This window comes from Patella vulgata, chromosome 7 (genome assembly GCF_932274485.2).
Source record: "Patella vulgata chromosome 7, xgPatVulg1.2, whole genome shotgun sequence".
Lineage (NCBI taxonomy): Eukaryota > Metazoa > Mollusca > Gastropoda > Patellidae > Patella > Patella vulgata.
In genome coordinates, this window is record NC_065885.2 from 37,506,145 (window position 1) to 37,639,730 (window position 133,586).

At 35.6% G+C, this 133,586-nt stretch overlaps 2 protein-coding genes across 4 annotated transcripts; one reads left to right on the forward strand and one right to left on the reverse strand.

Annotated features, from left to right (window-relative positions):
- The first annotated feature begins 1,725 nt into the window (after positions 1–1,725).
- On the forward strand, positions 1,726–107,063 carry LOC126828727 (protein Wnt-5a). 3 transcript variants are annotated; one of them, XM_050558699.2, is made up of 5 exons: positions 1,726–1,918; positions 64,996–65,107; positions 75,487–75,743; positions 86,272–86,564; positions 103,822–107,063. In XM_050558699.2, exons 2-5 carry the CDS (start codon positions 65,025–65,027, stop codon positions 104,281–104,283), a joined length of 1,095 nt encoding a protein of 364 aa, XP_050414656.1. In that variant the 5' UTR covers positions 1,726–1,918; positions 64,996–65,024; the 3' UTR covers positions 104,284–107,063. The 3 variants fall into 3 exon arrangements, with proteins under 3 accessions (XP_050414656.1, XP_050414658.1, XP_050414657.1); XM_050558701.2 differs by lacking the exon at positions 1,726–1,918 and adding an exon at positions 45,725–45,875; XM_050558700.2 differs by lacking the exon at positions 1,726–1,918 and adding an exon at positions 64,708–64,902.
- LOC126828720 (F-box/LRR-repeat protein 14) lies at positions 26,028–30,198 on the reverse strand. Its single transcript, XM_050558686.2, has one exon. It carries the CDS (start codon positions 30,182–30,184, stop codon positions 28,958–28,960), a length of 1,227 nt encoding a protein of 408 aa, XP_050414643.1. The 5' UTR covers positions 30,185–30,198; the 3' UTR covers positions 26,028–28,957.
- Positions 107,064–133,586: the final 26,523 nt, after the last annotated feature.

A 133,586-nucleotide genomic window follows, 5' to 3' on the forward strand; every position in this document is an offset into this window, starting at 1 on the left:
TCATCAGATCTTTATGACCTAATGGGTAAGGACATTTGAAATAAATCCATCTATATAAGTAATCTTCAACCTAAATGACAAAAACACGTTTTAATTAACGAAATAAAAATATGAAGTTCCTAATAGGCTAGAAATAAGTATGGTAGTTTAAACACATTTAAATTATTAAGACTGAAATGAAATAAAATTGGGTTTTACGTCCCAGTTTTCTGCTCCATCCGGGCTAATAAAGATGGGCATTTAGTGTGCTATAAGGGCGGTTTTCGTTCCTTGACAGGTACTCCGTCCTGCACCTGTGACAAGGGGAAAAGGCGGGAAAAATCCCGAGGAGCTTTCTCAGCCGACACCGGGATCCAACCCGGGACTTTCAGAGTAGCTCATAAGCGCTTTACTCACCGAGCACCGCGGCTTCCACCCCGCGCACAACATTTTTTCTGATTGTTTTAATTGTTTTCCAATCTTTCTTCACGTCAGTGTTCAAACGATAAAATCACTTCCAAATGGTTTTAAAAATATCCAAAGCTTGAAAGTATTTTGTAATGTCAGATTCTAATACTATACGCCCTCTTAATATTTGTATTTGTTCGTGAGGAATCTGAACCCTATTCCAGCTATGTATAATCAAGATGAAATCTAGCTAGATCGCATATTTCATATATCCCAGGAGCTCCCGCGGGGAAAGGGAACAATGCTAACATATATTTCGGGTTACATTGTTGATATTTCTTGTGGGTTATATAGAGATATCTTTTACAACTATTGGAGACATAAGTCTACAGAAATATATTATTTGTATACCTATCTCCTGGGGATTGGGCTCAACTCTTCCATGGCGGTGGGCATAGTTGTGTTCTTGGAAAACGCAAGCACGAAATTGGCATGCGTTTCCTAAAGACATCGGCGATATGTTGCCCTTATTTGGTTTGAATTTAGAAGGAATGTATTCTCTTCTGTTAAAAAACGGATGTTTAATCCTAAATGACTGTTCAGTTCAAATGAAAACACAACGGAAAGGAAGGAATTCTTTGGCCACCTTAAAACTAACTCTTAATTTATGTTTTGGTTTTGGGAGAAAGGTTTTTACAGACAACGACCAATTCCTTCTGCCCTAGGTTCTTTTGCATGTATACCACCGCACTTGTCCTATTCGAATAATACTTTCGTTGTCAGTCACACAGCTTCTGAAAAAATCTCACGGTTCTTCTCCGCCCACACCGGTATTCGATTCCTATACATACTTGTCAAGAATCCAGTGTCTAACACGGTTTAATTAAAAGGGGTGCTCTTCAGAACATCAATTGTAAATGTTTCCATGTTGATCTACTAAGGAATTTTTTCTAGAATATTAATAATATAATGCATTACTTAAAGTAAATAAATTACTCAGCGTACATGAAAGCAATTGAAATGTATTGAGTACGTGTATCCATTGCATATATATGATAATACAAATTGAATGCTATCAGGTTTGGAATTAACTTTGAAGTTTGAAGCCAGAAACTTGTTTAACTCCAAAACAAATAGAACTAGAAACACTATATAAAACTACTTCTAAACGTGTTACGGAGTGATTTAAAGGTAATTTGTTGAAATAAATAAATCGTATTTTACTAGAGGCGGCAAACTGTTGACACGTGTGCACCAAACTCTACTTAAAACACGTTCCAGGATCACAATCACACAGCGCATGTATCTTGACCTGGGGGTCATTTGTCGACACCACAGCCCGTTGAAGGAATCGGGTTTACAAAGAAAGGAAGAAAATAAGGTATTGAAAGGTGATCTAAGCTATAATATCTCTCTAATACATCACACAAACCTCACACGGAGTTAATAACGGACTTTTATATATCTCGCACACTTCTTCTGGAATTGAAACACCTTTTACGTTTCACTGATGGTTTAAACAGTCAATAAGGTAAGACTCTTTTTTATTATTATTTTAATCTTTTAAATACGAAAAAAAAGTTCTGATATTTAAAGCTTACAAAAAATTAACTTCAGGATTTTATATCTATTGATAGATAGTATTTGAAACAATTGACGCGCAATATAAAACAGCAATTCAAGGTGAGAGACACCCCTATGATGACTCTTGTATGTCATCACAATACTATAATTAATGTGATAACATTTCGATACTTTTGGCCATAACAGTATGAACATGCAAGTTGCACTGAAATAACATACTACAACGTGTTTTTCACAAAGGAAACCAACCTTCCTCGGCCCAGTCTTTAAATAAAATGGCTTGTAGCATCATAGATGCATTTTATTTGCTGTCTATCGGTTAGCTGAAGGCGCATGTATTAAAGCAAGAATTACATTTTTATTAAATGAATAACTAGGGCACTTATGTCAATATTGAATTGACTTCGGGGTATTTAATATAATGATCATTCTTCTATCAGATACGTACCTTGTATTTTTTCTTGAAATCTAGTACTCCCTTTCCATGTAACATTTTCTTTAAAGAAAGACTCGTTTTATTTCTGTTAAAAAAAATATTTCTATTATGTCAATGTCTTCGCCAAGTGTAACATATTACTCCCCTCTTTTTTTATGTATGTAGATATGAACATTATAATCAAAATTAGATATTAAACATAAGAACATTATGTCCCTTATTAATCGCAGTCTTTGAGCAAATGCGTATCCACAATTTGTTTTCATTTATATGCTACAATTGAAAATCAAAAGTTAATCTGTTTTCAGCATATATCATTTTAAAATTGTTCTAATTCTGACGCACTGTCTTACTCTTAAGGTCAGCCATATCGTTGAGATATTAATGTACATGTTTATCTTATATATGGGTTTTTCTTACACCAAACTGGTATTAAGATAGTTTCAAATAGAGTTGAAAAATTGAGCATGTCAACAGATTATGCTATTTTATTTAAGCGTTTTTATATTTTTCGTTTCCATAAACATTACAGTTCTGTTTTGGTGTAGATATAAAAGGGTTACTCATGAAATGGAATGTCATCTTTACATCAAAAACTTTTTATACATAGACACATTTTTATATTCCATAGTCTTATAGATTATGCAAAACTAAAAAGGCACCATGCCCGATCATTGAGTCCAGTGGCGTGGTTTCGACCCCACCATTGTACATGAAAAAGAGTGGGATTGCCTGCCTAACCTCGTGGGTTTTCTCCGGGTCCTCCGGTTTCCTCTCACTGTTAAAGACCCCTACGCACAAGCGAATTATTGAAATAAAATTCTACCGTATGTTAATCCCGAAATGATCAGCTATACTTTGTCTTGAGTGGAGGATAAACCCCGTGTCTTTAATGTTAATTATGCCTCATCACATGCAGGCACGTGCTACTCGACTGATCTCCCGGATGAAATGAAATAGTGTTTAACGTCCTACTGCTCTGTTCCCACAGGGCTAACGAAGACGGGCATGCGCCATACAGTCTTCTATGAGGGAAATTTCGCCTGGACAGCGACGCTCCGGCCTACTCTTATATCGAATTTCAACTGCCAAGGGATCTTTTATGTGCACGCTAATGTGTACACTGGACCTCGGTTTTTCTTACCATCCGAACGACTAGAAAGCTGCCCTCGTCAAGCCCTCCGCCCTGCACCACTGACAAGGGAAAAACCACGCCGGAAAATCGCGATAAACTTTCTCGACCAACACCTTGAGCGAACCCGCTACCTCCAGACTAGCGAGTCGGTGTCTTGTCCACTTAGCCACCGTGGCTCCCGATTCAAATAATCTGGCAATTTACTGGTTTCGTTTTTTATCATTTCGATGGCCTACACTACATGAGGAATTGACCGGCTGTAGTGGAAGGTCGCGTCAGAGGTTATACGAGTGGCTTTTGACCCTATGACGTCAGACATTTGATTAACCAATCATCGTTGCTGTTTCTAGTGGGTTACCCACAGTTCCGTGCACCTCACGCCAAAATACTCGCCGTAACAGACTGTTTTATTGGCTAATCCCTCACACCATCCAGAACGCGGGTTTTATAACGACTGTTCTAGATCCTAGTGTAGCAAAGACAAGAAAAACGAAATATTGAACAATAAAAAACGAAACGAAATAGGATCTGTGTTTTAATCAGATTTGCCATGTTTATATGGCTGTTGTAATAATCTAATAATAATTTTGAAGTTCAATTTTTTTATAGATTCAGTTTTACTGGATATGCTCGATTATTTTTTACAAACAGTCATTTAAGTAAAACATTGCTAAAATATCAATGGAAGATCCCGTGGAGTCTTTTATTTGTTTTTGTGGTCAGTGAATATCAAACTTTTGGATAAAAATAAGTTGAGAGTTAGGACAGATAACCGCATTATGCTTGTGTGTAAATTTGATAGCAAAATGTCTCTCAAATTCCAGTTTCTGTCACATTAATGAAACATAAATTATATATATGATCACAAACAACAACGTTTAAAATAATATGTACTTTATTGCTACTACGCTATTCCTTTCGCTTTTCATTTTGACTCGTCTTTATTAACCGAGTCGGTGTTGAAAAATAGGAAGGACGTTAAACCCAGTTTCATTAAATTTCATTTTGGCAAGTCACAAAAAAAGGAATATATTTTGTTCAAATTGTAATTGTACAACATTTTACAATAACACACTACAGCTTATACTTTATTCGTTATTTAAACTATGGTGAAGGATAATTTAAAACAGCCCGTCAATGTGGAAGGTGTCTATATTTAATTATCTAATCTATTTATTTGTACAAAGATTAAAATTGTCGGCTATTTTTTCCTAGCTATGATGTGTGGTATTTGAAAAGAAAACATGTCAGCCATAGTCTCGATCTATGGGCATTAGAAAAGGAGATGCAAACACATGCAGAATTAAAAAAAAACTAATTAAAAGGATTCAGAGTTGAGATTGTGACGGAATTTTCCACAAAAAATGTAGGCCACTTCTTAATAGATCATGAGTTGTAAACAGAATCAACGTCTTCTACCTTATCTTATCATAAATATATTTAGTTATTCACTGAAACATTTTCATCGATTTATTCTTACCATATTTGCGTTTGTATTTTTTTTTCAAAAATTCATCCGAGTTTGTGCTTAGGTTTACTTATTCATATAAGTTTGAGTCGAAGTGGTTGTTGCTCTCAAAATAATTACAAAACAGATAAAGAAAAACTACATACACGTGACGTTTTACAAATCAGCATTTTACCAGCACGTGACATTGACCTAGAAATAACACGGAGAGGGTAGATTCTTCGTTTCTGTGTTTGCATTTCAAATTAAGTTTAATTACAGACCACTTTCTCTCGTTTCTTCTAAACAAATTTTCATCTAAAATGAAGATCGTAACACCACATGTAGTAACATCAGACGAATTGAAATCAGATACGAAAACATCCAAGAAGCTAAATTGTTTCGATATTTGAAGATAGGAATATTCACGGATGCACCAATATGTTCACTTCTTCTCAATTTCAAGAATCGACTTCACATTTGCAAGAGAAAGTCAAACCGACTATAATGACCGATTGACATTTCTGACTTTTGGAAAAGAGAGCCAGTAACCCTTCGTTTGGTTACTCTTAGCAAACAGTCGTAGGATTTTAACTGAAAATCCAACGAAAACCTGTTTTTTTTTTCACTAAATAACCTTATCGCGTTAGTACAAATTGAAGGAAAGAATTTTTTTGTAAAGGTCTTTTTTTTTCTCATTCATGAATTCGTGTTGGTGAGGGTGGGTCTCACGTCACTAAGGACGTCCTATTTTTAATCTTTACAAGTTGTGGCACGTAGCTTTTTTTTTATCTTTGTCGACAGTTTGTAGGTTTGAAGGCGATGGCGTATGACAAAGAGAGTAATAACTCAAGCTTAATTCTTAGCGTTAAAATTTATACTAAAGTTTAGGTATCTGAATAGTTAAAGCCTTCGAACACGTCTGTCATTGGTCCTTTTTTAACCAGGTAGGGACCCGCTCCCTGCTCTGTTTTATGTCCACAAGTTAAGTTCGATGTGGATCAATTAAATAGCTGTAAAGCTATCATGGGTTCGATACCGGGTTTGTATGAAACCAGGATTAGGATCGGCTGCCTAACCACGTGGGTTTTCCCCAGATGCCCGGTTTCCGCCCTCTTCTAAACCACTATATACCATATGATGGTCCCGAAGATTCCTGGAGAAAAGTATACCGAACCCCACTGTGTTTATTTCTAAGATCGTTAGCAAACGCCTGTCCATAAATATGAACATCGAGCGGCAACACGATTTACCCAAATACTACCCAATCGAGTCCAAGATAACATCTAACCTATATAATTTAAATGGAAAATGAAGTGAAGTAAAGTGATAATTGACCGCCTGCCGCATTGAGGGTTTATGGAAATATTTGTCTCATAATATCCGCGAAATAATTGTGGTTCCACAAACTGACCAGACGCTGATGTAATTCAACGATGCGCCATTGTCGAATGAACAAATGCGAAGTTTCACCTCGATGGTACTTAGTGTCGCCGGAAGAAGAAGAATTGCAACAAGATGAGTAGTGCTTTGGGCACAGTTCCTGATCCATAAATGTCATGTCATGGAATTTTAAAAAGTGAAACCATTGAAGCCAACGGAGAGAGAATAACCGGTCTTATTCCAGTAAAATAGTTGTGTAAGGTTTGTCAAGGGACGTGTGATTAAACCAAATAAGCTGCCCGTGTTGAATTATTTCACCCTTTTTTTATGAATCACAGTAACCTACGACTTTCACAGTAAAGAACCAATTACATAAATGTCACCTCCTGGCTCTACTTGAATTTGTTTGATGAATCAATATCATATTTATTAAACACAATCGTAGCAATGTTTTCTATGCTGTGAGATTTTTCTTTATTTAGACTTGTATTTCAACACCTATAAAAGGAGTGTTTATAAGTGTGATTCTACCTGTTTTTCGTGATAAAATGTGATTAAGTATTAATGTCAATATTGTAATAAAAGTCTGTCGGGTCAAATGTCAACTTTACATCTAGTTCTCCTATTGTAAGTTTAATCTTATTGTCGACAGTTAAAAAAATCACCAAGAGACTGTTACTTTTATCGGTAATATATTTGTAAATAGAAAATATACTGCAACACTTCTTTGTTTACATTCAGCCTTTATGGAGAAAAATATACATAAATATAGAATAATATAATGTATATGTTTTGGTTACATTACCTATACTGTGATGCTCTACAATAAGTTCAAAGGAAGAGTAGGGCTCCCAAATTTTTTTGCGCAGGATTTTCGTATAAATCTAAACTGATTTGTCATTAATCTTTGAGGCAGATTTCTTTTTTCGTCTATAAATTTGCACCGTTTGATCGATATAAAGTACAAAACTATCTGCTTGAGAAGTGGTATCAGATGTCCAAGAATGAATAAAAATATACTGCTTGTGCATGACACTGGTCGCTACGCACAGGATGTGAGAGAAAGGTAGATTAACGTCTACCTGAAACTATCGATGTCATTTCGGGACTAACATAAAATGGTATATGTTTATTTCAATAATTCGTTTGCGTGTGCGTAGATTTGTTTTAGTAGCGCTGGGGCGGGGTGTGGACCTTAAAAAACACGAGGATGAGCACGGTACTACTATTGGTCGCGTGTAAGTGTTTGGAGTCGAAACTACGTCACTTGATCCAGTGGCAGACCTTATGATCTAAAGCGCCCGCATTAGCCCATTTGACCACCCATTCGCTCACTACGTTTCGAAGTCGAAACTTCGCCTAGACGATAACCTGGCACCAACGAAGTTACCATCCCAGTGTTTTAAATACAAAAGTAACACAAATGTTTATTTGGCATTCGGTGTTCTAAATCAGGACCAAAGCTTTTGGGTATAGAAGATAATATCTGGACCAGAGATACTAGCTCATTAAATTTGTTTAAATACAATAGTATAACACATGCTTATGGGCTATTTTAACTCCCCAAATGAGAAGTGTTATAAGGTGTTTTATTATATCAGTAAAGCAAGTATTAACACGGGTCAAATATTTGTCAAATGTGTAATGGTAACCTTTCATTTCATGCTAACACGTTTAAATAGATCCATATAATCTTGTCGCACACATGCTGTTTAAAATAATATGAATGGCAATTGAGTCCACATTATTGTGTAGTTTTTCGAATTGATTTAGGCATCCCGATTTCTTGGTATATTGTATACGCCTATTACATAAACGATGCCTATAAGTGATCAAATACCCAAACCACATAAAAAAAACTCATTCATTTTCTTCTACCCAGGCATATAGACTAAACAATTCCCTCGTTCACTACATGTATGGGCAGGTTTCATATGCGAAAAGTGCTTTGATGTCCTAAATGATTCAATTAATATTCTTAAAATGTTGACTTAAAATTCGATGAAGATTTGCAGTGGGTGGCAGGTCTGGTAAATAGCAGTTTTGAAGGATGACATGTACCATACATTGTAGTCCAAATTTAACCCATGATTCTTGACTGTTTGACGCCTTGCCTAAAATGATACATACGTGTTATTTTTTCAAACCCCATCTGGGTGGCTTGCCAAACTCACTAGATGCATTTTCTATAGCCAGCTCTAACAGCTCTATCGTAAATTGTGTAAGAATTAATTAAGTAATATTCAATACATTTTAATAGGTGTTTAAATAAAAGGTACTTTCTAAGCTGTTCACTACGGATGTACTTTCGATTTTGTTCCGGATTTATTGTAGGAGGGTCGAGGTCGGATAGAATTGCACCAAAAACAAACAACAAATGCTACAAAATAGATATATTGTATGTCTTTTCAGCTACAAACAAATAAAAGGAGCTAAGTTGAAAAAATGTCTTTAGCCGAACAAGAGTCGTCACCTCACGTAGACACGGTCAGTTAGTATTTAGAAGGTACCTAACAATGGCTATAATGGGGTCGTAGTACACATTACACGGGATTGCCAAGTTTTTTTGACAGACGGTCAAAAGTGCTTAAACATTTTTAGAACAATAGAAGTATTTTACGTGGGCGTCCATCATCACCTCCCGCACGGATGTTAATAGTCCTTAAACTATGACCATGAATAATTTCTCGAATATTCTTCATAAACTTATGTTGGTCACCATGGCTGAGATCGAGGCATGGTCGCTAAGGGCTTGGTGGATAAAACAGATTAAGAAAGTGTCAACTCCGTCGTGGTACAAAAGTCAAAATATGAATCCTTCTCATCCTTCTCCGTTTTGAAATGAATTGGGGTTTAACGTCCTACTTTTCTGCTCCATCCGAGCTAATGATGTGCTATAGGGGGAGATGTTGTCCGGACAGTTATCGCGACTCCCTGTTAGATAAGGGCCACTAGGCTATAGGATACTCGCCCAACATGGTCTTTAATCCGTGGATATTCTAAAGAATATATACCTCTTCTGCTGTTGCATTAAATAAAAAATTGGACTTTCTGGTATGATATTCCGACAACGAATTATTTTAAACTGCTCAATAATGTTCACGAACTGCCAAATTGTGTAGCCAAATGGAATGGTTCTACTGCTATATGGCTGTCAAACTGTTTCATAGTGGTAATGCGAAAACCTTCGTACATCAGACGTATTGATACAAACTGGTCCTGGAAAATTTGGCGCCTTTCACATATTTTACGCTTCCGCGTGCTTTTTTATGTACCCATTTATACTAAATAAGAAATATTTTACATTCAGATATACTTATTCAAGCACCGTTGTTTTGTTGGGTTTTTTTACTTAATAATTTAAAAAATTGTTTTTTAATTTAATTTGCAGAAGAAAAAAGTTAATATTGAGGGCTAATTAAGTCGCCCCGATGTCATCCCTATCAGTGATATTGGCAACCAAGCGAAAATTTACTTCTGGCCAGTTTGTATGTTTGTATCTTTTTAAATAATTATGACTCTTGAACCTAAATGAACTAAGAAAATAGCAACAAAACCTATCAATATGTACATCCAATTGTAATTATGTTGGATAAATAAATAATCTTCGTAAAATTAAAGATTGATAAAAACTTTTCCTGTTTATAAAGATGTATATCTCAACAAACTACAGTGTTAATTGTTGTTTTTGTTGAAAAGGTAAACGAAATATAAACACAATATTTTCTTACAATCGAAGAATGTTTTTGGCAACAACCGTTCGTTAAAATTCAAACCAACTCCCCACGAAAGAAACGCACTACACGATAATTGGTTAAATTTAACTCTTTTGTTTTTGTTGCTATGAATAAATTTCACATGTTCTTGGTTCGTACTTTAAAAACACAAGATATTAAAGGTTGATTCAAGTTAAGGATTGCAGGAGGTAGATAAAAGGGAACGAAGAGATGAGTTAAGCCAGGCAGATGTGGGTGGTGAAAAGATTGGGAATGGAGATTATTCAGGATCTCATTTGCAGAGTTATCTCATTAAATTTACTTAAATGTAATCATAGACAGGTTATTTATTTCTTTTTCGTTACACAAAAAAAGTACACAATCTGTAAAGAATTTATAAAGTTCGCGAAGTATACAAACTCCACTCAAATGTTATTAAGTATCATTTTGGTTGTCATGGGTTCTTGGTGGTTAACCAGTGCGATATTTATTCAGAAATGCCTGGTGAAAGCAAATACTGTTCATTTGGATGGATTGGAACAACGAATCCGGGTACGACCTCGTCCCGAATAAATAAATCAGTAGCTAAATAAACATCTGAAAATATGAAGTTATATCAAGTGTTCTAGAAAAGGCATACGGCTCCCTATGCACAGATGTGTTTCAAATTGTCGATGACGATTTTAGTTTGGAGGACTAACGTTAGACTCAGCGTAGCTTTCTGATACATTTCATGAATGATATTTTAATAAATAAACGAACCTGTTTCTAATAAATATATAGGTGTCAAAACATGATGATTTCTTCACAAATGTGATAAATAAAGGTTTATAGCGACGCCGTCAACTTCCGTTGAAGACATATTCCTTTTATTCTAAGATAAAGACATTTTGTTCAGACGAATTCTTACCAAACCTATCCGCATTCCAGTCTGATCCGTATTATTATAAATATCGTTTATATGGAACTCATTTGGCTGCAATTATTGTCATTTCCGGTCCTCAAACTTTCCTCTTCCTAAAGGTCTTTTAGGGTCATCGTTTTATTGAAAAAACATGCTATCGTCTGAATGGCGGAGAAGGTCTTCTGGAATCAAACCAAATTCCACGCCTTGCAAAAACATTGAAGATTCCAAAAGTTTGTTATCGAGTATGGTATAATGTATCAATTTACGACAACTAGGCTACATATTGCATAACACTAGGCGTTATTTTCTGCATGATTCCATATAATTTTAACAAATTGAGAATAAAATCCAGCTATCAACCCTTGATAAATAGTTATGTAAAAGGGTGGAAGGACAGTCTCGATTTTGTTTTTCCGGGTTCGCGTCGAAAAGCCATGTTTATCCTTTTGGAACAATAACAGAGCGGTGGAATATTTGTTGTTGGTAATGCGTAGGCTATATTTTACTCAAAAACAAAAACTTGAATGACTCGGAAGTATAATGGCGAGTTTCACGTAAATTACAGGTACATATCCCAAATAAAAATGAAAATAATAGTCCCGGGTTACTAGACAGGAATGCTGATATTACGGGGAGGATAGACTAACGAGTTTAGGTTGTCCAGTCTAATAAGTCCTAAACCATGGAACAGAAGTATACAGAATTGTGCGGAAAATAATATACCAATCCTGTAAAATAATTTTCGCCTCCTACCCCAAGTCCCATAAAAAGGAAGAAAATAGAGTTGGCTGTCTGGTCTTACCAATCCTTGAGCTTTTACAAAGAATATGCGCGTGTTTAATAGCTGATTATGCTTGAAAAACCTACTAGAACTCGCGAGATCTAGTTAACCAATCAATCAATCAATATGTCGGCAAATATTTTTACGAGAAAAAATGTTTTATTAAAGTTGATGATGAGTGTGCGAATGCAATGAGGATGTTGCGCTTAATGCTATTTTGAAGGTGATAAATGGGTCGATTGCACTAAAGCACCTACGTAATGACGTTCAAGCTACGCGTGTCAATTTCCGGAAATGACGTACATGTACTAATCAGTGATCCTACAACAAATGCGAGAGACAGAAACTAGGTCATTTCAGGACTAATATTATTATATGGTTCAATTTATTTCAATAATTCGCTTGCGCGTAGGTGTCTTTAGTAAAAACCACGAGGTTGAACAAGCGACCCTACTCCTTGCCACGTACAACCGGAGAATCTAAATCACGCCAGCTGACTCAATGACAGACTTTATGATTCAACACGCACGCGCTAACCATTCGCACCCCCACCCACTTCCCTTTAACAAATAGGAATGCCAAGACTTGATCTGACTAGAAATTAACCACCAACGGAAACCGTATTAAATACATGATCATGGTCAACTGCAGAGAGGGAACTCAAAAGAACAAAGTTTTTGTTTTAGTTATCTGGTCGTGGGTCTTGCATGCGAACCAAACGTATCTTATATAAGGTTATTTCTACAGTATAATTTTTGACAGTGTATGTTGGTATGTGGTAGTTTATGTATGTATATACAATACGTATACTATAACTAAACATAGTCACAATATTAATCGTGTTTATCTACTATGTTATTATTAAATATGTGACATATTGTAATAACATGTGTCTAAACTAGTATCAAACTTACTGACAGAAGTGAGGGCAAAACTATAATGATTTTTCTTGTAAAAAGACACACCCAGATTCTTTATGCATTATAAAAATGTATGGTTACATCAATGATAAAAAATATATTTGTCGATTTAATATGATTTTGTGATCTGTTTTGTGGATAAGAGTCTGTCTTCGTGGAAAATGTTACATCCATCGGTATAGCCGGTGTTAAGATATAACTGATTTTGTGTTCCAATGTCTACACTACACAGCATGTCAAAAGTAAAACTGAAATTAATAAACCAGCCGAATCCCACTCGATCTTCAGATATTAACAATCAATCGTACAGAGCTCTTCCCGTCATTATATTCGAACTAATCAGATAAACCCAATTCAACACTTTAATTTTACCAAAATCAAAGAGGATTAGTGGCTTTAAGTGTCATGCTCTCCTACCACGATTCCAATGTGAGAATAACCTTCTGGTCACTGTTTGTATTATCTTGTGTTACCATAAATTTACATTATAAGCTGCAGATGATTGTATAGGGTGTGGTACGGAAGATGTATCAGGCGTTGAAATAGTTCTGATATTTCGGTCCAATACAGGCATTCTTTGAATGGTGATCAATTTAATATATCTTTTTCTCCATATTGCTTGGTCAAATCCCCTTTTCAATTTTCTGCAACCTTTTTATTAAAACAAACATACACATACATACATACCCCCAAAATGTTTCTAATGTTTTAGCATGATCCATTTATATGTATAGGGGGTACGCTTGTAAACCCAGCTGACTAAAGTTGTCTAGTTGAGACACTCACTCACTCAACACCGTAGTAAAACTTAGAATTTAGAATAACATTGTAACAAAGTAGACGGTGTATCGGGTTGTTAAATATTCCCAAGGGAGCATGCCCTGTCTGGAAAAAGCTATTGCCTTGTCCCTGGGGTGAGTCGAAGCTGGGTTACACCAATATAAGCATCGATATCATGTTCATCTTAATGATTTCCAGATCTAGTTTATTACCTGTTGATATTTGGTTGTTTATGGTACAGTACTAACATATATACCATTTTCATACAAAAAGTTCGTACTTATGCGGTAGTAACAATACAAATTTGGACTTGAAAGAGACTTTCTTACGTACAAACAACTATATATGAGAGTATTTATAGCATTTATTTTAAAGAAAAAAGACGGGTGTTTCGATACTGTATCGTGTCTTCTGTGCTTTTTTTCATTTCTGCTTCCTGACTGGTAAAAAGTTTCGCTCGAGAGGGAAATAAGTAATATTCTAATGCCTTTGATATTCTAATCAAATGAATAGAAGTGTTCTTGGTGTTATTATAAGCTTTACCATTCCCGAATATTCATTTAATTGTTTTATGTGTAGTTATGGTTACATTATTGTATTATGGAAAATGCTTCGGTGAATAATTGTGTTTTATATGTGTGTATGTATTCAAGCGAAGTAGCGCTACTTACATCATATATATATATATATATATATATAAAAAATGAGGATTTTCACTTTACTTTCAGCATGCGATATCTCGAAAACATAAAATTTAACAGGTTGTCATCCGGATCCATTGTCTTGATTTGATATTTATTGTTTATTGCTTGCATTGTCTGTGAAGTTTGTCTTGTTTTGGTTGCGTGTAGTGCGACGCTTTTGTACTAACTATAATACAGCAGATTCTATGACCTCTCGTACCCGTTTTAAACCAAATTTCTCTTTCCATAGCATTTACGATGTTTGGCGCAATTCATCCGAGATGATGTTGGCGTTGCAAGAACTCAATTTCATGCCATTTTTATTTTCTAACAACATCTGTAATCATAATTCATTAAAAAGAATCTAACCTGTTAGTTTTCCAACCTCACGAATTGGAAATAGTCAGCGGCCATCGTACAAACAAAACTTTAAATTCTTCGACACGAATCAGGGCTTTAATGAAATTTCAAACAAGGTTAGATTTGTATACCGAGTCGTCTTTTTGAAGGCTTGTTACCTGATCATTGTGTTGGTATTAAAAGCCCGGAAGCAAGTAAACCCACCAACAAAGGGCGATAATCAGCTGCAGTGCATGTGGCAGACGTAATAAGAGAACGTCATTATAAAACTCGGGTTCATGACCCTATGGTCGCTTTTCTTATTATCGTTTGTGCGGAAATATGATAGCTAATAAGAGTCTACGCGCAATGGATGTTCGAGTATCAAAGCGTTTTTTCAAAACAATCTTGCTTTGTGTCTGTTATGCATATCACATTAAACTGGGATAAATCGCATGAATTGTTGTCTTGCAACTTAATAATAGCAACTGATGGTTTCGAGAAATGAAATAGGGTTTAACGTCCTACTGTTCAGCTCCGACAGGGCTAATGAAGGCGGGCGGCGCTACGACCTATTCTTATATCGAATTCTAACTGCCAATGGGTCTTTTACGTGCACGTCAATACGTTGTCCATTGCCAGACCCTCTGTCCTGCATCACTGACAAGGCCGGAAAATCCCGATGAACTTTCCGGGCCAACACCGGGATCAAAATTGGTGGTCGTTCGGAAGGGACTTAAAGCTGATAAACTATGCCGTGCACGTAAAAAAACCCCATAGCAGTTTGGATTCGAAATATGAGTACGCCGTAGTCGGTAGGATATTAACCCTTGCATTTATTAGAATAAGGAATACTCATACTGTGATCCTAAATTAGATGCAAGCGTGTTTCCCTTTTTGTATGCTAAAACATCGCGTACTGTGTTACATTTCTGCAGAAAAACTGATGTTATGCAAGGGATTACAACAAAAAAATGTAAAGTCAAACATTTTTATTTTGTAGCAGCTTGGTTTAATATACCCAAATATTTACTATCTCTTATATATTCCATTTTCAAACACCAAAACCAAAGAATTCTCTTGGTGAATGTTTGTTGTTTTTGTTGTGCAAGTCCAACGCAATCGGTTTCAGGCCATGTAAACAATGGAATTAAGAATGGTGAAAATTAAAATACACGAAGGGAACATTTAAACTATTTTGTTGATTCTGCTATTCCACAACACATGCAATACTTCCACTGTATAACGACACATGGCTAACACCTGATTGACGGTTCCGAGGAGGTTGGTGAGTATCTGCTGTAGGCCTGTTATAAATTCTCCTGTTTGTTTAAATTAACATGGACATCAAAGAGATGGTAAAAAAGGAGAGGTGTGACAGGTTACGTAATCAAACCATGAGTGAATAAATCTTGTTGCTCATTCTGTTACAGGAATAAATCTGTACCCTAATAGCATTACCATATACACATTTGTAATAGTGAGGATGTTCACATTGATTGAAATAAAAATGCGTTGTTCAGATTGTCATTTGTGCAGCGGTTTTGTGATGCCCGGGACTCACTCGTTCATTGTATACCCCCTCCCCCCAAGACTGAAGTATAGGGCCTAAGTACTGAGAAAGGAATACGTGGAAATAATGTAAACTCTGATGAAAAAAACAACCTTTTATTCAAATTCAGTAAAACAGCTTATACACTAAAGTTACCTGCGATAATTTCAAATTAAAGTGGGTTTTTTTATTTTCACTCCTTGTTTGAATGTCCCCCTGAAATTGATGCCTCTTTCTCCCTAACAGCACACCAATGCAGATTATCGTGCAACAGTGTTTTAGGAAATATTCCAGAGAGTATACTAAACACACATATTTTAAAACTCACTGAGCCAGGCGGTTAAAAAGCAATTTCCTTGCTTATATTTAATAAACAAAATAATGACTGAAAAGAGTTTTTAAATTTTGATTTGGGCGATTTAAGGAATAAACTGAAGTTAAAAAATATCTTGGTCTCGGTGTTTATAGATACAAATGAATTGTCCTTCAGTCGTCAACTGGCCAGTATATAAAAGGAAAAAATGCCACGGAAATAGTATGGTCATTAGATAGTTATAACGAATCTTAGGGTTGGTAGATTTTACTAATATTTGGACCCAAATATTTTTCTTAAAAGTATCTGTGAGTGTTCTGATAATCTATATTTACCTTTCATTCTCCAATATTGTGTTTACATACACAATAGAAAAAAACAATAAAAATGGGTTAGCTTCGTGGACTCCTCAAAAGAGAAGTGGTGTAAAAGTCTTTAGGTGGTGCATTGGTGAATAAAATCATAGAATCAAATTTGCCATTTACCAATTTTATGTGCTATTATAGTAATGATAGGCAGAGTTTCTCATTTTCCGACGTGGTTTCCCCCTGTCAGTGGTGCAAGACGGAGGCCTGACAAAGGACAGCTGTCTAGTCGTTCGGATGGGACGAAAAACGGAGGTCCCGTGTACACGTTGGCGTGCACGTAAAAGATCCCCTGGCAGTAGCGCCGCTGTCCAGGCAAAATTTCGCTCATAGCACATTGTATGGTGTGTGTCCGTCTTCACTATCCCAGTTGGATCAGAACAGTAGGACGTTAAACCCCATTTCATTTTATTTTTGTCATGGTATTTGGTATGTTCCTATGCTAACGTTTCCAAGATATTAAACTTATTTGAATAACCTTCAGGACTGATTCGCTATATAATATTTATGCCAATTACATACTCAGAAAACCTCTTAGAGGTTTGGTAGTGATTTCAGAATTGATCCACCAGTTTTATAACATCTAACCAACCTGTCCGCTGTGGTACCAATAAAGGTATGTGTCATCGGTAGACATAATATTCTGGTCTGAAATCGCCTTTTTACAAAACTTTCGCACAAATGTAAACATTTAACAAAGACCTAGTTACGCCAGAAATACCCTTCATTTACTATTTTAGAATAAAATGGATTGTAAAATGATATAAATGTATTTAAACACGTGGTGTACCACATTTCCACAGTTTGTCACATGTTTCCAACATATTTCTTACATTTTTGGTATCTAATAACATTTCCGTACACAACGATTCCTGACAAGTAAAATTTGCACGCCACCTGATGGTCAAAAGAAACAAAGCATAAGAGACACCTGGCGGGACTTAACTAATTCAAGAGATTGCCACTTAACCGGAAGTGGCAAACTCTTTGTAAAATAAGATACAAATGGTAGCAAGGTGTGTTAAAGTGTGGTAAATTCTAGTTGTCTGGGATATAACCATTCCTAACATCTTGTTACACACCCACTTATATTATTATTTGAAAAAGACAAATAGTGGACAGTGATTGTTTCAGTTTAAAAGTAAAATGGTGCATGTAGTATTGATGAGTAGGTTGTATTTAACAACATCTAGTAAATTTCAACGTTTTTATGAAAAGATGCATTATTTTCGATGTATTGCTCAAATACTAGGAGTATTTTTGTGTCAGCTCTGCTGGCGCTTCACTTAACGGTGTGGGGAAACTCCACACCAGACATAAAAGTAAAGCAAAGCAAAACTCAAGTTTTGCCAGTTTTACTTGTTTCTAGCGCAGAAGGTAAATATGTATTTTTGGCGTACTAAGTCAGACTAGTCCAAATGATGTGTTGCATCTATTGTATTTAATACAAAGGATCAGTTTCAAATGTGAGTAATTCTTATGGCATCCCGCCCCAATGTCAGAATAAATAGAAAGTAGTAACTTTCTACAGACAACATACTTATTGCGAGGTCAACGATTAGCAGTATCACATCTCTAGTAAATAGTTAACATTAATACTAGTTTATTATTTTATTCGGTATTTTTTTTCTGTTGTTTTTTCATTAGATTCTACAATAATCATATACAAGTAGCTTTCTTCTCCATATTTGGGATGCCATTTGACTAATTTTGTACAAAAGTACAACAAAAATCGCTTAACTGTTTGAACATTCTCAATACATGTCATAAGAAGTGGTATCAGATGTCATAGGAAACGATTTTTGACATTCTTGACCCTTAAATATTGTTTGTCTACTTAGGTTGTAATGTCATTTAGGAAGTATATAAAAATACCCGTGTGTAGTTGCTTCACCTTGTGCCATGCCCTATTCTGTTGGTCAGTATTGTTGTCACAGCCGTTTGTAGACTTTCGAAATATGATATGGTCATATTTTAAATGTCGAGGACCTTAGAGTGTGTCATCTTCTGGACGTCTTTTATTGAATCTTGTTTTGTTTGTTAACAACCTCATGACCTATGTCCAGTAATTATATGATCCATTGTAGTATGCTTCAATAGCCAAGTCCTTTTTCTATTAGGTATTGTATACCCCAAGCCATTCTTTAAATATTTTAATATAATGTTTTATTTTAATTTCAATTTCAAATCAAATTATACAGTGACTGTGAAATATTATTTTGAATCAGAAAGTCATCAAAATCCATCTCGTAAAAAAACTGACTCAAAAATCCCAGTTCTTTCTTGAAATAAGAATGTAATAATAATACATTATCGTTATAATTTCTGCTTGAACTCTAGATTAGCTTCTAAGCGCAATTACATAAATAACACGTTGTTTTACTGCATTGCCATTATGCAACACTTGGCTTTTCCGGTATAGTTATCACCATGAGGTTAGGGGGTTATATTTGTTTGTATTTCACGAACTCTATTTTTCAGGGAGTTTAATGTGACAGATTAATCTATGTTACACGTCTTGATAGAAATCCTCCTTTAAAGGTCATTTATGCGATTATGTCGAGTGTTAGCTTTTTTCAATCTCATAAATTGCGCTGTTTTATTCTAGAACCTAACACATGTACATAAGACGTTAGATATATTCACCAATGCAATTATATAGGAAAAGAAACAGCTTTCAAACAAATATGAAGTCAATTGACTGTCCTTGTTGGGGTTGAGAGGAGGTGCATATTTTTTTAAAGACGGATATAAGAGTTATATTTTTTTTTTAATTTTTTAATAAACCCACTTATCCAAGCGTTGCTTGTGGGAGGCATTGACGATCGTGAGTTTTCAGTAACCATAAAAAATATTGTTAACAAGGAGTCATTTCTGGTAGCGTTAATAAAATTGTCAAATAATATTAATAATTAAGGACCAAATTGGTATCTATTGAAGGAAACTAATTAATGATTGTATAGGGCGCTTGGATTTGATATAATCATAAATGTGAGTGTGGCGATTTGATATGAAACGGATCTCGTAGTTTCTGGGAACCTCTTAAAGATAGAGCGGAATGTACGCCGAATATGATATGTCGTATAACTGACAAGTATCAAAGGCTACACGATTGGTTACGATTAGGTAAGATTCTGTGGATTGTTTTTGTTTGTGTTAAATAAGCAGTAAATGTTGGATATATGGTTCTTCCCTTTTGTTGTACTTCGTCTATGTGCAGCTCTATTCACAAACAATAATATGTTATTTCTCCTTTAATCCCCTTTGACATTAAATAATACAAATACTGTCGCCCAAGTAAAGAATTACCGATATATACAATGTGCTTTCCCAAAGGATTAGCAAATGCATGCAAATATGCATATGTTTTGCATATTCTAACATACCATGAAGCATGCTGAAACGTTTTGTAATATGTTTTCACTTTTTTAACCTGTAGCATTCAGTATTCCATCATACTGTTGGATATTTATTTCTTATATGGGTGATCTCTATCATCAAAATAAATATATACGTAATGGAATAAGTGTGTTGTCTAAATGTCGGTTTTACATGAAGATTTGAATACCTGGACTTAACGCTCGCCCTTCTTAAAGGGGTAGGGAGTGTATAATACACTCTAGTATTTCCTTTCTAGTAAATATACAACATATTGGTATTTTAACTGAAATAGGTATGCTTCTTTTCTGTTTTATAACCACCTCTTACACCATGTCGGGTCGCAAACTTCAAATGTGCTTCCCTACTTTCTTAAATACGAGATGTTTTCTTAGTAAGTCGGTTTCTTTGAGAAACGGAGATGAGTATTCACGATATGCTTTTTCCCAAAACAATCCCAGCATTCATTACATCGTAAACAGCTCGTTAGCACATGCGCAACACCTGACTATGTTGCTGCTCACCGCAGCATATCTTTTCTTCTGTTCTGAAGTTTGATTCACTTCCGGATAACTTAGGGTTGGAATCTGAGCAGTAAATACTGATGAAATTGGAAAACATGAAGACTCGGCAAGAATTTCACATCAATATAGTTCATCTTTCTTTAAACTTTTATAAACACATATTAGTGTTACCTATTCCTCTCAAAAGGACAAGATGAAAATAAACAAAATCATGACCCCGGTTAACGATGATATGGGAGACAACTTTTGTTTTAACTAAGCTATATGGAGACAGATCGCCGTTAATTTCCCCATTGACTTTAATTTTAATTCTGGCCTTTTTGCCCAACTCCATCTTATCCCCAAATTTTCGTTGGGCTGAATGCTTTTCACTATAGACAGAGAGGAACAAATGGTCATGTCTTTGCACTAAAATTTGTATGAGGTTGACCACCCAAATTTTGAAGAAGCATACTAAAAACATGTAATTATTTGTCGTACATATCACCGTAACCAACCTGGTAACTATGTTATCCTTACGCCTCAAAATCATGAATATTTACCAAAACCTGGTAGAAAATGTTAACTCAAACCCTCTTCGTCCATTCTAGACCAAAAAATCAACAAAAATGGGCATGCAAAGGGGGAGAAAAGAGACAGAGGGAGAATTGCTATAAATAGACGAACTACAATTTGTGGATATCGAGATGGTGAAATTTAATGGTGGTCTGACTCCTATATAGTTCTATTCTAGCTGATTTCGACTTCCTAAGAAAACATTTACATCCGCACTTCAGTGTGTAAAATCAAGTCGATTGAATCACACTCAACAATGTCGATTCGCCAACATATACTGGTTTCGGAGGGCTCGACTTTATGAGTACCTGGTCTTCAGAAGTCATTAAAGAGAACATCGCTAACGTTGCAATATACATTCCTGCTTTGATTGATATTGTACTTTTTAAAATGAAGAGAATGGAATATAACAAAGGGCAAAGAGGGCTGGCCGTTAAGTTTATTTTGCCAAATTTACAGACAAAATATTAACAAAAAGTGGGTCGGGCATGCACCAAAATAAATAGTTGCTGTCTTTGCGGTATAAGGAATAAATATGCAAAGTTCCAAGATGATCCATTCCAGAATTGCAGTCTGTAGACGATAAATACAAATATTGGGCGTGGCTCTGCCCCTGGGGGTGGGGGTGGATATGGAACAATATAAATAGTTAGCACCCAGTTATTGAAATGATTGATATGCTGAATTTGAACAAAATCTGTTAATTATTGCAACCTGTAGAGTATTTACAGATAAAACTAACAAAATAAATAGTTGCTATCCTTACAGTATAAGGAATAAATACGCCAAGTTCCAAGATGATCCATTTAGAATTCCAGCCTGTAGTCAAAAAACACAAAAATTGGGCGTGGCTCTACCCCTGGGGGTGGACATGGACCAATATATATAGGTACAACCCTAAGCTGGATCATTCCGAATATGCAACCTGTATATCATTTACAGAAAAAATATCAACAAAAAGTGGGTGTGGCACCGCCGAAAGGGCAGGGCATGCACCAACATCAATAAGTATACCAAGTTCCAAGATAATCCATTCAGAAGTGTGGCCTTCGGGCGCTAAAGGCAAAAACTGGGCGTGGCTCTGCTTCTGGGGTCGGGACATTCGCCAAAATCAATAGTTGACTCACTTAGGCTATAAGGAATACATATGCCAAGTACCAAGCTGATCCATTCAGAATTGCGGCCTGTAAACGATAAACACAATTGGGCGTGGCTCTACCTCTGAGGGTCGGGACATGCAGTTGTCGTCCTTAGGCTATAAGGAAGGCATATCCCAAGTTCAAAGACCATCCATTAAGAATTGTGGCCTGTAGGCAACACACAGAGACACAAGGTAAAAATGGGTGTGACTCTGTCCCTGGGGGTCGAGCAATCACCCAAAAAACAATAGGGCCCTTGGGATATAAGGAATAGGTATGCAAAGTTTCAAAAGGATCTGTTTAGAATTACGGCCTGTAGACGAAACACAAGACACACAAACATTGGGCGTGGCTCTGTCCCAGTGGGTCGAGCATGCACCAAAAATAATAGAGGTCAGTCTTAGAATAAGGAATACGCATAAAAAAGTTTTCAAGACGAGCGATTAAGAATTGCGGCCTGTAAGTGACACACAGACACACAAAAAGAAAATGGGAGTGGCTCTTGCCCGTGGGGTTTGGGTATTCACCACAAACAATAGAGATGTTCCTTAGGATAGAAGGAATAAGTATGCAAAGTTTCAAGGAGATACGTTAAGAAATGCGGTCTATAGATGACAAACAAACAAATACAAGAAATGGGCGTGGCTCATAGGGGTCATCCTTCGGGTATAAGGAATTCATATGAAATTTTTCAAGACGATCGATTAAGAATTGTGGCCTGTAGGCAACACACAGACACACAAGAAATGGGCGTGGCTCTGCCTCTGGGGGTCGGGCATGCATGCACCAAAAACAATAGGGATCATCCTTAGGGTATACGGAATAAGTATGTAAAGTTTCAAGATATTCACTTAAGAATTGTGGCCTGTAGGCGAAACACACAGACAGGGGCGACGGCAAAGTACACATAAAAATCAATTAAAATGAGTAAATAACCAAGAGAAACTAATTGTTACGATTGCGAATCTAGACCCCCACCCCCCCAAACACACCCACACAGACGCAGACTCACTGATATTATCTAATTATCTGAAACTATAAAATACCTATATTCTACAACAAAAGAGATGGCACAAAAGTTGAACAACTGTTACCTACAGTGTGGGAGGTCAAGATAACAGAGAAGTGATATCGAATGATCTAGATCGAATAGGATCGACGGTGATGGCTATGGAAGTTTCGTGGGAATTTCCAGAGTGGTTTACTCTTGTCAGTGGTGCAGGAAAGAGGGTCGGCAAATGAACATCGTCTAGTATTTCGAATGGGACGAAAGACAGATCCCGTTAAGGGTCGCCTGTCCAACCTCGTGGGTTTTCTCCGGGTCCTCCCACTGCTAAAGACCCCTACGTTAGTCCCGAAATGACCTAGTCTGTGTCAAAGTGGAGTTAAACCCCATCTCACTCTCTCACTCTCTCTCTCTCTCTCTCTCTCAGATCCCGTTTTCACGTTGCCGTAGCCGTATAAGAACTTATGAATTCGATGAAGAGTAGGTTGAAACGCTTATGGAAAGGGGAAAATTCCCCCACAGTAATCTGCATGGCGTATACTCGTCTTCGTTATCCCAGATGGCACAGAAAAGTCAAATGCTAAAATCTATTTCAATTGTTGCATTTCCCGAACCTTCGAATTGTTGTTTTCTTTTCTTTTTTTTTTTTTAATTTGATAGATGGGCCAGGCAAATCTCCTTATGCCCATCTATACTGTGGCAGATAACACTTAAAATGTGTAGAAGTGATAAGATAAGAAATGATATATAATGTTTATAAACGTCACTGGCACGAGATATTATAGTATGGAGTGTCCATCGGTCTGTCCCCATCACGTTTCATCATATATTAGTAGAGAGTAGATGTGTGTGTGTTAGTACAGAGTGGGATTATCCACGGAACATTATCACAGGGGGATACTGTATAACATGTAACCTCGAGCCAAATGGACAGTCTCCTCGTCTGTTAACTAATCTGAAAAATGATAGAAATAACATTACATACTCTTCAAAAAATGTAGAGGATATTCTGAAACAATACAAAACTGCGGAAATGCGCTGCTGTTTTTATTAGAGGTAACCAGAGTATGTTAATAACAGGCCAATTGGCTACACATGAACATAAACAGTTCATATGGGCGGCTTATCTGACGGCCCCATTTCACTCGCAAAGAGATACATGTACACTGTCAAAAGTGAAAATGGACGTTTTTGATTTTTGTCTTAATAATGAGTAATTGCTCCATCAATCCTCAGACATTCAGCAATTCGTCGTGGCATGCTCCTAATCAACCGTCCAATCACGATTTGGGGCAATCTGACCCACTCCTCTTGCAGTGTCACGGCCAATTCTTGCAGTGTTGTCGGTTGACGTTGACGTCGACGAACACGTCTCTCGATCATGTCCCAGACATCCTCTTTTGAGGAAAGGTCAGGACTCACGGCTGGCTAAGGCATATGGACAATATAGTGATGCTGGAGGTAGTCATTCACGACACGAGCGCGGTGGGAACGGGCATTATCATCTTGAAAGATGAAACGTCGACCTACACGTTGAGCAAAGGGCAAAACTATCGGTGCCAGGATGTGGTCACGGTAGAACACACTGGCAAATCCGTTCTGCCAGTCATGGTGATTCCTCCCCACACGGTAACAGACCCACGCCCGAATCTGTCATGCTGTCTGACGTTAACGTTAACATGACGCTCATTTACACGCCTCCAAACGCGAGCACGCCTATCGGTGAAATCCAGAGTAAATCTGGACTTATCTGAGACCATTACACGCGCCCATCGACGATTACTCCAATTTCTACGCTGCCTACACCATTTTCGCCTGTTTGCCATGTGCTGGCGAGTTAATGGAGGTACAACACGCGGTCGTCGCGCATGCATATAGGCTGCATATAGCCGATTTCTAATCGTTTGGGGTGTAACTCGAATTCCTGTAACTTGGTACAAGTTTACAGAAAGATGATTGGCCGTTTGTCCTCGATTTCGCAGGACCTGTGTACGAATGTATCGATCCTCGGCTTGTGTAGTGGCTCTAGGACGACCCGAACGAGGTCTATCATCAACATTGTGTGTTTGTTGGTACCGGTTCCACAGTCTGCTGAACCCATTCGAACCTTGCCAATAGCACGCAGACGTTCATCATGTTGAAGACGCCTCATTGCAAATTAAACGTAACACACTAAAGCAAAGATACCCTAAACAGTAAATCTTATGCAAGAACCTATAGGAAAGCAAACATGGATATGATAAACCAGCACGCGGCAGTTTTCATCAACCCTTGATTGAAGTGTCAAATTTGACAATGAACCCCTCCCACGTGTATGACGCTATTGCGTGTCACACATGCAACCGAGTGGTTCCGTTGCGGCGATAAGTTCTTCATCTGTGAACATATTCTCAAAGCATGTCAAGTGTCCATGACTATTTATCATATCACAACCTGCATAGGTATTTGCATTTCAATATCCCCTAGTTTTTTTTTGAAGAGTATATACCAGTTTCTGTGCCTATATTGTGAAAAGGCAGTTACGGACAAAAAGAGTCGCATTTACGTGTGTACGAATAAAAAACATTTGCTATCGGCGTCCAGAACGGGCGGTTAGATGGAATCGAAGTCGATAACGTACGTCATGAACGAATAATGTTGAGAAGAAAACATCTTTATGAAAGAAAATAAGACCATCTATATTTATAATATATTTATCTCTTTATTTCAAATATTGCCAGGCAAAGTTTAATATCTTGGATTTATTTATAATATATTTAATACTTTAATATTATGTTATTCTCTTGTCGTTTAACAAATGACAAATATCACCAGAGCATGAATAGTTTGACACAATGAGCAATATCAGTTTTTACATAATAAAGTGTATTTTATACCTTTACAATCTCTTATATATATAATATAATATACATGGAATAAATAGAATATCTTTTAGTCTCCAGTATTAAAAGGTCGGGAAAATTTTGTTTGGGGACCGTACATGTATATCGCTTTATCTCTGACTGACATCTTCATTCATAAAAGTCAAATTGAAACATAAAGTTTGTCTGTTCTGACTGTATCCTTAAATTTGGCTACTAAATATCTCTATAACCAATGACTGCACCTCATCTTTAGAAAGAGCACGGCATTAATACCAGAATATTGTCAATACTCAAATGGACATTTGGAATAGTTTAAATGTTAGATTGTTGTCTAAGACTCCAGATTTATCGTTAATTAAATGCATGTGTCTAGTGCCAGATGTAACAGTTATTTAATTACTGTTGTAATTTAAAACAGTATTGCTACATTACTTATATACATGTAGTACAATGCGTAAGCTTGTAAAATTTAGGGCTGAATTACAGAAATGAAATGGGGAAGACACGCGGTCGAAGTACAAATCAGAGAGGTGGAATGAAGTAGTCGGCTATTTCGTCCGTTTTGTCTCGAGGTGGTATTATTATAAATTTCTGTTTCATATTAATATTTTGCAAACTTATGTAGGTGTGTAGTAATGGTTTGAATGTAATTTAATGATAATTCTGTGGCTTCTAAAGGCAAATATAATATACAATGTGATCAGAGCCACCATCTTCCTTTATATTATCGGAGTTATTGAAAAGGGTACGACGTAAACATGTAGAATTATAGAGAGTTATATAGTCAGCGACAAAATGTTTTTAAGCCCCGAATGTAGGAATAAATGATAAATACAGAATTTAAAACCTTGCACATTCACATTAATTTTATTTAAAACATTTGGGTTCAAAATATATTGATAACGAATGAAGAGAAATTCAGTAGCCTAAGAAAATGTTTCATACAACTTCCCTTTTCGAGAAAAAGAAAACCAAATCTATAAATTATATATTTTGATTTGTTTTTGAAGGGTGATCTGTTATAAAAATATTAACTTGAAACTTATGATTATGAGTCATGGTTTTGATTTTGGTTGGCACCGTTAGCACTAATAGATGACCATTTTCCAATTGACACCCTGTGTACCGTACATGTATATTGGATAAATGTCAAAGATTTTACCCGCCCACCCTTTTGACACTTTGACAATGGTTCCTTAGTGGTAACGGAACACTATCTTGGTTACGTTTTCTGAGACGGCAGTCCGCCTTTCACAAAGTTTACATTTTAATTTAACCAACGTGTTTATTATTATATAAAAGTATGGGCCTACAACACACGAAATGTTAGCTACATGTATGTGCACGTCTGACATGAGAAGTGGAATCAGATGTTTTAGAAACAGTAACTGCATAACACGTCACTAATAGGATAGAACCTACAAATATATATTTTTTCTATGTAAATGCAATAGAAGATCACCATGTCTCCAGGGGCTTTTAATTAGAAATTTAATTAAGAATAAAATATTTTAATTAAATGCAAGACAGAAGATTATTTATGTTACTTAAAAAAATCAAGCCCTTGTCATTAGTTTTGAATGTACATTTTACATTGTTAATAAAATAATAACCTGATAACTGAACTGTTTTCTTGCGTAGGAGGAGGTTAGTAGCAAAGCCGTTTTTTTTCCTCAGTTTTTTTCTTAAGAAAACTACGGCTTGATCATATATAACCTCATAATTCAAAATAGCTTAATATATTATATTATAATGAAAAATGAGAATTTACTTGGGTCACGTTATTTGAATTTATCATACTACATGTATACTGTTTTTTAACATTGTTGCGTTATGCCTACTTCTATTTATGATATTTTATTATCCTTGCAACACGTAGGCGAATATAATTAAATGTAATCTTATAACATGATGAAATTTTATGTGCTAAATTTTTATCACACTATAAGATGCCTATTGCAGGTCTTTATTTTGGCTTTTAATGTTATATAAACTATTATTTAGATATGCATTCACGTGACAAGAGTCTATAATCAATTATCTAGATCATCGGATGTCCGAGATTTAAATGGATTGAAACACGATCGCCATTTAATAATTCAATTTAAAAATGGTGAATCTGGATTGAGTCTCCATTGTCAAGTATCATTACTACCATAATAGACAGTCTATACTACAGCTTGTCAGAACTTCAAGTACAGATAACTTCCCTCGGAATAAAGTAATTACCTTTTTTTGAAATTTTTTTAGCAAGAACGGCGAGCTATTATTTATCTGAATCTTAAATAATGCATCTTATTCTTAACGCAATTTTTCGTCATCCCCGGGCATGGCATATACTTTGAATATCACATTGGCATGGATTTTCGAAATTACATAAATGTACACTTATATATGTCGGCTTAAGGCATACATGATAACTCTAACAATGACCTTTGGATATGGTGTACATTTGATTTATATATATATATTATATTTACAGATGGACAAATTACTTACAAGTACATGTATATAGTTTAATCAAATGTGGCACTACTTATACTTATATATTTTGTACAGCTTTTAGTTAATTAATCGGATAAAAATATCTTAAACCATGTCATGATATGTTACATGTATTTACATCTTAATTAATACACGTTTTAATTATCCTGTTAGACAGTAATATTAAGACACTGAAAGTAAAGCATGTTCCAGCAGTTATCACTCAAGTCATTTGTACATAGTCTATTATTCATCCACTGAATAAAATTGTGACACTCTTCACCGTTTGTGCCATAATCCTAAATTTAAAGTCGTTAATCCTGGCAGTTTCATTATTTTCTCTAAACCAACTGTGGTTATTTGAGTACAGCCATATAGGTCAATAGATCTTAATTGTTTTAGTTTTTCACCAATTAAACTCAAACTCACGTCTGTAATTCGGCCACACTGACCTATATTAAGTGTTGTTAGTTCGTGTAAGCTGTTCACTAATCTCTGCACACCGTCGTCACTAATATTGCACGCACTCAAACTCAGGCTCCGTAAATTAAACATGCCTTGAGACAGAAACACTAAACCCTGATCCCCCACCTTGTCACAAAAACTCACATCCAGGGCCACAATCGTTGAGCCCCCTTCTGCCAAAAATCCTAACCCTGTGTCACTGATATTATCACAACTTCTTAAATTTAACTCCCGCAAGTTTGTCATTTTAGAGAGAAATTTAATACCACTATCAGTCACACTACCACAAAAACTTAAATTAATTGTTTTAAGATGACACAGTCCCAAACTGACATGTTTTAGTGCATGGTCCGTTAACTTTTGGCAGTCTTGTAAACCGAGATATTCGAGTCGCGCATTACCAGTCTTTTCTAAGTCTTCGCTGACCGATGAGGGTTGATTCAGCCCAGCTAAATGCCCTATGCCTTGATCTGAAACATGTCGACAGCTCCTTAAATTTAACTGTCTTAACTTTCTTAAACTGCAAGCAATTAAAGATAGACCGGTATTTGTAATGTGACAACACCCTCCCAATTCTAGCACCTCTAAGTTTTTCAAATACTGGGCTATTCTGACCAAACTGTTGTCAGTCACTTGTTTACACAAGCTTAGATTCAACACTGTCATTGAAGAAATATCCTGTGTGAAAGCGTATCCTAAACTAGCGTCAGTAACATTATAACATCCACTCAAATTTAAACTTTCTAAGTTAGGTATCCCGAAAACAACATCTCTCAAACTTCGTCTTAAACTTAGAATTTGAACTCGTTTTATCCCACGCCTACATAGACTGGGAAACAAAGAGGGGTTTGCTTTACGCAAATGAAGTTTAGCTTCCACGTTTCTCCACACCATACGATTATAAGAAGCGTCCTTCCAACAAACACAAACCTGGGCTACCCTTCCTTTATCCTTAATGTCCAAATATTGAAATATCATAGCCAGAATCTCGGGAAATAAGCTTGAAATGTGAGTCCCGGACTTCGTTTTCGTGTCCTCCATGTTTAGTCGAGCGCGAGCACATGTCACGTGACTCACGGCCACGGCGGGTTATTAACCTCTTCGTGATTGGTCGAGAGTATAACAGTTAAAGTTCCCGTTAGTATAGTCTTGATAAACTAGTCACAGGACATAGTTTACACGCGTGTTATAACTATAGGCTAGATTATCACATAGGAGAAATTTTATCGTTGACTGAACGACTGGTGTGTTTACATTGTTGTTCACATATGAAGAGTACAGAACTAAAAACACAACAACAGCACCGTGAGCTGTGTTATAATGCATGCATATTCAAAGAAAAGCATTTTCCTTCCAACGGAGGTTAATTTACTACTTAAGTTGCAAACCACATTTACACATAAATTTAAAACAATAAAAAAACAAACAGAGGGGTTATTACACAATTGTGATGTCAATGCAATAATGCGCCATTATTTATGTCAGTTTAAAAAATAAATAAATGATTAGATAACTTTAATTCACTTTTAGTTGGCTTACCTTTAAAGCGGGGGGGGGGGGGCAATGGCCGAATGGTTAGCGCGTGTGCGATGTACCATAAGGTCTGTCATTGAGTCGACTGACGTGGTTAATTCGTTCGATCCCCTGTGTAACCTCGTGGGTTTTATCCGGGTCCTCCGGTTTCCTCCCACTGCTAAAAACCCCTACGCGCAAGCGAATTATTAAAATAAAATTGAACCTTATGTTAGTCCCGAAATGACATAGTTTGTGTCGAGTGGACGTTTAACCCCATTTCTCTCTCTCGCCTTTAAAGCTTATAAATTACAAAAAGTTCAGAATACTGCTCTCCCTCTCTTTTTCTTCTCTCTCCCTCTGTCCCTTTCTCTTATTCAAACATGAAGGAGAGAATGTTACTTGGAGGGTTTTTTTTACGCTTTAGGTTGCGAATAATATTTACACGAAAACTAAATACAAAAATCATAACCCAACAGCGAGGTTATTGCATAATTGTGATAGGTCAACGAAATAACAACATATTCGATAACAAAATGTAAGCTTATACTTTATTTATGTTAATTTAACAAATGAATAAATGATTAATAAATGTTATTTCCCTAACCAAAATACTGACCAGCCATAGTAGAATAGATTTTACCTTCCTAATTGAAAACAAAGAGATTTTCTTTTTTAAATTGGGTAATACAAAATAATAAAGACTCGAGTTGGGCTTAAATTAAAGGACTCCGTTAATACTGAAAATATTAGCGTTTCCGAATCAATTCATACACTTAAATCGAACCAATGTATTTTCATGATTCCAGTTTAAAAGACAATTTTTGATGTAATATATATATACAAATATGTTGTGAATATAAAATGGAGTTTAATGTCTTACTGTTCTATACCAACCAATCCAATGACGGCGGGCATACGCCCACACTGATCAGCAGTGAATATTCGCGAGGCCTCTCTACAATCACTGATAAGGATAACATCGATGCGACATAATGAGCCACAAATATTAACTTTTTTCCTCCGACAAATTAAATTCTAAAACATTTTTTTTTATGTATTAGAAAAATAAATAAAGACGTTTGACGTATAGATAAACATTTGTGGGTATTAAAAATGAGTAAAAAAAACACCATTCTTCCCGAACCAGTAACGTCTTATGTAAACAATGCACGCGCCATTTAGCCAATGATTGACGCCGCGTGATGAGACGTCACGTATTGAAGGTAGTCATCATTTACAGAGATATTAGAAGACTTACGTAATCCTCTGTGAAACTGATTGGCATACGCTATGCAATGTGCTATGGTGAGGGGGTGGGGTTAAAGAGATAGACTGGAGGTCGGAGGCCCTTGAGCCTTTGGCCCACTCTAGGGGTGTTCGGAGGTGGGAGTGGGAGTCTCCCTCTGGCGCAGGTTTGTTGAAAGGCTGACTGTAAAGTGTGCTTTCTAGAGTATATCCTGAGTACCACACTTCCAGAGACAGCAAATCATTAAACAGATAATATCAAGAAATTGTCAAATTTGGATACTTTCTCCTTTACATTATTTTCTACAATTCAACAAATCCGACGTTAATTCAAGACTAAAAACAGACTCCAAACTACGCAACTGTAAATAAACTGGCTTCAACTAAAAATGGGTCGTCCTGAGCGCCTCTTCCGATCCAAAGTGACTATTCCAGCCAGTTGAAGCCAGTTGCCCATGTTTAATTTCCGCAACTCGTTTCAACCAGCGTCAACCAGTTGCTGTCAACATGAGCGATCTTACAACTGACTTCAACTCGTTTCCATGGAACCAATATCACGCGATAAGAGAAATATGTCATGCGACTGTGTAAATAGGCAAAACGGTAGCTAACGAAGGCATCAACTTTTAAAGTGTCGATGATATCCTTAAACTTATATTCACCTAACGTAAGATATTTACCTCAAATCGGTATTTAACTCTTAAAATGAAATGAAATGGGATTTAACTTCCTACCTTTCTGCACCGAATGAGCTAATGAAGACGGGCATACGGCAAACAGTGTGCTATGAGGGAAATTATACTCGGGCAGTAGCACTACAGTCTACTTTTATTTAGAATTCGAACTCTCACGGATTGTTTTACGCGTAGGCCAATGTGTACATGGTACGTTGGGTTTCTGTATCACCCGAACCACTAAACACCGGAAGCGAACGGCTAAAACCGATAGCGAGCACGAGACGCCCAGGCTAGGGAGCCAAATTCAGCGAATGTCTAACTCACTGACTCTCCTCAACTTTCAAAAGCTAACGAACCTTAACTGAAGTGTATATAATATATTCAAAGATAGCCTTAAACATATGGAATCTATACACAGACGTGTCCTGTTAAAGAATAATCCTATTAATCCTATAATTCACCATCGTCAGTTAAGAAATTGGCAAATATAGCATTTTCAAGCTGAAACTACAATGTGGAGGTTTTTAAAGTTTCTTTGGGGAAAAGAACCGGGCATCATTATACGTATCTGTTTATCCACAGACCTTGACAATCGTGACAACTCCCCACTTCCATTATGTAGACTTAGTTTTTCAGGACGGACGGCCTAACAAGGGACAATGTATAGTCGTTCGGATGGAACGGAAAACCGGGTTCCCATGTACACATTGGAGTGCACGTGAAAGAACTCATGATTTAAACAATATTTATTCAAATAAGATTGATATTTAAATATGCATACAATGTCAAAGGTAAGGATTCAAAAACATGCCAAAGGCTTATATCAATTAATGCGTCTCTTAAAAGAACCCTTGACATATAAGATAAGAGTAGACTGTAGCTTTGTTGTCCTGGCAAAATTTTTATATCATAGCACACTGCATGCCATTTGCCCGTTTTCATTATCCCATTTGAAACAGAAAATTAGGTCGTTAAACCTCTATTCAGTTCATTTCATTTCACTTTTGATTCCACTTTTTGTCTTCAATGAATAAACGGTTGTGTTTTTAAAAGTGGACTTTACATACACTGAAATAACTCCCCAACAGGGTATTTTGCGGGGCTATATCGATTACTTGCTCTTGGTTGGAAATTAGTTGGTAAACAATCCACTGACCATTCGCCAATAAAAGTTGTAAAGTACCCACAATAGCTATCTGTAAATTTGTGGTCTGCATATAAATAAATCTTAGGATTTTTCAAATTATCCACTGTTAACTTTCCTAACTTTAGTTTGTTACAGATGTAACAACTTAGAGAAACAAGCGGCTGAAATGCAAGATATGCCCACATATTGCAAAAGATGGACAGGGAACAAGCTAAAAAGCAATTTTTCGTACAATCAGGGTCCATAATCCAGGAAGTTACGTACCAACATGCGCCAATATCGAAAGGAACCGCGATCGTTGGATAATAAACACACATTTTAAGTTTCGTCAAAATGGGATAAAAATTGTGACCTCTAGAGAATCGACAAGCTAAAAAAAGATTTTCGTACAATCAGGGACCATAATCCATGACGTTATGGTCCGATACATATCAATGTCGAAAGGAACCGAGATCTTTGGACCTGTATTTCAAGTTTTATAAAAAAAAAAACGGATAAAAATCGTAACCTGTAGAGGGTCCACAAACAAAATGTGAACGGAAACAGTGACGGACGGGCAGCGGGAACGACATATTATGTCCACGTGAAAATGTGGGCGTATAAAAACAAACAAAAACTTTCAACTTAATTAACATTTGCCATCTTAATGACGAGGGACGATTTGTAAAGAGCAATATATTTTGGGGATTAACTGTTTGGATTAACACATTAAGTAAATATTGAACAGGTAATCGAGAGGGTCAAGAACTGGGCTTTCGAATAGAATATCCTAGGTTCGAATCCCAACGTGGGCCGAGAAAGCCTGTTATTGACCCCGGTTCAAAGGATAGTGTTCAGTTTTGGTGATGCAAACGCAAGCTTCACTTGTGTACAAACAAAAGAAGAATAGCCTAGACAAGTAAGTGGGCGGAAGCGCCCTAATTCTGACAAAATTCTCCCCGTTTCATTGCAAACAGAAGAGAAGGAGAAGATATAAACGTAAATTGCTCTGAAAATGAGCGTTGACTAGACGCTCAACTCCTTTGCTGTATATTTGTGTATATAATGAATGTAATGTTTGTTTACAAATCACCAGTGATCAATGAGTAGCTAGTTACCTCCCTTTAATCAATAGCAAGATCATTGATCGATACAAACTCACTTTTACTCGCTCTTGTTTGTTAATAGCAGTGAATCATACACCAATAACATTCATGATCTATTCGCAAAATGAAACAATTTAATGGCAAAAGAGAATAATTCTAATTATATAAGCTGAACAGTGGTATTAACTAAGTAGTTTTGGTTTGTTGGTATTTTCAGTCTTGTACCAATTTGATGAACTCTTGTCAGTAAGTAGAACGTTGGCTCGCTAACCCGGGGGTCCCGTGTTCGATCCCTGCATTGGCCGAAAAAAGTTCATCGGTTCCTGTGGTCGTATATTGTCTTCGCCCGCGTCCGTCCGTCGGTCCGGCGTCCACAATATCTTGTGGACGCTCTAGAGGCTAAAGTTAATAACCGATTGACTTTAAATTTATACACAGTGTTTAAGGTTGTGAGACAAAGAAGCCTATTGATTTTCAGCGAATTCCGATAATTACTGCCAGAGTTATGGCCCTTGATCAATCTTGTGGACGCTTTAGTGGCTAAAGTTAATGTGCGATTGACTTCAAATTTATACACCGTGTTTAAGGTCATGAGACGAAGAAGTTTTTAACATTTTCAGCAATTTTTGATAGTTACTGCCAGAGTTATGGCCCTTGATCACTTCAAAAAATCTTGTGGACGCTCTAGAGGCCAAAGTTAATATCCGATTGACTTTAAATTTATACACAGTGTTTAAGGTCATGAGAAGAAGAAGGCTATTGATTCTCGGCGATTTCCGATAATTACTACCAGAGTTATGACCCTTGATCACTTTGAGACGAAGAATCCTATTGATTTTCAGCGATTTCCGATAATTACTGCCAGAGTAATTTATGGCCCTTGATCACTTTGAAAAATCTTGTGGACGCTCTAGAGGCTAAAGTGAATATCCGATTGACTTTAAATTTATACACAGTGTTTAAGGTCGTGAGACAAAGAAGTCTATTGATTTTCAATGAATTTTTATGACTTGAACAGCTAAATCATTAATGTTAAAAGTTTCGTATACTAAACGTTAGCATGGGGCAGAACTTTATAAAAACTAAACAAATTCTAATGGTTTTCTGATAATTACTTAATGAGTTGTTACTCTTAATCAGATTTTAATGTATTATAAATGTTTCATTACCGAAAAAAGTAATACTTGTTACGACAACACTTGTTGACTGCCCGGACGATTTAAATTCTGTGGACTTATGTTTCGTTGCCTGACAACCTATCTTTGTCAGTGGTGTAGGACTGAGGGCTTGGCAAAGCACAACGTATAGTCGTTCGAATGTGACCAAAAGCCGATGTCTCGTGTACACAATGGTGTACACGTAAAAGAGCCCTCGACAGTTGAAATTCGAAATAAGAGTAGGCCATAGCGCCGCTGTCCGGGCAAAATTTCCCTCATAGCACACTGTATGGCGTATGCCCATCTGAATTATCCCGGTCGGAGCAGAACGTTAAACCCCATAGCACACTGGATGGCGTATGCCCGTCTTCAATAGCCCAGTAGGAGCAGGACAGCAGGACGTTAAACCCCTCTTCATTTCATTTCATTTTATTTTATCAAAGGAGATGAGATAATAATATATCACCAGCTATGTATTAAAGACACAAAGAATTTGTACACTATATAACTAGACAACGGGTAGAAATAATGAGAGTACTAATTGTTAAGAGTTGAAACACAACATTAATTAATATGTACCAAGGAACATCCAATCCCCTAGAGGGCTAGAGTGCAAGGATAGATACACTGACTCTTATACATACCACAGAAAATGTCTAATTTGACGCTCGAACATACCCTGCAAATGCTTGGATAGGTTTGGTCAAATTCATTTAAACAAATCTAATTATAATCATCCAAGCAACATTTCCATTGAATCCATTAAGGTGGTATAGAAGAAGTGGACAAAGTCTACCTTTGATCCTGCCCAGCACCTATGAGCCTAAACAACTGTATCTAAAAATAACTAAATAAATCCTACTTGAGTAAAATACTTACTATACATTTGTTTGAAATTCCTCCATCAGTATAACTAAACAAATGGAAACCGTACGAACGTGTCTAAATATTTTGCCCTTTGCTCGTGATTATAGCGCTAGTCAACATTATTTAACAAATAATGACCACCATACATAATATCTACCAATTTTAATGTAATTTATTGAGTACTTTAGAAAAAGAGATTTAAAATTGACTCTTTTAGAAGTCATGTCATCAACTTCGTTTGAACAAAGTAACATATCACATTTGACAAAGTAACATATCACATTTGATTTTTAAATCAAATGTGATATGTTACTTTGTTCAAAAACCCAAAGAGTAGTTTAGAAGAAGAAGTCGGAATTGGTACCGTTGTAATACTATTTGGTAATTTTTGCGAAATTGCATTAGGCAAATATAAGTGTACCATGATTTATAATTTGTTTAATTTGTCTTCTCCATTGTCAAAATATTAGCTACGGTATGAGTTAGTTGAAAACGTAAATTAAATTGTTTATGAAATATTGTGACAATAGCAGGACTTGGGCTCTAAAGACAAGGAATGGAGAAATGTGGTGGCTGAAACAATTATTGTTATATTTACAAATTATTGATTCAAAGTTCATAACCAAAAATATAGAAAGTATGCTGGTTATTTTCATACTTTAACGGAGGTATAGATTAATACACATGTTGGTCATTTACATTTTTCTTTGTTATAAAACGTAATTCATATTTGTTGACCAAATTAGGTAATAATGCCCGCCGATATCCAGGGTATGGTGCATATCTATTCCATATTTGGAATTTAGTTGTTATCAGTCTATGACGTAAATCAGTTAGAGGTAGGCACCTATAAAAGAGTGAATGAGGGCTAGAATAGTGAGACATCATTGTATTCCTTGGAAGACCAGACATCACTGGGTCCTGTAGAAGACCGGTTGATTCTCGTGACGTAGTGTTTCCGGAGTCTAGTCACGCTGTTTAGACTTCTACAGGATTTGGGATTGAGACAAAGAGATGTTAATTTTAAATATTGTAATGTACATGTAGACTATTGTGTAACTGTTGTGACATAAAAACATACATAAAAAACCTATCGTTGTTCCTGTTACATATTTGAGGTCGGTATCGTAAGAAAAGACAATGGTGGAGCCCTTAAGAAAAAAGATACAACAGTAGCCAGTCAAGAGTCAAACAAACCATTACCCGATCAGGCTAAAAGATACGTGGCATCGGTAGTGCTACACCCTTGATATGCATCTTCACCACCTTCATTTGTACAAAGCAGCATACCTTCCAAATTTGATTCCAATGAATCGTTTATGGAACCAAGTGAAATAAAAAAAAATGACCAATACTGCCTATTTAAGGTTGTTGGCATTTGGTTAGATGGTGTTTTTTAATGGATGAGATACATGGTTAAGATACATGTGAGCTCTTACATTTTTTTAGAAAAAATAAAAATCTAAAACCGTTATCAAGTAACAATTTCAAGGGTATTTCGGATCAGGTAATTTTAACATTGGTGAGAATTAAAGAATTAGAACAAGTTTGAGTCGTAATGACCTCATTGAATAGACGATACAATTTCTGTCTTCATAAGAGGATCTCAGAAAAACATTAAACACAATTCTATGATTATCTTCGCTCCGTATGAGATAGTTTCTTCCACTATCGCCTTTCTTTTCTTACAATACAGGTTACCTCCCTTGCTAATTTAATGAGCTTTTCAATGAGAATGTTCAGGGGAGCGAAATAATAATATTACACGATGGTCGAAGAAAAGATTCGGGCAAGTGGAACGGTTTGAGGTAATTTCATGAAATCAATCGGCACATTTGTGGGTTTCGTTAAATAAAAGCTTAAAATTGATGGGTGGTCGGCGAAGAGGGTTTAATTGTGGAGTGAGTTCATGTCGGACTAACTGGGCTAGCCTAAAGCGTCGTTCCCGGTGAAGTTGGAAAATGCGCCGTAATAATAATATCTGTATCTTGAGGCTATCCCATGTCGATAATTATACACAATTGGATCTTTAAAATGTCCCTAATCTGTTAAAAGTCTAATTATTAGAACATTGTATTGGCGAGGCCATTGCCGTTATTAAGTCAAATATGACTCCTTGTTCATGACCTGTCGTATAATTGGGCCAATTTTCGATAAAAGTTGAAAAATTGAATATAGCTTCAAGGATGAAACCGTGAAACTGGTTCCAGATGACTGGTTGCGCCATATTGTGTTCAGTCAAACGAAGAAAAAACTAACTTTATGTCATCGCCGAAGGACAAATAAAAGTTGAGTCACCCTCAAAACAATGAATAAAAGCGAAATTTTAAATCAAAGTTTAAAGAAGAACCAAGAACCCCGTGACACCGACGTGATATATAGATTACTAAACGGTGTCTACAAAAATATATGGGAAAAACATTTATTAAAAGATAGAATCAATATGCTAGAGGCAATGTGTTATCTTGTTATTTATCTCGTTTCTTGTATTTCAATTATAAATTGTTCAATTTTATAACCAATGTGTCGTATGTTATAATAAGTATTATTACATCTACAAAAATGGAAATTGGTATTGGGTGTTCTAAAAATAATTAGCAAACAACGCCTGTCACTAAAGTTTTAGCCGGTTGTATTCTTTCGAAGGCGAGGAACGTGAAATCAATCCCTCGGGAGCGATCAAAAAAGTCAATACTAAAAGAAAAACATGCTCATCGCATAATTCTATAGAAAACAAATACTGATATTTAATGAATGACGTTTCGACATTGATTCTCTCGTTTGATACAATTACAAAACAGCATAGCCTACCCAAGTACGACAAACGCTTGCTAGCTACATATAGCTAACTGTGGCGATGGTGTGGACCAGGATTTTCGAGCTACTGAACAGGAGGTTAACTGCGATCCAAAGTGCACGAAAGTTCAAATACAAATATTAGCTATATTGCATGAGGTTTTCTAAAATAAAAAAAGAGTGCACAACACCCATCACTACATATAGCTAAAGGACCTGGATTTTAGAAGTTGAAGCTATTAGGATGAAGGTAACCCAGGAACCAAGGGTTACAGTCCAGTTGTTTAAGTAAAAATACATAGCTGATTAGATAGTTTTTATGGCTAGATGAGACAGTTCTCTCTGGTTCAATATGCAATATTTAATAATCTGCATTTAAAAACCAAGAACAAATAAGTAAGAAGTTGATGCAAATTGACTTAATTTCAAATTACTTCCCTTTGTATGGTTACACCTGGTCAGAGAATTTACGTCAGATTTACACAACAGATAGCAAACCCACACGTTGGTTTACATGTTTGATTGATTTATGACAGATTTTGACATTTATGTGTCCACTCACCCAGCATCTGGGTGCTAGCTTTTCTTTGATGAAGATATGAATATTGGGTTGCGTAGGTGTCTTGTACGGATCTCATCCATCACACATTGAACGAAGCTACTGTACATTTTAATCCATTGTTTCGTAACTGTTTTATCCCGTCTGCTTAAAATAAGTTTAGAGCCGGATACATTTGGATTTTTGGTTGTACGTCAACAAGGGCGAGGTAAATCGGAAGTATTATTCACAAATGTCGTAATAGGAGTGAGGCAGGTAAAAATTTAATAAATGTTTAACTTGAATTTGATCTATCCCTATTTCCACCGAAATAGTTGTGTATCAACTGATTTCCGTTGCGATAAAAGAGTCGTCCTGGGTCGAGGTGGCCATGCTCCAGATGCACGTCACGATTATCATCGAACCTGTCAATTCTGTTAGACGATATCTGTTTGTCCTACATGATATTCGTTCTGGTCATATTTGAATCTGGTGCATGACAATGTCAAAATCTACCCTATCTTTTGATTATTAGTAGTTATGGATTTCATAATAAGTGCAAATATCTTTGTATTCGATCACAGATCGGAACGAGGCGGATGGATATGTAGTCTGAATTATCTTGGTCTCGAGTAGTTATTTGTGAAAGATGTCGGCCAGGGGATTCCGGATACAGTTGTCGCTTTTTACCAGAAATCTCCCCTTCTAAAAGTCTCTGGTTTCGACGGCGTTAAATATCAGAATTGAAATTAAAATTTATGTATATTTTATTGTGTGATATGCATTTTAATCATCTAGAAAATTGGCGTCATTAAAGATATTCGTCTCAAAAAAAATCTTTCAGAAGCCCAGAAGAATTGTACATATATATAAGCCGCAAGGCAATTGATGGGGAAGATATTTCTTTTTATTCCAATGCTATGGTAGCTTAAATCTAAAACGATATCTTTTTACATCATTCGGTATTGCTATTTTAAAATATGAATTTTATGGTTGTTATAACATCTTATTTTATTAGTACTGAGTCGAGTAAAAACCATTATAAATGTCTCTAAAGGGACGTGCTATAATATTAACTAAGCCAATTTATGATATCAGGGTGAACTTTACACGTAATTATTGCTTATTGAACGTTTATGATCCCTATGTACCCGAAGGGAGTGCTTCCGGTCAGTAGTCCTTTTTATCTAGTTATTTCAGTTAGCGCATCGTTCACGTTTTTAAACTATTTTTATATAGGTTAAAATGGTATATGTTCTGATTTTTTTGTTTATTAGATAATTTAATATTAAAATAAAATCTAAGAATTATGCTATTGGTGTTACTCTATTGCTAATGACAGGCCAGTGTCTAATTTGGGTCGACTTAGTAGTGAGCGATAGCCTTATTTCAATGCCGGTGAGTTTATCTTATCTGAGACTAGTTCGAAGTTTAGCGAATTGATTTTGGATTGAATAGTAAAAAAAGAGGTGTAACATTGCCATTGCATAGAATCACAGTTAAGGATAAATTTCTCTTGATACTCAAGGCTACAACAATATTTCTGATGGTTTACGTCGAATAGCAGGAGTAATTACGGACAGGGCATATTTTATAACAAGACAGTTAATTGGTTAATTGGGGATTTAAGGAGATTATCTGATTGGTTTATAATGTAAAATGTATAACTGTTAGCTAGAGGCTATGGCTGGTCAGTGTAATTCTATCTAATAAGATTTAAGTGGCACGGAAATTAGTTGATATGCCTGATGCGGAAATTATTAAGTGGCACGCAATCTTGTTGTCGGTTCTAACTTCTAAGCACGATAGGTTGCAGCTTGCGTTATTTTTGGTGGACTTAATAGCAAAAATCCCCAAACGATGCATGTCCATAGGTCAAGAAGACAATAACCTCAATTAAATGTAATTCCAAGTTATATTTTTCTTCTTCGGCACTGGACTAGGATAGAAATGAAATGAAATGGGATTTCACTTTTTTTCGAAACATGGATATGATTATTCTTCGGGATTGACTATCTACATGTTCTATATTTTATAACCAATGCTTGCCGATATTGAAACGGTGGTTTGAGCAGTACATGAATTATACAGGGCCCTCTTCATTTTAGGTTTCGAAAATTATGGAGGTGCTTTATACTTTATTTGAACCATATTTCCAAAACTCTATAGATAGCACTTTTAAAAAAAAAACAAGAAAAAATAAACATGGGGTATTCGTAGAAAGCATACTTATTAGAGTTTCTCAGGTTATGCCATAACACAGTACGGTGCACTGAAAGTACCCTAATTATAAGGCATCCACATCAAAAGACAAATTTATGATATTAAACATAGAACATGATTGATGCATATGCCGATTCCGGAATAACCAGATAAATTAATTATGTCCGAGTAAAACATCTGCTAGATTGTTTATTAAAAGATATAGTTATAGGCTATTATAGGGGAATAAACTCTACTCAATGCTAATAATTTTGAATATAAATGATAGTTTTCGGGTTAGTCTTTAACAAAAAAAGTTGGGGTTTACGGACATAAAATAATTAGGATATCAAATTTCCCATGCACGACCCTGCTGTTTTACAAAAGAGAATTATAGTTCCCACCCGTAGCTATTCAGTCAAGTATATAGGTTTTTCTATATTGGTATATAATTCATGTAGACATATATGGGAATATCTTTTTTTTTCTCTCTTTGTAATCTATTTCTGTACCATTGGTATTAAAAAGGTTTACATTAATTTGTCCTTTTATGTACAAATTGGTTTTATATGATATTTATAGATTTACGCACGGTCCACGTTGACATGCCCCACTGAAGTCTCCGTAATAAGATATCATTGTCCAAAGAGCTCACTCGTTTCTACACGATGGAAGAATCCTTCTATTATTAATATAGGCAGTATGGATGTAATTGAGTCTGGCATGGAATGGACTCGGTTTTATATTCCATCATTTTTAGCCGCTCGGGGACATTGGGGATTTTGTTTGGGTATACCAATGGTTAGCTTTGCCAGCTTTAATGATTGCAGACAAATTGTTCGTATGCAAACTTGGGCAATTATACTATACTACTGAACTTAGTGATTTCATTCCAGCGTCCACAAACCTCTTGTATTTTCATCTTCTTTTCAATTTAGTAAACCGCAAGACTTAGAAGCAACATCAAATCACAAGAGTCCCACATCAATTGTTTGTCGCCGACCAGACGCCGATTGTCAATGTGGACGTGCTCACAATTTAAATTTCTGTCGTATATGTAGTTATCTGTTCTATAGGTATTCCAAACTTAGGCTAGGGCGCTATCTTAAAAGATGTTTATCTCGTGCGGAGTGTTGATTCGGAAAGCTTATCTGAAAATCTTTGACGGGGAATCTTTAATAAACGTTTACTTGTTCTTAATTAGCCATCATCTATTGACAATGAACAATAGACAAACCGTTCAAACAAATTATTACACATGACTAAAAGACACACACAGGATTGGGTGGAAGGTGAACTCCAGTCAACAAATATGAGCGCGAGTTTAAAGATGAAATGCGAGATAATGACCAAAGGCTGCAAATGGAAAGGTTGCAAAATCGGATTCTAAAAATACAAGAAGAAGCTTCGGCTCTCCTAGGTCTTGTATGCGATCTCACTTTTGTGAAAGCAGGCGTTAAAGAACCAATGTACTACTACTACAAGTATATATTTTAGTGAAGGCTCCCCAAACCACCTAATCTACCGATGGACAATTATATTAAACTCTGGCATACGATTTTTAAAACACCAATGCCCATATGCGAGGTGGAGAGGTGTTTCTTGACCATCAATGCCCTCTACTTGTTTCTGGATACATCTTTCTACATGTATAACTTAGACAGCGAGTAATATAATTTGGCTGTGTTTTATTTATCTATTGGCAAAGTTTCCAATCAATAGCGACTAGTCGCATTTATCAGGCCCTTGTCTTGCAGGCGAGCACTCTAATAGAGTTAAACTGTTTTTGGTGATCATGTCCGGCTTAACATTTTGAGATGAAACTTTCATATTTTGATGTTTGGTTTTCATATTAAAACGAACCTTGTTTCTTTCTGAGACGAGAGAAAACTGAGACTGCTGCTTTAGATACTGGTTAATCTGTATGATACACACAAAGTTAAAATACAAGGAGGAGTCGCGGGATTGTTTTGCTCTATTGAATATATTTTAACACTCACTTCAGCATTGAATGCATTTACAATTTGGGGATTATTCACCTGCTAAAAATAAAGTATATGCTACTAGCATAGAATTGATTAGCAGGAACGTTTGGTACGCTGGTATACTTTTAATGGCCACGATATTTCATCTTGGTTATCCTAGCGCTTTTCGTGAAAAGACAAGATATCGACTGTGTTAATTCAAATTTAATTTGTTTTAAAGGTCCTGTTATTGAATGAATTTGCGGTTAAATGATGGTATCAACTCAAATAAACGATCATCTACCTTAAAGGCGGACTTCTAAAGGATCGCAAATACAGATAATCCACTTCTTTAATATTATACAAAGGCTACACTACAAACGTAACCTAGATGTGTCTAACAAATATTAAGCTTTCTGTACGAAATTCTCGTTTTTAACAATGTATAATTGTATTATGGAGATCTTATCGCTAGCACGACACAACAAATAATTCAGGATCATTGCCCAGTTTTGTGTGAATCTGTTTGAGATTATTACGCGCTCTAGGTATAGATTGCTGCCTCTGTTGTCGCCGTTTTGGAATTTGTCTTATTTCTTTTTATTAAAAACATCAGTGGCAAGTCCCGCGACATTTTGTGTTTTAATGAATAACGTATCTTTAAATATTTTATGTTTGATTGAATCATTTTATATACAAAAAACTATTTCCAACTCTAAAGTGATATTCGTTTCATATCTGTGTTGCTGTCACCAAAATTGATAGAGGTTTTATATACCTTTTCTTACCTAAAATGCCCAACTGCGAAGAAAATCTATTAAGTGATTTTAGTCTTAATAACGGTGAATTAAAGACAGAAAAAATACTCTATTCAAAATTTCAGGTAGACGAGTTATTATATCTCTCAGAGAACATCCATAACAGAAAGGTCACGCTCTCTTATTGTGCTGTTTCAAAAGGCTGCCCCCAAACACGAATTATAAATATATTCAAAAACGGAATTTGATATTAATTTGGCGTATCAATTTCAAATATCTATTATTCAATCACTACTTGTTTAACAGCGACATTCGGTGCAGACGGCGTTGACAATAATCATCAAAAGCTTATCTACTTGTGAAATCGCTGAATAGTTTTTTAGTCGTAGTATATCGTACCTGTCCTTTCTTTTTTATCAAAAATCGCCAAACACACAACTCATTCATAGTAAATTTAGGGAAAGTTTCTCTCGTAATTGACGGAGGTGTCGTCGCTTGATTGGGTTTCAACCAATCAAATTCTACCTTGAAACCTGTCAATCAAATCGTGTAGTCAATCATCCCAGTGTGGTGAAACCGACGTGAGACGGTGTAGATGGAATTTGAACCCAAATGTGTGCGGAGCGGATACTTAAGTGTTTAAGGTGTTTTGCTTAAAAAGATATATTAGATCATTTAGCTTTGTTGATGAATTCTGTGTCAATACTCGGATTGTAGTAAACCGTTAAGGATATATTTGCTGATTATTTAGAAATATTGCTATAGAGAATATTTATCATAGGTGGGTGTTATTTTTATATATGTTTAATTAAATAATGTGTGTATCTTATAATGTTGAATAATATAGGTAAATATTTATTATCTATTACACTGATAACTTGATGACAGAACTTGTAGATTACACATAGATAAACAGATACTTATATTTAATCAGGGACTAATAATTCCATATTATTGAAAACTAAAATTCAAGAATAACTGTAAATGCATGCAAAATCATGATTTCAGTGATAGTATTTACAGTGTATCACAAATTTTCCAGAATGGTAATTGTGATGTCATCAATTTTTTAAAACAATTGTTGACAGCTTTATTAAGCCATAAATAACCTCAAAGAGCGTTTTCTTAATATTTACGTTATATTCTTTGTGTGTTTGGGCGTTTTGTTATTTTATTTATTGATGTATTTTGGATTATATTTACATGTAAATGTCCGTTTCGCATATATTTCGTTTATCTTCTGTAAGGCATTCATTTCACCATGGCTAATTATCTTTATCAAACTTAATTAGTATGTTTGCCTTCAAACAGCGACAGATTTCTCTTAACCATACCCTTTTATTTTCCGAACCAGGAACATGTATTAATAATGCACAAGGTAAGTTTTTGCGCTGGTATATACATTTTGTTGCCAATTTCATCATTTATATTCGAATATGTAAATTTGAAAAGTTCCTCTGTTAATCCATTGCAATAATTTTGACAAACGTTTAAGGCCCGTTATCGGTTTAGTTTCCATTCTAAATCTTTTTAGCATACTAGAACCATCGATGAGGTTCAATGAGTTTGGCGCTGGCTCCCGGGTTCGATACAGTAAAGTTGTTGGCTTTTGGATTTTCTAGCCTGGTTTTTCCTTGTGCAGGACGGAGTACCTGGTACGCAAAGGCGTCTTGCTATTTATATGGAACTACAAACCGAGGTTCACTCGTGTACCCATTGGCATGCACATTAAAGAGTAGGCGGAAACACCACTGTCTGGGCAAAAACAATTTTCATAGCGTCAGTTCGTATTCGTTAGAGTGATTGGTTAAAAAAAAAACTAAGACAACCATAACCTTTGAACTGAATCATTTTATGAATGAAATTGGTATAACGCACCATAACCAACACCTGTTGTAATATAACTGTAACGTAACACCTTTTAATTAAGGTAAATGTGGCTTTATAAAAGAGGCAAGTTTATAATGTTAATTTGTAAGCTGTAAATGAATAGGCGTCAATATTATTACTGTACCGTAGTAAGTTATAGATATATTCAGGGGAGTGTTCCGAAAAGTGATCTAAGATGTACGAGTAAGATAAAACAAAAATGAATATTAAGAAAGTTGGGAGTTCCTCTTATGAATTTACACATTTGACCAGCGGTCCGGTCGAACTTGTTAGTTAATTGTGGGCGTTGAACAAAATGAAATATGAATTAATACATGGATAAATTCCCTTTGAAGTGAGTTTGGACTATCTCCAGTCGCGCCATAATCATCAAGATTAAAATCAGCTTCTTAGTGGATCATCATATTTTTGTGGGGAAAATCACAAATTTATATTTTCTCACGTGGCCGACCGATCCCATGTCGTTTACAAAATTGAATGACTGCTTTTTCAGTATATCGATATAATTTAATTTCCGGTTGGATGACACATGGTCAAATATAGAGAGAGGCCTTTTAGTTTAGATTCTGTGGCAATATAACACACTTCATTCAGGTTATTTAAGTTCCTTTTTTAAATCTGAGGGGCATCATTCTCTAAGAGTTGGATATTAGTGATGTAATTCACATAGATTTTACATAAATGCCAATCAAAAATGTTTGTACACAGTTCAGGAATAATCGTTTTTAATTCGCTCTTCTGAATTATTTCATCCAATTCATACAGCCTACTAGTTTATTGTCATTAGAATATTTTACCAAACTTCCATCGTTTTGTTCAATTAAACATATTATTCTTTCCCATGCACAACTAAATTTCAAAGCATCTAAAGTTAGCCAGTAAGTTATGTAGATTAACAAAACTGTCCATAAACGGATTGTGAAGTTATCAGAAAATGTTCCCAATATAATTTCATTCTTTGCTTATTGTTTTTTATTTGAAAACAAAATCTATGTGACCCCCCCCCCCCGCCTATAAACGACAAGTGGTATCACCTGTTCTTCTCTGTTTCCTGCACGTCACATACGGTTATAATTCTTCAGAAAATAACTTTAGACGCTATAAAATATTATGGTATGGCAATTTCAAGAATTTCGACATTACTGCAATACATGAATTTCGGAAATACGTTTTAGTAAATGGTAGAATTTGCAAACAAAGCAGTGTTTACGACCGGAATTGCTTTCAAGCAACAGGCATTTTTATTTGACGTCTGTTGAAATCTTTCGATTTACCTGCGGTCAGTGGTAAATTACAATCAACCAAAATTTATGGGCTCTAAGATGAAAGCAGTGTCCACTCACTGATCTAAATGGTCAGTTGACCAGTGTTTGATCTTTGAATACAATCTGTCAATCAATCACACAACTCATCAAAACCTACCCTTTGAATGTCCCCTCCTAAACAATAACACAAACCTTCATTATTTCGTTTCGTTTTACCAGCCCATTGACTTTGTTTCGTTTCGGTAATTAAGGGAGATTAACTTTTGATTTAGTAGTTTTTAATTGCTTTGTTTGGGCTCACGAGTGTTTTCCAAATAATTAAACTGAAGGATTTTGCATTGTTGCCATTGTTGGGCCTTGTTTGTTTACGACACCGTGCCGTTGCTGCTCGATGGTCTTTACTGTGCAGGTTTAAAGGGTAACACCATAATGTCATTATAAGTGCCCTTGACCATTTGAAGTGGTCATTTCTCCGCTTGTTTTACAGAGCGCCTAATGTCGTCAAGATCAAAGTTATTTTTTTTTATTTCAATTACACCTAATGCCCCAGTATCCACCATTTCCATGCGCTTTAAGTTGTCGTTTGTCTGGGTAACACTTGTTTGTTCGTTTTGTCAAATTGAAAACTTTAAAATATTAGCAAGTCTCCTCAAAGGGAAATTAAATGGTTGAAATTAAAATTACTATAGATTAGTCCAATTCAATGATATTCACTGAGAGGCTAGTGTTTCGTACCAGGAGGAATCAAGTCCAACATGGTTGTTGCTATGCAAAAGAGTTTTAAAAGTTATTAATGTCATTTCTTTCCCCGAAGACTTATTATTCTTACAGAACCAAAAATCAATTACATATCTGAACTGTTCACTCGCCATTACCATTATTATGTTAATGGTTTTTGTACATGAAATAATAGCTACACCGAATGTGGCATGCATTTCCATAATGTTCACCACTCTGTTCTGTGGGTCAAAGTCAAACCGGACTAGGGGGATGTTTGCACAATCACTTTTGTGACCGTTACCGTATGGGGTACGGGTAGGAAACTTCACGGGGTGCCTAAAAGGTAAAACAACTTTTATCTTACATCTCATTAACTCTATTTCCGTTCTTGAAAAAGTGTCTCCCTTGGTGGTCTTATGTCACGTTACACGTAGGACTGTTTATAATTTTTGCACCAAATGAGTTAATTATTATTGATATGCATTATATTATTTATAATTTTATGAGATTGATAGGATGAAACTTGTCTTTACGAGTGTGAATATCACTGATATGGATTTGATTGAATTAAAATGGTGGGCGTCAGGATTTATTAAGATATATACCATACATTTTTTACTCGTAAGAAAGCATACATTTTATCTAAAATTTTAACTAAAAAATCAAATTTTAGGAGAAGCCCGCACCAAAGTAACCATTAGCTAAGATGGCCGTGGTTATTCCGGGTGATAATACTACAAGTATGAAATTGATTGAATTAAAATAGCGGACGTTTTTTAGTGTATAAGGAAGTATAAGTTTTATCTAATGTTGTAAATTTAGAGACCAAGATTATGAGAAGGAGAAGTCCGCACCACAGTAACTCCACACTAGATTTCATACCGTCAAATTTACGCCCCATACGAAATTTGAATAATAAATTAATTGTTTTTTTTGGGTTTTTTCAAAAAATGCATTAAAATTTAAAAAAAAACAATTGATCAATTGATGCGTAAACGTTTCTCTGGGATCATAAATGACAATATATTGAATAATTACAGATGAAATTGATATATTTTAAGCCTTAAGGCCACAAAATTGGGATTTGTACCTAACGGCCTAGTCACAAGAGACAGATTGGTAATTGCCGGCCTTGATCGGGTTTAGGAATATAAGAGGAAAAACTAAACATACACTTTCTACATGTATAAATTATGCCCTTACAAGATAACATTGATAATTTGAATACACACTCTTTCCGCGGGATATAATTTTGATTAAATTTTCCTTGTGATTCAGTGTCAACGCATTCGCATATATATATATCTTTAACTTAGATTAAGTCCATCTGGAGGGTGGGGGCACAATCTGTCCATTATTTTTAGTTATGGATTATCAAAGATAGCCTAGGGAGTCTCTGTAAATTTATTTACTGATTTTATATAGGCTCGAAACCCCATATTCGTATACATGTATGTGGTGAACAACTAGTTGTGTGACCATTGTTAAATGGGAAATAAGAAGGGATACGATAATATTGCCATCAATACTATCACACAAACCATTTTGTTAACGCGAATTGTACGTATTTCAAAAGTTAGCAGAGACTACAACAACTTCCGAGGTGAAACTCGAAAAGACAAAATGACAGGCCCCTAATATCGTGGTGTGTTAATTTCCTAATTTCTACTTTTAGTGTTGCATTTTGGCTTAGTATGCGTGTTGGCGCCTTCTTACTGACATGAATAAATACAAAAATATGACGAAGTCGAAAGTCGATATCACGCTACCAAACCAAACTTCAAGTCGAAAAGTTGAATTCACGACAAAACGCGGGGCGCTATTATCGCGGTGTTTCTATTTCTTAATTTCCTATTTTCGAGCCGATTTTGGCTTGTGTAGCGTGCTGTCGCCTCACATTTTGTCGTAACTTCTATGTTTCGTGTTCTGAAGGGGCGCAAAGTAGAAATTACGAATGGTAGTTATAGGCTTCCATACTTTATAGTTGTACACATCCCCATAAGCTTACACATCTTCACTAACTTACACAATGATTAGGGCGCGCACAAAGTTTTGCAAACACTTTATAATGTTTAGCCCAAGATAAATTAGTCAAAAATAAAAATATCCAACACAAAAAGAAGAAAAACTAAGAAAGGGATTTCGTGTCTCGTGTGTTAACAGTGGGAATGGCTGTTAACTTGACAGACAAACAATGATCACCCCCTCGGGGCACCTTGTTAAGAGAAGCAAGTAAAGTACAGAGATGACAGTGTAATATACACGGACTATGGTGGATCGGGTTTACCTCTATTAAACCAGAACAAATTCCCTTTTCTTGTATTCTGCTTCATAAGGCAGGAATTTCAAATTGACGAATCTAATTTGACAAGGAGATCCTCTCTTTCCTTGTCTATTCATTGTGATTACTAACGTGTGAATGAAAAAAAATCGGCTGGATTTTAGGATACTGTAAGTGCGCCACACGTCGAGTGGACGGTATGGGTTGATTGAACTGAACGTATTGTTGGTGAAGATTTAGAACGCTGATGACCGGGGATAAAACGAGTTGAATAGAGGAAAGCCGGAGAATACGTAGGGGCCTTCTGTTAAATATTTTCTATATACAACGTCTTTAAATTGAACATGCACAAACAAAATATGTTTATGGTACATGTACTAACTTCTTTAATCTGAAAATGAAAAAAAATAAAAAGCGCCTCTTTGTACCAACTTCTCTAATCTGAAAATGTACAAAGAAAATACACAATCTTGTACTAACTTCTTTGATTTCAAATTGCACTTTAAGAATTTTGACACATTTTCTTGTTGACCCTATAGCACCAACTTATACATTACCAACTATTTAAGTTAGCAATTGTCCTATAATTTTCACAGAGTAAAATACGTTTCATAATTTGAAAACGCACAAAATAAGAATAGGTGTTATGGTACTTACTTATTTAATCTGAAAATGCACAAACAAAATATGTTTCATGGTGCTAACTTCTTTAATTTGAACATGCACAAACAAACGTGCGCGCAACGAGTGAGTCCAATAAAATGAATTTCCTTATTAATCCACCCACCACCTCATACGTTGCCACTATATGTAAGAAATTAGTCTATAATTTTCACATATCTATTGGGATATATGATATCATACAGTGATAAACGAGCAGCCCCTACAAACAAGAAACTGGTTATTTTTGATAAAACCATGTGTAATAACATATCTGGAATAAGTTCGCTTCAAGTTGGCTCTTTATCGTTGATTATTATTGGATTGTCATCGTGTACCGCATACCCCAGACATGTGGCTAAACCTTGAATTGAAAGTTCAATAGTGTTTTATGACCCGTCGAGATCCCAGTTAAAGTCATACACTCGCCATGTTTTTAAACAATACCTTGTAAATATGTTTTCTGTTTGACAAGGACTATGAGTGAATTGTGCGGCACGTTCGATCGTAACTCGGCACCCAACGCCGCTCTCTTGTGTTAAGATCTTGGGTCCCGGACTGTCAAATTATGCGGTGGGTCTTTTATTACATGTGGTAACCTTCTGTACGTACCAGCACAACCATTGCCAACATTATTTCGCCGGTATTCACATTTTTCTACTGCTTTGGGCATACAAGTTGAAATGTTATACGCCCTGCTTTATTTATATATTTTTTAAAAAATATAAATTTCTCGTAACACAAATACACGATTGTGATTTTTTAACATTGCAATATAATAGACCTTTGTTTGTTTTAGGTGGTTAGTGTATCTTTATATATAAACATTGATCTTATATCTTTATTGTGCATGTAACATTGATACTGCATCTACCTTAAACTTGGTCCTTAAAGGAGAAGTCTCTGGTATATTTTGGTAAATAAAACGGGTTTAGTATCTTACCAAACTTTACCCTAGTCCTGTGCAACTATCCCTTAATTTTGTCATATGTTTCAGTTTCCGTGTGAGCTTGGTCGTAAGTACCGTAATTCCGCGCTGCTCACGTGACTGCATAGCCATTATTATTAGCAAACGCATCATACAACTGAAGAATGGAATTCCGTAATTATATAACCCGGTTAAGCAAATCTATTGATCATTTCCGAACTACTCAATATCTTGATTTGAAATTTTTGATTAATATCCAACCTCTTCTGTGCCCGATTCGAAGCTGTGAAATTATTTTGATACGTGTAGATATCTACATTGATTTTAAGACACATTTATGTCGGATTCTGTCAAATGTATTAACCTTTTGCTCTTTTTCATGTTACTAAGATATGTTATCATGTTCTGATAGATGCTACACGTCTATTTAACACCACATCTACACCAAAACAGCTGTAATATATGGCTTCCTCTGACCCTCTCAGCGTTTTATGTCGGTTAACAAATTAGATATCATGCATTTTAATTTACATGCACATACTTGTACTTGAAGTACCTGGCCAAACTGCTGAATTAATCAGATTTGACAGCCATGATGAAGGCATCACAGCAGAGAGTCTTTATCGAATGTTTTTTTTTAATAAAACTTCTCTGTAATCAAGTAAATTTCATCGACCACTAGATGTAAAAAGCAGACAAAATTCACCCTAAAATACCATGACTTTGGTGTCTAGCCAAAATTTCTTTATTGTTCTAGATGAGAAAATTAGAAAGTAGCAAAATTGTAGAAGAGTTTTGAATAATTACATGCGAGGGGTTAGGTTCTGTTTATCAAGATTTCAGTATTTATCTCGTCAACGCCACTTTCTGTTTTGTATCTAAATTGTTTTAAGCGCTTACTACATACTGGTATATTAGCTCTTTCTTAACCGGGACTTTTTCTTTTATTGTATGTATTATCATTCATTTGGTTGATATTTTGAGAGTATTACAAAACATTATTTAAAAGGGTGAATACAGGATTAGTCGTAATCAAGCTTGCAACAATATATATTTCATCACGCGGAGCAAGCTGCTTGACTAGGGTGGGCCAAATGTTCCCCACGTCTCGTAATCATATTGTTGCCTTTGTATGAGTGAACGTTTTTCAATTACACAATATATTTTTGACATAATGAGGGTTAACCAAAATTTAAGAGTGTCTATGACCCTACACATATGGAGCTGCACTTCTCCCAGGAATCAGATACATGTATCCATGTACATGTATACACCGAGTTAGCCATTGGAAAAGGTTGTGTGATCCACCCCCACCTCTCACACCCAAGCGTATTACAATATACCATGACAGTATACTATTTATGACAATAATATAAATATGATTTTAAAAAAACCCGACATAACAGATTAAGGTATTAACCTCAACGATAGACTCAAGTAGTCATAAACTACGGGCAGATTATTATCATTCATGCGTTTATTTTATTTTATTATATCGCGAGGTGCATAAAAGTGCAATATGTCTTTAGATGAAATTGTGTTAGATCGGATACAAAAAAGAATGGCTTTGGCTTATTTTGCTGCATGGTAGATCTAACACTGTCATTTTTGTTTTACAAATAATCAAAAGTCATAGTGCGGACGATGTTGTATTACTCAGATAACAACAATATTAACTCCATTAATATTTCAACCTGCCTCTGATCCGCCTGGGAAAATATCTCATAAATTCTCATATTAAGCCTTGGACTTAGAGAGCATATTATTTACACGTTTCGTCTTATTAATTGTCAATAACATTAATATCCCCCAGCTTTCAAACCTAAATTTCTAACGTAGTCTTTTCTTCGAGCCGTGACAACTCATTCTCCCGCCAACAATCGGGCTGTCGTCTGCTATCAGAACTCAACAAGTCAGTTTTCACGTCTGTTGTGTCAAACCAGCAGAAGTCGTACTGGGCGCCATTCTCTTCCGTCACTCAGCCGTGTGTGGTTATGAGGATTATTGATAGTATGTACGAAACCACCTTTCTTTTTGTCACCTTATCAATACCCCATATTCCTTTATATCAGACAAAATCTACTCGAGGGGAGCATGGTCCTAATTTTGACAGGCCTAACACCTCCACGCTTGCATCCTACGAATTTCAACAATAAGTCCATTTATTTCACCTGTCCATGGTTACAATGTATGTATATTTAAGGTAAGAGGCTAGTCTCGCATCATGTGAAAGAAGTTATATTGGTTCAGAAAGAAAAGGTGTCAACTCTTAATATATTTACAGAAATCATCCCTGGATTAACAATCGTCTCGGTTCAAGAAGTAACACCAGTTCTTGGTATCCTGTGTAACACAGCTCAGTTATTTCAGAACAGTTTGAAATAAATTGAATCCATTTACGTTTGCATATTTTTTCGATTTGTACGGGACAGCAATCGAATGCAACGCCCGAGGTTGTTCAGAGAGATAACAAGCAATCAGAAATGAAATCGTGTAAATATGTTTCTGTATAATCTTGATAGAATACAAGATCTGTCAAATGACAGCATTCGTCTAACAGCATTCAATTTTTTCTTGACTTTTTATTTTTAATTCATTAAAGAAATGAAGTTATTGGTCTAAAATTTATCAACCATGCAACATAGTAAATTTGGTTAAGTATCAATATTGTTATTAATTCATCAAACCAATCACATCTTGTGGTCATCTACAAATTTATCTTACAAAGCTCCACATTTCCCATTACGTTTGAAAACTCTAATTCTTAAATTGGAATCTATATGACAGCCGTTTCACCGAATTTTTGGTACTTCCATAATGTTCCTTGATATTGAAAACATGGATATAAACACTTGATTTCCTGTCCGAAGTGCAGCAGAATTGGAGGTATGGAAAATCTAGGTTATTTTGGTGGCCATTTTAGAAGTCAAGATGGCGGCCACTAGGTCGCGTCATTTGTTTGGGGTTCATTTGTTTTTAATTACCCATAGGCGTCATAGTACCCCTCTGAAAAGTTTCACGTTTTACTGAAGATATGGACGTACATAATGTATATAATGCTTAGCTGCTTTACTAAAATGTTTATAATAGATACTCTAACTGTAGATGGTATAAATGGTAATATGTTTACAAGAAATACTCTAACTATAGATGGTATAAATGGTTATATGGTAAAATGTTCGCAAGAAATACTATATATGGTATAATGGTAAAATATTTAAAAGAACGACCCTAACTATAGATGGTATTGATGTTTTAGGAGTTGGGAAGTTCAGACTGACTGAACAAATTGGGTATTTATTAAAATCATAAACAACACAGAATTGAAAATATAGAAATGACTCGAAATTTGTCATAGGTCACTGCGAAAATATTTTCGATTTACCGGTTCAAAAATGCATATGCATCGTGATGCATGTACAACTTGATAATCTTGACAAAACCTGTCAATTTAGGTCGACACCCACAGCGAGAATTGTTGGAAAATAGACATAAACTTCTAATAAAACCTTCCCTGGCTAGCAGCTCAATTGTCAGACGAAATGAGGTATTCACAATCAGCCAAGTTGTCAATCAAACAACCACCTTAAAGTTAGTTAGAAATCAGACCGCCATACTACACAGATGTAATTTTTGTCTGTAAAGATAAGATTTACAGGTCGATGCTCCTACTGGGAACCAAGTTTTCTAAACATAAAGCTTTTTATCTTCCTTTATAAACCAGTCTCCTGGTCCGATAGGTTGTCCATACCTGATGACGTACCTATAATCATTGGTCGATAACTGTTTGACTATACGATCTGGATAATCTAGAATCGGGTGGTCCTTGGTCCTAGGCTTATCTACCCAATAACTTGATTTAGCTAGTTACGGCGTTGTGCCCAAGAACACCTGATATCAATGCTTATTCCAGGAATTCGCACGGCCCACAAACTGCGTGCTCTAAACTGCGAGATGTCTAAAACTTCCCTCTGTATTAATCTACAAAAATTAAAATTCGGTGACCAGGGCTATCTGACGATAGATCCCTTTAACGAAAACTTGTCAAGTATTTTTCAAAAAGATATCGTTATCTATTTATGTATATCCAAAGCAGAATCTTTATCAAAAATTTGATCTTATTTCAAATGGCTCAGCAGGTTTGTTCGACCCTAACCCAAATTTCCTCCTGTATATCTTTTGATTTTGCGGCTTAAGATTATCTCTTGATCTGATGACTCAACTTCCAAACTTCGTGCCTTTGATATAGATCAAGTTATGACTCATCGAAGATTATTCACGATAAGGTCTTATTTGAGCAATTTAAAAAAAAACATCTGAATAGACTCCAGACCTCCCTTTTAATAATTAAATTAAATTCAAAAAGCTTTTAAGTATTCGAAATTTTGGTGGCTTGTTTGGTTTTGTGATTTGCCGGGTCTATGTTGGTTGTTTTTGTGGTGGTGGAGGTTTTACCCATAACCGTGTTACTTCGTGCGACTAGATGTTGTTTTTATTTTAATATTTGGACGATTAAGATTTTTGAGAACCATAACGTTCTTACTATTTATACTTTACATTTTGTTGAAACTGGACTATGAGATACATTGTGGGTAAAATATCCTTACACATGCCACATTTGTATAAAATCATAAATTTGCATAAAGGACATGCCCTTTACAATATCCATACATGTATATCATTTTGTGTGATATGGGGTTAATGAAGAATCGTAGATTGGAGGTGATTTTTTGTGTGGGTTAATGTATTGAAAACCTAGATTTTGTTACCCACCTATAAACACTTCGTTCTCGAATTATTCATTATGGCAACATTGTGTTACATGTTAACATGTACAATAAAAATGATTGCGGTTGACGGATGGAGATATGATGACCTAAAAATTTGAACTATTTGTCAAGTGATGACAGTTAAATGGTGATTCATTGATAACTATACACCAAAATACAAGACAGTACACGTAGACAGTGGCCTCCTCTATGATAATATAGCATGCAGCTATTATCTTTCTCTACATGGTACATTTAATAAATACTTGGTGGTGGTCTATCTTGTATTACAGATTTATATATTATATATATATATACATGTTCAGCCATCAGTCAGTAGCTTGGGCGTCTGAAATTAAAGTCCCAATTATCTAACAATTTGGCAATAGATCGGAAAGGGTGTCGCCAGATGTTAATTAGCGTTCGCCCTGTTAACATCTAATCCAGTGTTCCAGCGATCCAGTGTTCCAAGCTAGATATGATTAACCGACAAGGGTATAACGAAATGTCTAACTGACGTGCTCGGTAGATGGAAAACATACTATCTATTACAATCCTAGAAAAAGAACAACACATCTGCATGGCGACACCCGACATGTTCCACAAACGTTTCTCCAGGGTTCTAGTCCTCGCAGTGTCTTACTCCGACGTATTTCGAAGAATAGAAATCATGTCTTATTTCGGAGAAATTAAGCTATGGAAAGTCGTACTCATTTCCGGGTCGAGAGTCCTCAAAAGAATTAAATAGCTAGAAATGGTAATCCCCCAAAACAAAATCAAACAAATTCTACAATTAATAATTCTAAAAGCAGACTACGGAGATGATAGAGTTAGGAAAAGAGTGAATGGTGAACATCACTCCCGAAAAAATAACCTCTTGGCTCTGAAAAGACCACATTCGCCTAAGTGGAAGCGGACATAAAATACGCCAAAGAAGGAAGAAGTGACAGGCCGTGCTTACTCTTTCCGTAACACGTATTTGCACTCCTCATATATTTCGGGAGCCAGGGTGTCGCAGTACGTTCGACGTTGGCTTGCTAACCTGGAGGTCTCGTGTTTGATCCGTGTATTGACCGAGAAATTTCGTCGGGATTTTCCGGTGTGGGCCCCTCTTATCAATGGTGCAGGACGGAGGGCCTGGCAATGGACAACGTACAATCGTCCGGATGGGACGAAAAACCGAGGTCCCGTGTACACATTGATAGTTGGAATTCGATATATGAGTAGGCCGTAGCGCCGCTGTCCTGGAAAAATTTCCCTCATAGCACACTGTATAGATAGCGTATGTCCGTCTTCATTAGCCAAGTCGGAACAGAACAGTTGACTGTAGCTTTCTTCCGACTGGCTTCGGCTTCTGGAACTATAAAGACACATTTCCAAACGGGTATCACCAAGGAGCACTGCATGCTTTCCCAATCTAGAACATCAAAAATGACACTACCCCTATTTAGAAAGAAGTCATGGTGACTCAGTGAGTAAGAAACTAGCTCACTAATCGGTAGGTCTGGGGTTCAATTCCGGTGAAGCCGAGAAAGTTCCCTGAGATTTGTCAGCGTGCTTTGCCTTATCAGAGGTTCAGGACATAGGGCCTGGTAAGGGACAGTGTCTAGTCGCTCGATTAGGAGGATTAGCATTTCACGTAAAACAACTGTTGATATTTTGAATTCGAATTAACAGTGGACCTTAGCTCCACTGCCCGGGCAAAATTCCCTCGCAGCAGAACTGCATTGCGTATGCCCGGGCAAAATTCCCTCACAGCACAACTGCATGGCGTATGCCCGTCTTCATTAGCCCGGGTGGAGCAGAACAGTAGGACGTTAAACCCCATTTGATTTCATTAATACTGGGTTTAATAACTTAGGATATATATTATTTTACTAAGTACGATAGCCCACGATAAACGTGCATATCTTTTAATCTGTGACAATATTTGAGAAAAAAAGACATGTTATATATTATAAGGTGACAAGTATATTAAAGCGAGTGTTGTAATTTGAATATGTTCAGATAGGATCTGTTCACTCACCCTGTTAACCTACTCCTTACTACATGACATATATCTTTACTTACCTGTCACTCATTTTACCTATCTTTACCTATATAACACATAGGTAATACGTAGAGTATAATATATACATAGGTAATTAGTAGATCTAATCTCTTAATCTCATATCGTCTACACCCTTAATACAATAATACTTGTAGTTGTATTGTAAGTATTTTATGCCTAAATCTATATAGTTAGAGATATTTTGAGTGGCACTGCTAAATGAAATAGGTACCTTTGATATTCAAAAATTAAATGAATGTGCTATATTTATTGATCATAATACCACCAATACTGGTGTCGTAAATGCGATTCCGACTGACAAAGGTGGGAGGTGTGGGGGGGGGGGGGGTGCTGTTTAACCTGTTGGGGTTTCCATGGGACATCCCCTCGCAACTCAACACACTGCTATTGAATTATTGGAATAAAATATACGATAGGTTAATTTAGTTTCGAGATGATACAGCGTGTTTTAATTTAGGTTAATAGAACGTCAACCCTTAATGGGTAACATTACTATATACATTAACCGTCGCGTAAAAAATGTTTACAGTTAACAGTCATTTAACATTTTTCTAATGTAATTGCTTCAGTAGATACAGGTATACACCAGTGTTTGCATCCTACAAACAAACATTACCTTTACTGTTTATATATCAAATGAGCTACACTTGTAATAGATGAATGTGGCTTAATGGTTAGTTTGTAGTATTCAACCGAATGTCAGCACAACATTTCCTTTATAACATTCTAGTATTCTAAAAAAACCACCAAATAGTTTTAGATAAGAGCGAAATGTTAAGTTAAAGAATATACCAGGTATACACTGTGCTAGCATGTCCACGAAATACAACTGATGATTTTTAAAACATCCGGTACTATTACCGCCACCATGTCCACAAAATGTACAATTAATGAATTCAACGAAATCGAATAAAAATTTAGATAGATTCTATGACAAGTTGAGCTTAGTTTCCAGCAAACAGAACATTCCTTACAGAATTTATATTTGATACTTTGCACTGAGTACAAGTCCCTATTTTCATCAAGGACCACGAGAGTATTTCCTGATTTCCCATATTGTCACGAATTAATGAAGAGCAAGTCAGAGAGAGAGAAAGAGAGGGCTGTGTGTGTGTGTGTGTGGGGGGGGGGGGTAACGTGCACTAAGTCATTTCGGTACTAACATGTGGTTCAATATTTCGTTTGCGCGTAGAGGCCTTTTAGCAGTGGGGGGAAACCCGATGACCCCGCGAAAGCCCACGAGGTTGGACAGGCGACCCTACTACTTGCCACGTACACACACACACCACCACCACCACCAGCCCAAAGTCAGACAGACAAGTCAAATAGACCCAGAACCCGCAAAACGAAGGCTAGCAGTAACCTCCTCGGGCTGAGTTAACTCTTTGTGAGAAATAATACAACAGATGCTTATTTTTTTTTAATTTAAACGTTTCAGGAACAGGTGACAATACAACAATACCTGTTATTCATCAGCAACCATTTTCTTTCATTCCAAAGACAAGGTTCCTGTTATTTAGTCTACTTGTAGAACTTAATATGCTTGGCACCAGTTTTTCGAGAAAAAGTGGAATTCCCCTTCACTTAAAGTTTTGATTTCAGATCTAATTCCTTCAAAACAATTTCGTTTTTGTTAAATAAGACATCTAATTGGTTGATGATTGGGCTTATAAGCGTGTTATCAATTGTATTAAAGTCTTTCAACTATAATATTACCCTCAGCGCAATCTGTGAATATTAGTTGCTCTGTGTCTTATCAAATACTTCCAATTACATGTAGTGTAAACGGTTCTATTTTGGTCGAGAAATTATGAACGATAATATTAAGCAGGCTTTTATTGAAAGATTATTGTTGGCCAATCTAGACTCATACGGTAGACGAAATTAGTCCTCAATATCCTGCGTTACTTTAATGGTCTAAGAGGTTTAAATCTGTTCTTTTTTTTTTAATGTCGTGCGCTACCTTCATTTCAGTCATTTATAATTTTTAACTTATATCTCAAATTGAAACGCATCAAGTAAATTGATATTTGATGGGAGCTTTAAAATTTCTTAGTTATAGTTTTATTAAAACTTTGGCAGAATTGTTCAAGGATCAGTTTCAGCAGTTACAATAGAACTATATGGACCAGGAACGAAACATGACGGCATCGCCGTCATCATGGAATTGTGACGTTATATATGTCAATCAATGCGCAATTGCCCAGGACACAAGCATGCCAAGTTTAATGTCGATCGTTCTGGTATACAAAGAGTGTCGCCCACAAGCAGAATAGGTGCAACACTAAGAAGATGGGTGGCGCTTGTGGCCCAGTTCTTGGTCCAGAATGTGTACCTATACATAAAGCCACGTATGTAAAGTAAACTGTTATATTTACGATATCGTGGGACCCAGAAGCCTAGACGTTGGATGTTCACTAGATATAGGAGTCATGGAGCTCCTCGATACTCCAATAAAATGAGTTCTCGTTTAGAAGATTTACATTCTTGAATTTTAAATATTACCAAAATTTCGACGATTGTCATTTGTTTAATACGAGTATGGAGTACAAAGTGATTAAGAAACAGCGTACCTGAAGTAAAATAGACATTGTTAATATTATGTTGTTAAGTTTGTGCTGGCTGTTGCAATATTCCTTTATACTGTTTAGATAACCCACAGTTTATGGGACCGGTTATTGCTCTTTAATGAATGTTATGGTTTCTACTCTATGTGCTTATATCTCTTGTATCGTTTTTACCAAGGAGTATAAATTGATTTTAAAATAACGCGATGCTTCATGATTTACTAACAATTTATGAACCACTTCTGTTCGTCTGGGTTCAAATCTTGAGGAATTTCATATTGAGATTCTGTGCAAGCTATCACAATTTATCTCCTTTTTTTCCCAGGGACAAAACATGTGTTATTCATGGCGCCTTTCATATAAATTAATACAGAACATATTGTTTTTCTTTCGTTGAATTTGGTAGAATGTTAAATCTACAGTAAGTTTTAAAAGAAATGGGACGATGGTACTTCCAGGAATCCAGCACGTTGTTTGGGCCCCTTTTCTATGATACATCTCCTTTGTGTTATACGTCTCGTATTATAATGACCAACAAACCTGTAAAGTTTAGGGAGGGGCTGGTGTGTGTGGGGGAGGGGGGTCCGTGTGTTAGGCACCGGGTTTCTATCCCCTTGTAGGCTAAGAAAGTTTCAAGGGATTCCCCAGCATAGTTTCCCATTGTCAATAGTGTGGGACAGAGAGCCTGGCAAGGGCAGCGTCCAGTCGTTCGGTTGGGACGAAAAACCGAGGTCCCTGATACGAGTTGGTGTACACTTAAAAGAACCCTTGACGGTTGGAATTATATAACCCGTCTATATTAGCCCAGTCTCGGTGTTGAAAAGTAGGACGTTAAACCTCATTTTTAGAGACATCATTTATGAATCTCAGTTTCTTCCTTCCAAAATGACAGGGGGGTTGGGATGGCCTAGTGGTCTAGAGTGCCGCGCTTCGACCTCTGGCTGGCCGGTCACCTCTGGCTTGCGGCTGTGGTTTCGAGCCCTGGTGTGAGCGTATGTGGCATGGAGATAGGGGCGCCTTCTCAACCTCGTGGGTTTCCTCCGGGCACTCCGGTTTCCTCCCACTGCTAAAGACCTCTACGCGCAAGCGAATTATTGAAATAAAATTAAACCATATGTTAGTCCCGAAATGACCTAGTTGTGTCGAGTGGACGTTAAACCCCATTTCTCTCTCTCTCTCTCCAAAATGACAGCGTTTTTTTTTGTTTTTTTTGGGGGGGGTTTTTGTTTGTTTGTTTGGTTTTTTTGTTTGTTTAATCCTTAATACAGCATCGAATTCCAACTATCATGGGTTCATTTACGTGCACGCCGACGATTAATTAGTGGATCTTGGGTTTTAGTTTTATCCGAACGACTAGACGCATTTTCCTTATCAGGCCCTCCGCCCTGCGCCGCTGAAATGGGGAATACCAGACTGGAAAAATCCTCGAGGAACATTCTCGATCAACGCCGGGATCGAACCCGGGAACGTCCGATTATTGAACTAGCGCCATAGACTGGTATTATTTTAAGCTTACAAGTCAGCATAGATTGACAGGTATTTGCGGATGTCGTTCATTCTAAAACATGTGATACCACTTCACGTTTGATTGAGACGTCTGTAGTAGACCTTGGGCATTTTTGTGAAGTTTCCATCTTAGTTTTAGACAAATGAAATGAAATGGGGTTTAACGTCCAACTTTTCTGTTCCGATTGGGCTAATGAAGACGGACATGCAGTACGCTATATGGGAAATTTTTGCCTGGACAACGGAGCTACGGTTTACTTTTATTTCGAATTCCAACTGGGAAGGGTTCTTTTACGAGAATGTCTACACGGGACCTCGTGTTTTTTACTATCCGAACGACTAGACGTTGTTCCTTGTCAAGTCCCCCCCCCCCCCGCCCTGCGCCACTGACAAGGGGAAACCACACCGGAAAATCGCGATGAACTTTCTCGGTTAACATCGGGATCGAGCCCGAGACCTGCAAATCAGCGAGTGGGTGTCTTACTCACTGACAAAAGTTAATTGTATTTCAAATGTTTTGAAGTAAGGGCGCTGTAAAATATACACAAATGCGAAAAACTAGGCAGTGTTCTTGATCTTAAAACATGTCAGTATATCTTTAAAGAACAGGTGGGATTTCTTATTAATCAACACTAGAATAGATGCAGGTAATTCGACTCACACGAGACGTCGAAAATCTGAAAATCATCAAAATCTAAGAAAAGAGTCCGTCTCCCGGCAACCACTTAAGATCTCCTCTCTTCTTAGGTGCCTTTAACTGCAGACTGGCAATGCTTATATTTAACCTTCCGCAAACAAAATAGAATATGGCCTCAACATTAAACACGTTCCAAAATACTATAAAACAGGGGGTAACCCGAATGAAATTTTTAATCATTGGTAATCACAGCAATAGTGGCCAATCAGAATCAAGGATATATGTGTCTGCTACTGTGTGAATGACAGGCAGCCACATGAAGTGATCAATCAGCGAAAGAGTTGTTGGCTGTAGCGGTGTACGTTATCGTCTGCTCCATGAAAAAGAGTCGTGCATAAATATACAGACATACGATAAAAGGGGTTGGCTTAAATCAAAGTGTGATACACGGCAAAAGTTTTTTTCGTGAAGAAAAGTGGTGTCAAGATGTAATGAAGGCCGAATGGAGCTTTATGTGAGGATTAAAAATGGATGTTAATGTGATCGGTGAATAGAATGTGTTCCTCATCGACTTATCATGTGAATATTGTGTTATTTTTTATTATAGATTTGTCCGAAACGAAGTGATATGATAACATGGCTGAACTAGCAAGGCGATGGAGTGTCATACTTCTCATCGCGCTTCAAACTCTTTTAGTTTCTACTCTGGATATGTGGTGGTAAGACATTTTAAATATTTTTCTATTTTGTGTTAGTGCGTGCCGCTGTTTATTGCTTTTAAAATACCCACGACTATTCATAAACACGCTTTTTAAATTCCATGTAGTAAGCGGGTCAATATTATGAATCTGCTATAATACTTGAAATTATGCAACAGTATAAACTAGAATTATCCGCGATCGACATAAAACTTGCATATAGTTTCGATATTCGCGTATTTTCTCTCTGTCTTTACCTATATGATATATTTTATACAATGTACATATATAAATGTTGGCAGTTTGTTTCACACAGGGAGTCTACAATTACGATCAAATTTAGCAGCTAGACTGATACGTGTACGTTATATATTCCCACTTAAATAACTCTATGGAAAGCAACCCCATACATTCGCACATGTATTTATTTTTACATCCATGTTTAGTAACAGCTACATTGTGAACATCTTTGTCGGAAACATATTTTAACCGAGTTTTCAGGGCGCCCCATCTCTTATTTGAGCGTTAATAATACAAACCCCGAATTAAGAAGCCATTTTTCACTCTCGAGTTGTAAAGCTCTCTTGTCCGTCCACGAGCTTTGTTAACAAAGATTTCAACCCCATGGTATTAAATTGTTAGATTCGAATTCAAAAGTAAGCCACCCATGCCCTCATCTCTATTTATATAGCTAAATAGACTGATCAACATTTCTGAATATCGGAATTGATATCATGCAAGAACACTGAAGACCTTTCTTTTAAATACATGGTTGGGGAATAAAAACTGGGGAAAAAGAACTATTGTCAAAATCGATTAAAAAGAAGCATTTTTGTTAAAAGTATTACTTGGTCATGTTTTATGTGAATTTGTCTGAAGTTATAGATAGATACAATAGTAGATACAGCATACAACACGGGGTGGCATATACCAGTTTATAAACAAACATGCGGGAATAATTCAACAAATATTTGTGTATGCATGTACATGTGGGTTATCAAAATAAGAATAATCAGCATGTATTCTCTTATATTATATTCAAAAACCACAGTCTAAAAATACTGAGCATTCTTTAAGTCATCGCATGAGATATTCTCTTCTGTTTCTTTCCTAAATTCGTATATGAGTTTAAGACTATGTTTGGCTTTAAGGAAACAGTCTAGGTCGAAATTGTATTGTGTTTTTGATGTAGAACAAAAGTTACCTGTCAAACATTTTCAACAGCTTTTCAGCCGAATGTATAATAAGTCGAATAAAATATTATTATAATAGAAGTACATAGCTTGAAATAGTCAGATTTTCTAGACACAACCGATTGACCATGTAATGAAATGTTTGGAATTGGGTATATATGTATACAAATCCATGATAACAATAATAACGATAATGCCAAAATAAGTGGAAACCTTATATACTCCTGTAATTGCATGAATGACCTAAAAAGATTAACTTACAAAATCATATATATACCTACCCATTGGTGTTACATATCCCGACTGTCGGTTTAAGAGGGGGTAGTGAGTTCATATTGTATGCCATCATGGTAATGCAGAGTTCTTACATGCCCTGTTCAATTCTTTTAACATACATGGTCTTTCTTTTCTCACTTTATAATATATACCTGCACTGTTAAACTTAAAACATGCCAAATCATTTCTCACTTATCCCACATATATAGTTTACATTATAATGGCGATAAAATCAACGTTTACCCATTATAACACCACTGACACTTTGAAATGTTTTCATTATTTTCACCTTGTGTCCAAAGTTCCAGAGTTTCTGATAAAAAAAATTAGTACACTCGCATTCATGTCAACCGGGTTCATCATGATAGTTTCCATTACGTCTCAGAATAAAATATCGTCTAGGCTTTTTTTCTGTAGAATTCATATTTTTAGCACTTTGATAACATTTGGAGAGAAAAGGGTGTATTGAAATTTGGTTTGATGGTTCTTGTGCTGATATTTTTCCTACTTTAGATATAATAATGACTTCTTTAACATGTTTATACTAACAAAATAAATTTCGAAGAATATTTACATGAACCATTTCTAAATTATAATGCAAATTTGTACAAAATTTATTGATAATCTTTTAATTATTAGTAAATCAATCTTAATTCAAGTGTTAGTAGAATAGGAAATAACAAATATTTGACTTGTATGCCACCCAACTTACTCAAATTTTGATTTCAGAAAAACTGAGTCATTTAAGTTAAAGTACAACATCCATTAGATGAAAAAATTGCTATTTTAAGAGGGTCATTATATGTCTAAATTAAGTACCTGCAAATACTTTTCTGCTAACTTTTTGTGAAATAACGATTAAAATGTAATTTACTATAACGTTTACTACTACATGTTATGTTTTTATTTTGCATTTTGCTATTTAGTAGAAATAATGAAAGTTTAATTATTGAATTGGCAGATGTTCTGTATACGTCTCTTACATTGCTTAAACGATAAAATAACTACATAAAAAATATAATTCGCATATTTTAATTGAAAAAGAAAGATTAATTATTGTTTGTATACTCATTATTATAAACAAAAACTGGTATAATAGGCTAATTAAATATAAACAATTATCAATTAAGATTATTCTTTTTTATTTATGTTATAGCCCATGTCTTATCTTTCAAATTAAAAACAAATAATATTGTATAAGTTTAGAGTTGGTGTAAGGACTCCGCATAATTTAAATATTTTAGAGGTATTATGTTTTATCAAGGTTCTGTTTTTCTATGGCCTGTGTTATATTAGTGTCACTTGAGACCTACTCGTTTTACTTCAATTTCTTGTTTACTTTGATCGCTGAGGTTATATTACATTTAAACGTGTTTATATATCATTAAGAAATTAATCGACGTTCTCATTGGCTTCTCAAACACTTCAACTTCCAATCATAAAAGACCCCTTGTACATTTCATCAAATGATTTGACGTTAAGTCTATAACGTGTCTAAATGTCAATAAATAAGGTGAATTTATTTAAAGAGGGGGATTTGACTGCCATATCATCGAACTTGGAAGAGTAGTACATATAGTCGTAGCACTACTATCGTTGTAGTATAGTATGGATTTGAAGTATGAACTGCAGTAAAATTGCTTTCACACAAGTTTGAACTTTTGATATCGATAGTGTAGTGGTAGTATTGATTTACATATAATATCGATTATAAATGAATTCGATTATCGATATAATAATATCGATACATTGTTATGCCGTTGGAAATAAGGCATAGAAAACATGCATACCTGGACAACGACACCCAACACCTACTCTACATACAGATCATATCAGCCTTGAGTTTGTAATACCAGACACTGCAACTGTTAGCACGCGTGTTTGCCTTTAAATATGCTTATCAATGACCGTACGCTTTCCATTATTTATAAAGATGCTAGACATCTTTGTTTTAGATGAAAATTAATTATTGAATTTGGTTGATCTGATGTATTATTTCAGTTAGTGGTGGGGAATTTGTATACGATTTGATTTTAGTCTCTAAAGATTTGTTATTGGCTTACTGTGTGGACAGTGAAACACACAATAGGTTATATCTCAAAACTGGCTCTATCTGCAATGTAGACGTAAATTTTGAACGAAGACCGATTTTCACCCCACAAAACAACGAATTCGACAATTTTATTTTTGACCCAAATTATTTTAAGTTATTTATTTAAAATGCTAGCAGTCTCGTATACATTTCTAATTCGTTCACCAACACGGACCAAGTAGACATTCATATCTACAAGTGGTATATTATCGCGGATTAACCATTAATGAGACGTTAATCTACTGTAATGACCCGATAAACGGATTAGATAAATCCAATTGTTTAGTATAAAGAACTACTAAATGAGTCGAGATAAAGAGCAGTCTTACGATCAGTAAATCAAGTAGCAATGTAAGACCTCAAATTCTCCATTTTGTTGACTTTATGCTGTAACAATAAACTACTTCTATTTACACGACTTCCATTTATTGTTTTATCATTTTCTGACTAACTGCATCGGGCTTCATGCTCGACCCGATAAAAAATTCGTGTTTTGAAACCCAACCCCTATGTTTATAGCTATAAAGAAATTGTATAAAATACAGAAACAAATATTGGAGAAAGATTATCTTATATCGAGGTTTTTCGACAGCGAATAGACTCAAATTAAAAGCCATGATGTGTTTTATTGTTGATACGAGTGGTATATTGCTTCTACTCTATTTTATCAAAAGGTTCTCAATTTTCCGAAGTACACTTTCAAAAACACAGTCTTCGTTTTGTTGGAATAATATTTGAACAAAGTGTTTATAGATAGTCCATGGAACGCTATAAATTTATAATAAGATGTTTAGATATTTGATATAAATTTATATTTACTTATTCACTATTTACAGTTTTAATTAATTACTATAAACTTATACAGTTTTATATATTGATTATTCAGTTTACTATAAACCTATTACGCAGTTTACTATAAACTTATTACACAGTAACAGCGTCAACTTCAAAATTCCATGTCCAAACTAATGTGTTACTGTTGGTGCTGGAGTCTTATTGAAGTGGACATGTTACTTTTGTCAGAACACGGGTCGGTCGAAACACGTATTTTTTCTGTAAGTGTTTCTTTTTTATTTATTTATTTTTATTTTTTATTTCTTTTTTTTTGGGGGGGGGGGGGGATTTAGTCAGTTTGTGCAGCCAAAACTGTACATGGTGCAAACATTCTGTCAACGTAGATGTTGTTGGCCCCCGTGGATCTATTTACTAAATATAAATTGGGTCATTTTTGACAAACAGGAAGTGTTTTACGGATGGGACAAAAAATAATCTCGGTTATTTCTCAACGGATCATCTTCGTTTTTTCATTTTTGGATTCTTTGGACCTATCCCATATGGGCTCTGACTGGCGGTTTTTCGAAATTCCGAAGTTCGTTCGATTAATATTACATGTAGCATCAAAGATTTGCGAAAGTTTCCTTCATCATTTTTTCGACATTCAAGATGGCGTATCTCCGTCACTATTTGAGGTATCAAGTTGAAACTTGATAGGAATAAGGAACACATCGATGCCTTGAAAATGGCACATTCAAAAATTTTGTGACCACTTCCGAAAACTAGGCCAAAAATGACATATGGTGGTGTTATCCCCAGATATTATCATTCATTTTCAGTGACCTTGTTCGATAACATTTCCAATCGTTTGGCCGCCATTTTGGATTTTACAAAAAATCTTCAAATCGATATTCAGCCGCCATTTTGATTCTAATTTTCGAAAACGTTTTTTTTAACCTTTGAATTCTCTTCTTCTAATGACCCTTTTAATGACCCTTGACGTTTTCATATATGATGGCCCACACGACAACTAACAATTAATATCAAAATGTTCCATCTTGAAGTATAACTTCCGGTTTTATTAAGAGTTCAAAATGACAGGTTTCTCCACTTTAATAGGTATTGGATCTTACTATACTCAATAATGCATGGTGTAACTTGATTTTTGACGTGACAAGGCGTGACCTGACGTGCTGAAATACGTCAGAACTCTTTGGAGTTCCAGTTTATTTTTGGAATTTAACAGTTATTTTATAGATTGGTTTTCAAAACGGCCGGCGCTTATCCCATGGTTTTCTTCAAGGAATTATATAGTCATTTCGGAATTATTATTAGATGCCATCGACAAGACAGCTTATGCTTAAAATATTCCCTTTTTCCGCGCGGGGATGGGGGTGGGGGTGTTGACATTTGACACCAACATTACCTAATCACCCTTCTAACCAGTAGCAATTAATGTAGAAACTTTCGTTGGTCCACTGTACACATCTCTATGTATTCCTTAACTTGACATGCAAACTAAAAGTGAGACGGCTGCCATCTGATACAGAAACCGAAAGGGAACTAGATCGCGGCCGAGAGTTACATCAAGGACATTAGATGACTCTCAAATTACATAGTTAACTTATCTTGTACTAAAACAGACGTGCATTATGCCCAAGTTGATAAAATTTCACAATTTACCCTTAGAAAGAAAAAATATCTTAAGTGTCACTAATTTATTCACGGTGTCATCGATTCTGTTATCTGAGATTCTAGACTTATTGCGTTGATAGAAAATGCCACTTTTCTCTATATGGCGATTCAAACAATTGACCAGAAAAAGTTTCTATAAATTAGTATACATTTTTGAAATATTCTTCTTGGGCAACATCTTAATGTAGACTTTATCTTGAAATAAAAAGTATTCTCTATTTAGACACGCCACACAGTCGTTGTTGTCCTGAACGTTTGGAGCGAAGCTAAAATCGAATAACGGACGAGAAAAATACCATAAAACTGATGTGATAACGATTTATTCATAACTTATTTTTTGTTCTCTATTTAAATTCATCTCGATGCATATCTGTTGAATTTTATTGTTCGTGTTCATACAGTATTACAAGATGTTATCTCTTTGGCAGTTACTTTTTTTTGGGGGGGGGGGGAGTGGGATATTTCTAAAGATCTGGACGCTTGACTAGGGTTTCCGCGTTGGTCCCTGTCCAACCTCGTGGGTTTTCTCCGGGTCCTCCGGTTTCCTCCCACTGCTAAAGACCCCTAAGCGCAAGCGAATTATTGAAATAAAATTAAACCATATGTTAGTCCCGAAATGACCTAGTCTGTGTCGAGTGGACGTTGTTAAACTCTACTTCTCTCTCTCTCTCTCTCTCTCTCTCTCTCTCTCTCTGCCCACCCCGCGTTGTTAGATAAGAAGATCCTTCGGGAATATTCAAGTCCGGGTTCCTAAATGTAACCCGGGGTTAATACTGAAAGAGTATCTATTATACATGTAATCTTCCAGAGACAGTTACAACCCTTCGTACCTAACTCGAATAAAAAAAAACTGCCCACTATGTATTCCAAATTTCGTTTTAAAGTATTGTTGCCTCCAAAAGTGTTACTTTTTTCCGGATCACCTGGTATCATTTCATGCAGTCTCATATGACCCCCACGCCACCCCCTGTGTCATTTTCTTCTAAATGCCATATTTGTGTACTATTTCTTTTTTTGTTTGGCAATTTCATTGAAAGTTGATAATCGAGTCATAGTTCTTAAGGTGATATTATGTATATACATCAATTTTTTCTTCCAAACATGATACGACTACATGTGCGTTTTATGTACGTTAATTATGAGGTGTTACCAGCCCTGAGCTCCAGATGGTCCACAACCTTCCAAACTCAGTATAGCTCGTTACGTAATCAGAGATACAACCCGAAATATGGTTTAACTTATTATTTCTACCTTTTTCTACTTTTCTCCAGTTTCTCTGTTGATGTTGTAAGCGAGTTCTGTGTTAATGTAGTGGCTAAGTGGGTGGATCAACATTTTTTTACTGCAAAATTGTAAGGAGTTGCGCCTTTTAGTACAGGCATGAAAACAACCCTTTTAATAACGCTGTTGAAAAACCATTTAAATGTAATTCGAGGCGCACGTGCTAGGCTATTTTGTAATGTCTATAAATATAAATTTCCCTACCTCATACTTTCAGGTTTTCAAGTAACATTTTCTCCAGTTATACCCAAATATCTTCAATCTTGATACTCGACGATTTCTTAGGTTTTTCGCTGCTCCAAATTGATAATGTCAGCATTGTAAAACAAACCGAAATAAGTTTATGTTTTAACTGCAGATGCACAATAACAAATTTATCTCACAAAGTACTAACCAAACAGAGAAATAGACTTGCCAACAACAATTCTCTAAAATCCACGCGTTGACACAGCATAGAGTTTACCGAAATGATTTTGGCAGGGGAATTATTATAGAAAATTAGATTGTGATCAATCCCATAATCTACTCTCCATTTGATGTCAGGATTTTAACAGAAAACAATTCTGCTTTAAATTATGTATTATAATTTGGGTGCCAGCACAAAGCGAACGAGTCTTAAGTAAAGTGAAATTGAACATTAAAACAAGTTGTATGGTGACCAGGTGAGAAAAACTCAATAGTCTTGTACTGATAACTTTTAACCAGTAATAAAGACCAATTTCCCTATGTTATTCAATCGTCAATAATCACAGAGAGCCCGTAAACCCTTCAAAATCTAAAATTGTGGTTGTGGTATGAATGACTAAGTTAGAATAATACGTATCAAAAGTAGGATGTATAACATTTATGTGAGACATTCAACGCGAACTTAATGCACTTTTTTAAAAAAAACTAAGCTGTATGTGTGGCAAAGCAAAAATGCACCATTTTTTGTTAGGTTGTGTTATTCTACATATAATTTTAATTTTCAGTGTGTATTGACGCGAATTGTGATAAAGAAACAGCAATAATTTTAACCTCTCAAGCAGCGCCTTTCTTTAATATCACATATTTTATTTTAAAGAGCTTTTGTGATCATTATACTCGATCTGGGAACATTTTCAAACGTATTTAACGTGTTACGTTGTTTAGGGTAAATGATCTGAAACAAATTAACCAGCCTATAGCGAAATCTTTTGGTTTAATTTATAATCTAGGATAGTATCTTTAGGCCAGTTGTTTGGGTCCGATCAAATCAATCACTCCCTCCCATTTATCGGCGTATAGATTACACATTTCCGCTCATGTCGGGCATTATGTCATGGCGAGTATCTGAAAGGCCACAGGGACCTTGTATATACCAAAGGTTTATTGCACTAGTTGTTGACTTTCTGTCAGCTGGTTTTCACTCCTATAATAAAACATTTGTATATACATGTACCTGTATGTGTATACCCTATGGTGATTTCTATATTTTAAAGATTAACTACATACTTACATATTTCTACAATATGATCGTTGGAACGAGTTGCTGCTGTAATTGACGTGCCTGATTTTGGCATTCGTTGCGTGTCGAAATCCAGTGAAGAGAGCCATTTGTAAATGAGCTAAACCGCTCTAATTAAAGTCAAAATAAAGTGCGGAATTTGGTTGATCGGGCGTGTTGTTATTTCGATTAGTGATAGGGCTAGCTCTATACGAACAAATTTTCTTTACTATAGAAAGTCAGTTTGTTTATCAATATTTCGTCAACGGCCTATGTTGTTGATTGTTGAACACAGAAGCTGCTCTTATCTCTATTTCTCTAAATCTTCGGACCCAAAAGTTTAAATGTTATACCCATTTGCAATTGAATCGACAACTTTAACCTAAATCAAGGTGGTTGTACCGTAAGTCTAATCATGAAACGTTATGACCACTGCGGATTCTGATCATCATGGTTCACCATGTGCTACAAGGATGTACATGTACTCCGTGGTGACATTGTTATCCCATAATAATGTTATAGCTCATGTATATATTTATAACTCGATAATTGTGTAACATGTTTGTCTGTTCGTCACTGTAATAAGTGTACATGTTTCTATGTTCCTCATTTCTGTATGACATACACAATGTAAGTGTGCCAGTTGTATTGGGACTATGAGCTCTATCAATTCAGCATTACACTGTAACACAGTCCAGTCTACATTCAGGTGTATTTTATATGTACACGACGTCACCACAACATATATTTATTATTTTATTAAAATAAAATTCATGATGGTTTTATGAAAATTATAAGTGTCGTCTTACATAATGCCTATAATACGAATACGTTTAGATATTATCATTTATGGAAGGAGTAAGTTAACTGTCAAACAATATTGTGTGAAAGGAATTAAGAAGAATATGTGCTTTATTTACCACAGACAAAGTATGACACTTCTGTCAATATTTAATAAATGCTTTTAAGAATAAATATATATATTATATTGCACAATGTTCGTTAAATATTTGCCTTTTTGCTATAAGAATACGTGGCCAGCAGCACTGGCTAAATGGGACACATGGGCTAAAACATCAACCCCGACTATACTTTTATTAAAATTCTATATTTAAAGTTCTTTAAATTGGTATGTGACATTTAAGCTATATAATATATTTTTATAAAAAATGAGGGAGATATTTAGATTAATTTTCAGAAAAAAGAAAAAAACAGGACGATTAAAAATTACTGAAGCAAACAAGCTAAAATACCATAGCAACCAAAAGCAGTAAATTTCACTACACGTTTCGTCCTTGGAGCCTTTGAGAAATAAAAAAAAAGTTTGGAAACTCAAAATCGTTAAACGAGGCGTAATGTTTTTAAGAGTACTGTAGTTTGTTCCGTCTAAGTTTTATTGTTCTGTTATCCTGTAATGTCTATTTCCAGAGCAATATAGAGAACTTACTGTCCGCAACATTTGATTAAGTTTAATCCCAACTCTAACCCGTGTTCGTTGTGGTATGTGATATAGGTGATATGAATAGTGGACTGATCCTGGCAACGAGCTTAATAGTCTAAGTAATAATTTTATTGGTTTCCCATCAAAAGAAATGTTTCTATTTATCCCCTTTTCTCTTTTCAGGAATCTTGGAGTGCATCATTTTGACACGTTTCGAAAGAGTAATTTATATTTATTAGCCGCCCAGCCCATGTGTACAGAATTACAGGGATTATCTCCGGGACAGGTTCGATTCTGCCGTGTATATCATGATCATATGCCAAGCATTGGACGAGGTGCTCAAATGGGAATAGGTGAATGTCAATATCAATTTAGAAACAGACGTTGGAATTGTAGCACAGTCGACGATTCGTCAGTGTTCGGTCCAGTGTTAAATATAGGTAAGTAAATTCATCCATCTTTAGGGAGTTTAACAGTCTATCCAACTGTAATCTCTTCAATGGTCACAACTCCCATGTAGATAACTTATATATATTAAGTTAGCCCTATAGCCGCTCATTGTCATGTCAGCTTCGTAAAATTTGTGTGATGCTTTCCAGATAGAAAAGGCTGTCATTTAGATATGGTGTTTGAAATATGAAAGGTGTATATTATTTTTTTTGGATGTAAGCAGATGTAACTTCAGACACCTGTATAGACCAGCGTTTTAACGTATTTGCACTAATCAAAAAGGGGGTGTTGAGTTCTCACAATAATGTACGTATTTTATGAGAACTTCCCACTTAAGAGTCATTTTAATTTATCATAAAACAGTTGCAAGTAAATACACAAAAAAACTGAAATGTTGCAACTTCTTATTTGAGGAACTTGCTATGTGAAATAAGCGTACAGGTATATTATAGATAAGAACACATCAGCGCAACAAGTTACAACGTTAGCTTGTTCCATTTTCTTAACTCGGACGGTGCAGAACAGTAGGACGTTAAACCCCATTTCATTTCATTTACAACGTTTTTACATTTAATTCTCGAGTATGTTATATTTTAAGCCTAGTAAAGTGAAGAGGAAATCCTCCCCATTCGGTCAGTTCAATTCGGATTCTGTCAGATCACTATATAGTCGACAGGCGAGCAAATCATATAGACGTAGTTAAATTGAATAGTGGCTGATAGGAATTAGCTTTCCGACTTTTTGCCAGAACTGTAATAAGGTGCAGCAGTTAAATCAGGCTGAATGCAATTTTCCATCTGTGTCGGGTTGAGTTTTTAACACAGCGAATTCTTATATTAGTAGAGAATCCCCTCCTTAAAGAACATCAGTTTGATAATGATTAATTTTAATAGCTTAATAAGGTGATTATGTTTGGTAATAAGTTGCAAGACATTCTTTAATACATAACATACATGGCAATGCATTATTCACAAAGCAAAATATGCAGCATCCTGCTGTGGCAGTAATATTCAGGAAAACTCGCGAGACAGACTTCGGTTCTAGCATTTTATTCTTAATCGCTTCAAGTAGTCGACGTCTTAAGAATTTTGGCAACAGTTTATTTGAAGTACATATTCAACTCCTGCGGTATCAGAATAGACTTTATTCTTCAGATATGAAAAGCTCAAAAGACTGGATTTCAGCGAAACTATTTCCTTGTCTTGCGGCGTATGGTGTATGTTGACAACACAATTACCTGGGTGTACTAGAATTATGTTTTATCTGGTGTTGAATATCCTAAACAGACACATGCAAACCATCGCCCATTTTACTTAGTAGACTAACCATATTTATTATCGACACTTGGCTGTAACTTCGGTCATAACTAGAGATCCTGGACAATTAGTTCAGAATTATATGATATTCATGGCACTTAATGCTGAATTAATGAGTCAAGTGGCGTGGTTTCGATTCCGAATTGTACTTTACAAGAAATAGGGTTGCCTGTCCAACCTCGTGGTTTTTTATACCGGGTCCTGTGGTTTCCTCCCACTGCTAAAGACTTTTACGCACAAGCGGATTTTTGAAATATAATTGAACCATACTATGTTGGTCCCGATATGACCTAGTTTGTCTCGAGTGGACATTAACCCCCAACGCACGCACGCACACACACCCACCCACCCCCACACACACACACACTCCCTCTCTATCTGAATTAATGGATTAATCAACAGTATAGAAAATGTAATTACCCTTGCTTTTTATAATCTTTTACTCCCAGAGTTAAGGTACAACAATATATCTATGACAATGTACGAAACTACCGTAAAAACGAATTTCTATTGTTTGTTGTTTTAATTCTATATTGAATATGAAATATCACATTTTATTTCAATACGGTATACCCAGACACATGTACTCCCAACGCCTATAATATGGAGTTACTATTTCAACACAATGACTCTCAACAAACAAAATTCTAGATTTCTTTCAAATATTTTTGAAATTCTCTCCAGCACGTGTCTTGTCTGCCGTTTCATTGCAAGACAGACGGTAAACACCGAGTTCACCTTCACACATTAAAGAGTTACCCATGCCAAAAATAAGTGACTGACTATAGAGTGAATGGGTGCCTTCTCTCCAGGAAATCTGATTCTAGGTGGAACCAGGGGTCACAAGGTCTTCTTGATCATTCAAGATGTCGGATTTGATGTTGTGGTTTATAGTCACGTATCGTGTATCGTTTTACCGAATTATACCCAGATATACATAAGAATTTCTTTAAAATAGGAAATGGGGTTATATCGAAAGCTAAATGTTAAAATCATGTTGATCTTCGATTCTATCTAAAAAGTTATAAAAACAAAGAAGCACACTTTATGAAATTTCTTGTCCTATTGCATTGCTAATACAAAAGGAGGTGCACTACTAATGTGTACACCGGATCTTGAATATTCCTTAGATCTGAAACATTACACACACTTTCCTTATTCGAACCACATCATCGACGTTATCCTCGACAAATATGAATCTGATTTTGAAAGTTGCACAATCAGCACATTCAGTGTTGTGTCCAATTACGGCTCCTACAATTGTTGGTATTAACTAATTTGAAGGGATCTAAAAGAGGTTCAGAACATTGTCAATTATAGTGTCGATAATATGCCTACTAATTGAAAGATGTTATTTTTTTTTTTTTTTTTTTTTTTTTTTGATAATAAACAAAAATAACAAATCAGATTAAAGTTCATTAACGACAGAGATGTTGGATGGCGGAGTGGGCTAATTCGTTCGCTAACGATCATAAGGTCTATTATCCATGCTAGTCTTGAATTAGATCTCAGCGGCGTTTCTCTGAGTTCTGCGTTTTCTAAAGACTCTACTCTCACACCCCCTCTCTCTCTCTCTCTCTCTCTCTCTCTCAGCAACAACATAATTGGGAGATGGAACAGAGTCATAATGCCTTTTCTTATCTAGTAATATATTGGCTTGGTATAAGTCAGTGGTGACTTTCGGCACCAAGAGAATAAAATAAGATGATAACTTTCTGGATTCGGCCAACTCACTGGAAATACGTAATCATGCACAGGTAGATTGTACATGTTATATGCCATACAGCCTGACACCTGGTTTATTAAATCATGTCAGTTAAAATGTGGGAGGACTTCTCTCTACGTTTCTAGGCTGTGTTTATTTCATGAATGAGCATTCCTTCTTTATACCATCACCAAAACAAATAATCTCAAGTTCCGTTTTCATCCCTGAAAATAGAATCGGCTTTATACCTTTACCTAAATATTTAGATTTCATGCCTTTATTGTTTCATGGATTAATTTTGTAGTGCTTTATTACGTACCACTGTTATTTGCCTATGTAACTAACGGATAAACAGATCTTCCCCGATATTCTTATAATCGTTATCTTATGCTTTTAAAATCATTCATATTTAAAATTACTAGACCTGTTTTTGATTTTGGTCAAAAACAAAATTGTGGATGTCTTTGGACTTTATAATATGTCGATTTCTTTAGTGGGATGAAAAGCTGTCGTAGTCGAAAATCTTAAAGTATAGATTAATTAAATTTCCATACACTAAATGGGGTTTAACGTCCACTCGACACAAGGAAACCCAGGAGGTTGGACAGGCAACCCTACTCCTTGTCACGTACAACCAGGAAATCGAAACCACGCCATTTGACTCAATGACAGACTTTACGGTACAGCGCGCACGTGCTAACCATTTAGCCATCGAACCCTCCTACACACTATATGGACTAGGAACCGAGGTCCGCCAATCGATGCGCAATTGGCCAAAGATCAAGCATGTCAAACTTCATGATCGTACTTGAATTGCCGGAGTCTTAGGCTTTTTTCGAGGAGTGTCGCCCCCGAAGAAGAACATCAAGATGAGTAGCGCTTGGGGACCAGGAATTGTTTTACTAAAACTAGTAACAAACCTGCTTCAGCTTAATATAACGGTTTTGTCCCACTGCTAAAGACCCCTACGCGCAAGCGAATTATTGAAATAAAATTAATTAAACCATATGTTAGTCCCGAAATGACTTAGTTTGTGTCGAGTGCACGTTAAACCCCATTTCTCTCTCTCTCTCTCTTTCAGCTTAATATTTCGGCTCTATACCATAGTCCAGAATAAATGAGATACGTGATGGACATTGAATAAATAACCGTGTTGGTCAAAGACTTTCATAATACTTTCTTACCTGATTGTTGAAATGGGCACTCAACACGGGTTCAGATTTGACATGGTAACAACTAGTATCTTTCAGTGAATAACTAATTCCGACTGTGTATGAGTATAATTAGCGTCCGCTTTCACCGGAGTGATATCGCACGCCACTAATATAGAGATGTTTTATAGGTTCTTGCTTTAAAACTTTAGTAGTGGGCAAATGAGATTCAAATTTATTCTTATGACAGGAGAATTTAAAATAAGAAACTTTGTTGAGCAGTCTGATGTTCTTTTTTTGAAATGTAATTTAACAACATTTGTGTATTCTTAGGTTCTACAGGATTAGGATTTGTTCATCAATAATTTCATAACGCCATTTTATAATTAATTAACACGAAGATGATTCAGATGTCTTTGAACTATAACCTCAGACAATCAGCAATTCGTCGTGGCATGCTCCTAATCAACCATGTAATCACGATCTGGGGCATCTGACCCACTCCTCTTGCAGTGCCACGGCCAATTCTTGCAGTGTTGTCGGTTGACTTTGACGTCGACGTCTCCCGATCAAATTAAACGTAACACACTAAAGCAAAGATTCGCTAAACAGTAAATCGTATGCAAGAACCGATAGGAAAGCAAACATGGATAGGATAAACCAGCACGCGGCAGTTTTCATCAACCCTTCCTTGAAGTGTCAAATTTGACAATGAACCCCTCCCACGTGCATGGCGCTATTGCGTGTCGCATGTGCAGCTCAGTGGTTCTGTGAACATACTCTCAAAGCATGTCAAGTGTCCATGGCTATTTATCATATCGCAACCTGCATAGGTACTTGCATTTCTATATCCCCTACTTTTTTTAAAGAGTATATAATATACACCAGTATCAACGCTACTAAGATCCACTAAGTATGACCACGATTAGAGGATAAAACATTCTCACTATACCACACATTAATTTAGACACTGACTGCATGTCAAAGCCGAATAAATAGATGGGGTTTAAAATGACATGAAAAACGCCTCTAAATCATCTATTGATAGGTACCTATCAGTTTCCTCCAACGTAACACAAAGCGTGTTTATCGCCGATTAAGTGGGGTAATTGACTGGAAAGTTGAATGAAAAAGTTTTATATTAATTTTTCAATTTTTAAAGACCTTTTGTCAAATTTTCAAGAGACGTTTTAAATTGAGTTTCTAAATTCCTTCGGGGCTTTTAGATTTTCTCATATTGATTACAAAGTATGTGTTTGATGTATTTTTTAATTGTGGTCGTAAATGTGATCTACATGTATGTATTAAAATAATATAAAGGCGGTTGGTGTTTTAACATGTCTTCAACAAACAATAAACTCAATTGTCTTTAGGATCATGAAATGATGTCGATGCTGTAGGTTGGGATCAGAATAAACTTGTACTCAGCGTTCACACATATTTTCAAAACATCCTTCAAAGCTGTGGTAAGCTGTAATTATTGCTGTGCTTCAACAAGAAACGTATCTTTAACTATACAAGACTATCAGTTCATATCACATTTGTGATAAACGTAAAATTTATGAGGCATGAATGAGCTGAGTTAAAATGACAACAGTTTAATTTGTTCTCACGTCCTTTTTTTCTTTGTCTGTGAGCAGACAGGTATTCTACCAAAACATAGATCTCTGCTTCCGATAAGAAAATTTTCTTATAAGCAGCCATTTATATACAGAATTTGACGCCATTTATAAAGCGAATAAATCGAGAACATGGGAATTTGAGTTTCTTACATTCTGTATAATAATACACTGTGTACGAAAATATATCGCATGAAAATACTATCCCCAATCTGCCTATAAGTAGAATGAAATTGTTCTTTATTCAGATGCCAAATGAATTGTATGCAGTGAGTTTAATTTATGTGAACTAATCCTCAATGAGAATAATCTACTGCAACCATTGATAAAGGGAATACAACAGCAACAAAACCACCTGTTGCTTTTCCATGTGGATGCGTTCGTTTGAAGCAAACATTTATAGCTCTGTATAGACCTTGCAATAATCTGTTTGGAACTTATAATAATTATTCATTATGATGTTGTCAGAATGACTACAAAATTACAAATGCATAAAACAAAGAATGTTACCCATAATCATTTGGATGAGTTTATGAGCATCTCTTATCACAGTATAAAAGTTAAGGTCTGTATTTGTGGCAATAGCTTTCTTAACAATAAAATATAGCAGTTTTCCCTATGTGTTAATAAATAGAAAGAATTTACTTATGAACATTGGTTGATGTTGAGTATAATCTCCATACCGAACTTCCCAATGAAAGTAAAGGTTTGTATTCGTGGTATTATGTCTCTTAACCTGGAAATGTAGCAGCCATCCCTTTGGGGGTTTCTTGAAAACCGTATCGGACTGGGTGTTCTTTTAGAGAAAACATGCCTATTTCACCAGTTGTTTAAGGAATCCTGTATCTGACACCCGATTCATAGTCAAACCAGTAAATCACCCATCTATCGTAAACAATAGCCCGAATTACTGGCACAAGTTTCAAAATGTATCAGGAAATAAACCCTAATACCGCCAATACAGACAGATTAAATTGCCGCCGATATCCCCCTTAAGTCCTGCCATTTTAAACATTGGCACGTTCATACGCTCGTGCAATCTCAACCACTTGATATATGATGGTTATGATTGATGTGTGACATTTAACAGGTGATATTATATTGACTGTTGGCCATGTTATTCAACATTTGCCAAAGTTGGATTGCTTTACTTAAACAACAAGATCTGCTCAATCGGCAAGGGGATGTAACTCTAGAAGACTATTTAATCTTCCACAGGTGGCGAAAGTGTGAAATATCACGCTAATTAATATTTCTCTGTTCGGAAACAGTGAAAGAGAATTTATTTGTTAAATTCATCAAACGAATCTATCATTTAATGGAATTTAGACATCGGGCGTTACATTGCGCATACCAACATTTTAAACTTAAAACATAGTTTCTAGGCTTAGCGAGATTCCTGTGAATGTGGCTAGGCCCTACACGATTGAATGATTAAATTTGGAAAACCTTTTGTTTGGTTTCTACTTAGTAGTAATTTGGTCTGAGAACAAGTAACATTTATATGTCAAAAATTTTGGCGTGGTACAATGTATACACCATCAAATTGTTTGCACACAATTCTGTCTTGGCGACGTTGATGAATGTTCCAATTAAAAAAGTACAATAAAAAGAAAAATGGTATTGATGTTCTAGAAAGTAAGCACACCTCGTCATATGCACTGTACTGCAGCTAAATGGGATTTTTGGTACTTGTAGGTTTAATCCTGCAAATCATGATGCCGAGGTCTAATCCAGCGAATACTGCATGATGCCGAAGTGTTGCTATTGTTTTTGTTACTGGTTCTTTGGGAACTTTGATATTCCTTCCAGCAAAGAAGCATTGTATCAGCTTTTCTCACAAATAACGTTCGGCGGAATGATCAATGTATTTAGCGAAAAGAACCGATTGCCCTCCGACACGTTATTGTGTTATTAACGTGGATGTGTTAGGGTCAGGATGTCATTATATACTACATAAGTTAAAACCCCGCCATCTTACCATACATTCTTCTTTAAAAGTCAAAGTTGAGACCAATTAAAGACGGTTTGTGTAACTAGCTTTTTAACTGGAAGTAGCTAAATGTTGCGTCGGATGCCTAGAAGGGGTGTGGAGCATGGTCCGATGTACTGGAGAAGTACCCAAGCGTTGCTGGTCGCACGAAAGAATATTAGGTGGTTATTTGCTGGCTAACATTACCCTTCCGAGATGATTTTGGTATAAAACATTGATTTACCGATTTTATGGACTAGTAAAGAAATTGGTTAAATTTCTTATCCTGGTTTGAAAAATGGGAGCAGAGGTCCTCGAATTGAGTTTTGCAGTTATTGAACCTCGTTCACAAATATTTGTTAATGGCAGAAGTTAGACATCAGGAAAGCATAAATGTTTGTGAATACTGGTTGTTCCAATTGGTTCTCCAGTAACAAAGCGAATCATGGGATCCGCCCAAACTGTAAACGTCCTTAATGGAGATGAACAAGCTGCCGTAAAGGTATTAAGCGGTATTAGTCTCTACTTGAAGTACTTATACTGCTAGAATAACAGCTTGTCGGCGTTTATTTAGTCAGTTCGTAATAGTTTTAAGTGTTTGTTTGCAAGAATAATAACATTAACATCCCCTTTACTTTGTTGTACAAATTTCCACATAATTGTCAGAGGAGCAAGCAATCGAAGGGAAGAAAATAAATGTTTACAATTCATGAACTCTTCTTTTAATAAAGATAGTCGAGTGAACCTTGTTTATTCACGCCTTCTAACGTAAAGAGTGTTGCTAATATAAGAGGACACTATTAAATCTTAGTGTGATTCAGTTTCCTGAATTGGATACACCTTGTAAGGTGGTGATTTTTAATGTGTAAAAATTGACTCGCGATCAGATTTACTCCCTCTTAAATAACTCGTTGTGTTTACTCGGGTTATCTGAGGCCAATGGCAGATCGAGCAAAATTAATAACAAAGCCGACAATAGGATTAGCAAAGGGTTTGTTTCATCAAGAGATTTATATGCGGTTATTGTTTGAGTTATTTCAATATAATTGGATCTTATTGTAACTTATTTATGAAGCATGTGTATATACATTCTGTAATACGATTTCGGGGTTTTACCTGACCTGAAATAATATATGTCTAAGCAACCTTAAACGTTCTGTGTTATATACGTCCTTTCACTTCATGAGGGTGGGGGTGGGAGTGGAGGGTTGGGGGTGATGGGTTTTTTTCATACATTAGGATAGCACCCGGTAAATGAGTTTGAAAATTTAAATTGTTAATCAAAACTCTGCATTCCATGTCCTTTGTCCGTAGTCAAAAATGACAAATCACCCTAGTTAGCAGATTTTATTTCATTCTGTACATTATTGTGACTACATCATTTCATCCGTCATGGTTAATATTCTAAGACCGCAAGGATACAATATGATGATTGCGTGCAGTGATCCCATGCCATTGTAACTGAAGCTGGTTTCTAACTGCATCACAAAAGATTGTGACAGTTATCTTCCCTTACCTGTCAACCAGCTAGATCTAATCTAATTAGAGACTGGACACACCTGACAATCACGACCACAGAACAATGGTACAAGTCCTCGTCCCTCGTGTCAAAGACTTATTCACCTATTTATGGACAATAATTCAATTTTCAATAGTTGTGATCTTGGGTTGTGACTGACATAATGAGATTTTGTTTAGATTAATTAAATATCTTTCCCACTATTGTTTGGTGTGCGACGCTTATTCGGATCTCTGTGTCCACTTTTGACTGGATATTGGCGTGACTTCATGAAAAGTTAATGTTAGACCCTTTCCTGAAACCTCTAGATGAACTTGCAAAGGCTTTGGCACGTCTTGTTTTCTTTTAAAATACACAGTCTTTGATATTTAATATGACCAATACTCGTATAAATAAAGGGATTTTAAGATTAAACTTAGTTTTAAATCGGGTCATGAAATTTAGAATTCTAAACCAGGAAAATGCACCTCCCTCTCACACAGTTTGTAAGAGCCATCCGATAAACAGCTTATGCAAAGAACATTAATGTCAGACAGTATTTTTATAAAACATATTGCAGGATATTATGCTAACATAAGTAGGGAATTGTAAGCAGCCGTGACAATTTTATATCTAAATAATGAATGACAAATGACATATTTATTGCGGTTAATGCTTGTTCCTAACTGTGATGAGATGCATTTATGGTCAAAGGTCAACTTTACAAATGGTAACGTAGTTAGAAGTGCAAACACAACATCATCTTGGCAGTAAACATTAGATTTAATTATACAATCGCATTAGATGTTGCGGGATAATTTATACAGACAGGGTCATAGGTTATCAAAATTTCGAATAATTGATGTCTTCTGATGTATGGTATTGGACTACAACTTGGCATGTAGTGTAAATACCTGGACTTTTCCAGGATTTAACAATCCAGATACAAATGTATTTTGTTGATATACATGTAATTATACCCCCCCCCCTATTATTCCCCCAAACTCTCGTTCAAAGTGGCGTCATTTGAAACCCCAGAGTTACCTAACTATCGAATATCTAAGTCCACTGAACACTTTGAAAACCACTTAAAATATCCAGATCTCAGATATAGATTGGCAGATTTGTTTCGACTTATGTTTGAACATCCAAGACGTAACCTTGTAGTCAAATCATTGCAAATCGAGTTTTAAAAGCATGACTTTAATTAATTGTTTTTGGGGTTTTTTTTTAATTTTATCATATTCTATCTTTCAGCGAGTCGGGAAGCGGGTTTTACACATGCTATATCAGCAGCCGGAGTAGTATATGCCATAAGCCGTTCCTGTAGGGAGGGTGAACTTTCTAAATGTGGATGTAGTAGAGCACGGCGTCCTAAAGATCTTCATCGAGATTGGATTTGGGGTGGCTGTGGAGATAATATAGAATACGGTTATAAATTCGCTAAAGCATTCGTCGACATGAGGGAAAAAGAGAAAAATCACCCAAGACATTCGAGGGAACTATCTCGGATGTTGATGAATGTTCATAATAACGAAGCTGGAAGACGGGTAAGTCGTATAACCTTATTTTGATACACAGATGGGGTTTAACGTCCACTCGACACAAACTAGGTCATTTCGGGACTAACATATGGTTTAATTTTATTTCAATAATTCGCTTGCGCGTAGGGGTCTTTAGCAGTGGGAGTAAACCGGAAGACCCGGAGAAAACCCACGAGTTTAGACTTGCGACCCTGCTCCTTGTCACGTACAACCGGGGATTCGAAACCACGCCAGTTGACTCAATGACAGGCCGTATGAAACAGCACGCACGTGCTAACCATTCGGCCATCCAACCCCCCTATTTTGATACAGACTGATATCATCCAATTAGATATTTTGAACACATACAGTAAAAACAAACGCCGATTTGAGATTTCTTTATTGCTCAACCCCATATCTGTAGGGATGATGGAATACTTGAAAGTACCAGGGAAAATAGTTAAGTACTCCAGGGGTAGACTGAGAAGGGGGCCTTTGAGTATAGTAGGCTGGGTGGTCCCTGAAGAAGTTAATGGGACCCTTCCTGTTATTGAATTTACGTCTATGCATGGTTTTTTTAAGCACCACTTACAGTCAGTTTGTCAAATATTTTCTCGCGCCTGGGGGAGAGAACTCATAGAGTAGGGGCCTCTAGAGTACTCTCGAAAAATATCACTTGTGTTGATAATCTTTCACGTTGGAAGTGGTCTCGCATGTTTTGGATCTTATTGTAACGCAACTCAGTATTTCTAAGCCTGTGGCATCAATTCTTCTATTTTCTTGAGAGTGTCCTAGATATACAGGATTTATAAATTTTGTAGGCAATTACAGACAGCAAGTGTAAATCTTCAAGTGCGTGCTAACTGATTTCAGTAATTACATTCACGTTGAAATTTTGATAGAGTCAACAATTGGTAGAGCAGATAATTATTGGGAGATAGCCATTTTTGTCTTCTGTATTATCTAAGATGGCGATACTGCGGTTAGAAATACTTAAGGGAAGTCTTCTGCCAAATGCTGAACTTTTTTACATCATTATGTTTCAATCTAAGGAAAAAATGACGCAAACAATCAATTCTGTATCACCGAAAATGACAAATGGAGAAAATATTATCTGATAAAAATACCCATACATTTTGATAAAAACGCGCGAAATCCAATAGCAGATATGGGTGATATCAGACATATTTGGTTTCTTATTTAACTTGTTTTACCCAAACTCTTCTCACTGGGGAACACATTAAAATGTTTAACTTGTAGCAAATATAAGGACAAAGTATTTTTAAAAAGTACTCCAGACAATGTACTGTTCTTAGAATATCTCTAAATCGAAGACTCCGACAGTGCTTTACTATCGTGCATTCTAAAATTAAAATGGATGATTTCTGTAGAAGTTCATCCGGTATAAAGGATTAGACCAACATCTGGTTGTAAAGTTCAGTTGAAATGAAATACAATTTGTTACTTTTGTTAGAAAGGATGCAACATATTGCAGTGGTTCTATTTAATAATGAGAATTGAACACGTATGCAAAAATAAAATTTCTGCAGTAGACGGATGGTATATAAAAAAAATAAAATCCTCTAACTAAACCTAGCCACACTAGTCTTTCAACAGTCTAGCATCTTGTGAAGAATAGTTTTTTTCTTACTCCTGCATACTGGCACTGGCCATATAGGTTCTATTAGAATATTCTTAAGAGAGACACATATACGTATGAATACATATTTAGGATGGCCTGGGTGTATAAGGCATACACATGTACAGAGCGATATTATTTCATTAGATTATTCGTCGGAACCAACTACAGGCAATGAAGAGATACATGGATGATGGCTGAAGTATTAGTAATGTGTACACACTTGAAAGCCATTGTTTTAAAATAAATGTTTAGGGATTTTAAAAGACCTAGATACAGCTCCGCATTGTTAAATAAGTAAATGAGAACGTCAGTGGATCTTTATGAGAATGTTTGTCGTCGTCTTAAACTTATACATATACTTTTAAGAGAGTTTAGCAGTTAAGTTGCAATAAAATAAATGAGGCATGAGTTGTTGGAATGTTCTTGAGATGCAGATATAAATCAAAGTAAACCATCTGTAGCTTACAAAATTTTCGTGTACTATCGGTGCCAACAAAAACTCCCATTAAATTGTTATGTTTGTCTTGTAATTAATGTTAAAAAGTGGTATTTTAATTCAACGAAAAAGGTGGTAGAATTGTGATTATTCTCTGGTTGCATTCAATGAAACTGATAAAAACAAAGTTGTAACACTTGTGACATTTGTATCACAAAAAGACAAGTATGAGTGCAATATATTACAGAATGGTAAATGCCATTTATATCAATATATTTTGGAATAATTAAATGTTTGTAACTGAAAGTTTCTACATATAACAATATATGTTCCCCACAAAAATGTGATATTTACCATACAACCACAGAACCGAGAATTAACGGGAATAAGCATAGTAAGCAGTGGGTATGGAATGTGACAACCTTTTCTAAACATTGACACTTTATATTTTGGTTGGTGTAATTTTATTTTTTGTCCATTTGGTAAAACACGACCGACAAAGCTTTCTCTTTGTACATAAGAGTAACCATTAGATAAAGAAACTATCTTTGAAGTTTATATATAAAAAAACCCGATTTAATTAGTATTTGATATGGCATTTAAACACCTTTCGTGCATCATTAATCCCATGTGCATTTTGGGATATAAACAGTTTTATGCAATGATGATGAAGGTGATAATAATATCAACACTTTCTGATTAAAAGGATGCTGACATTTTCTTTACTGATTTTATACTTGGTAGATATTAATATATGAATAAGAGCTTAATGTCTGTTTTCCTTTTAGCATATATATAGATAAAATGGATGTGCTTTATATAAGTAGTTGAGATTGTAATTGAGGAACTATGCTTAAGATGTAACTATCTGTGTAAAACATATAAGATGTATGTTATTTTTAATACTTTCTTATATTTTACAAGAAACAGGTATTTCAGCCGTCACTTTAACTTGATAGATACAAAGTGTGGGTTTCTTTCAAACACAAAAAGAAAAAGCTACAAACAAATTATACACAGAGAAGTTTTTTTTTTTTAAATCCAACAGCATTACTTAGCCATGTATGTTTCATTAATCAAGCATGGGGCGGTTTTCTGCAGGGGGGGGGGGGCGAACTATACCTTATCGTTTCTTCTGCTTGTGTTCATGAATACAGCAACGGTTTTCTTCACCTGTCCTGTTAGTGTTCACCACTTGTTTCATATGCTGACCAACCCCCACCTGTCTATCACACCCCTCCCTTAATATATATACTACATACCCACATTTCTTACATATATGCCCCACATTTAAACATGTAGTAATCCGTGGTTCCTTTGTAATGGATTATGTATGCATGTCTTATGTATATGGTACAATAATTATTGGACTACTGTGTACTGATGCTATATTATTGTAGATAGATTGGGAAGCACGAGTCCTACAGGGCAATCAAATCAAAACCACGAAATACAAAACGCCAATTGCATACAAATAATAGGGGACTCGTTATCATTTACACGAATTACGTGTGCCAACACATGTCTTAAAAATGAGAACATTATTTAAAGTTTCAATTATAGGTGACAAGACATCTGCTGAAAGCGGCTAATCCGCTAATGAAAGAAAATTGGGGGACCAAAATGTGAGTGGCTTGTAATCATTATGACAAAAAGATTCAGACTGACAATAAGAATATTGTTCCATCACTATACTTACGCTGTTACTTCTACTTGGTTGATTAGGGCTACAATAAAGACTCAAATTCAATAACAATGTCACAGTTTCGTACTTTTAGGATATCGACAAATTGTTGTAGCCGTATCTAGTTTCAGGGCAATATCTAGTTGCATTATTTTTTTCTCTAAAACAGATATTCAATCTATGTTCTGCTCCATAATCATTGTCGTATCTATCTGGATCGCAACATTGGGGTAGTTTTGTGCGTTTAGATACACACATCAATATAAACGAATTACTAAAACAGGATAAAACAAACGGCTAATTATTAAAATATCAAAATTGTAAATCATACAATATTCTTCGTATATAATGTGTTTAGGAAAGGTTTCATAAATAATATTAATTATTATCGGACTGGTAGGCTTATGGAAGAGCTGTATTAGATAAGTTATTTAAGTCCATGCAATTTAATACACTGGTAGTAGATATTGGAATGTGTATTAAACAGGTATAGTCATTTATATAATAATATATGTTTTAGTATATTGACTATGATACGACAGATAATATGTGAATGAAAAAGTCATAAAATTGTAGAATGACATAAATTACTTGAGATTAAATGCCCCCCCCCACCCTCCCTTAACACTAACCAAACGTAAAATTTGTTTCAAACAACTATTGTCAAGTGCACTTATTTACCTCTGATATTGAAGTGCGACACTTCAGAAGTCAAAATATTACCGTATTATTGTTAATATGATCGTGTTATTCTTTCATAACATGAACATTAAGCTATCTTGGGGTCGGATTTTTTTCTCTCTTAACATACCGTAATACAAGGCATTGAATTAATAGAAAAGAGAAAGGCCTATCAAGTTCGAGTCGGGTAAAATGTGTTTATAACGAAAGCACTTTAACTGTATTATCAATTTGAATAGTTTTGACTGATGTTTGGCTGATGAATTAAACTGACAATATATGTACGGTGGTAAATTTAGCTCATCTGGCGACACTGATCTTAAACTATTTATTGTATTTGAAATCATTACTTTCGCTCACAGCCAATCTAGGCTAGGTCGCAATTCAGTTTTTTCCCTCGGAAACTGGTGTGTCGCACCGTTCTGAATCTAAGCTTGTTTCCTATTCAGATTTATTAGTAGACATCTCAAATTTGAGACTATTCGACACCTTTGAAAGATGGAAGCAAATCGAATTCGGAATGGATTGACTGGAAGGAATTTGAATTAGTATTGCTGTAAAGGTTGTTCATAATGATATTATTAGCTACGAACAATCCACACGGAGGTTATATGGTTGCGTTCTATGGTGTTATCTAATAGACTTTTTCACAAGAAATTGGAGGAATTCAGATTGTGTTAGGAAATATTTCAAATTTCTTCTCACCAGTCAAAACAAAGGCAAGGTTTATTATTAGACTAATTTTTAAACCTAAACCCCTGGCTTATCTCTTTTATACTCGTAGTCTGCCAGCTTCTATTACTCTAACGAGATTTATAAAACCAATTGCTCTTTTGTCAGTTAAGGTAATTTAATAAGTACAGCTCAATATAAATAACACAGAACAACCTTTCATTCCGTCGTCATATGAAGAGATTTGTTTTCTATCTCTGATTTTCTGTACTAAATTATTGCCTTTTAATGTGCTAATAAGGCTTTTAATACTTTACGTCTGAAAGGTTTTTTAATTTGACGAAACTCGCCATGAAACATTTCGGTTACGTCCATTAAATCCTTATGTCTGGCTGATCCGGAAGTTCCATAGGAAACAGATTCCCGATCTGATGGATTGACATTTCGAACTTTAATTTTATTCAAATAAATATCAACTAGTTCAATTTAGACAATGGTTATGTACAGTCATTACTATATTCTTAATTTGTCAAGTCCCATAACATTATGTTCATAAGCTATGTCTGATGGACTTGGTACAGGTGTTTAATGTACACAGCCCTTGTTTATCAATAACTGACACTTTCGTGAAAACTAATTTATCCTCAATATACGCTGAGAAATATTTGTTAGATTAAACACTTGATAACGAATCTAACCCTAATTCCCCTCAACGGCCTTGTTTATTTTACTAAGACCAGAACTACTCGCCTGTTTGTTATATAATAGATATACTCGCTTTACCAGTACCAATATCCATGAAACCACGTATAGATATTTCTCAAGGAGAGAGAGAGTTTTCCTCGAATTTAAGTTATATGACTGAACGCAAAGTTTAATTCTGGTGCTTTTTTCTTTTTTTCTTTAAACAATATTTTATTCACAGGTGCTTCGTGTCTTTATGGGATTATCCCGATTTGCTTATTGGGCCAGGAAGAGGCTTTGTGGTTCTACAGCTGTAGTTTCACTTCTCTGTAAAATATCTTTTGAATTACCACTTCAACTATTGGACTTATCGTTCCGCCCATTGTTTTCAATTTAATTCGTTATATCGCTTTGAAGGGCCATTAATTTCTTCGGTTAGAGAATACACTTGGCTTATGATTTGAGAAAAAAGTATGTCATTCATTGCATACCAACCAGTGATATTTTTTTAAATTCTCAAGAGAAAATCCAGCTTTTCATGGTGGCTTAGTAAAAGCTTCGTGCTGTGTTAATTACGAATATTATCTTCCGTTCTTTCTGATATTTCTCACATTATCATTGTTATTTGAAAATCATATTAACCTCGGATAGTTAAGAACATTTCACTTTGTTAATTATTGTGCCATTGTAATTCGCTGTCAATCACGAAAAAAATCTTCATTGGATAACTAGTGCCAGACTAGATGAAGACCCTAATTTATACACTACCGGAAACTGCTGAAATGGCACTGATGACTTTCCATCATAGTTAGTTCATCATCAATTTGCCATCTCTATTTCATTTAGGCTTAGTGTGGTGAATACTACCATTCTTCAAGATTAAGTAAGACTGACTAACAGGCTTTCAGCACCATTCTAATTTGCGGCAAGAAAACTAGAATTTAATTACATGTAATAACATTTTCAAATTATCTCTTAAATTTGTGTGTGCTTATAGATAAGGATATGGGAAATTAATTCGGTTTCTAATTGTTTTTGGTTTTTCGTATTATTTAACGGTACTACATAAAATACATTTTCCATACAGAACGGTTCTGCGACCTACTCTTATTTTGAATTCCATCCGTCATTTTTATGTGTACGCCGATATAAACCGTAATTTGCAAGTTAAAATTGAATATCTTAACAATGTATTGATAGATTGTTCTCCCATTTAGCATACTATGTAACTGTATTGTCAAATCACCTCAGTCGATTTCTTAGTTTTAAATCTGCTGATTTTAAAATACCAGAAAACAATAAATTAACCTTGTGTCAATGCCAGTTATAATTAAATATTCGAACTACATATTCTGATACACCTGTTTGACCCCTACTTGACCTTTCGTGTTCGCCTAGTTTTTGGTCCATGTGTATCGAATGTTTCTGTGTATCAAATGGTTCCGTTCCCCAACAAGTTACAAGATTTTCCACCGAATCTTTATCAATGTGAGGTTCGCCATATGTTTTCTTATTCCTTGTACCAGAGAAAAACATGATTCTTATCGCTTAACTAGACTAGCTGCCTGGTACCGACCACATTGATACGATATGTGATTTGTTTTAAATAAAAGTAACTTGGTATTTATCCGAAAGTTGTTAAAGCTGTGGACTTGTATTCCATTTCAAGACTTCTTTATGTGTGTGTATATTATATGGGGACTGCCATGGCTATTATCTTGAAAAGTACAAAACACTCATTGTTATGCATCTTAAATTTGTATACGCCCACAATCTTTCAGTGCCGTATGTTTTCAGTCTTATTGTGTTTGGTTTCTCTACGACAATGTCAGCCCCTAGCAATATATAAGTGTAAATTTTTATATTCTTTCAAAGGATAAAGTAAACTTGACTTTACTTGAAGATGGGGGATGTTTTTGTTTTTAAATAGCCATAGAAGGAATCCCTGGAAATTCATGATCCTGAACATCAGTCACATAAGTTGCCTCATAATTACCACTATGCACATACTAGAGGTTTCGTCATTGCACTGACATGAAAATTACCATTAATTAATGATTGAAATATTGTGTAGATAAGATGTTAAACCCTGTTCCATTCATAACATCTTCAACAAAAGATATATAATATCACCGAAAGACATTCATCGACATTTTGATTTCGATTTCTTGCTATTATACCTTATCTGATATTTTTGTGGCACAGTGGTTGAATACACTAATGATATACTCAATCAGACTTGAGCTAATATAGTGGATGCAGTCCTATTTATGTTCTGTTACAGACAAGTTTCTTTATTTAAAATTTGCTTCTCGCCCTCTCTATCTTAATCTTTTATCGCCGACAGCCTATTACCTACAGAATGAAATTAGTCAAATAGTTATTCACGTCTCAATTTCCACGACTGAAGCCCATTTTTAAGACCACCCATAGAGCAGTAAGTCGTTAAAGCGGCAGTTTTATTTCCCTATCTAATCTAACATATTCGTGGGGGTTATAAGTAATATCCTGCGATTTCAATGCTTAAATCATATACAACATAGCTTGCCGTGCGTTATTAGGTCAATATGCAAGTTCTTCCAGAATGCACACTCGCTCCTGTCAATCAACTTCACCTGCCTTTGAGAACTGGTCACGTGAGCAATGCGAAAGATTAGAGGTGATGACGTAAATCTTTCAACAGCAGTCATAATTGAAAAAGAAGATGGGGATTTTTGTTAAAAACTTCAGCATCGCAAGAAAATACAATAACAACTGCATCAACTGCACAAGTATCACCACTTGCATTTATAACAAAACATCTGTATTTTTACCTTTTATGTGGGGAGTTTGTTCGAAAAATAGTTACCGAAACTAAATTTCACCATGTTCTCGAGGAATCTGATTTCTTTTTAGAATCATCTCATATTGGAAAATTGGTGCCTAAGTCCACAGATATTTTAAGGACTTATTTCAACAGACGGACCCCACAGAAGTGTATATGTATGGTAGTAAAATCAATAGTTTCGAGCGGAAAAATCGCTAAAACCTCAACGTGCTCAACATTAACGCATCACTTCCGGTACGGTACATAAGCGATCAGTCTTTTCTGCAAAACGAGCCCCGAAGAAACAAGGATTAATACATAACATGGTTACAAGAACCCCTGTTTATCTTCCATATTAACACATAGGAGGTATATAATTAACAGCATATAAGTATTCAGCACGTTGTATTTGTGAATAGATTGAAAAAGAAGACATCTGTAAATCCTATATTTGACGAGTAGACTAGAGAGATTGGCTGTCAGGCCGTCTAATTGTTACAAATGATATTTTAAGTATATGGGTATGTAGACGTCTAGGCGATTATATAATAGAATTACGTACAGTTTCAAATGTTCTCCCCCTCTGGCTTAACGTTTAGATACGGATGGTGGTGAATGTGTGAAATTAGTCTAATATTACTCTATTTTGAAGACAAGGTTATGACCGTAAATACTGTTTAGCCCATTTCGAACTATGGGATGGGGGTTATTTTCTTGAACTTTTACTGGGTTTAAATTTTGAGTAAGTTAAGAACAAAGGGGTATACCGTCCTGCAATTAATGCCAATTTAACATATTTAGATGTTGACGATGGCAAGGGGTACAGTTTATCCAATTTTGGCATGAAATCGATTATTTTTCTGCACTGAAATATGTGAAATTTTAAAATTTGATGGTGATATTCACAAAAAGAAAGAAGCAAAGTCGGAGTAAGGAAAAAAAGGATAAGTGGTGCTTTATGGTTTATTTTTTAAGGTGGCACATCAAGGTTAACGTTGTTAAGTGACGGGAGTGATCTATACTCATCTCAAAATATTACTCTCTTTGAAGATTGCGTTTTTCCTTACATCCCGTAATTTTATTTTTACATAAATTTTCTTCTGATGGGTCAAAGCCCTTGTCCTCAACTTGAGTTTTTCTAGACTATAAGTCGCTGTCAGTAAAGTGTTTCGTTTTATATATCCGCGTTTGATGTATATCTGTAAAACTGCATCATGTATAAGTCATAGCCTTTTGTCTAATTCGGGATCTTCATTCCCAGACATGAAAATATCCCGCGGGAGGTTATTGTTTTCTTCTTCTGCTTCTTTCTGTTGTGCTGTATCAAATATGTAAGCCTTCTATATGTATATCCGTTAAGGTGTTTCAATAGTTTACGAATATTCGTAAACTGCGCCAGGAAATTAACACTTGATTGTAGGATTAACTAAACTTACAATATACGATTTCAATTTATCCTTGGGATATCATTTATATCTGAGCTAGTACAGTCATTGATGAGATATAGAAGATTACTCTACGATCATCAAAAAAGGGAACCCAATGATTACTTTTTTCGACATCTATCCAGCAGTCACCATACTAACCCCTTTCTCTTTGGAGGAAGAGTGTTTCGGAGTATATTTATCGCCAATGTCGCAACAAACTGAACAGCGAATAATATCCTAGCTGTGTCGCAAGTACGGAATGTAAAATTGATCTTTACGTAGCTGTTCTCAGTTGGTTAATCTGTAGTCCCCAGTTCATCTTCAATGAGACTTCGCTGCTGTTTTCATCAGCTGTTCGTCTCTTCATAAAACATTATAATATCTTTAAACATCTATGTATTTATAAATTAGGGACAAACACACATATTCGACAGTTGCCCCTCGCTTTTGAACATATACATGTATATTAATAGTTGCACACGTATTATTGCTAGCTCTAGGTGGTTTTAATGGGTCGTTTAATCTCAGCAGGGGATGTAGAATTAGGCGATATCTGACAGTGATACCTCTTGTTAATAATGTACTTTTATATAGGGACAAGATACTTACAAAATTGGTGAGTATTCATGAATATGGAGAGTGAACTAAATCAGAAACAAACATTATGACATGGCGATAACTATTAAATTACATAAAACATCAATAACATACTTGTAGCTGAATCACTTGAACAATCATCAAGGGCTTACGTATTTGTGTTCGTGGATAATTAAAATCTCAGTCCTACTCTTAGTGTGCTTTTTTTATGTAAAAATTTACCGATTGAAGTTGGATGTGAAAGCCAAAAGAGTGATGTTAATTTAAATTTCATCCTGTAAATTAATAACAATATTCGTATTTCTGTATATTGTATAGATGTTTTTGAAAAGTATGGGAACTGGTTAATTCTGATGGAATATTATCGGGATCTTCTCCTTGTTTAAAGATACATTATAGCTGGCAGTTCTCACTATAATAGTTAAAAACTAGATAATGTAAAGGGAATTTGCTGAAAATTTCAATCAAATTGATCCACTCTGAACCGAGAATTTAGCGATTGAATTTTGGGCCTAAACTTACTAAATTCGGTACGATAAAAAGATAGTCTCGATTATCGAGAGTTGATTATGGTCTGGATAAGTTAATTAATATATAATTAACAATTTAGATAACATTTCAGAAAGACCTGAAATTGGCAGATTTAGCTCTTTAATAATATATGTTTAATAGATAGTTTATCAAAGACGAATATAAAGGTTGAAAAATCATCATACGTCGACATTAATACTTAAACTGCCCTGATTAATATGACCGAATTTTTATTGAACGTCGGACACTTTTATAAAACTAATTTCGTTTCGGTAAACAAGATAAGGTATTGTTTATTTCTTATTTTTACTTTAATATCAACCTTTCGGGTCTTCCAGTCTACTATTTTCCCCTAAACCGTTGTATCTGTGACAATCTTATGTGGTCACTGTTGTCCAGGACATAAAATATACGTATGTAATAAAATGTGATTTACTTTCTTTGTGAAATAATTTGGTCGAAGATCAAAGCATACCACAAAGTTAACTTTCAGAGTTCACACGGATAATGGCGTATATATCCAATTTGGACAAAAACTAATCCAGAATACCACTGTGTCAGTTCAGGTTTGCAGTAATTTATACATAGGTTAATTTCACTTTGGTTTGCCGTAGAAAATGATTTTAAAACTGAAGAAAATAATTGATTCTCCGCACTCTTAATGAATGAAAATATATTGAACTGTTTGACAATTCCAACTACTAATAACTATTGAATATATTGAATTGTGGTTAGTACAATACCAGACACTAATAATTTAGCTATTATCATTGAATATTTTTAAATGTTTTTTAGTACCAACTACTACTAACTTCGCCTACCTATTAATTTTAGATATGTTGCATTTTTGTCAGTACCCATCACAAATCACTCGGCCAAGCATTAATATTAAATATGTTGCATTGCTGTCAGTACCAACTACTAATAACTTAGCTATTTTAAAACATCGATGAAGGGTGTCGTAAAGGGGGAGAGAAAACGTGTCTCATTCATTTCTAAAGCTCACATAAATAATGGAATGTGGTTTTGCGTCTAGTTCAAACAAGACTTCAATCATATTGAGACTAACATAATACATTAATTTGTGTAGTTTCACCGGGGGTGGGGATGGGGGTTAGTAACATGTTTTCCAAAAAGCGTAAGGTACTGTACTGTTTGGATTCCAATTGAATTAGCTGCGACAGAAATAGAAACTGTTATTGTAAGGGGTTTTAAATGGTTGAATATGATAGACAGGAAGAGTAAACGCGTGTTGTTATCTACTTAACTCTATGGCTAATAAACCCCCCATTAAACTACTATATAAAACAACATTCAGAAATTAACGGCCTTTAAATAAGACGTACACACTCGGTTCTTGCTGTAAAAATATCATTAAACTCTACCTTTACAAGACTCGAACTACCAGTCAGATATAATGATTAACTGTAATTTATTATACTTGATGTTGAGTGACGAGTTCATTAAGAATAAAACGTTATAATGTCATTTTAAACACCACTTTTTGTTTCTTTGCCGATTGATATTCCGTGGACAGTTTTAACTTAGATGGGCAGTTTTGCTCTAGCTAAGATGACACCCACCATCACCCAAGTAAAAAACCAAAATAAAACTAAACAGGAACTGGCACTAAGTTTCCCCAACAAAACTTTTTGCTTCATGTTAAAACTTTTGTACTTCAGATCTACAACGGCCTAACCCATTCTTTTAAGATAAAAACGCACCTATATTTAATTTCAGCTCTCTTATATTTATCAAGATATAAATCTCTACTTTGTTTATGTGAAATAAAAAAGAGAGGGTGTATAGTTTGTTCTTACGCATGTTTCTCTATGAGACTTTAAGGTGTTTGTAGTTGATTCATACGCTAACGCTTAGTTCATGCTCTATCTTTATTTTGTAACATGCACTTCTTTCTATCTCCAGTGGCACCATCCAGTGCCGCTATAAGTCTCATGTGAAAATGTTTTTATCTCCTATGTTTTTGAAATAATTCATCCATTGTTTGTGCTTATTTTATCTTAAGAGGATAATTTTGACACTTAAATAAAAGATTTATATTTCTGTAAAGAGGTGACTTAATCTCTAAAGCTTTTTATTTTAACCTGAAAAAAACCTGCAAAAAATGTATCAACAAACATCAAAAGTCACTAAGTTTAATATGAATATTACATTGCGTGAGACGTTGCGATCGTGTCACGCACCATGTCCAAAAACACAGGTGTATGATCCCAGATCAAAGAGACCGCTTTCAGGTGAGCGCGAAAATCACACTCGATATCCCCACTTGACAGAAGGAATGTCGGCTGTGATGTGAGTAGTTCGAATCAAGACATCTCCGTGATGGTTACTTTGAAGACTTGATTGACAATGGTAACACAATACATGCTAATCAAACAATATATACATATATACTAAAGCCTTATAGACTAATAGTTCACTTTTGCTCGTGCCTTGGCATTTCTTATATAGATGACGATATAAGCTACTTATTAGCGCCAGTAATAATAGCACTGTTTATCTGTATTGTCACCATGACAAATTGAAGTCAACATTCCCTCATTTCGCAAATTGTTCGTCTTCGTCAAAAGTCATGATTAAAACGAGGGACATGCACCAAGTTGCTCTGTAAGTTGACCTCTAGCTGCGTGTTCTGTACACATCAAGGTACCTTAACATTGGTAGCAGCTTTAATCTTACAGCCAAGATAATAAGGTACCCATTCCAGTGTCTTGCAATAGTGCCATGTCATAACAGCTCAACCAACAGATCTCACCGGGACTGACAAAATGACATCCAGTGACACATTGTGAGCAACCAGCTGCAAAGCTGTGACTGACAAACGACATCCTGTGACACTTACAGTAAGCAACCAGCTACAGTAGCTGTGGTTGACAAATGCTATCCAGTGACACTTACAGTAAGCAACCAGCTGCAATATCTGTAGTTGGCAAATGATATCCAGTGACACTTACAGTAAGCAACCAGCTGCAGCTGTGGTTGACAAATGATATCCAGTGACATTACAGTAAGCAACTAGCTGCAATAGCTGCGGCTGACAAATAGTATTTAGTGACAACAATGACAGTGGGTATCCAGGTACAATTGCCGATACAGTGTATTTGGTGCACAATGAAGGCAGGCATCTAGCTACAATCCTCCAGAATACTAAATGCTGCACAACAGTACTAAAAAACTAATTTGTTGGCAATGCTAAAATACAAACATAGGTTTCCATTATAAATAGCTTTAAATTACAGCAAAAGTTTAATTGAATCATACGTAATGTTTATACCGGCTATTCTGCCACAGCGCTTGATCTAAAATATATAATTGTGGCGATACATTTAAATCATAGTCACAAGAATTCACCTCAGCTCTGACAAAAACTTCATTGACAATAGTGTCTCGTCTTTGACAGCTCGGGAGCCAAAAATATGAAATAACGTTTCACCTTTTAATAATAGTTCTATACAAGTTCAGAGAATGAATAAATTATCCTTTTTTTTGTGACTTGACGTGAATTGGGATCTTCAGGTTGGGATGAATCGCCACATCAAAAGAATCGAGCGCTGATTTAGTGAGAAAGTATTAAGGTGTCAGATTCATTTCAATAAAGCCCTCACTTTCTAATCCGTCTCTCTCTATTAGAAAACACTCGAAAATAAATAATCAGACATAACAGAATAATACCCCCACTACCCTTTCTATATAGCTTATAGTAAACAATTGTTCACACTACTATACTATTATCATATATTTCAATTTTACTTTGCATTATCAACTTATTATTCCATATAATATGAAGTGGGGGCTGTCTATATAAATTTCCCAGTCATTTTGATTCTAATCTAGTGTATGAAAAACACATATTCAGCTCCCTCGTCGATCGAATAGGCATTAATCAGTCAAGCCCTACAATCTGATAATAGAATATTCAATGAGATTTATTGATATACCAATCCATAAAACTATTCACCAACCTTTCCTTGAATTAATCGCAACAAAATATATTCTTTTCAAATTGTACAAAATTTGAAAACATGTTTTCATTTTTAAAATCTTATTTATATATTCTTTTCTGTATTGTGGTTATTTAAGAAGCTGTTTATATAATCTCTTTAAGCCATTGACCATCTCCATCAGACATTTAACGTTTTATTTAATACCATTGACATTAAAGGGGGAGAGTGAGGAAGTTGTACTTTAGTTTATTCTAGATATCTTACACTGGGCATGACCAAATCAATGAGTACTTGTAGGAAATATCAATTCTGCTCCGTCTTATGGATTTATCTCGCATGTGATCGCCCTGTATCAAAATCTGGATGCATATACGTTACCATCAAGATGTTGCGGGTTGAGAGTATATTGGCCTTTTTGGAATATTGGATCTTAGCACTTATTCATATGATACTGTATGAGTATAAGATTCACATTTGGCTGGAAAGAAGATGAAAACAGAAGTTTGGATTCAATACGGCCTTATAAAAAAATTGCTAAACCGTTCACATTCATAACAAAACAATTAGGATTAGTGAATCATTAGTAATATCCATTAATTAATTAGTTAGTGAATAATATTTAATTTTTTTTTTTATTTTGTTGATGGTGATCATCAATATATTTAAACGTTTCAATCGCAGGTAAAACTGCAGTACCCCCACTTTAACATAATGTGACTTATGTATTCAAATTTTAAAAAGACATGCCTTTTTGACACCCATACCGTCTGTCTACTGCATTGAAAACTCTTAAGTGGCTGAAATGCATTGGGTATTATATTTATTAAATACATATCATGTTATTAATAAGGCGTTTTTTTGTGAAAGATGTCTATGTAAGTACTCTAGCCGTATTCTTAATAACATATCATTTATCAGAAGAATTGAATACCAGTAAATTGACAGGTGTCAAAGGTATTTCATTTAGAGATTTTTCATTCTGTTAAACTTTGGACAGGATTGCTTTGAAATGTGAAGGAAATTATTATATTAGATTCAAAGTGCATAGAATTGAGTTCATGGATCAGTGTGTCTGTAAAGACCTTCCATACAAACTATTTATTTAAGGCATGTTAGGCGATGGGTTATTTGTATGGAGAAATTCAACTTATTGTCGGTTTAGCTCAATGCTTTTCTTCCTAAGTTTATTATGGTAACATTAAACTTCACACTACTACGAATTTCATCAAAGCTTTTATTAGTTTCACTTGCCTACAACGAACTTGTCGACTTTGTTGAAAAAATAATAAATAATAAAAAAATTAATAAATCAAAAATGTAAATAAAAAGATTGATCATATCTTTTTAAAGCCTTCAAAATTTTATGTGAGTTTTGAAGTGTTAGGTACAAATACCGTCATATGTAATACATTATAATAGAATGTAAAACGGTTTGTTACATTAGAGAAATCATTCATTTCATTTTTGTTATCAAGTGTAATTTTTAGTACTCTAGACAAATTGTCTACGTGCTAAAATATTTTAAATATTACATTTTCATTCAAAGAATTTGATAAAAAAAAAAGGTATTTAGTGTCACGAAATGATGTATCTTTTATCACGCATACTGTACCAAACCCTATCGATTACAGGTATATCATCTTAATTTAATTTTGATATGGGGTTAGCGGGTACAAAATTCAAATACTTTGCAATAAATTAATCGTTTAGACCAAGCCCGAGAAAAGATTTCCTGATAGTGCAAAATGTCCTCACCCACCTTCCGATAGTATTATACAGCGCCTTAAATATGAGGTACCCTTAATCCGAAATTTAGTGTCACAAATATTAATTATGTCCCTCAAACACAAAAGTGAATATTTTCAATTGTGACAGGTTTCCAAATAATGTCACTGTCAACTAAAAGTGCACAACAAAATTATAACTTGTCTTAACAAACCATAAACTATCATTGTTCCAATGCAAATCAATGAACCCGTAACATGTCTTACTTGATGAGTTTGGGTTGTTTTGTTTTTTTATTTCAAGAAAAAATATAAAACACAGAACCAAATTGATCGACCCAATCCGATTATTTTGGGTCGTTACCTGAATAAAGGGAGACAACTCTATAATATTTATTCAACCTTTTTTATGTTTTTATTTTTTTGTAATTTCAGTCTGTCTATAACTTTGCTAAAGTGGCGTGTAAGTGTCATGGAGTTTCTGGATCCTGTTCCTTGAAGACATGCTGGCAACAGCTTCCCAACTTCCGGGAAATCGGCAATCGTCTAAAAGATCGATATGATGCGTCAACAGAGGTTAAATTCAACAAACGCGGAACAAAGCTGGTACGAAAAGAAAAAAAATGGAATAAATTCACGAAAAATGATATTATTTTCTTAGACGAATCTCCCGATTATTGTCATGTAAATGAAGTAACGGGGTCGGTCGGAACAGTTGGTCGCGAATGTGATCGTAATTCAGAGGGACTCGGTGGGTGCGGACTTTTGTGTTGTGGTCGTGGCTACAACACCTTTAAGAGAAAGCTTGTAGAGCGTTGTAACTGTAAATTTCATTGGTGTTGTTTTGTGCGTTGTGGTACATGTGAACGCTTTGTGGACGTACACATATGTAGATAAGAACAACTGCCAGTGAAAATCTCATTTATGAATCTCTACGCCAACAGGAAGTTGTGCTATATTAAACGGAAGTGCTCTCACCACAATATTTGTGGTGTCAGATTTGAACTTGAATATCAACAATCCGTGTCGTAGGATGAATTTATTTTAGTGACGACAAATACATGTAATATGTTTGATGAATGACTAGGTTGTGGTTTTATTGGCATGATCGAAGGACATGACTTAAACTGATTAGCCAAGAACATGGTATATTAGACCAGAGACATTAAAATAAGGTCAAAGTGTCATGATTTTACTTATAAGGACAAGCTCGATCACGTGTCTTGATGATTTTAATCAAGTGACAAGCTTAGCCCTGTGGAAACAAAACAGTGAATAAATTAGTAATAAATAAAAGACAAGCAAGTTCGGCATTTTAAATATATATTTTGATTGTAAATATTTGTAATGTTAATATTAATTGTATTGATATTTATTGTTGTAATATATTTCTTATTTTAAAATATCAAAATGGCGGCATCACGACGTGAGTGACGCCATTTGATATTAAGAAAATGTCGTGTGCAAGAATTTATGTATCTCAGGTAGTTTTCCGCATTATTTCACCATAGAAACCACGACTCGAGTATCCAGTTTAATATGTAGATTTGTACGTATTGGTGTCTGTACAATAGTTAGGGCTGTATATTGTAATTACACATGTAGATTACAATATGTATACTATTTTGCTACCTTATAGAATGTGACATTATGAGTGATAATATAGATACAATACATTTTATTTACATGTAATAAATAATGTAACCAACTGATTTGGCCGAACACCACATTCATTTTACCAGCCATGGCAAAGAATAATAAAAATTGGTAGCGAAGCTGATCATTGGGTATCCCAGCGACCAACCCTTCGACGGCTAGAATAATTAGTAAGCTTATAAGAACAGCATATTTGATATTTTAATTATTAATTTATCACAAATTAGAGATATGTTTGAACTATGACAATGATGCAATTATTGCGGCGGCATATTAACTCGGTACTTTAGTCTTCAACTGTGAACATGATATTAAAAAAACTAATTATCATAAAGCATGTAAAAGTATTGATATAATGTGCTATTTCAACTAGTGATTGGACAAGCCCTATACGATTAAATGTGTGTTTGGTTTACTGTCGACTGTAGAACACAAAATCGGTTATATTTCAACATGGCTATATCACCATCCCATAAAACAGATAACATATAATATCCAATGAAATTTTGACCCAAATCAAAGAGGTCTAGTCATTTTAAATATATCAAAATAAAATCAGGACAAATGAAACGCAACAATTATATTGTAATAATTTATGATTGAAATATATACCAAGATGTATGTATGTATAAGTTATTTACATATTATGTATAAGTAGTAAAAGGAGACAGGCCTTATGAAGTTAAAAATCTGTATCTAGATTTATATAATGTATTCAGATAACACTGCCGAAGTACATGTATGTCCCGCACAATTGTTTCGCCACACCTCTTCAAGACGTCCACAGAACATTCGTAACGCTACAATCTCTCCGAAACCACCGCAAGATACGACAATACAAGTTCATGAAAAATTTTACTTTACCTCACTTTCGTTCATTTCTGCTGAATGTCAGTTTCGCGGGAAACAATTCAAGGGAGGCTACTCTGATGTGGACATTTTTTTAAACTGATTGTAAGCTTCCTATTTAGATGATTAACATATCAGCATTGTGTTATCCCACAAACCTAGCAAGTCATAATATGATTTGATCAGGGTAATTTTTTAAAAAAAATGAAGAATTTAGTATGTAGATAATTGCCACATTATTTATGAACTGACAAATTGTGGTTTAGATGTAGGTTGTGGACAACTACTACAAGGTCGTGTTTGACTGACCAGTATCTGAATCTGGGTTCCTTTATTTACCTTTAAGAATTTGCTCTTTTAACTGTGATCGTGTATTGCTTACGTTCCTGTCATTCTGTCCACAAGTCCTTGTAGACGCTCTAGGGGCTAAATATATCATCCGACTGACTTGAAATTTATACCCAGTGCTTATGTTGATGAGATGAATAATTCTGTTGACTTCCAGCGGTTACTTAGAGTTATTTCCCTTTATCACCTTTTAAATTTGATTGGCGTTTTGTTCATGATACTGCTAGAGAGATACCTATCAACTTTAAATGATTTCCGATACTTACTGTCTGCAGGGATGTTACCTTTAGTTACCGTTTAGTCTTATGTTGGCAACAACCTATAAGGACGGCTCGAACGGTTTGCTGTTGTGCGCGCATGGTTCGTTGCCTGGCAACCTATATACCAAGTTAGCGTGTAATGTTCAGTCTGACCTGAAATGAAATAGGTAGAGGATGAATTCAAAATGAATCTGAATTCAGACCCACACGGATTCATTTTAATCAAATATAACCCAAAAGTACAGTATATTGGTTCATTTTGCTAAAGGCTATTCAGTGCCCCTCCCCTCTAAGTTATAAACTAATATTAAATACGACAGTGTTAACTCGTAATTTCAGGGAATTTACAATAATTATTTCATCATACAGGCCTCTTTTATTTAAGAACACTGAACAATTTAACAGTTCAAAATATGAAAACACTATGAGAAAGTACAGTTCTTGGTTTGCTTAAATAACATGTGTAGTAAAATTAGTTCTGTTCTATAAATTAAGTAATTCTGAAACAAAGGGTGTACATTATTATATACTAATTACACTGTAAATAAATCTCAGAAATTCGAAAAATAATGTTTGTTTTACTTTATATATTGACGATATTTTCGTAGTAATGGTATGGGTTAAATCTTTTCCACATGGCCACCTACAGATTTCCCCAAGGTCACGAGATGTAAACAGGGTTGGGGCACATGATTGTTACCGCGGATTGTGGGTTAGGATTAGGCTAAGGGTTAGCGCTAGCGCTGTTTACATCTCGTGACCTATAACGAAATCTGCAGGTGGCCCTGTGAAATAGATCCAACCATGTGGATTGGTCCTAAGTATCAATTTCCGTCCTGTATATTGACGATATTTTCGTATTTAAAAATATGTAGTACATGGGATGAGAAATATTAACTTCCGCCCTCACCAAGTGGGAGATGAGATGAAATGGAGTTTAACGTCTAACTTTTCTGCACCAACCGGGTTAATAAAGATGTGCATACTTCATTCTATGATGGACGTTTTGCCTGGCCTACTATTATTTGTCTGGGGATCTTTAACGTTCTTACGGTGGTTCGTAATATTCGAATCCCCCGCCCCCAGTCCTTAGTACTGACAAGAGGGAAGCAGGATTGGCCGAGACCTGAGCTGAGTCAGTATGGCTCGAAGTTAAATTTGATAGACGTAATCTGTGTTGGTTGTTTGTGGTGAGTTAGGAAAGAATGGACGTGGATCCAACTTTACCATTATATGCCCCACACTAGGCCTACTGAAACCCACAGTCGCACCGAGCTCCTTGCTTAATTGGGCAGTCCTGGGTTGTACACGTGGGCTATCAACCCTAAATGAGTATTATTATACAGTTTACGAAAGCACCAATCCGATTAAAATATAGATCTATATTTCGTTTCGTTTTTTATACTTTCAATGGCCTACACTACATGAAGATCAGCGTTGGCGTTTCTAGGGGTTTACCCACAGTTCCGCGCAGAGAACGCCAAGAACTCGCCGTAACAGACCGTTTCATTGGCTAAGTCCTCACATCAACTAGAACGCCTGTTATATAATAACTCTTCCAGATGCTCGATTCAGTCCAGGACGTCCCGAATTGGCAGAATTGCAATTGAGTGACCCGGAATTCATTCCTGTCACAGTTCTGCCATACCCGACTACGGAGGTGGTGTGAGTAGAGTCTTGACGTAATTAAACACAACGAGTATGTTTCGGCTGCATGGTTGGTTGAGAAATGAAATGAAATGTGGTTTAACGTCCTACTGTTCGGCTCCTAAACTGGGCTAATGAAGACGGGCATACGTCATACAGTGTGCTATGAGGGAAATTTTGCTCGGGCAGCGGCGCTACGGCCTACTCTTATATCGAATTCTAACTGCCAAGGGATCTTTTATGTGCACGCCAATATGTACACGGGACCTCGTTTTTCGTCCCATCCGAACGACTAGACAGCTGTCCTTGTCAGGCCCTCCGTCCTGCATCACTGACAAGGGGAAATCACGCCGGAATGGTTGGTTGAGATATTTACTCATTCAATCGACGCATGCGTTGTAGTCCGAAATACCCCTTTTCACTCGATTGTCACTATTTTTGGGATTGAGAGAGTTCAATTCCGGAACGTTCAATCGAGTGCACCCCCCCCCCTCCCCCTAGTGTTGTGAAGACAAGTAAAACAAAATTTTGAACTATAAAAAACGAAACAAAATAGGATCTGTGTTTTAATCAGATTGCGAAAGAACGGACTTAGATTCAACTTTCACCATTTAAAAACGATGCCTACAGTACAGTGTATTCGTTTTTATATTAACAAACGGAACATCAAACTCAAAGTATTTGGTGAACTCGGTGTACAATAAAACGGGGATGTCCATAAACGATACCTACAGTACAGAAAACCCTCGCGCCAATGTATTCGTTTTTATATCAACAAACGGAACATGAAACTAGAAGTATTTGGTGAACTCGGTGTAAAATAAAACAGGGATGTCTAATCCTGTCCAGACTTTTCTTTCCACACATAAAAATCAAATTAGGCCTAATTTACTTAATCCGGATAATTGAAACATAACAGAGCATACCATCGGGCTGATCGCAACTTCGTATGAAAGGTGAGGCGGACAAAACATACTCGGGGCTGCCAATGCTGCACAAAGAAACGACACCTAACGTCTGCCCCGGGATTAATTTTGCCTCCTTCAAATGCTTCGGGACAAAGGGTCCCATCTCCGTTTATTGACCTACACAGTATCTATAAGTTTTTGTCTCTGTCTTATATCGTCTATGCAAGATGTATTCAAATTTATCTCTAAATATTTATTTCGACAGCTTAGAAATAAAGACAATGTCGGAGACAAATTCTGTTCTTCTATAATAGATAGATTTTTACGCAATCAAGCCTCAAAATGTCATACAGCTCAAATCTCAGTCTGAAGACAGTAGAATAGACACACCGCTTGACTGGAGTGCATTTTAGGTCAAAGGTTAGACAGATAGGGTACAAATAGTTTGTTCTGTCCATCACCATAGCACCTACTTAAGTGGCAATCGAAGGTTAGTTTACCAAGTGATTCAAAATTCGTCTCAAATTTCGCCTGAATTACGTGGTTTATAACTATGGCCTTATTATTATACTCTTGAAATCAATAGCCGAAATATACATACGCTGCTTACTCTTCAGTGTATATAAGCCATCAACAGTTATTTTACATGCACGTTAGAGAGTGCGGGTTGACCAGGGTTTTTCGTCTTATTCATACGAACACACCCTTCCCCTCGCAATACCCTCTGTGCCACACCACTGACAAGGGAAGACCATGCTTGGAAATGCCGAAGTATTTTCTCGGTCAACACCGGATCTCCTGGTTAGTGATCCTTCAAAATGAAGGGAAAACAAATATATAATAGAATGAAAAGAAATGGGGTTTAACGTCCTACTGTTCTGCTCCGACTGGGCTAATGAAGACGGGCATGCGTCATACAGTGTGCTACGGCCTACTCTTATATCGAATTCCAACTGCCAAGGGATCTTGTACGTACACGCTCATGTGTACAGTGGACCCCAGTTATTGGTCCCGTCCGATTGACTAGATGCCCGTCCTCCACCATTAAAATGGGGAAACCACGCCGGAAAATCCCGATAAACTTTCTCAGCCAACACCGGGATCGAACCCGCGACCTCCAGGCTAACGAGCCAGCGTCTTACTCACTTAGCCACCGTGGCTCCAAATAAATAGTAGAATAAAATCATATCTTAAAGATGCATTATGTAAGTGCTAAATCTGTCTTTATTTTGGCTTTAAAACTTATATATACTATTATTTAGACACTTATTCACATGACAAGTCTATAAACACTCTAGGGCATCGGATGGCTGAGATTTAAATACGGTTTGCCATTTAATGATTACCGTTGTTACGATGATAAACAATCTATGCCACATCTTGCCAAAACTTCAACCTGCGATAACTTAATTTGAATTAAATTTTCAATATATTCATTTTGCATTTATCTATTTTTGAACTATTATTAGCGAGAACGACCAGCTCTTTATCTAAACCTTACACAACACATCTAGTTACACGAACCTACTGCCTCATAATTAAGAAAAATACATAGGGCTAAAGACTGGGTGTGCATAATGTTGAATAGAGTTATTTAGAATACAATTTTTGTTTTGCTTATATAGCGTTGAAAGCGTCAGGTGGCAAAGTCTATAGTTGAAGAACATTACTTCTATGATGAAAATGGATTTACCTTCTAGTTGACATATACATAATTTCGGGTGACTGAACCCATTACTTGTTTTCCTTGAAAAATAATATTTCTGTCTCTTCGTTTTACGTGTCTATCTTGAAAATGCCATTATATATACGATCATTATCCGTGTCCGTGTTGGGATATATTTTATTCAATTGTGGACACAACGGTTGAAAATTTTCTCTCGTGAAGCCGACTCGCGGCCATGATATTGGGTGTGAACAAGTGACGAGATCGATTGTCGGAATGTTTATATTAACAAAACATAGAATTTATTCATATTGGATATCGCTATGAACTATGTGGTTGTGCCTTAAACTGCTTCTATGTATCCATTTAATTTCAATAGTAGCAACAAATTCGTCACAAGCAAGGTAAGTCGTTCGCTAGTTAAAAGATTTCTGCAATATCTACTTCCAAATAAACTTTCATACGTGTATCTATGTCAAGCACCGAATCTTAAATTTCCTATTTGAAGATTTTGTGTGGCATAAGCCTCTTATCAGAAACAAATGACCGGAGGATGGTGGAAAAAACGAACACTTTTAGCGAAAGCACTAATCTAAGGAAATGTATCCTTAGGTATAAATTTAATTGCAGATGATTTTTTGTTAACATAGTACTTACCCTGTCTGAAGAAAAAAAGTTGTCTATATCTTAACATAAATTGAGGGAAAATACACAATATTCTGGGGCAAAATTTGTAAGAAAAAAAATCAAATAAAAACCATTTATTTGAAAGAAATGTTAACAAAAAATTCAAATAAACGTATCAGACAAATTAATTACTTATTAGAGGGCATGCTATGAAACATGTTACAAAATAGACTGATGTAGTAGAAAGCGGAGAGGTAGAGCAGTACGTAAAATTCATGAGAAATGACTAAATGAGATTTTTAATGTAAAATGTCAGCAGAAATTATGTTCTTAAAACACATCTGGTTTATCTCACTATATGCGTACTACGTGGTCAGAACGGTGCATCCAATCATATTGTCTTAATCAAAAGATGCAGAAGATTGCGATTTAACTGAGCTAGACAACGAACAACACAAGAAAACTGAGGAACAAAACACGGGTACAAATACATAACAATGCAAGTGTCCTTACTAAATTTAAATGTCAAAACTGAATCAAAAACTCTTTTATGGATATGTACAGGGTCACTATCCTACCCTCACACCTTGTAAGTGTACGATATGCGCCACTTCTTGTAGTTTTCATAGAGAAAACTCACCTCAGTAAAATTTAGAATATCAGGTGGACACATTCTCAGCATATCTTTCAACACTTAAATGTTGAAAACGATGTTATTCTTTGATTTTTCTTCAAATACTGCAATATCATCATTTGACACTTTTGTAGCTTTAGAAATCGAAGAAGATTCAGATTTGCCTCCCTTGAATCACTCTTTATGGACTAGCACGTCTCCCCTCGATTGACTTCACTCAAATCAGTCACATTTCTTGGCCCAAAACCCTCCTTTTTTAACATCCCAACGATCTTAATTTTCCGAACCCCAATGAGACCAAGCTGTAATAAAAATATTAAAGAGTGTTGACCGTCTCGATATTTTTTCTGCCCCTGGTTTAAGGATAAACTGTGACGTCATTTGCCTACATGTCTGTCTACTTTCTGATCCTTCCGTCTGAAAATCATAAATATTCACCAAACCCTAGTAGTAGCAGTCAATGTAAATCCGAAAACTCTTCTTTGGGTCTAGACCAAACAGTCAACAAAACTGCCATGCCAAAGTGAGGGACAGGTGAAAAGAATCTAGAATCATGAAATCGGTGACACAATTGTCTTAATCCTGATGGTTGCGTTGTTACTTTGCCTAGAGCCTTAAATATAGAGAGTCAGGCCAACCCGTATGCCAATTGTGATTGGCTAATAGTAGTCACATGACACATGGACCCCATTATGTTACCCACCAGAAATGAATCGTTTGCACAGTAGCCTATAATTTGACGTGTTTTAAACAAGAGATTCATATGCACAGCTTTCCATTGTTATTATAGTTCGAAGAAGTTCCCAACCTAATGACATGCACGTTATCGGTTTTGTTTTTGGGGGTTTTTTTGATGAATGAATTTTCATAAACTTGCTATGAACTTGAGAATGGCCCTTTTGACAGTGTATGCCTAAATGTAGGCCTAGCCTAAGTGGTAGATGTTTTTTCGATTTAAATTTCGTCTGTATAGTATAAAGTGTTCCGGTTTTTGGTCATTTTTTTTATAGATATGTTTAATGACTTGATCCATGAATGAATTTTTATGAACTTGGGAATGACACTTTTGAGTTTGACAAAGTGTAGGTATATAGATAGTATGTATAGGCCTAGCTAGTAGATCATATTTTTTCGATTTAAACTACATCGATATGGTCATTGTTTGTTTGTTTTTTTTTTGGTTTTTTTGTTTTTTGTTTGTTTTTTTTGGTTTTTTGGGGGTTTTTTTTGGGGGGGGGGGGGGCATTTGTTTTATAAGTGATTACGTTTGATGACTTCAACTTCATCCAGGAGTGAATTTTCAACAATTTGAGACACACAGTGTAGACCCAGTGATTACGTTTCTAGTGTAAGGAAAGATTTGTAATATAAGAATCTTCAATGAAAAAAATGGAATTCAACAGTTAGAAGGTTTAATGGATCCATGTGATTTAAGCGTCGACACATGGATCCAAAATTTTCAGTCTACAACAGAATACAATACAGAACAGCTGTATTCATCCGCAAAAAAAAAATAGTACCTAAAATTCATGTACATTATATAGGTTTAAACGTCAAATGAGGTCAAATGAATAGAGACGTCTTTAATATATACTAAATATTCGTATCATCCCAAATAGACAATAAAACAGTGAGAAAAAGGAAAATCTAAGTAATGGCAATCTAATTAACATAAAATTTACGACATAATGGATTCTTCAATGTTTTGATGGTGATCATGAAGAAAATAGGCCTACATCTGTTCTCAGGAATCCGATAAGATTTTCAAAAAAAAGATCAGTAGAATTATAGATTGTTATTCCGCAAAGTCGAAAGGTATGTTAGATTTTTCATTCAGTCAAGTTAGAGCGAGTTTATTGTCGTACTTTGAGTTCCAAACCCGATAGAAATGAAGGCGGAAGTGGCCATAATAGTTTTAGAGATCACTACGTGATGGCGCTCCTGCGTCGCGACAAACGGGGCCGATTTGTCTAGCCAAGTAGGCGTTTTTCGATTCAAATATCGCCGGTATGGTATAAAGTGTTGCGGTCTTAGTGGGGAGTCGGGATTTAAATTTTGTTGTCCAGCAATTTTGATTTAAAGGCTAAAACATTTATTTATGGGGGGGGGGGGGAGAGAGAGAGAGCGGTAGAGAGAGAGAGATGACGTATGGTATACCTTCCATAATTCGCTTGCGCATAGGGGTCATTATAAGTGTGTGTTTGGGGGGCTGGGGGACAAAGAGAAAACCCACGAGGTTGGGCAGGCGACCCTATCATTGTCACGTGGAATCTTTAGATCGAAATATCGCCATATGACTCAATGCCACAGCTTATGAATGATCTAAAGCGTACGTGTTAGATCACTCGACAACCCAACTCACTGTTTCCAGGGAAACACAAAAATGATTCAATCCGAAGGATTTCTAATTAGCAAAATGCACAACTACTATAATCGGTTGACGTGTTTCCACATAACAACGTTTCATAAAGGTATATGCCCTGGAAACGAAGTTGGGATGGACAGAACCCGTTTCAAAAATTTTCCTTTACTGCCTTCGGCTCGTTATAATAACATACGATAAAAATTAAATAAAAAACTAGTTTCTTATTTCAGAGATAATCATTATTGGATACTTTTGATTTAATCTGTAATCAAACGATATATTGGATCTTTCTAGTATGTTTAAACATACATTATGGAAGAGCTAAATCTGCCTATTGCAGGTCTTTCTTTAGGCCTGAAAGGTTATCTAAATTATTAATTGGACATTAATCAACGTATCCAGACCATAATCAACGTTCGATGTCAACGCTAGCCTGCGATGTTTACTGGATTAGGATACCATTTGCTGCTCCACTTTCATTCTTGATTTAATTATAAAATGGATAATCGAGACTATATTTTTATTGTACCGACTTTAGTAACCCTTCCGCACTATGATTTAGACTTTTGTGTGCAGGTGGGTTTTTTTTTTTGTTTTTTTTTTTTTGGGGGGGGGGGGGGTATCGGAAAATGTTTATGGTTGTCTACACTTCTGGTGAACCAAAAGAGAAACGTATTCTCTTGCTATCTGAAAACAGTTTGCGCTGGGCTATTTGAATGTGGCTGAAAGCGTCCATACTGTTTAGACCGCCGTGTTTCGAGATATAACGCGAAAGGTGTCTGGGAAGTGGCAACACGTCTTCAATCTCCTGCGCATGTCTGAACATTATGTTACTTTACTCTATTCTGACTGAAAATTTTGATGTATCTTGAAAACCCCAACTTAAACATGCATTATGCAAGAGCTAAATTTGCCTATTGCAGGTCTTTCTTTAGGCCTGAAATGTTGTCTAAAGTATTAATTAGACATTAATTAACTGATCCAGGCCTTAATCAACTCTCGATGGCATCAGATTTCTCCAATATTAAATAGATTAGAATGGTTCAGCGATACTTTGATTTAATCAAATATGGAGGACCGAGACTTAGCTTCGATCAACCAGTACGGTGGTTGAAATTATTACATACGTCTGTCAAACCTTCAAAGGCTAATATCTTCGCTTGCAATAGAGTAATTTTAATGAAATTTTCAAATTATTCATTTTACATCATCTACTTTCGAACTTTTATAGCAAGAATGGCTAGTTCTTTATCTAAATCTTACATAATGTATCTTTAAGAACCATTTTAGGTATGTGAAGATGAAAGTAATCATTGTGACTGTAACAATAATTTTGAGAACTCCAGAGAAGAGAGTCGGCAGTGTGAGGTTTTTTTTTTTTTGGTTTTTTTTTATTTAAAGCTACAATTTCATATTTTTAAAATGTATTAAAATAAAGCCTTCAAATCGATGCTATATATAAACAGTCCGACCTTGATAAAGAATAATCCTATTAATCCTATAATTCACAATTGCCAGTTGAGAAATTGGCAAAAATATCATTTTCAACTTCAAATTCAAACGTTTGAAGATAGCTGTTCCAAGATAGGGAATATAAAAACAAGGGAGGTAATTAGGAGGTAATTGTGTTATTATTTCCGGTGTGAAACATTTTTGAGTGTGAGAATGATAACTATGATCGTATAATAGTGAGTTGCCAACCTATTGAGCAAAAGACATGGAAATAATTATGTTTTGACTTTCTTAGAAAATACGAAATTCTCGCTTTAACGTCAATATTTTTCTCGGCAAACCAAACCGGCCATTCATTATTCCGGTAGCCTGCGGTCTTTATGCCTAAAATTTCCGATGGTAACAACTTGGTGCCGTCTTCTTCAATATCTTTGTCCGTCCGTACATTGATATCAACAACTATTGACTAACGGGTTGTCGGAACACTGAATTATTGGATGTATTTGCTGTGGTTTCTTTTTTAAGGTGTGGGGATATTGAAACATTTTCCCAATTTGAATATATTTATTCTGTCAAGTTTGGGTGAATATATATGATTTTGAGAAGGGAGTATAACAATAACATAGTTAATAAGTTGGTTACGTTGAATGCTACTTTTAGTTTGCGTATCTCAAGATTTGCATGGTGAACATGTTTTGAGCGTCTGTTTTAGAAAGCGTTTAAACCAACATTAACTTTAAAGTCAATGAGGGCCATCAATGGGCTACTGTGGCCAGTATAGCTTCAAGGGAAAAATGGCTGTATTGTGGTGCATATAACCACAAACAGCCTTCCACATTTAAGTCAGATTCTAGAACTCGACCGAGCCATATTGCTAATAAAAGTTCAACCAGCCATACCTATTCTCTCAAAACCAGGAGCGTAGCCAAATTCAGTTCAGTCAAACAAAAAATTACTATATAGTTTAGTGCGTTGATTAACAAATGTGGCGGTTTTTAACTGAACTTTTTATTGTGACTGAATTACATTGGTGATGGAACAAAACTATGACGTGGATCTGTTTTTTTCATTTGAAATATTTCGCTATTGGAATTTATTTGTTTGTGTTATATGAATGAGAAGATCAGACCTTCTATGTTAAATACGACAAATTATCTAATCGACTGACAAAAAGTTGGTACAATTTACGCCTTCGTATATCATAATTATGCAAAAAAAATAAATTTACAATCAATAATAACAAACAAAAAGAACACTGAAAGGTTTAGAATTAAATAAAGATCGTTATCGTTAAGGAGGCGTCAGTTCATTATTAAAATGTTAAACGAATGACTTTTCAAAAGAGAATTGTCAATATGTTTTTTAAATCCGTTATAAATAATGTAGGCGTCATATGAATCCAATATCGGCGGGAAACCTGTATTGATATACGGGGTTTCCACGGGTTTTTATCTGATTTGATTGGCAGGTTGTAAATATCAAAGTATCCAATCAGCTTTAGACAAAAGACGTCTGAGTGGCAATAAATAAGAAGGCGAAGTTGACTGACAAATTATACTCGATACGTGTCGGCATACATCAAAGAACCTACATGTGTAATAATTTATGATAATTTTATTTTCTCGCTTGACAAGGTATAGGCTATCTTATGTGTGTGTTTTGATAAGTGATAAAATATGATTTTTGAGGGTGGGAGACGACGGGAATATGTTTGATGTCTGATAAAAGCAGATTGTTCTGTCTAAATGAATGCATTAATGGACAAAGAAAGAAACATGACCATATTGTGCTGCATATCAATGTAAAAGATCGATGAGTTTATGAGATCTGAGGTCGGCTGAACGTGTTTTGTAAAATCTGTCAATAACTTATATCCGATGATCAGGTATACTCTAACACCGGTAAAAGATAATAAAGATGGAGGATGATTCAGTCAGAGTAGCATATATTCCAATCTTATTAAAATTATATAGTTTTTTCGATAAAATATAAAATATGGAATATACAAGGGAATAAAACGGAAAAAAAACAATTGAAAATTCTGATTTTATTCAGATTGCACATATTTATCAGTTAAACATGCATTATGCAAAAGAGCTAAGTCTGGCTCCGATATTTAGCAGTTTTGAATACAATTTGCGGTTGATGAAATAACCGTTAAAATGGATAATCGATACTTTGTTTATTATCGTAACAATGGTAGCAATGACAACCGAGGCTACATTGTTATTGTATTGCCGATAACTAGGCCCAGGGTGAAGTAATTTGACTGAAATTTTCAACATATTCCCTTTTCATTATCTATTTTTAACTATTATAGCGAGAACTGTCAGATCATTATCTAATCTTACCTAATGCCCCTTTAAACGGATATTTGAAAAAATTAATAACCTTGCACATAACTATTGCCCTTTAAGTTTGGAAATCAAATTTGTCCCATGGCCTAGTTGTTGTTATTAAAATTGTTGCATCATTCCCTATGGATTTCTACCAAGGAACACAAGATAAAGGTACATTTTGGCGGGCTTTCCACGAACAATGTATTGGTTCAATCTGATAAACGTCTTTATTTTCTACCGATTGGGTGTACACTACACGAACATCTATTTACTACTTTCTCGGTTATCTGTTCTCTTAGAAGTCCGTTTTATGCTTTTGTGATTTTCTAAGACCATTAATGCCAAAGGAAAGGGATGGCCTAATTGCCTAGATTAGAGGTTAAGCCGGTCATTTGAACACAACCTTTGTAAAAGATCTTTTTATACTGTACTGTAAATGGGAACAATTTTGTGAAGGTACTCTGGCAGCGGCGATACTTGGTTGTTCAGACGAATGCCTTAATACTTGACATCGTGGATGTCATGCACTAGAAGCGGTGACACTAGGTTGTCCAGAAACGGAACTAAGGTATCGGAAGAATGTCTTTATAATTGGCATGGCGAAGATGCTCCAGAATTGGTGACACTCGGTTGTCCACTCGTGGGCATCTATGAAGTCCGATCAGTCACAACGCATGTTGTCTCTGGTAATTGTCGTATTGATGAATCTTGTCACCTGGTCGGTGTCGCGTTTATCTCATTGACGTTGCTTAACTTTTGCAAGTTTTTCTGTATTGGAATCTATTGTAATTTTGCGGAGCAAATTCACCACTAACTAGGGTTTGAGTGACTGATGTGTCTATGACAAGGAGTAAGATCGAATGTTTAAACTAGTGGGTTTTCTCTGACCATAAGTTCTTACAGTTGAAACAAGCTGCTTAAGATTCGCATGTACAATTGAAATTTTCTGGTAGGTTCGAAGTTGGCCTTTTTTATTCCTGAAATTACAAAAGCTCTTTTGACATTTCTCTCATTTGCCAATCTCTATTCATTCATGTTTCCTAATTCTAACAGAACGGACGTAGGTGATCGCCGCCAGGTTTGCAGACAAATATTGGATATCAAAAATAATCATCCAAAGATACGAAACCATGACATGGCCTTGGTGCTTCAGCCTAAAGCGAATCATTATCTAAACAGCCTCAACTATAATTAGTTATATAATGAATGTGTAACAATTATATTCATCGGGGCTTATCACAAGAACTGAGACTGACAATTAATTTATAGTAATTCTCTCTTTTCCACTTCCCCCGCTTTTGCAGCATGATAGTTTTTGTTGTCTACCATGGTGTGGTTATATTAACCCTTTTTATACCGAAGATTCCTAATTAAACATACATCTGCTAGGGAAATTAATTCCGAAATTGACATCGCCACATAAAGGTTATTTTGACCTCAAATGGAAAAGAGATCTTTGGAATATTCAAACAAAATGTTATTGGCCGAGAAATGGCGTGAAATTAACATTGTAGGTCAGGGTCTACAACTGAGATAGGGTTTAGGTGTGCTTTGTCAGAGAAATACGGGTGCGGATATACGAGGGAAAGTCAATAAGTTCATAGAAGTGAGTATTGATACACCCCTGAAGACATCATCGTTGATGTCATTATTGAGATAGGCCATCCGACGACAGTTTACAGACATAAACAACCCTTACCGATTATTTACTTGAGATTTACAGTCTTTTGAACACAGGTACCCTCCTGTAATCATGGAAAGTTCTAAAACTGAGCATCGTGCGGTTATCAAGTTTTTCACGAAAGAAGGGGTGAATGCGACCGAAATACATAAGCGTATGACCAATGTGTATGGGAAGGAAGCCCCTCAATATTTTACTGTTGCAAAATGGTCAGCTGAGTTTAAGCGGGGTCGCAGCTCCTTGGACGATGACCCACCGTCAGGAAGGCATGTTGATGATATGGTTGCACGGGTCCAGGGCTTAATCATGTCCGATCGTAGAATAAAGGTGGACGAGATACCTTCAGAGTGTGGTATTTCTCATGGAAGTGTTTGCATCATAATTCATAAGCACTTGGACGTGTCCATGGTGTCTGCAAGATAGGTGCCACGAAACTTAAATGCACAAGATCGACACCAGAGAGTTGAATCCAGTCGTGAGCTCTTGGACATCATCAATGCTAATCCCTATAACTTTCATGCCCGTCTGGTTACAGGGGATGAAACGTGGATTCGTCACTAGGATCCTGACACCAAGCAAGAATTCATGCCATGAAGCATAAGCACTCTCCTGCACCCAAGAAGTTCAGGACTCAGCCTTCTGCTGGCAAGATCAGGGCGACCATTTTCTGGGATTCAAGGGGCATGATACTTATAGACTATAAACCACCTAAAACTACAATAACAGCAGTTTACTATGCTGACTTGTTGAAGCAATTGAGAGTGGCGATTAAGAAGAAGAGGCGCGGCATGTTGACTGCTGGAGTTATGCTTCTTCATGACAACGCTCCAGTGCACAAGAGTCGTATTGCACAGGCTGCTCTTTGAACAACTTAACCATCCCCCTACAGTCCAGATCTGGCCCAAGGCGACTTGTATGTTTCGTAATTTGAAATCACACTTGCGCGGTATAAGATTTGGCAGTTACTTGGGCGTGGCTGAGGAGCCAGTCAGAAGACTTCTACCGCAAGGGCATAGACAGTCTCAAAGACAAATGGGCAAAGTGCATCGAGGTCCAGGGAGATTATATTGAAAAATAAAATCAATATCACAACCACTGGCTTCTGTTTAATATCCACTTCTATGAACTTATTGACTTCTCTCGTACATGTATTGAAACTGGCATATTAATAAACATCGGGCATTTAGACAAGTCGATCATGGAATGGAAATGATTTTCAAGATTCTATATTTGTGCAACAGAAATTCTAAACTGGTAGGACGATCTTTATCCAGTTTCAAAATATTCTGAGGAAAGCCATGAATTTGTCTTCGGAGGTAGAGGTAGAGATACATTTAAATGTTGTGGATGATTCATTGAGTTGTACGGAAGAATTGATTTTTTTAAACCGCAAATCAGGGAGTTACGTTTGGATTTTACAGGTTGCCCGCGCGAAACAGAGCTCGGAAATTAATAACTTTTTAAAACCTTTCTGACGAGGCAAACCTACTGGCAACAGTCTCAGATATTAGGCGTTTAGACAGCTATTTTCGCCTACTGAAATTCATCTTCAATAGAAGGCTTGATCTCGCCTTAACTACGTACATCTTATCAAGCCCTTCACGTAATACCCCGCATATTTTAGCACTAATTTCGATTGGGTATAAGCCCAGCTTGTGATCCTATCAGATTCCTTCGTTAAAAATATGGTTACGATTATCAAGTCTCGCGCTTCTAGCTAAAATGTCTACATGTGACAATCGAGTTGCAAAGTTCAAGGTTCGATCAATGTCAAGGTTGCTGGAAATCATGGTTGATCAACAAAGGCTGTAAACTTGTGTATTTCTTTTTCTATGGAGGCCGCCATATTTGTTTACAGTGTTATGTGCCACGACCTCTGATTGGACAATGCTAATTAGTCACGTGTAAACACAACGAGCGCAAAAATTCGGGAATTGTTGAGTATTGAAGCAACGACTAGATGTTGTAAAACTCGCAGTCGTTGCTTCAGGAACATGACTTAAATTGAGAATCATCCGTACATCGAATGCATATAGATATAATGAGAATCAGAATTTGTGGGTTTTTTCAATCGGTGGTAAAAGAAATAATGGTTTTAGATCCCATTTATATCGTAACTTTTTAAATTTGTAAAGGTATGATCTGCCAAGAGTTTTTTGATAAAAAAATTAGTTGTATTCGTTGGTGCAGAATTGTCTACTGATTTAAAGGAAGACTTATAGGACTATCTCAGACGATGGAAGGGTATCTGACAAGCCACCGGCTGTATATATTCTTCGAATAAGTGAGGAATCTTGCTTCTGGCTTCTTTTCGACAAATTCTGATACCTTAAGTGTAAAATTGCCAGAATGATCGGTAAGACCATAAACACATTGGTAGTTGTTAAACATTCTTCTCCGTGGATACGTGATACGTCAAAATTTAGATTTACGGATCGTAAGCCAAGTGTCATGACCCGATGACTGCCACCTGACTTGATGCACCTAATCACTTCATTAGAGATAATCGTCCATAAATCGACACTAAACCCGCCAAGTGAATGCACCAAGTCACCGCAACATTGAATAACAATGGTTTATTACTGCCAATAAATTTGAAATTACGCAATATAATTATTGTTAATTATCGTCTTTTTATGAGTCATCAATCATCGGTGATCGAGACCAGGGGGTAGTACTATTTCTAGCAGTAATGATATGACGTATCAGACCTGGTCTGAAGGCGATGGGATCGGACTGAACGTGTATCTTAGTAATATTTTATTGTCCATAGATTGCCGTAATGTCTATTTAATTAACCCTACATAACGTTTTGAAATAGTCTGATAAAAGAATAATGTAAGTGTGGGATGGTAAGTGATTAGGCTAGTTGAAGAATTTATAACACCTGGATATCTTGCGGTTGGATATGGTTATGGCTATCGATATCTCTAGTCTTGATAGAAAGACAGCTATGGGTGACACTAGTTCAGTAATACTCATCTATGTAGCTTATAACCTAAACCTGGTTGTCTGGCTATTTCTGGGACATAAGGATTAGTGAAGCTCTAAAATTAAACAAAACTCCCACTCAAAATTTAACAATTTTTTATCTATTCCATACATAAAACGTCTGAACTGAATTATGTACAAATGGATTTAAACATCAAGGTTCTGTGGTACTCTTGGGTTAGCCATCGGCAACTGAAGCTTTTCCTTTAATATTACTGAACATGCAAATAGTTTCGTACAACATAAATGCATTAGCTATGTGAGCTCCTCAAATGAGAAGTTGTGTCGTGTTCTGGAGCGAGCATCGTAAAGTTGCTCTAGATTTGATAAATCCATGCAATTGTTATGAAGATGAATGATACTGGAGACCAAAGTCACCCCGTTGAGTCGCCATCCCAGTGCGTAAAAACGTAGGTAACCAATTTGACTTTGCTTTAACGGGGTTTTTCCTTAAGGTTATCGAGAAACCATACCATCTTTGTTACATATTGATAGGCATAGAGACATTTATCTGCTTCTGCACGTATCGTAAACATATCATGATGATTTTCTTATCGTATTACAGATGTCTTTTGTCTTCAAGTGGCTTAAATTAAAGACATTAATAAAACGCCCAACATCCAACTGTGCTCTGTGATTTCCTTTGAAGAAGATCATAACCCTCCTTACTTAACCCTGTAGAAACATATCTCCAGAACAACTTCCTTTTCAATAGTCAAGAAACCATAGCAATAATGGGAAGATATGTATCTTTTCCTACACGTATCATAAACATAAAACATATCGGAGACATTTGAACGTGGATTAAAATGTACTTGAGTATATTTCTTCAAGTGACAGAAAACGAAGAAGGAATGTACTGTATCATATTTGTCATATAGGATAGATAATGTATTTACAATCCTAACAAAGGGATCAAGATTGTCAGAATATAGTTATAAATGTATATGATCAGGGGCGTTTAAAAACAGAACGTCCAGAGATCTTTATAAACAGCTGAACATGGCCCAGCGACTTCGAATATGATTGATTAAGCATGATTGTGACCTAGGATGACTGATGCGTCTAGAATAATAAATTTTTGTGGATTTGTTTTATACCTCCGTCTGTTTAATTTCGTCGGTAATTTGAAACGTTATCCTTTCTGAAATGTAAACAGGTAGTTCTACTACCAAAGCAGACTTCTGGAAAGGTGCCATAATGTCACTATAACCCAGATTTGTTCGCTTTTGAAGTTTCAATTGATTTATTAAATCATTACTCAGTAAGCTTTTAACTAAAAAGTTTCCAGTTCTTTTGAACATTTAGTTGCACCGATAATTAGAGGTTTGTAGATATAAACGTTTTAAAATAGTTGCTACAATTTCCGGTGCACACATAGACTTTATCATGTATATGCCTGGGTTTTATGATTTTCTAAATTGGTCATGTCAGGTTTCTACGAAAGGTAAGGCATACGCTGACTCAAGCAAAGAAGACGGCGCGGGATACTGGAATCGAACACTAGTAGTACCATGTCCCAAAGAAATGAAATGAGTTTAACGTCCTACTGTTCTGTTCTGGGTTAATGAAGACGGGTGTCCCAAAGAAAGCTTGAGAATCAAAACAGAAAGAATAGATGCATATTTAACAATATTGGGGTGGGGTGGGGCGGGGCGGGGGGGGGGGGGGCTGTTGAGTAGCTCATTCGCAAAATCATCCAGGTATCAGTGTACGAAATTCTCGTGGACCCTCATCGGTGTTTGGACGAAAACAGATTGTGCCTCTGATTGAACATTTGTAATCAGTGGACATTTTATATGGGGCTGTTACCGTTGCATAACAATTTGAGGCGATTTTGACATAGCGTGAATACATATAATGCAAGAAATTTTGTCTTTGTATTGTGGACTTGGGTTGTGTTTTGGGGGACATTTAGCTATTTGAATTTAATAACTGTATCAAAATTTGAAAGTGGGGTGAAATAATTTAGCCACATTCCGGTTAGTGCCACCCATCCAACCTCTTACCCTGAAAGAGACTTGCGATCTCACCAACCTTTTCAGTTTTTGAATGTCGATGCTTTGCAGTTGACCAATGTAGTGTGACTGTATGTTTCAGAAAATGGAAAATGTCGTTTAAATGCTTGGTTAGAAACTATCATATTACATGTTGCCTGTTTGTAAACACTTTACGCGATTATTACATTAAATACGGTATTGGGTTTAGATTTTCTATAATTTGTTTAGTCTGGGGGATCGTTAACATTTGCGTCTCTTTTTAAAGTCTGCATACCAGGATTAAGAATATAATACAAACCCAAATGTGTTTTAGTTTTTTCAGTATTAAACAAATCAAAATTGTGTTACGATACTAATGTTCTCTGATCTTGGAACCTAGCCCAGAAGACTGTCACTCTGAAAACCAGAATCAAATAAAATAGAATTAATTATATGCCAATTAGATGTGGCCGCCAGCGTTGCAGTGGTATTAAATACTGAGGGTGCAAACCGCTTGACAGATAATACAAGCGAACAGCCCATATAAACCTTATAATATATTCAACGAGTCGACAAGAAGAAATCCTAAACCGACTTTGTACTTCACAACAACGACTTTACTCTCTCTTTTATTATCAATACCAAGTAGCTTGTTTTCTTTTCTTCCATCAAATTCTTCTCGAATAACAATTCGCCATGTTTACTGTGTATGGTCCCCGAAAGAACGAACTTGACTTGCCATATACCAGATTCGCCCAATAATGTCAAATATTTTGGTTTCTTGGTAATTTGATAGATATAATGAATGCATTGCTAATAATTATATTTTATTTGAAATTTGAATCCTTGCTGACACTAAATCGAATGTGCAGTAGTCTACTCATGGCTGTGAATTGCACCTTTGTTTATTTTTTTATTTTTTATTGTTATTTTTTTATCCTGAGAAATTGTTTTTTTAAGAAAGCAAATGCAACGAGACAAAGCTATACCTTCATAAGAATCGTGGATTCTACTAATTTGTGTGCCACATGAATCTTGGGATAGTTTCTGTAATAGTTTACGCAAAGGCAGCTGCTGTGCCCCAACCACCGCATTTAGAATGGCCACTGAATTGTCATGCAAAATAAGTGTTGTCTTCTAACTTTTGAAAATCATATCTGGTTAGTGATTGCATCGGGTGGGGAATCAGGGACCGTAATGGTTAGAACCGAGAAGAACATTTTGTACTTGTCAAGCGATGTGACATCCGTAATGAGTAACGACAGCAGTAGACTCGTAGCTAATATTTCATAATTGTGGATTACAGGATAGAAGCAGTTCTGATCATAACTGCTAAAAGAAAACAATTTAACACCCATGTTGTTCGACTTCGGGATCATAAGGCAAGATTGTGATCCTACCTATGTTCACTGGGTTTTTTTCCTAGACAATGGCGATAACCTAAAATCTTGTCCCTATCAGTGTTGAATGTTTCATTAATCATACCAATAGACAGTTACTATCTCCATAATCCCTTAATACAACTTAAAACATCCCTCTTGTTTCTATATAGACTTCAACAGTAGATGATTAGTCACCATGAAGCTAACTATATAGAAATCAATGTTTGATATTTGTGTAAACAATAACTTTTAACTTATAACAGAATTCCTTTCTTAGCTTGGCGGGGAATCAGGAGAGAGAAATAGGGTTTAACGTCCACTCATTTCGGGACTAACATATGGTTCAATTTTATTTCAATAATTCGCTTGCGCGTATGGGTCTTTCGCAGTGGAAGGAAACCGAAGAGCTGGAGAAAACCCACGAGGTTGGACAGGCGACCCTACTCCTTGTCACGTACAACCGAGAATCGAAACCACGCCAGCTGACTCAATGACACCCTAGCTCGTGCTAACCATTCGGAAATCCCCCCCCCCCCCCGAGAATCAGGTTTTTAACTACCTAAGTTGGTCGTGACGTGCGCCATTGGTATGAAACCACACGTTACCTTTAACAAACGTTGGAACAGTTGTATTTTTCTTGTTTCAATATTTCAATACACTGTAGTCCAGCTATTGAGTGGTATTTAACTGAATTTTATCTAACTAGTGAGTCTTATATTTGCCATTTACCTCGTAATACAAGTGGTCACTGACAGACTATCCGCGTTACTATTACCCTTGCTTCTAAACACGTGAGCGAAGATTCAAATTAGGAAAGAAGAGGTTGCCATCATATGGAGGTCGTTGTCAAATGATAGGGAAATTCCTGTCAGTAAATGGACGTAATATTATGTTTTTGTGGCAAATACAGAAGGCTGGAATTTGCAAACTTCGAAGACGTATAGATAGAAATTTCGATGTCGTACACGTGCCCTGTCCATGTTTAAACCGGACCGCGGATTTAGCGTTGCTGCCTACTATTTGAATCACGGTATGTAAATGTGCACAGGGAATCTAGGGTTAAGTCTTAGTCTAATATTTATAGATGTGTGGAAACTATAAAAAAAAATCAAATCTATTTATATTTTAAACAGAGCTAGAAAATGTCTTTCAATAAAATCTTACTGACTTCCGGTATTTTCAATTTCAATGTTTCCCTTCAACTTCCCTTTAATTTACTTAATGAACTTTTAAGAGTCCATGTGTGCCCTTTAACTGTAAGTAATGAAATTCGTATGAATGCAAGGGAATAATCATATATTTTAAGACCATTAGACGTGTATTTGCAATCATGTAATTGTAATAAAAGTTTGTTGTACAACATCTAAAGAATCTTTTATTAGCAGACTCGCTTTTATATCGGTAGAAAAAACAAACTAAGTTTTATAGAGGGCTGTATTTAATCCAAATATTGGCAACAAGGCAGCTATAAGAATTAATGGTTTTCATGCATGGTAGGCTTTAAGCAGAATAAAAATTCTTGTATCCGCAGCCAGATTGGAATCGCTCTTATCATTAGTCGCAAATGTTTTTTTTTTCTTTCGAAGTGTTTTCATTATGTTATTTTCATTATGTCATTGTTATTATTAATTATGGATTTGCTAATTTTACGTTATGAATTATCTGTTATATCATGGTAAGTTTTTTGTTGTTTTGTCTGAATTAGTAAATTGAATAACCCTTACGTAGAAAGGAAGATATCGTCGTGATTTACGATGGGTTTTTTTTCAATTTTTAGTAGTGTTTACGCTCATTTTATGCTGAAAATAATTCAAAAGTAGATGGCTGTTTGAGATCGGGTGATCTAAAATGCAGGGTTAAGTCTTAGTCCCACTAACGATTCCTGCCAAGGGTTAATAAATCGTTTAATATTAGTTCCGAAATGGGAGGGGGTGGCTAGCGGTTTAACGCGTGTGCGTGAATTCACAAGTTCCGTCACTGAGTCAAGTGGCTTGGTTTTGATTTTGATTCTCCAAGTCCTCCGGTTTCCTCCCACTGCTAAAAACCCCTACGCGCCATCGAATTATTGAAATAAAACTGAACCATATGTTAGTCCTGGAATTACCTATTTTGTGACAAGTGGAAATTAAACCCCATTTCTCCGAAATAGCTCAGATCTGTTGGGTGGACGTTGGGAGACATTTGGCTCTCAACCTTTTATGTATTGCATATAGTCACCAATAGTTAATGAGCCCGATTCAGTAGAATTATTTAGCTTGTTTATTTACAAATACCAATACGTAACATATGAATACTACATACGTGACGCTGTACTCCAACACTCTAACGCGAAAATTTTTAAATGTAAATAAAGGGTTCTAAATTCGAATATCAGACAATCAGATTTTTTTTATTGTATTGTACATGTGTTTACAAACACCGCAAGAGAGAAGGAAAGAGACTATTTTTCCTTAACCAACGTAATGTCCAGTAGTGTAACATCTCTAGAATATAACTAAAGGCCGATCTCCTGCCAGTATTCACATTTTAAGTTTCTCAAAAAAGCTTAAAGGAACTTAAATATATTTTGCATAATATTCAAAATTATAAACACGAATTAGATTATCTTGCCGTGAAAATATAGGATCCTAATATCCAATATTTAAGCAACAAATTTACAAATTTAAAATCAGTACACGAGTCGTGTATATATGGTTTCGGGTGCCATTTTGTAATTAACAAATAAAAACATATCCTACAAGACAATGTGGAGATAATTAGTAACGGTTGATTCACAAACGACAAAATGATAATAATAAAAAAAACGTAGAATGGACTAAGCAGGCGTAAACGACTGCCGTTCAATTTGAACTGTTCACGTATTTTACCAAACATAATTGGTTAGAATTTGCAATATTTTTTATCAAAAATTGAATATAAATCACTTTACGTACATTCATATTACATTTTAATGTTAAAATATGTTCTTTTAGAATCATTTTCGTCTATTTCTGTTTCAAACAATAGAGCTATTCGCCCTTTAACCTCGTTGATTCCTGAATTGGGGTGATCTGATGTTTCAAAATATTCTGCTTCTTCACTAGATTTAGTTTCATCCTCCCTTAATGTGTTGACAGGGGAATACACAATCCAGTACATCTCAACGTTCACTTGAGACATACTCAACTCCCGTAAAACAAATCAGCATACAAAATCCAATGGAATTGAAAAAATATTTTTTGGCCTACACCAAAGCCGCATTGGCCCAGTACGTGCAAAAAAATTGATTTATACCTTTAAGATGCACGCAATTTACTCATTGAGATTTTCTCTGGCATTTTCATTTCATAAAAAAAATATAAAACGCTGTGAGGTGGGTGGTTTCCTTCTCTTTGCCCTCTCTTGATCAGAAAAACATGAAAGAAAGTGAATAAAGGTAGCCCATAGAAATGAATTATGTTGTAAGCCTTTTATTATCTAATTTAAAGCTTGATACGTTATTGAACTGACCCGCTATATAAAAGCTAGATGTATTACTGGAAATCGACGTCTAAAATAAACCGTAGTCATTTAATTGTTGATGGTGTTTGTGTGTCGAGTTGATCGTTTGAAGACTTCAAACAAGCAACACTGTGTCTTGAAAACTATACATGGTAGGGCTTCCTATCTTATATTATCAATGCCCCCAAATCAATAGCTATCTTGTTTATTTGGGTTTTGTGTAGCCTTTATGTTTTTAAGTAAGTGCAGTACTCGGTGTAAAAGGCAAGCCTATTGCTTTTTATTGACTGCTTCTCTCAATGTAGCTTTTTATTACCAAAAATCGACAAGTTTTGTCGCTATATTAATAATTTTCTAGTCCCAATATCATAAAAATGTCACTTTGATCTTTTCCGACAGCCGTTCGACAGGATGTAGTCGCGTTCGTCCATAGGTTACGTTTCTTTATTTAATGATCAGAGACAGAAGATCCACCGAGGTGTGATCTTTAGACTTCTAAAATTTTATCTAAAATAAATAATTTAGAGGATTAATATCTGAGTTATAAGTGTAAGATTTTTACCCAACAGTATATTTTGGCCTAATTTTAAAGAGATATGATTTTATGTATGGGTAACAAATAAAGGAATAATGCTTATTATTCGTTAATTTTGAATTTCGATTTTGAATTGTTGAAACCGCCTAATATATAGGAGTTATCGGAATTAAGTTACGCTTTTAAAAAACAGACTTCTGTTTATATATTTATTGTAATTTTGTTTCATTGTTAAACCGGTTATACATATCTAATAATGTGTGCTGTTGGATATTTATTATGCAAAGTTTTGCATTTTTAACATGATGCTCTATTGCAAGTGTCAAGGACTCAATAATTTTAGGCTGGTGTCAGAAGAAGTTATGTGACAGAAAATACAAAAAAAAATTAGACAAAAAGAGAGAAATGAAATGGGGTTTAACGTCCTACTTTTTCTGAACCGACAAAGAAGGGCAAACAGAAAACTAATCACGTTTGTAGTTTAATCAAGCTGATATTGCATTTGAATAGGTTGATTTATCTATTTGAAAGTTTGATTTTTCTAATTTTATATTTCTAACGACCGGGTAAAGTTTTATATTCAAAGTTTTGTATTTCTAACGACCGGGTAAAGTTTTATATTTCTAACGACTGGGTAAAGTTCTATATTTCTAACGATCGGGCAAAGTTTTATTATTTGTAAAGACCAGGTAGCGTTTTATGTTTCTAAAGTTCAGGTACAGTTTTATAAATCTAACGACTGTGTACAAAGTTTGATATTTCTAACGACCGGATAAAGTTTAATATTTCTAACGAACAGATGAAGTTTTAATAGACTCCTATTTCACACTAGAATAACAAAATTTATAGAGTTTCAATCATCGCTAAAACTTCTATGAAATGACTATTATCATATTATTTCCATACCCAGACCGAAGATATGTATTTAATGTTCATAGAATCTTGGTGGTCTGTGGACCACGTGACACAAGTGACCTGTAAACAACGTGACATCTTTATAGTTTTAAATGTGAGTTATTCGTGTTTAATGAAGTATGAAGTGTGACTCGGGTGATTGAACATAAATCACCAGTCTATTATATAATATTTACGCGATTTATTGCCCCTGATAATGATAACATATTAATAAACTGATGATCTACCTTAAATACATATATATCACTGTTAGACAAATTTCAGAGTGATGGACATCATAGATAGTAACGACAATCTTTTGATAAATCGGACTATAATTTGTTTGAGAAAGCTGGTCACTTCAATAATATCAAACCTCAGAATCTTTCCAGCGACGATTTTATTTTTTTTTTTTTATTTATTTTTTTTTTTGAGAACAAGTTTGTTATGTCTCTGTTTTTGTACAGTTTCCTGTATAACCTCTTGAGATATATTGTATACAGATACGGGGTACTATAGTATTATAGCAATTAGTAGTAGATTTATAAATTACAGAACTCTTATAAACAGGCCAAGTATTTAACTCAACAACATCAATCCAGTGCCACCCGAATGTTTCAAAAGAATATTGGTAACTTTGTTTATTGCAAGCATGTAACCGGTTTCACTCAAAACAAATGAATAATTAAACAGGCATTTTGCAAGTTCTTTATTCAGGCCATAAATGTTATATAAATTATTTATTATACCTTAATTAACATGACAAGACCATAAACAACTCTCGATGCCATCGGATGGCTCCGATTTTAAGTAGATTAGAACGGTTCGGCCATTTAATGATTTAATTTAAAAATGGATAATCGAGACTGTTTATTTAATCTTAACAACGGTAGCTATGACAATCAAGACTACACTGTTCATCTAACGACGATAACTCGACTCAGTGTGGAGTAATTTGAGTGAAATTTTCAACATATTCCTTTTTCATTTTCTATTTTTATAAACTGTTATAGCGAGAACTGTCATACCCCTTTAATGGTTATTTTTTATAATAAAAGAAAATATCAATTACAAATTGGCTATAGTCCACACGTGATCTATAAAATACAACCGACTATAATATACTATGCATAGTGTGGTAATAATAAGGTTTTTTTTAAGGCCAATGAGTTAGGCATTCTTAAATATAGATTTTAATATTTGCATGATCAGGCGAAGCAACACTATACTTCTAATCAACCCATTCGTCGTTTTTATTTCAAGATAAACATAATTTAATGCATTTTAACCAGACTATTTTATTCTTAGAGATTAATTTCTAATTGAAAAGGTAGACTAGCTAAATTTAAGAATGACAAAGTATAGTTAATATTTTCAGAATTAATAATGATTAATGACTGCTTAAAGTGATATATTTTTTAAGTTAATTGTGTTTGCTGTAGCCCTGATAACAAAAAAGAAAAATATATGTAATGGCCTAAAGACGCGTTTGATCGATGCTGTCGATATTAGTTTCAATACCCAAAGGCATAATTTTTAATCTTTTTCATTAATGAGACGTGGTTAATTTTGGTAGAATCAATTTTTTTAAAAAAAATAAAGATAATAAAAGTTAACCATGGAAAATAAATATAATATGCTTTTACGATAAAGAAACTTTTCCGTTGTTTTTTTCTATATCAACTTCTGTCGCAAAGCTTGAAGTATTGGTATTTTGTAACTGGGGTGCAAGGGGACGATGCCCCACACCAATTTTTTATTATTTCATTATCCTCCTATAAAGTACTCACTGAAAATAATCAAATCCCCACTTTCCAAGGTATGTTCTATATCGTGTTTTATCGTGATGAGGCTGGGAAAGGCACGGAAAAGAAGGAGAATGCAAATTACCAGTTCACCATTTGGTTAAAACGGGGTCCGGCTCCAATAAAATTTGTTGATTTCGTGGTAGTAAGGGAAAATTTATTTACCGTTATCAAAAGTAATAAAATGCAGTTGTCTACATTTGATATTTTAATCAAATAGGAACAAATTAGTTATGTCCTATCTCTGTGTATATTCGGAAACAAATGGCTGAATAAAATAAGAATAATCTAAAGGTTTAGGCATATCTGCCTCTATTCACACGGCCTTAAATGATTCCAAATATCTTAATCATGTACCCAATCATGTAACTGGTCTTTCTCGTTTGCGTCATTACATACCTTACTGATTTTGTTCATTCTCATAAGCCTATATGTTAGACTGAACCATGCTAGGCCTATATCGTGTTCAATATCGCCTTAAAACCATTCAGTTTACTTTCGAAAAGCTAGACATAGAAAACATTATCGCGCAATTCGTCACGCGCATCAATTACAGTGAAAAGTCAGAAATAATTTGTCGTCTGCGTAAGCCACAATCGATATCGTTTAAAATATGAACGTGGGCAATCATGACTGTGTATCTAAATGACAGACGGCGATTTTGCCCCTGGTGGTGCCCAGAGACGCTCGAATTCAGAAGTG

Coding starts and splice junctions, on each gene's coding strand:
- LOC126828720 (XM_050558686.2), bottom strand. CDS start 30,184: ATGGAGGACACGAAAACGAAGTCCGGGACTCACATTTCAAGCTTATTT.
- LOC126828727 (XM_050558699.2), top strand. CDS start 65,025: ATGGCTGAACTAGCAAGGCGATGGAGTGTCATACTTCTCATCGCGCTT. Junction 65,108..75,486: donor TCTACTCTGGATATGTGGTG/GTAAGACATTTT, acceptor TTCTCTTTTCAG/GAATCTTGGAGTGCATCATT. Junction 86,565..103,821: donor ATAACGAAGCTGGAAGACGG/GTAAGTCGTATA, acceptor TTGTAATTTCAG/TCTGTCTATAACTTTGCTAA.